General features: G+C 37.4%; 2 protein-coding genes across 14 annotated transcripts; one reads left to right on the top strand and one right to left on the bottom strand.

The window, feature by feature from the left end:
- Nucleotides 1–34,850: 34,850 nt before the first annotated feature.
- Nucleotides 34,851–134,710, bottom strand: ATG4C (autophagy related 4C cysteine peptidase). 13 transcript variants are annotated; one of them, XM_042249041.2, is made up of 13 exons: nucleotides 134,549–134,710; nucleotides 129,930–130,028; nucleotides 104,519–104,657; nucleotides 99,198–99,281; nucleotides 84,335–84,568; nucleotides 81,620–81,950; nucleotides 79,537–79,607; nucleotides 76,289–76,309; nucleotides 72,471–72,607; nucleotides 67,454–67,532; nucleotides 66,719–66,795; nucleotides 61,261–61,380; nucleotides 34,851–35,986 (listed from the first exon to the last, which is right to left on the bottom strand). In XM_042249041.2, exons 3-13 carry the CDS (start codon nucleotides 104,592–104,594, stop codon nucleotides 35,819–35,821), a joined length of 1,398 nt encoding a protein of 465 aa, XP_042104975.1. In that variant the 5' UTR covers nucleotides 104,595–104,657; nucleotides 129,930–130,028; nucleotides 134,549–134,710; the 3' UTR covers nucleotides 34,851–35,818. The 13 variants fall into 13 exon arrangements, with proteins under 13 accessions (XP_042104975.1, XP_042104967.1, XP_042104986.1 ...); XM_042249033.2 differs by having other exon boundaries at nucleotides 134,596–134,710; XM_042249052.2 differs by lacking the exon at nucleotides 76,289–76,309.
- Nucleotides 107,534–108,392, top strand: LOC114115222 (cytochrome c). The gene has a single exon (XM_042249087.2). The coding sequence runs from the start codon at nucleotides 107,602–107,604 to the stop codon at nucleotides 107,917–107,919; it is 318 nt and encodes a 105-aa protein (XP_042105021.1). The 5' UTR covers nucleotides 107,534–107,601; the 3' UTR covers nucleotides 107,920–108,392.
- Nucleotides 134,711–144,179: the final 9,469 nt, after the last annotated feature.

Here is a 144,179-nt window from a genome sequence, read left to right as displayed (position 1 = left end):
CTGAACTTCGTGGCATATTGATGGAAGGCAGTTGTGAGAAATAGACTCACATACATAGAAAACAAATTTATGTTTATGAAAGAGGAAAGCGTGGTGGGGAAGGGATTAATTAGGACTTTGGGATTAGCAAATACAAACTACTATATATAAAATAGATCAACAATGAGGTCCTATTTTTAGCATAGGGAACTATATTCAATATCATGTGATAAACTATAATGGAAAAGAATATGGAAAAGAATATGAAAAAGAATATATATATGTATGTATATATTTATACATACAAGAGGACATCATGAGAAATGCTGGGCCGGAAGAAGCACAAGCTGGAATCAAGATTGCCAGAAGAAATATCAATCACCTCAGATATGCAGATGACACCACCCTTATGGCAGAAAGTGAAGAAGAAATAAAGAGCCTCTTGATGAAAGTGAAAGACGAGAGTGAAAAAGTTGGCTTAAAGCTCAACATTCAGAAAACTAAGATCATGGCATCTGGTCCCATCACTTCATGGCAAATAAATTGGGAAACAGTGAAAATAGTGACTGACTTTATTTTTCTGGGCTCCAAAATCACTACAGATGGTGATTGCAGCCATGAAATTAAAAGACGCTTACTCCTTGGAAGGAAAGTTATGACCAGCCTAGACAGCATATTGAAAAGCAGAGACATTCCTTTGTCAACAAAGGTCCATCTAGTCAAGGCTATGGTTTTCCAGTAGTCATGTATGGATGTGAGAGTTGGACTGTGAAGAAAGCTGAGCACTAAAGAATTGATGCTTTTGAATTGTGGTGTTGGAGAAGACTCCTGAGAGTCCCTTGGACTGCAAGGAGATCCAACCAGTCCATTCTAAAGGAGATCAGCCCTGGGTGTTCATTGGAAGGACTGATATTAAAGCTGAAACTCCAATACTTTGGCTACCTCATGCGAAGAGTTGACTCATTGGAAAAGATCCTGATGCTGGGAGGGATTGAGGGCAGGAGGAGAAGGGGATGACCGAGGATGAGATGGCTGGATGGCATCACCGACTCAACGGACATGAGTCTGAATGAACTCCGGGAGTTGGTGATGGACAGGGAGGCCTGGCGTGCTGGGATTCATAGGGTCGCAAAGAGTCAGACACGACTGAGCGACTGAACTGAACTGAACTGAACTGAACTGAACTAATAACTGAATCACTCTGATATATACCAGAAACTAAGACAACATTGTGAATCAACTATGTTTCAATTAAGAAAGAAAGATATGGTGCAATTAGCTAGAAAAATTAGTGTAAGAGAGAGCCTTGTGTGTGTGTGTCTGTGTGTATGTAAAAGAGAGAAAATACAGTTAAGTGACATTGTATTAACCATCTTGAACCAACAGCTTCAAAATACCATACATAAAGAAACATTAAAGAAAATCTGAGCTCAAAAGCAGTGTATTGAAGCATCACTGGCTTTGGAATACCTTCCCCAACTCCTACCAACATCCCATCCTGAGTTTGGTGTTCCTTCCTCGTGTTCTGATGTTACTCATCCCTACCTCTTTCACACCGCATTTCAGTTATCACACTGCATTTCAGTTACTGGTCTATGTGCCTGGTGTTCATCCTGTTTAAAAGACTGTGCAGTCCTTGAAGAGAAGGACTTTTTTGGTGTGTCTTTATATTCCCTGTACCCTGAGCAGCCCTCAGTAGGAGTTCAATAAACGTTCAATGAATAAATGAGATCTTAATCACATTACCTCCATTTATAACATTACAGAAAAACATTTATCCCAAGCTTTCTTTTAATAGTGATTTGGGTCCAATGTATATGAGAATCTGAAGTAATACGAGAGCCACTACTCCTAATCAGAAGTAATAAGTGGCCTGAAAAAATGATCACCAAAGAGAAGATAAGAAATACAGTGGGAGGAGAGGGCATAGTGAAGAGAAGTGTCCCTGGTTTGGGCAAACTGTGCCACAGGAGTTCTGAGCCCAGGTTTCAGAGCCAGAACTCTTGGTTTCGATTTCAGACCTGCCAAACCATGACCTTGGACTTGTTACTTAACCTTACCTGGGTTTTAGTTCACCTGTGACTCACTTATCATCTGTACAATGTGTGAGTTTGTGTGTGTGCTCAGTCATGTCTGCCTCTTTGCGACTCCATGGGGCTTTAGCCCCCCAGGCTCCTCTGTAAATGGAATTTTCTAGGCAAGAATGCTGTAGCAGGTTGCCATTTCCTACTCCAGGGAATCTTCCCACCTAGAAATCAAACCTGCTTCTCCTGGATCTTCTGCATTAGCAGGCGGATTCTTCACCACCGTGACACCCAGGAAGCGCATCTGTACAATATAGAAAATAGTATTATATGTCCTTCACAGAGTGTCTGCGGAATTGAATGAGATGATATGTACAAGATGAGCAGTCACAAATGTTAATCTTCTAGCATTTTTCAAGAATTCAGCTCTGGAATTAAACAGATTAGGTTTGAATTTCAAATCACTCCAGTTCAGGCACCTGTTATCTGTGTGAACTGCGACAAGCTGCCACTTTTTTCTCTTTTTTTGGCCACACACACAGCTTGTGAGATCTTAGAGATCTCAGTTCGCCAGCCAGGGATTGAACCCAGGTCCTTGGCAGTGAGAGCAAGGAGTCCTGACCTTTGTACCAGCAGGGAACTCCCCTTGACAAACTGCTTAGAACCTGAGGCTCCCAAACTGAAAAATGAGGATAGCGACAACGTTCTGCCAGAGGGTTATTCTGAGGATTGAAGTGAAGTGAAGTGAAGTCGCTCAGTTGTGTCTGACTCTCTTCCTTTTGAGGATTAAATGAGATAAATAGCTTGCATCCTGACTGGCACATGAAGTGAAGTGAAGTGAAAGTCGCTCAGTCGTGTCTGACTCTTTTCAGCCCCATGAACTATATAGTCCATGGAATTCTTTAGGCCAGAATACTGGAGTTGGTAGCCATTCCCTTCTCCAGGGGATCTTCCCAACCCAGGGATTGAACCCAGGTCTCCCGCATTGCAGGATTCTTTACCTGGATTCTTTACTGGCTGAGCCACAAGGGAAGCCTATAGTAAATGCTCAATGAAGATTAGTAATAATCCTAGCCCAGCAGCATTTAACTCTACTGTAACCACATGAGCCCTACCCTCAGCAAGAAGGTTTTGAGGTCAAATGGCCTGGGTTTTATTTTTCTGCTTCCAGTTATGTTGAGATATAACTGACATACAGCAGTGTGTAAGTTTTAAGGCATGCAGCATAATTTTACTTCCACACATCATGAAATTATTAGCAGACATTTGGTGAACATCTATAATCTCATAAAGATGCAAAATTAAAGAAACAGAAAAATAATTTTGTTCCGTGTGACAACTCAGAATTTACTCTCTTAACAACTTTCATATATAGCGTACAGCAATGCTAATTTTGTTTATCCCACTGTACATTACATTCCTAGTACTTGCTTTTCTGGAAGTTTGTACATTTTGACTGACTGCATCCAATTCTCCTACCCCCAAACTCTGCCTCTGGGAACCACAAATCTGATCTCTTCTTCTATGTGTGTGTGTTTCTTTTTGAAGTATAGCTGACCTACAACACTATTTTAGTTCATGTTACACAACACAGTGATTCAGTATTTCTATACATTTAAAAATGATCACCACAATCTAGTCACCATCCCTTTCCATGTAAAGATACAGTGTAATTACTGACTATATTCCTCACACTATACACTCCATACCCAAGACCAAGTGACTGGGGATCTTAATTTGGCTTTGCCAGTCTCCCAATTGTACACAAGTCACCTAGCCTCCCTAAATCTGCTTTCACCTGTAACATGGAAATAATCCTCACTTCCCTGTTTTGTTGGGAAGATTAACTGAGACCTTATGCAGTTAGGTGCTGGATGGATATGCGTTCTTCTGAATAAATTTTAGTTTCCAATCCACTGTATTCTCCCAGTCAGGCACACTTGCCCTTTTCTTTCTACTTATCCAGGCATCCTGTACCCTTCAAGACACACCTACAAACCCCACCTCATTCTGGAAGCTTCTTGTGTTGCCCACCCTGATCTCACAAAGGTCTCATGTACTGTTTTTATTTTGCTGATTCTGTAAACTAGTCTTGTCTCTCCAACTGGACCAATTAAACTGACATAACCCTCTGATAATCAGATATTTCTCTGACTCTTCCCTCAAAGGTATTCACATATATATGGAATAGAAAGGGAATAAAGAGAAAGCATACATAGTTATTGAAGGAGGGAGAAAATATAGATAGAATTTAGAGTATAGCAGAGATCAGTTTTAGAGTAAAAGAGATAAACCCTTCATCCAAGACAGAAGAATAGCAATATTGGGTTGGCCAAAAAGTTTGTTCAGGTTTTTCCATAAGATGATATGGACAATCCAAACAAACTTTTTGGCCAAAAAGAATGCTCAAACTACCGCACAATTGCACTCATCTCACACGCTAGTAAAGTAATGCTCAAAATTCTCCAAGCCAGGCTTCAGCAATACATGAACCATGAACTTCCAGATATTTAAGCTGGTTTTAGAAAAGGCAGAGGAACCAGAGATCAAATTGCCAACATCCACTGGATCATCGAAAAAGCAAGAGAGTTCCAGAAAAACATCTATTTCTGCTTTATTGACTATGCCAAAGTGTTTGACTGTGTGGATCACAATAAACTGTGGAAAATTCTGAAAGAGATGGGAATACCAGACCACCTGACTTGCCTCTTGAGAAACCTGTATGTAGGTCAGGAAGCAACATTTAGAACTGGACATGGAACAACAGACTGGTTCCCAATAGGAAAAGGAGTATGTCAAGGCTGTGTATTGTCACCCTGCTTATTTAACTTATATGCAGAGTACATCATGAGAAACACTGGGCTGGAAGAAGCACAAGCTGGAATCAAGACTGCTGGGAGAAATATCAATAATCTCAGATATGCAGATGACACCACCCTAATGGCAGAAAGTGAAGAAGAACTAAAAAGCCTCTTGTTGAAAGTGAAAGAGGAGAGTGAAAAAGTTGGCTTAAAGCTCAACATTCAAAAAACGAAGATCATGGCATCTAGTTCCATCAATTCAGTTCAGTTCAGTTCAGTTCATTTCAGTCACTCAGTCATGTCTGACTCTTTGCGACCCCATGAATTGCAGCATGCCAGGCCTCCCTGTCCATCACCAACTCCCAGAGTTCATCAAACTCAAGTCCATTGAGTTGGTGATGCCATCCAGCCATCTCATCCTCGGTCGTCCCCTTCTCCTCCTGCCCCCAATCCCTCCCAGCATCAGAGTCTTTTCCAATGAGTCAGCTCTTCACATGAGGTGGCCAAAGTACTGGAGCTTCAGCTTTAGCATCATTCCTTCCAAAGAAATCCCAGGGTTGATCTCCTTCAGAATGGACTGGTTGGATCTCCTTGCAGTCCAAGGGACTCACAAGAGTCTTCTCCAACATCACACTTCAAAAGTATCAATTCTTCGGTGCTCAGCTTTCTTCACAGTCCAACTCTCACATCCATACATGACCAATGGAAAAACCATAGCCTTGACTAGACAGACCTTTGTTGGCAAAGTAATGTCTCTGCTTTTGAATATCACTTCATGGCAAATAGATGGGGAAACAGTGGAAACAGAGGCTGACTTTATTTTTTGGGCTCCAAAATCACTGCAGATGATGATTGCAGCCATGAAATAAAAGATGCTTACTCCTTGGAAGGAAAGTTATGACCAACCTAGACAGCATATTAAAAGTCAGAGACATTACTTTGTCAACAAAGGTCCGTCTAGTCAAGACTATGGCTTTTCCAGTGGTCGTGTATACATGTAAGAGTTGGACTATAAAGAAAGCTGAGTGGTGAAGCATTGATGCTTTTGAACTGTGGTGTTGGAGAAGACTCTTGAGAATCCCTTGCACGGCAAGGAGATACAACCAGTCCATCCTAAAGGAGATCAGTCCTTAGTGTTCTTTGGAAGGACTGATGTTGAAGCCTTAACTCCAATACTTTGGCCACCTGATGCAAAGAGCTGACTCATTTGAAAAGACCCTGATGCTGGGCAAGATTGAGGGCAGGAGAAGGGGACGACAGAGGATGAGATGGTTAGATGGCATCACTGACTCAATGGACATGGGTTTGGGTGGACTCTGGGAATTGGTGATGGACAGAGAGGCCTGGCGTGCTGCGGTTCATGGGGTCACAAAGAGTCGGACACAACTGAGCAACTGAACTGAACTGAGCTGAATATTTTGTGCCTAATGTGGAAGAGCCTCAATTTTCTCCAAGGAGCGGAGTGCAAGAGTAAGAGCAAACAAAGAGGGCATAGTGGGGTTGTGGGAGAAGAAGGGGTGGAGAAAGCACTGTGAGCCCTGCAGAAAAATAAATAATGGGACGTGGAACATCAGACACATTTATATAGTTTCCATAAATATAAAAATAGACAGTACCTATAATGTTTAGAGCATAGTCCAGAATGTATACCTATTTACTGGCTCTCTGAAATATAAAAAAATATTTTCTTATTCAGTAAAGTTAAACCTGCAGATGGTATTGTGACAAAAAAGAGAATAATAAAGTAATTTTTAAGTAAAAAAATACATGAAAGTTTGCAGATAATTCCAAGGTGCTATTAACCCCTGAAACCTCTGAAACAGATTATGATCTTCCTGAGGGCAGCAACTGTGTGACCCTCTTTGTATCTGGGGCTGAGTTTGAGTAAAGACTGGATAATGGACCGACTCATATTCTTGCTCAGAAGATAAGTGGCGGTAAGCACTTCCGGAAATGGGCAAGTGCTGACCTGGGCGGAGGAGCAGAGTCTTGATAGCAGCATCTCAGTCTAACTTTTCCAAAGCAAAGCAACTTGAAATCTAAGGACAATACACAAGTATTGGTGCAGTAAATAGAAAGATGGGCAGGAAACCATGAGAATATTCCATTCCTACACCATAGATGTGTCCAGGCCACAGAGGCCAAAACAGTCCCTGGTCTCCTCTTGTTTTCAGACCCCGGTCATACCTTTTCCCTGGGCTTTGCAGCCTCTCATTTCCCCTTTTGGGCTGGATGCTTGGCCTGACTTTTTTTTTTTTTTTTTGGCCTTGGATCTGTGATTACAAAGTTCGCTTTTGTCTCTGCTCATGTAAAAATCTTTGATTTTGGTTTTCCGGTCTGTCATCCTTGATCTAGTAAAAGAGGTGCCATGTATGGGACAGAAGCAGAAAGCACCTGACCTGAATCCTAGCCACGGCTCTGAGTGACTGGCTGTGTGGCCTCAGGTAAATTACCTGTCTTTGCGGTCTTGGTTTCCTTCTTCATCAACTTGGGCCATCTCTCCCAGCCCCAACCCACCACGATCCTGAGATACTGCCATGATTCATGGTTGGAACTAAAGAATTGTCTAAAAGCTTCCCTGTTGTGCACAACCAGTGCATGGGGAATGGCTAGAAGATGGGTTTTAATGGTTCAATTACTAGATTAAGTGAAAGTTGCCACATGAACCATACAAAGTTTTCTGTAGCATCCTACAGAACACGCTCAACTCTAGACAACAATGAATATAACCTTTAGTTCTTTGATGATTCAAAAAACTTAAAGATCTTATATCCACAGTTCAAAGCTACAAAAGAAAAATGCAATTTTTCATGCTTTCAGGTTGAGGTGATTTGGAAAAATGGGAGTAGGTGATCTAACCAAAGTGAGATATATATCTTTAGATTATCTGTTGTACCTTTTCCTATAGCGCTTGTATGTTGCTAATAAAGAAAGTAAATGGCCTAGTAAAGAGCTTTCTTGCTATGATGAGTGTTCTTTTGGCAGAAAATTATCATCCAAACATCCTAACATTCTGATATTCTACTAAAAACATCTGCCTACAACAAAAACTGGAAGCATGTGAATAGCCAGTTTCTAATTTTATTTTGCCTATTCAGAGTATGCAAGAGGAAAAAAGATGATAAATAGCCAGAGAGATTTTCTTGACATCGTGCTTAACTGAAATTTCAAAATAAATCAGTGGGGTTCATTTTTAAAGACCTACAAACTAAATTATCACTGGGTCATTTTGTTCTGCTCCCAACTGGGTTTCTGAGGGACTAGTCATGAGACACAGTGAGATGTGAAGATGGGCCACAGTACGCAAACACTGCAGTTTGGTTTGATTTAGTCTAACTCTTGTGTAATAACTTTCTTTGAAGTGTGGGTTGAGGAGCAGGTTAGAAGCCCGAGGCCACAAGCTCATCTTGTTCTTGTTACAACTCAGATGCCCTGCAGTCCCCGCACGATATATCAGAGGCTGGGTACTGGAGTCCCCAGCTGATCAAGACTGGAACCCTCATTCCCTGCACAGCAGAGCGACTGAGAGACAAACGACAACATGGTTATGCTTTCTTAGGAAAGTCAATCACTAAATGGACACAGGTGGGTCTTTGAGGAAACTTTGAGACAGAAGAAGCCTGACATTGCTCTCAAAGGTAAGGGAAGAGGTTAAAAAACCATCCACTTGGTAGAAAGATGGATAGTGTCCCTGATCTGTGGAAAGGCTAGACTCATTTCTGGATAGCTGGCTGACCTCCCACCTTCTCCAGCTTTGAGGATTATTTCTCTGTGGATCCTCTGACCCAAACACACCTCAAGGCAAGTCCCCTGCTCCTTTCTCTTGTGATTTTTCATCAGCAAAGTGAGGGGGTTGGACCAAATGATCTGTGAGACCCCATCTACTCTAAAATTTGAAGATTCTAACCCTGTTGACACATTTCGTAGCTCCCAAGGGACTAGCTGCCTTCCTCCCATTGCTAAGTTGCTTCTGTTGTGTCCGACTCTTTGAAACGCTGTGGACTGTAGCCAAGCAGTCTCCTCTGTCCATGGATTCCCAGGCAAGCATACTGGAGTGAGTTGTCATGTCCTTCTCCAGGGGATCTTCCTGACCCAGGGACTGAACCCACATCTCTTATGTCTTGCATTGGCAAGCAGATTCTTTACCACTAGTGCCCCCCAGGAAGCCCCTTTCCTCCAGTGCCAGTGAAGTTGCTCAGTCGTGTCCCACTCTTTGCAATCCCATGAACTGTAGCCTATCAGGCTCCTCCATCCATGGATTTTTCCAGGCAAGAGTACTGGAGTGGGTTGCCATTTCCTTCTCCAGGGGATCTTCCTGACCCAGGGATAGAACCCAGGTCTCCCGCATTGCAGGCAGACGCTTTACCATCTGAGCTACCAGGGAAGCCCCCTTCCCTCCCACTGGTAACATATTTTCCAGCAGCCTGAGTTAGACCCTTACAGCTAGTTTGGACCATGGACAATTCTAGTGTAATAATAATACCTGCATAATTCCTTAAAACTTGTAAAATACATAGAGTGTCCCATTTGGTCCTTAAGAAGTCCTTTGAGGGAATAAAAGGTATTGTTCCCCTCATTTTGTACAGAGGGGAGGCTATGCTAAAGGAGGTTAAGTCACAAGCCCTCATCAGAGCTGATGACTGTTGCTCTCTATCTGTATTGTCTTCTGTCTCAGCCTGGAAAGAATCCTGGGGTGAGTTAGCTCAGTTCAGTCGCTCAGTCGTGTCCGACTCTTTGTGACCCCATGGACTGCAGCACGCCAGGCCTCCCTGTCCATCATCAACCCCCAGAGTTTACTCAAACTCATGTCCATTGAGTCGGTGATGCCATCCAACCATCTCATCCTCTGTCGTCCCCTTCTCCTCCCCCCTTCAATCTGTCTCAGCATCAGGGTCTTTTCAAATGAGTCAGCTCTTTGCATCAGGTGGCCAAAGGGGTGAGTTAGAGAGTCTGTAAAAAAACATAAATGTAGGGCAAAATAAGTAAGGTCTGTAACACAGATGGGGTATTAGAACATGTACACACACGTGCACAAGGTACGCCTTCCTCTGTGACATATAAGAAGTGTGATCCTTGGGGGTCTTCCCAGTCTGAGTGCAGGGCCTGCTGCAGCAGGGGAAGGACTAGGATGACTAGAAGCAAAAGGAATGATAACAGTGTCACCAGCAATGTGGGGGTGAGCAGTGCACAGAGGAGTGATAAACTCCAAGGACATAGCCAAGTCCGCTATTCTCGTCAGGAGTGACAGCAGGGTCGCGGCGCAACAACGGAGGCTCAGGGGCAACAGGTGGGGTCTCATCAGCTACTGCAGCAGAACAAACCATCAATTAAAGTTGCAGAGCTGCTCTGGAATCAGGAAAAGGTCGAGACAAGAAAGGAATATAAACCCCCAAAGGTGAGGAGGGAATGGAGTTAGAGATTAACCTCCAGGAACACTTGTCAAACTAAAAGCATGGTTGTTAACATGATCGTCTTGAGTCTTGAACCAGTAAACTTCCATCGCAGACAAAGTCTGGGGCTACAAACCCAAGAAGGAGAAATTTCACAGGAATGTATTCTCAAAAGTCCTGCATATAAATTCTCAGAATCAGTTGAACTGGGACTTCCCTGGTGGTCCAGTGGCTAAGACTTTGCATTCCCAATGTAGGGAGCCTGGGTTCAATCCCTGGTCAGGGAACTAGATCCCATATGCTGCAACTAAGAGTTCACATGCAGCAACAAAGATCCTGTGTGCTGCAACTAAGCACAGTCAAATAAACAAAAATAAATATTTTTTTTTAAATCAGTTGAACTGAATAAGATTGACAGGGTAAGAAAGACTTACCTTGGGGCTTTGGGTGGCCAGAAACTCAGCAGGTGCTAATGATTTGGCTGCTAAAACACCTGTGAACCTCAGGCTATATAATGAAAATACATGTCCAGACCACCAGGCTTTTATGGGTAGTATGCAGGGGATTGAATCCAGAAACCCTCACAATACTATAATCTGTACATGCTCAAATCCCTCATATAAAATAGTGTTGTACAGTTGGCCCTCCACATGGTAGGAGTAGGCCCACTGAGTGATGACAGGTTGTTGGTGCTGCTTCTGATAGAAACACCAATAGTTCACACTTGTTTCTAGGCACACAAACAAGATATATGGAGTCCAGAAACCATGTCCCACAAAGAAATTAAAGTCATCTTTAATTTCTGAGTAAGACTTCTTGAAAAAGAAACACACTTGTGTGGCATTATGAAATATAATCAGACCCGAAGATTAGAGGGCCAGTTGGTGACTCAGACAGTAAAGAACCTGCCTGAAGTGCAGAAGACCTAGATTTCATCCCTGGGTCAGGAAGCTACCCTGGAGAAGGAAATGGCAATCCATTCCAGTATTCTTGGCTGGAGAATTCCATGGACAGAGGAGCCTGGTGAGCTACCGTCCATGGAGTCACAACGAATCGGACACAACTGAGCAACTAACACACTTTTGGCTCAGTATAAACAGAACTTTCTAATAGAACTGTTGAAAGATAAAAAGCACTGCCTTAAGGAGTGGCAAAATCCTCATCTCTAAAAGTGGATTTCAAACTGAGGCTGGATGATCTTGTGTCCAGAATCCTGAATGCAAGAAATTGTTCTTGCATTAAGTAGAAGCTTCAACTAAATGACCTCTGAGACTCCTTGTAGCTTTTAGAGACCAGGTTAGGGTTCTTGGCCTTGGAAACCTTACATTTAGTTCTGGATATGAAACCCCAGAGGAACCCAGCTCTTCAATGGACCTGTGGGGTGCAGAGACCTGCCATAGCTTCATTCTCAGAATGCACCTTCTCAGCAAATGATGAGGCTCTAGCTTATTTAGAATCTGAGTCCAGCAATCCCACTTCTGGGACTATACCTAAACAAAGCTGTAATTCAGACAGATACATGCACCTCTATGTGCATTGCAGCAGTATTCACAATAGCCAAGAGACGAAAACAAACTAAATGTCCATTGACAGAGGCGTGGATAAAGAAGTTGTGGGGTGTGTGTGTGTGTGTGTGTGTGTGTGTGTGTGTGTGTGATGGAATACTATTCAGCCATGAAAAACTATAAAATAATGCCATTTGCAGCAACATGGATGTAACTAGAGATTATCATATTAAGTAAATCAGAAAAAGAAAGACAAATACCACATGGTATCACTTATATGTGGAATCTAAAATGCGGCACAATGAACCTATCTACAAAACCAGGAACAGACTCACAGACATAGAGAACAGATTTGTGGTTGCCAGGGGCAATGGGGGAAGTGAGATGGATGGACTGAGAGCTTGGGGTTGGTAGATGCAAACTGTTATATTTGGAATGAATAAGCAATGAGGTTCTACTGTATAGCACAGGGAACTATATTCAACATCCTGTGGTAAACCATATTGGAAAAGAATATAAAAAAGAATGTACAGATGTGTATAACTGGGTCACTTTGCTATACAGCAGAGATTGAAACAACATTGTAAATCAAATATACTTCAATTAAAAATAAAATAAAAATATTTAGAATCTGGGGATAAGAAATGTATTTTTATGAAGCAAATAGATGTTTTTCATCCTCACATCCCCTAAGCGCAATCAGTCAAATTTGTTTTTCCTAAGTCTCCAAAGCCCTTTCTTCTTCATTCCCCAGTAACACTGCTTTCGTTCAGGCCATCATCATCTTACCCTAGGGCTTTTTCAATAGCTTCCTAAGTCGCCTCCTTCCTTCCACTCTTAGCTTCTTCAGTACACCATCTGTAGAGCAAGGAGAGTAGTTTTTAGAACTTGGCTTCTGTTTCGAATAGCCCCCCACTGACCATGGGAGCTCTTAATGTTGCATGGAAGGCCCTGTAACCTCAGGTTCTGTGACTTCCCACACATGGCAGCTCCCCCTACACACCACACACACACACACACACACACACACACACACACCCCTGTGCTTCAATGATGCCAAACTACTTGTGATTTTCTGGTACCTAAGGCTGTTACACATCTTCGTGCCTTTGCACGCTGTTTCCTCTCTCTGAGATGCCTCCTTCCTCTCCACCTCACTCACTATAATAACTCATGTTTACATTTTTTTGTACATAAAAGCTTTGCTTAGGCACAACCATTAAGAAGCCTTCTTTCAATCTTCTCTCCAATTCTCACCATCTCCCAAAGTTAATCATCCCTTCCTATTTGCTGCCTTTATACCTCTGCATATGGTTCTCTTACAGCATTTATTACACTGTATTGAAATATAATTATTTATGTGTTTATCTTCTCCATTGTTCTTGGGTTCCTCAAAGGCAGAACCAAGTAATATTCATCTACAAATCTCTGAAACTTAGCACAGTAAGCAAATCTCCGTATATGTTGAACTGACATGGCAAAGGGATCTTCATGAACATGTCTATCATTTGCTATGATATTGGGCTTTGTATTATCATACACATGGACACCAAGTTCTGCAATGAAAAGCAAAGTGAAACTATTGAAATTGCCCTGTAGTTTTAAATTAAATGGAAAGGACCCAGGGCTAAGAACAAAGTCTTAGCTTGAAAGAAGGGGAAATTCTAACCTGTAAATTTCTGGTATTCTCGTTGTTTTTGTCTTGAAAAGATTAAATTAGGAAACTGGTCCCAAAGAACACTGAATTTCTAGACTTGGCCTTCTAAAGAGGATATTCTCAATTCGAAGCTGAACCACTCATTTTATTAAACATTTACCGAGGGTATACAAAGCATGATGCTAAGCACTGGGATATTTCAAAAGGGATATTTTAACACTAAAGGGAAATAATAAAAGAGCATTATTGTACAGAGTTTTAGAATCATTAATATGCATAAGTAGCTTCTTTGCTTATAGTTATCATATACTATGCACCATGACAAGTTTTAAAATGATAGTTAATATGTATTGAGTGCTCATTATGTGCTAGAAGCTACTCTAAGCACTTTGTTCACTCATTCAACAAGTATCTATTGAGGTCTAATATGTTAGAGGCACTGTTCTAGGTACTAGAAATCCAACAGTAAACAAAACATGCTCTCTAAGAATTTAAAAAGACACAATAGACAGACAAATAAAATATATAGAACGACAGCTAATGATAAGTGCTGTGGAAAAAGATAAAACAGAGAACAGAAATAGGAAGAGCTTGATGAGGATGTGGGGATAGGAGGGTGTCAGTCTTCAATGAGGTGGTCAGAGAAGATACTGGCAACAAGTTTATACGCATGTGAAATTTGCTCAGTCGTATCCAACTCTTCTCGACCCCATGGACTGTAGCCTGCCAAGCTCCTCTGTCCATGGAATTCTCTAAGCAAGGATACTGGAGTGGGCAGCCATTCCCTTCTCCAGGGGATCTTCCCAACCCTGGAGATGGCAGGATTTGTTGATGGAATTGACACAAGGCATGAGAAAGAGAAAGAGAGGAGTCAAGGATAACTTCTGGGTTTTGGCCTGAGCAAGTGAGTAGCTAGAACTGGTCTTTATTGAGACAGAAGACTGTGAAGGACACAGCTTGTTTGGTCAGGGATAGGGGGAGCCAGGGGGTGGGAAGGAGAGATCAGTTCAGATCAAATGTATATGACTGATACATTTGAGATGCCCACTAGATATGCAGCTGGAGATGTAAGGCAACTTGTTAAGGGGAGAGGCTCAAGCTGGAGTTATACATTTGGGAATAGCCACCATATAATTATTTAGTCACAAACCTGGAGGAAATCATCAATGAGAGAAGACCAAGGACTAAGTTCTAGGGCACCCCAACACTTACATATTAAAGAGGAGGAGGAACTATAGAAGGAGCAGTGAAGGAGGAGGAAAACCAAGACAACAAAGATCAGCCTCTGAAAGCGTCATGCAAATATGTAATTAGAAATTATCCCTAAGCGCCCTTGTCTCATCTCCCTTAAATCCCAAATTTCCCACAATTCCCAGTTAAAATAACTGTTTTGTTGTTGTAATCAAAGTAGAAGACATCTTCCAACTGATGGACGACACCACTTGGAGTAATATTCAGCTCTCCCTTTATTCCAGGTCATAGCCAAGTCTTGCCTCAATGTCACCATCTGAGTTAAATGATGACTAGCAACAGATAGAGATGTGAATTCAGGCATTAGAGATGCTATGTAGACACAGAATCTTACACACCATAAACCCATAGCCAAGTCAGCTTCAATCAAGGCACATTCCCATGTTCTCTTGCTCTACATAGACGCACCAAGGTGCCATTTTGCCCTGCCGGAATAACTCTTGCTAGATAATTCTCCTCACTGTCTCACCAGGCCAAACATCTGATTTTCAGGAGAAAACAAAAACTATCATTGCAAAATTTTCCAAGCCTGGTTCTTATAAACTGAAAGGGAAATTTGAACAACAAAAAAAAGGGTTCTAATCAGAAGATTGTGAATATAAGACTAAGCTTCCTCTTGATTGGGCTTTTTCTTAGGTAAAAAGGCTTAGAACAGTTTATGGAACCTTTCAAAATAATATTTTATAAGCATTTTGACCCTTTTAAAATCACACATAGCCTTTGAATACATGAGCAAACAGGTTGGTTGGTTTTACGTATGTCCATAACTGGCAGGAAAGATGATGTATTTAGCCATATCCACCACCACAAAGGTTGGTTCCCCCATACACCTCTCCAGCAGTGCATGGATGAAAATGTGCCTTTTTTTTTTTTTTTTGCAGCCGAGAAGCTGATACATAATCCTGTTACTATCCTAGGCACCTATTAAATATGATTGAAACAACGCCCATTGGAAGTCTTAAAACCTTAACCACCAGTTTTACTTCTAAAATAAAGTAAACTGCCAAAAGTTCTGATAAAAGTGACAATTTATTTTTTAAGTAGTACAACTGGAATTTTCCTATAGCTGTAGACAAAGGAATTCTTACTCAGATAAGTAGAAGAGCACCAATAAATTTAAGGTAGCTTATGCAAGTTAGGCACTAATGAATGTCATCTTCTGTTTTGTCATGAAAAAAGATCTTTCTGCTGCTAAAGGAGACTGATTTAGATTATGAATAGCTGTAGTGATTTGCAAAAATGGCTCCAGAGAGATAGAATGAGACTCCATATACTCATGGCACTTGAGGTTTCTGCCCTTTTTGTTGAAAATTAATTTGTCCTGTGGGTTATTGGATTCTAGCTCAGCCAATGTATATTGCTCAGTCATCACAAATTTACTTAAAATTTAGTGTAGCTGAAGTTCATTCAACAAGACAAAAGTCTACCGTTGAAAGCTTCTAAAAATCTTTTTTAAAAACTGGCTAACAGTGTAATTGAAAGTGCTGGTGTCTAACTAGATTCACATAATGTTTTGCAGGTATCAATATATACTGTATTACTATGTTAGAAATAGATTTTTCACTTGTTTCCCAAGAAAAAGCATATATGGGGGATTTATCATCCTTTGGTAAAAGGACATTTTGCTTGAAGTTTCCATATTCTGAAAAAATACAAATGCTTAAATTCAGATTTTATTCTGGAACATGTACCCTCTATTCCACTCATTTACCTATTTTAGGTAATTTCAAAATAAATATATTTAAAAGCATATAGACTATGCAACTCCTAATGCTTCCAAATCCCAAACACATTACACTAGAAAAACATTCTAAGTACATAAATTCTGTCTCCTTGTTTCAGCAGTTTTACTGTGGGTCACTCACTCCCTAACACTACAGTGTGGAGGCTTACGGGCTGGGAGGGTCAGAGCAAAGAGTCCACTTTCAGACAGAGCATCAGGATACAAATCACTTGCTTTTGACAAGGCGAACACTAGTTTAGTGGCTATGTTCCCTTACCAACAATAATGAGATGAAAACAAGAGCATTCTTCAAAAGGATACAAAGGAGACATAAAAAAAAAAAAAAAAAAAAGAATGAACAGCTAATGGTGAGAAACAGAGCAGTTTTAATTAATCATTCCTTTAAAGTGATTTTTCTTAATCTATATCTTTCATTTTTACACATTTAAACATGTATATTTAATACATTAAACATGTTTAAGTAAGTGTGTATGACCGTCTTTTTCCCCTTTAAAAATCTAGATGAATATCAAGACTTCACACCTAAAATCACACTAGAGAACTTCAATTGTAATTAGGGTTGCTCCTAATTAAACTGATACACAGGAGGCCACAAACATTATTTGTTCATTTCATTTATACAGGAAGATTACTAGATAATAAGAGTGCTTCCTATTGAAATATTATATTAGAAAGTAATTAACAGCTAAACCGAAGTGGTAAAAACATTAGAATGTATCATCTCTTTAAGAAAAGAAAGCGAATAGTATTAGAGGCAAACTAAACTAGAGTTTGGAACTTTTCTGGGAGAGCAGCATTTGTTTTAGTCCTTGCACTTAACTACACAACTGATCATGTTCAAACTCTGAAGCGATCAGCTCTTTGCTTGAGGTACCATTGCACAAAATGAGATACAGAGTGCTAGCCAAATCATGACACAGTGGACTGGAAATTTTAGATTAATAAACCTCTTCCAGTGAAGAACTAAATAACTTTTACAGTTTTATCTATGGTTATTTGTTTCTCTGAAGATTTATGGTCCTCGCAACAGATATGCATCTTATCTTTCACTTTCCAGATTAAAGAAAGGTGATTTTAAACAGGCTTCTGACTGGCATAATCTAGAATTGCAGATGATCTCAATTTTTTAAAAAATGCTAAAAGTGAACTTGCAAGTCAAATGAAAATGACTTTGCGCATGTCAGGTGCGCAAGGGGAAAAAATCTACATAGAGGTAAAGAAGGCTGATCTTCTATTACCAGTCCCGACCGCCTCACACCACCCTGAATCAGCCAGGTGCAATCTGTACATGCTGAACCAGGAATTAAAACTCTTCGTGCTGTAGCTGCTTTAATTGATTGATGCTAAAAGTTTAGAAAATAAAACCTAACCAGCTATTACAAAGGGCCTTTAACCAAGCCTTCTCCTTTGAAAGCAGGATCCTCAATTGAAACTGGCAGACCACATTTTTAGGTTTTAAGCAGCTCTGTCATTCTACAAGGAATGTGTCTGCCACTTCACACGATAGCTTGAGCTGAAAGACATGTACTTTGAATCAGAGAATCAATAGAACACTTAATGGACAATTAGGAGAACAGCTGTAGGACTGTCAGAGACCCATCTGTACACAGCTCAAACAGCAAGCCTGGACAGGGCCCGGAAAACAAAGTACACTGCTCCAGGGCACTGGCCCCAGTACAAAACCTTCCTTTCATTTCTCATTTAATGTTAATATAGTGTTCTTTTTCATTACAAATTTTAACACGTGTAGAAAATTATGGAAATTGCTTAAGCCATTTGTCAACTTATATCATGTGAATTGATCAATAAATTTCACTACTTTGTTGTTAATGTAGATAAATTTTGGCATTTAATTAAGCTCCAGTGAAAATGCGGCCACTTTTAATCTCAGCAGATGCTGCCTTTTCATTTGTAATACATAACTACAGGGGTAAATACAACCCAATCATGAATTATCACTAAATATTTATAGACAACATAGCAATTCAGAAAATAGATACAAAAGATTTTTACAATGAAATAATTACGATGAGCAAAATCTGAAATAGGTGGTGATGAACTCCAGTAGGAACGGTGAAGGGAATCTTAATATAGTGGCTTACAAAAGAATTCCATATGTATATTTTTCTCTCATGATCTGCCTCTATAGATTATTCTCTATTAGGCAGAAACAATTTGAAATTCTTTTCACAGAATTGTTCCAAATGTTAAAAGACAGTTTCCTAAGTTTGTGGAAGCTTATGAAAATTTATAAATTAAGATAAAAACCCATTCCTTTACATTTCTTTTTACTAAATTTGTTCAGACATGACTGGGAACCTTCTCTTGATGGATAAGAGGAAAATCTTACAATGCTTATTTCAAAGACCTGATTTGGACTTGGGCAATAAGGTTGGTCAAGAGGAGACTGGGATGGGAAAAGGAGACAAGATGCTAGACAGTGGGAAAAGGGGAATGAATTTCTTAGTCTTCCTCCACATGGCCCGAGGGGCCCCAATATGAAATCCTGTTCCTGACAGCCAGAAGCCCTATAGGCTTTAACCCTGCATGGCGTAATCTGACATGATAAACTGCTGAATCTCATTTGAGGGGGAAGAGGCGGCCTCTTGGTGATTCTGCTGGTACCTTCAGGGAAAAGAGGATTCAAAATCACATTGCTGTCTTTGCAGTGTAATCCACTCCATAACACCCATTCCCACCATTGTCTACATGCTTCACCAAGAGGGTCCTGCTGGCGGCGCAATCACAACCTTTTCAGCAGACAAGCAGACTGAGTGCTTGTGTGCAGTGCCTCTGTAAGTATTTTTTTTTAAATAAAGTTTAGGGAAATCAAAGCTGATCCCTTATTCCTATTTTGCCAGTGTCTCTATGTCAAGTTGGCCATCACCACTGCGGTAGTTTGGCACTTTCCGTTGTTCTGGCAGAGGAGTACCTGGTCAGAAGAGATGATTCTCTAAATTCAGACTCTATTAGAGAAATCACAATGCAGCAGCCAAAGGGAAAATGGATTGGGTCTTCTTGCTGAACCAAATTACACATCTAAATTCCCAGCCAAATTCTCTCTCTGGCTCACTCTTACATGTTCATATTTCTTTTCATTCCAAAACTTAACTTTCCTAGGATTTGAGGCCTTGTTTTTATACCCCTAGAGAGTACAGTTCAGTTCAGTTCAGTCGCTCAGTCGTGTCCGGCTCTTTGCGACCCCATGAATCACAGCACGCCAGGCCTCCCTGTCCATCACCATCTCCTGGTGTTCACTCAGACTCATGTCCATCGAGTCCGTGATGCCATCCAGCCATCTCATCCTGGGTCGTCCCCTTCTTCTCCTGCCCCCAATCCCTCCCAACATCAGAGTCTTTTCCAATGAGTCAACTCTTCGCATGAAGTGGCCAAAGTACTGGAGCTTCAGCTTTAGCATCATTCCTTCCAAAGAAATCCCAGGGTTGATCTCCTTCAGAATGGACTGGTTGGATCTCCTTGCAGTCCAAGGGACTCTCAAGAGTCTTCTCCAACACCACAGTTCAAACGCATCAATTCTTCGGCGCTCAGCCTTCTTCACAGTCCAACTCTCACATCCATACATGACCACAGGAAAAACCATAGCCTTGACTAGACAGACCTTAGTCGGCAAAGTAATGTCTCTGCTTTTGAATATACTATCTAGGTTGGTCATAACTTTTCTTCCAAGGAGTAAGCGTCTTTTAATTCACTTTCATTCTCATACAGATCATTAGGGATCTTTTTGTAATCTCTGAAATCCAGGCTTTCATATCATAATCCTAGCATTTTCCTAAGTCATGTATGTCTGTGAATTTCTTTGTCTTTGGGGGAAACCGAGGAAAGAGGCAGATTATTGCCTGAGCTAAGGAAATACTGGCACTTGTTGAGTGTTTCATATGCACATTAAGATGGTAAAAAAGTTAAGATATAAGATTGAGAAACAAAAACTGAGATCTAGACACGAGATTATAATGGATTAAAGACCGTCACTAAATTCTTTGCCATTTCTCTCCTAAGTAAATGGAATGTATTTCCTCTAGCTGTGAATCTGAGCTGGTCTTTTGAGTTGCTTTTGCTCAGTAGACTTAGCAGAAGTGATTCTTGCAAGATTCTGGTATGAGCTTTGAGAAGGCCCAGAAGCTACCACATTTGTACTCTCTTAAGTGTTGCCAGGCACTAAAAAGTTCAGGTTAGAATGACAAGAGATAACTTGAGAGTGGTCTTAGAAGTAAGAGACCATTTGGATGTTCTAGTCCAAGACATAGCTGACTGCAGCTTCACCATGAGGAGCAGAAGAGCCTTGTAGCTGAGCTCAACCCACCTGCAGAACCATCAGGAATAATATCATTCTTAGGTTAAGGCATGATATATTCAGGTGATATGTTACATGGCAATAGATAACTGAAACAGATTTTATATTAAAGATCTCCATTCATTTTTTTCTCATATCCTACTCTCCTTCTGAAGTCATGCCAATTGGTGGTTATCACCTGTATTCCTATGCCTCTTGCAGAAGTGACTCAATAACAATAACACAAAAAGCCAAGATATGAATTGGGAGGAAGGGGTAGAATTTTTCAGAGGAGCTCAGATTGATTCCCTCTGCTATTAGGTTTTTTTTTAAGAGGAATTCTTTAAAATATTTATTTACTTGGCTGCTCCAGGTCTTAGTTGTGGCACATGGGATCTAAGATCTTCATTGCAGCATGTAGGATCTTTAATTGTGGTATGTGGGATCTAGTTTCCTGATCAGGGATCAAACTGGCACCCTCTGCATTGGGAGCACAGAGTCTTAGCCACTGGACCACCAGGGAAAATAGTTTTCTATTTTCTCTTTTCATGGTTTCACTCACTCACTATCCCAAGTCTACATCAACACTCCAGCCGGACACCAGAGGAAAGGCAAATTCTGTAAGAACTCCATCTCTTTTCCAGACTCTAGTTTTGAAAGTCAACTGAACAATCCAATTTACTTCAATAAGGGTAGACTTTTTAAATGACATCAGTAGATGTTCTTCTCTTTATATTCAAATTCCCTAACTTTAAAACAAATTCTCTCTCAGCTAAAAGAAAAAACTGGATTCTAATTAGAGCTCTGTCCTGTGTAGCTGTGTAACTTGGGCAAGTAATTTTATCTTTGGGGGCCTCAGCTTCCTCATCTGTAAAATGAAGACAGTGGACTAGATCATCTTTAAATTTCCTAAAACTTGTCCACCTTTCAAAGACATACGTCATTTTTCAGGTGATGCCAGATCACTCATAACCCCTTACTGCAATCTTGTTATTGTCAACTAAAAAAATCCTTCTCTATCGCCTAAGGCAGGAATGAATATATTCTTAATCTAATATTCTGTCCTTGAATAATTGAGGTGATTGTATAACTCACTTTCCCTCAGAAAGCATAATCCTAATTTTTTTCACTCCATCATTCTATAAGAACAAAGAAGTAAGATAATTTGTCTTTACCATGCAAGATACCCATTCTTCATAAAGTTCAAAAGAACTTAGTACATGTTTAGCTTATGGGAAAGATCTGAGAGGAACTGAGAGAAGGTAATAGCTTTTGCATGGAAGCTAACAGCTTCAAAGTTCTTCCCAGTTGGCTCAGTGGTAAAAGAATCTTCCTGCAATGCAGGTGATGCAGGTTTGATCCGTAGGTTGAGAAGATCCCCTGGAGAAGGAAATGGCAACCCACTCCAATATTCTTACCTGGGAAATCCCATGGATAGAGGAGCCTATTGGGCTACAGTTCATGAGGTCACAAAGAGTTAGACACAACTTAGCAACTAAACAACAACAATAGCTTCAAAATTTACTGGTGCTTATGCTGTATCTGTTAGTGAAAATGTTAACACTGAAAATTCTGTTGCATTTCAGGTATCTTCATGAAACCTTGCTAACTTCTGGGTTTTGTCAGAAACAGGTATTAATGTGTCATAGTGTCTCTATGTAAAAAGCAAACAAGCAAAAATAAAAGCTTAAGGCTCTCTATTACATTATTATAGTAAAATATGGTAACTATTTGGCCTGATAAATGTGGTAAAGTTAGTTTTCACTTATATCTAGGAAAAGAAAAATATGGTTCATTAATTCCATATACAATCCCCAAACTGAGCAGTTTCAACCATTTATGGAATCAAATAGATCTGGGGTGGAATCCTGAATGAATCATTTTCCAGCTGGGTAGCCTGGGGCAATCTGACTAATCTCTCTGAGTCTCAAGTTTCTTCCCTATAAAGTGTAGATTTCTGTCTATGGCACAAATGCAAATAAAGTGCCTAGAATAGCAAGCACTTAGTAAATGGAAGTTACAACTAAATGTGAGTTCCATGAGAGCAGAAATTTTGTCTCTTTTGTTTACCTTTCCATATCAAGTGTATAGATAAGATGTGTAAGTCAAAGATTATTTATCTGACCAACAATTCTAACTTCTTTCCATGGCTTGTTACATCGTTTATCAAGTAGAAATCATTTAGTTTGAGTTTCATGCCCTTTGATCTCCTCTGCTCATTACTAACAAAGAATGAATCATCTAAAAGACAAAACTCAGAGGGATAAACCCCACATAAATCACTGATCCCTGGTAAATTAAAAGTTATGAGCATGAACTAAAGACAACCAAAACAGGTACCTTTGGAAAGTTGTACTAACTACCTTTACAAAGGCCACTCCTTAGGTTAGCTTCTGTTTCGGTAAAAGTTTTCCAACAGACAAGTGGATTGGGTTTTAGGAAATCCCGTGGAATAGCTGAAATTCAGTCTAGTAAAGGAATAAAGGGAAAAGAAGTTCTAGACAATTTTTCCCAAATCAGCAACCAAATGGAAATTAAAACTCACTTTGCTTAATTTTCCTAATAAGTTATTCATTATTAGCCATACATACTTGGTTCCTGTATTGGGAATCTGCTTAGTGGTATGAAGCAACATTAGAAAACAAGGTATATAACACATGTTTTCAATCTTCCTTCAGGGAATTTGGGCTGAATTTGCAACATACCAGAAGAATCTTACGAAGATCAATGATCAAAGCCTGCCCAGCAGACCTGCTGCCCGAGATGGAGAATCAATTCTTGTTCATTGGCAAACAGAGTGGAGGTAAGACTGTTCCATCTCAAACTGTACCAAATCTATGCCTAATCAATCACTTTTTATGAAATGAGTCAGCCTATTGTTGGGTCTCCACATAAGGCAAACACAAAACCATACAAAAAGATTCACGCTCCCAAACAACACTCCTGAAGTTCCGAAATTATTATAGAGAATTCATATGGCTAGAGGTAAAGCTAAAGCTGATGAAGATATGACTTAAAAGCAGAAAAGAGAGGGGCAGTCTGCCAGTGTATGTGGGGGAGGGAGGGTGAAATCATAATTATGGAACCAGGTGTTAGTTGTTCTAAGTCCTAGATAGTACATGGTATATGACATGAACTCATTAAAATCGCCCTGACTTCTTTCATCTTTCTCCATCCCCACTCCTGTGAGAAAGAAGACAGCAGTCTACAGGAAACAGGAGAATATAGTTTACAAGAAGCTTTACCACTGACAGAACCTGGGTTGAGATTTGGGTGTCTTATTCTTTGTACCCAGCGTCGAATATACCAAGTTATGCAAGAGTTTTCAGATGATTCTACATCTTCACTTTCATACCCGCTTGCTTGTAGCTCTCGATGAGATTTGAGATTCTAAGAGTTAGGCATCTAAATGCAAACAGTAATAATAATAATAGTGTTTCTTTTCTTTACATGTTAATATTAAGAAAGCATCCTTCATATTGGGAAAGTCAGGTAAAGCATAATCAAGGTAAATCTGTTTGGGCTTGAGGAGAAGCAGACTTGAATCAGAGGTGTGGATTTGGTTCGGTTTTCAGAGCATGCCGGATAACTTCAGAGGATGACAGAGAGCCTAATTCTAGTTCTCCTTGAGAGGCTGATGTGTACATGTGCATAAAATGTATATTAGAAGTATATTAATGCAATTCTATCTCAACAGATTTAATTCTTAAATGCTACATATACTTGTTTAATCTCCCATTTTAAAAGTAGAAAAGGTTAGATTATAACATCAGGTTAGCTCTCTTTGAAGCAGGTAATAATTAAGTTGATTCACTGTTGCAATTACTGTCAAATCCCCCTTAATTACCAGAGATTTTATAGCAGCTTCATTATACGTCTGCTATAATGCATTGTGGCCCTAAGGAGAAGTGTTGCAGGAAATTCTGCATAGCATGGATAATTCTCACCTGCAGTTACAGCTTCCAGCAAAAGCTTCTGCACTAAATTTATCTTTTTTTGACATTTCTCCCTGTTACCCAAGCAGTTAAATAAGGTAACAATAGTAAAATACCTACCTAACTTTGAAAGTTAGAATTGATTTCTCCACAGATATTAAAAACAGGAAAATAGATGAAGAAGGGATAAATTAGCCTTCCATAATTCCTGAAAAGTATTAAATTATGTTTAATAATGAATGTAGATTATGGCATACAAATAGATCTGAGATCTATATCTACATCATAAATGTATCTCCTGTTTCTACTTCTCATAGGTATTTCTTGTATGATAAGCAAGACAACATTACAATCCCTGACAGATAATCTTGAAGAGAATTATCAATTGCTTTTTGTTTACCAATGATTTTTCAACTAATTTCTGGGAAAAGTAACCATTTAAAATAGGTCATTTTAAAGTTTCCATATCACTGCTTGTTTTCATTGGAAAAATCTTTACAAATCAGAGCCTGTAAATTGAGTAAAGTTCAAAACAGATAACTGAATAATGTCTCTCAGAGATCTTTTTTTGACCAAGGAATTTACTCCACAGAATATATTAGATTCAGAAAGGGTTGCAGTGTCAATGACATTATTGGCAGCTGTGTTAACAGTTAAGGGCCTGGCTTTGTACAGCAATACAGTTATTAAATTTCTCCAGAGACCATGACTCATTAATCAAATATTCATACATCTCTGTAAATACACACTGAACAGAGAATACCCTCAGAGCAGAGCATCCCAATACAAGTGCTCTTTCATGTAACACTGACAAAATCCTGAGAACATGCGGTCATGTTTTGCATTTCTAATGCACTATGTACTCTTTAATACTCCATTTCCTAAAAACAGAACACAAATGATCTTACTGATTGCATGTGTTAGAGAGTTACAATTAAAATTATTCCACTATTGCTTCATACCATCTTTTTTTAAAACGAGGACAGTGAATCAATTCTTCTGTTCTTTGTTTACCATCAAACAAGTAATTTTTTCCCAGGCGGATGAAGAAACCCAGGGCCATGCTCCTATTAATACAAGAATTTGTATTAGCATGAAAACAACAAATCACTACTTAAACTAGGGAGGCCAAATAACTTAACATATTAGCAGACATGAACTTGCTATATTTTGCAAAGTTCTCAGTCTGTTTTCTACCACTGGGAGTTTTCCCTCTATTATATAGTAACAAAAGGTCTTTCTCAATTGTGGTCTCTGGAAAATTGGGGTCTGAAGGCCAGGCAAAGAAGAGAAGGCTCGCTTCATAAGGCTACTAAGATCAGACTCTTCACCTCAGGGTGAGCAGGATGTACTATGTGACGGGAAGAGAGAAAAGGAGCATCTTACGTAAACTTCCCATCTATTTAGCAGTTTCTGAAACAACAGGAACCTGATTCGCAAAGCCAGTAAAATATAAGCCAATCTGTCGCGTGTCATCTCATCTCTTATTCAACCTCCTCAAACTGTCCATGTCTTTAATCTCAGTTTTCCACAATGCTGGCTGCTAGGTCAAAGGCTTCTCTTCTACGGTTAGCCCCACTTTTATTCCCATCCAGCTCAGCCCTCCTTCATTCTCTGGGCCATTTTCACTAGCATCCACTTCTAGGTTCTTTTGAGCCACTAACTCACTACCTTCCAGGGAAAACTAGAAAGCCTTTGGAATCATGAGAGGTTTAAACCCCAGCCCTGCAAATTATCAGCTGGGCTAACTTGGCAAGCTATCATGTCTGACACATGAGTTTCTTCATCTGTAAAATGATGGTAATAAAAATAATTAACTTCCCAGGATTTTTGCGTAGATTTAAGGAAATAATACATTTTTATAAAATACTTAGCAAAGTACCCAATAAATGGCAGCTGTTGCTATTGTTGTCATCATTGCATTCATTAATTATTTTCTTCAGTTCAGTTCAGTCGCTCAGTCATATCCAACTCTTTGCGACCCCATGGACTGCAGCATGCCAGACTTCCCTGTCTTTCACCAACTCCTGGAGCTTGCTCAAGTTCATGTCCATTGAGTCTTCTCTTCACATTGACTCAAATTTTTCTTTGGCAATACTTGTTGTTGTTCAGTCAAGTTGTGTCTGACTCTTTTCGACCCCAACTGCTGCACACTAGGCTTCCCTGTCTTTCACTGCCTCTCGGAGTGTGCTCAAGTTCCTGCTCATTGAGTTGGTGATGACATCCAACATCTCATTCTCTGCCGCTCTCTTCTCCTTTTGCCTCAGTCTTTCCCAGGATCAGAGTCTTTTACAATGAGCCCTCTCTTCATTTCAGGTGGCCAAAGTATTGGATCTTCAGCATCAGTCCTTCCATTGAACATTCAGAGTTAATTTCCTTTAGGATTGACTGGTTTGATCTCCTTGCTGTCCAAGGGACTCTCAAGAGTCTTCTCCAGCACCACAGTTCGAAAGCATCAATTGGCAATACTAAATTCTCATTTAAATTCAACCAACAGAGTGAAAAAGTTGGCTTAAAGCTCAACATTCAGAAAACTAAGATCATGGCATCTGGTCCCATCACTTCATGGCAAATAGATGGGGAAACAGTGGAAACAGTGGCTGACTTTATTTTTCTGGGCTCCAAGAGTGCTGCAGATGGTGATTGCAGCCATGAAATTAAAAGACACTTACTCTTTGGAAGGAAAGTTATGACCAGCCTAGACAGCATATTAAAAAGCAGAGACATTACTTTGCCAACAAAGGTCCATCTAGTCAAGGCTATGGTTTTTCCAGTGGTCATATATGGATGTGAGAGTTGGACTATAAAGGAAGCTGGGAGCTGAAGAATTGATGCTTTTGAACTGTGGTGTTGGAGAAGACTCTTGAGAGTCCTTTGGACTGCAAGGAGATCCAACCAGTCCGTCCTAAAGGATATCAGTCCTGGGTGCTCATTGGAAGGACTGATGTTGAAGCTGAAACTCCAATACTTTGGCCACCTGATGCGAAGAGCTGACTCACTGGAAAAGACTGTGATGCTGGGAAAGATCGAGGGCAGGAGGAGAAGGGGATGATGAGATGGTTGGATGGCATCACCGACTCGATGGACATGGGTTTGGGTAGACTCCAGGAGTTGGTGATGGACAAGGGAGGCCTGGCGTGCTAGGTTCATGGTGTCGCAAAGAGTTGGACACGACTGAGCGACTGAACTGAACTGAACAGAAACTCCTCCTTCCATCTGAATATCTCCCATTGGGGTGGGGTTGACTTTGCATTCCTGCCTCCAGGTGCTGCTCTATCTTCGTCTCTCACCCCCCTCCTCCTGATGTGCATCCATTTACTTCAACACCAAATGCTCCATTTTTCAAGCCTTGCCTATGATCCACGTAATCTTCTATCTTTCTGTTTGTTCCACTTCCTCACTTTAAGTCCTTTGGGAGTCTGGTAAAGTCTATGGACCCATTCTTAATAAAATATTTTTAAACAGAAATGAAACGTATATAGTTATCAGGGGAATAGTTATTAAAATATTTTAAAATTTGTGATATAAAATAATTGATCTCTTTATCAATACATTAATAAGTCCTAGCAGCAAGTCCTAACTGTAATTTCAAAGCAGTATAAATATTTCAAGATAACCATATCAACAATGATCATGAAGAATGTATGATTTCTATTAGTGACAAATTCTGGGTACTGCTGATATTACTATATATTTTTGCCTATATTCTTAGTGGAAGAAAATGCTATGTTTTAGTTAGATGATAGTGAAAATAAAGATGTAATTTTTTTTCACATCCAAGTTCACAGACCCTTGAATTTTACTCATGGGTTCATCAGGTTAAGAATCTCTACCTTAAGTGACTAACCTTTCCTCAGCCCCATTTAAATTTACTAATTTCATCCATAGACTATAGAATTAATCAAAGTAAAACAGTCTCGAAGGGTAGGGCTTGAGAAATCATATTCCAATTTTAAATCTTTATATTTTAAAGTGTTAGAACTAAACCCCAGTTCTTCTGACTTCTATACGTTTTTCTTCCATCATAGCATCCTTCCACCTGTGGCTCTCTCCCAGGCATCTACCTCACTCCCACATGCTCAGTTGTGTCCAACTCTTTGCGATCCCATGGACTGCAGCCCACCAAGCCCTCTGTCCATGGAATTTTTCAGGCAAGAATACTGGAGTGGGTCGCCATTTCCTACTTGGAGGCATTTACCTACTTACATGTTAATTTCAGCATGACCCTCAAGACCTTCAGTAGTATAGCTTTGACATATGTTTCATATGTTGATATATGTTTCATATATATATATATATCAGACTTTTAGGGCTCATCTCAAATGCTGCCTCTTCCATGAAGATGTTCCTAGTCTCCATAACCAGTTGTGAGCACTCTTATGAAACAAAATACAATTCTATGTTAGACAATTTCTATTTTAAGTCTTCTCTTCCTCTAGAAAGTGTGGCCATTTCTTTGTGTATATTTCCCCCACACTTAGGTAAATTTCTAAGCTTCCTGACAGAAGAAACGCCACATACCTCAAGACATTCTGCAGAGCCTGATACTCAATACTGGAATGGAATTAAGAAGTTTTAGGTTGTTGTGTTTTGTTTTGTTTTGTTTTTCCTTTTCTAACTCTTGGTCTTCAATGCCAGTTTTTAAAAAAGTATACTCTTAAAGCCGTTCCAAATCTTAAGACAGAGATGAATGAAATCTTGACGATAGTTTTAAAGGTTGACACTTACTGAGTACCCACTATGTGTTTTTGCATGTTTCCTCTCCACTTAATCCTCACAATAGCCCAATGGGATAGTTACTATTATTCATATTTTATAGATGAGATTAAATTATTTGCTCAATGCCATGTAGCTAGTAGGGTTTTCCAGGTGGCGCTAGTGGCAAAGAACCCACTTGCCAATACAAAAGATGCAAGAGACACCAGTTCGATCCCTGGGTCAGGAAGATCCCCTGGAGGAGGGCATGGCAACCCACTCCAGTATTCTTGCCTGGAGAATCCCATGGACAGAGGAGCCTGGCGGGCTACAGTCCACAGGGTTGCAAAAGGTCAGACGCAACTCAAGCGACTTAGCACACACGCATGTAGCTAGTAAGTGCTAAAGTCGCAATTTGAGGAGAGCCAGTGTGACTCTAGTTTAACCAGTTCATCAGTGCCATCTCCACGGTGTACCACTGGAGCTCAACAGAGAAATATCTGGTTTTCCCTAAATATAAGGATTCATATTTTTTTCCAAACTAGTAGTATTAAGTGAATATGTAAAGTCTTACTTTTGAAACACTTGTTCTTATCTCCTAAATGACCTTAAATATAAAAGTTAGACTTTGGAACATCAGCTGACACAGAAGCACTATGAGCTCTGAGCTGATGCTGTGTGCCAGTTAATAGCATGATCTTTGTGTAGCAAGCTTACACAGTATTAGAGTTTAACATTCTATTTCCCCTTATTTTGTAAACATGACAGGAAAATACAAAAATGAAAGTGCACATGGTAAGAAACGTAGGTGTCAAATTTCATATAATTAATATATAAATAATCATTGCTGTTGTTTAGTTGCTAAGTCAGTGGGTCAGGTTTAGGAACCAGTCACAAGACACAGGGACGACAATGCAAGTCGGAGAAACGTCACAGCACAAATAAAAAGTTGAAAGACTGGTAAGTGGTGGCTCTCTCCGTCAAATAGAATGCTGTTAAATTTTAAAAATAAGTATCAAAATTCAACCTATTAAACACAAAAAAGAAGAGAACATAGACAAGTGAAGTTGAGGTACCAGAAGTGTAGGTGGATTTTTTTTCGATGACGTCTACTTAAAGTTTCTTGGAAATAACTGATGTGTGCCTGCACGTGTGCTCAATTGCCCAGTTGTATCCGGCTCTTTGCGACCCCATGGACTGTAGCCCACCAGGCTCCTCTGTCCGTGGGATCTCCTGGAAAGAATATTGGAGTGCGTTGCCATTCCCTTCCCTAGAGAATCTTCCTGACCTAGGTATCTCTCCATTAAAACTTAGATAACTAATGAGAATTCTAACTGTGGACTCTCCTGACTTGTGCCATTATGAGATCATCCAAGTCTCAGGACTGCTTAATTGTCTTTTTAATCCCAGGTCTAATTCCCCATCTTAGGTTCAATTTAATACAACTTAATAGATCAAAACAGTGATGTGTAAATTAGCAAGTATTATGTAGATATTAGAGCTTCCCAGGTGGCTCAGTAGTAAAGAATCCACTTGCCAATGTAGGAGCCACAGAAGACACATGTTTGATCCCTGGGTCAGGAAGATCCCCTGGAGTAGGAAATGGCAATCCACTCTAGTGTTCTTGCTGGGACAGAGGAGGCTGGCAGGCTACAGTCCACAGGGTTGCCAAGAGTCGGACATGACTGAGCATGCAGGCATGCGTGTAGATGTTAGCTACAAGAATGCCACACTGTACAGTTCCAGGAAGTGCCATTCATTAGTTGTGCAGCATGGAAGCCACATACTACCCTTTGGTATCAGTATTTATTTTCTTCCAATGTCTATACCAAATTTTAAATCATCCCAGCACCAGCCTTCAAGCCTTTTTATTTCATACTTTGTATCAGTTTGGTATGGTGTATTTGCCTAGACACGCTGACTTGCCATCAATAATTCATCCTTTCTATTACCAGACTTCTATTGGACTTATTTTCCTTTGGTTACCTTTCTTGCTTATTACTTTTTTTAAAACCCATGAATTCCCAATTCTTATTATATAATCTGAGTATAAAATATAAATATGTATATTTATACTTATTTTTTAATAACTTAAATGAAATATAATTCTCTGTAGAATTTTTTGTGATTCATTCTTGAATGACACCAGTATCTAATAGGGGAAGAGTGAGCTTCTCAGTTTCTGGAGGAATTGGTTAGAGGGTGGCACAATAATTTTTCTACCTAACACAAATAGGTATTCTCCACTTTTAGCATATTTTTCTTACTGTGAGAAGATAAGTGAAATTTTATAGTCGTTGTGAATGTTTTTGGCCATTGCTTTCCCCCAATAAAATTGAGGAGGACTGTAAGAAAGAAAGAGAGGAAAATGCTACTTCAAAAATGTATCTACAATACTGACACTAAATATATTTTCCAAAGTTAACAGACAAAGAGGAAGTCTTCTGTATAATCATGAAAATCGCACAAAAATGCTAAAGATTTCTAAACTGACCTAAGATTCAAACTATAAAATGATAGAAAATTTACATTTTGGAATCAATTTGTTTTTGTTCAGTCACTCAATCATGTCCGACTCTGTGACCCCCAGGGACTGCAGCATGTCAGGCTTCCCAGTTCTTCACTATTTCCCAGAGTTTGCCCAAACATGTCCATTGAGTGGGTGATGCCATCCAACCATCTCATCCTCTGTTGTCCCCTTCTCCTCCTGCCTTCAATCTTCCCCAGCAGCAGGGTTTTCGCCAATGAGTTGGCTCTTTGCATCAGGTGGCCAAAGTACTGGAGCTTCAGCTTCAGCTTCAGCATCAGTCCTTCCAATGACTATTCAGGGTTGATTTCCTTTAGGATTGACTGGGTTTGATTTCCAGGATGTTTCCAATTTTTCCTGGTTTGATGTTTGAACTTTTCAATTTGGTACCTCAAGATATTCAGTTTAAATACTGAACAATATAATACTATTAAAGTATGGTTAATTGACAATACTGAGGCTATAATAAATATCACTGGCTAAGTATTTGTTCTCCTAAAATATTTTGAAAGACATTGCTCTTCTTTTTTATAGAAAATAATAATCCATTATCCTTCTAAGAAATTGTCTCTATCAATATATTCTGGATATCTTGCTTCTATTTCACTATTATTTTAAATCCTCAGTATCCTCCTTATCTTGTGTCTATTTCAATAGAAGTTCATGTAGTGATTTAATATTTTCAAAGCATTTTTTCATTATCTGTTCTTCCTACTGTGTCCCATTTTTGGAAAAAATCCTTCACAGTGTTTTTATGACTGTGTACGAAAATAGTCAAGACACAGATGTACAATGCAAGCTACGGAAAGTGAACTGTGTGATAAACCATGAAAATAAAACTTTCTCCTAGTAGCAAAGAAATCAGTGGAGAAAAGGAAAAGAAAAAAAGACTGAATTAGTATGATTTTACCAGAAATACAGCACTTTCTGGCACGGAATAATAGAAAGTAACTAGAGATCTCTAAAAAATAGATTTCTGACTTAAAATAAGACAGACTATACAGATAAGTTATTTTTACTCTTTTGTCTCCACTCTTCTAAAAATAAGAGGAAATTGACATATGCATATTTTAGATATGCTTGTCCTTAGACAACGCTAAACGCTCAGGTTAACGGGCTTCTCTGGTAGCTCAGCTGGTAAAGAATCCGCCTGCAATGCAGGAGACTCCAGATCAATTCCTGGGTTGGGAAGTTCTCCTGGAGAAGGGATAGGTTACCCACTCCAGTACTCTTGGGCTTCCCTGGTGGCTCAGCTGGTAAAGAATCTGCCTGCAAGGCAGAAGACCTGGGTTCAATCCCTGGGTCTGAAAGTTCCCCTGAAGGAGGGTATGGCAACCCACTCCAGTATTCTTGCCTGGAGAATCGCCATGGACAGAAGAGCCTGGCAGGCTACAGTCCATGGGGTCCCAAAGAGCTGGACACAACTGAAGCGACTAAGCACACAGATTAACAGAATAGAAAAGTGACCTAAATTTTAATTCTCTGAAGTTGTCTTCTCACTAATACAAATTTAATGGGGTTGGTTTAATGTAAAATCAGAAAAATGGATACCTCAGGGAAATTCTTTTGGATAGACTTACACTATAAAGGATCTTTCCATTCAGTCATTCAACAAATGATGACTCTCAAGATTGCCTGTTGCCAGTTAATACACTGACAAAAGGGGATTCAAAGTGTCAAATTTTACGAAGAAGAGAGTAAAGAAACCTTCACCACCAAAAAGTCACATCAAATATTTTAAAAATTCATTTCTGAAATGTTAATGGTAAAATCTAGTATCTTAATATTGAGGTCCAAATGGAGGATCCTTCTGTCATAATTCTAACAGAACACCCATCTTAGAATTTTGTCCTTTTTTACTTTCCTTTTATTCCAGGTTGGAAGAGATCATCCAATAGCTTTACTGACTGAGTTTACTGGCTGTCAGAACTTGAAATGAAATCTGTGTTCAAAGTCTGAAACATCTATTCTAACAATGTAGTCTTGTTGCTGCCTTTCCAATAAAAGATTAGCTCAACTTTTGGCTGGTCCTTGGCTGAAGCTGATTTTTCTATTATTAACAAGTAAGATCTATCCACCAGTCTATCTCTTAACTGCCAAGAACACATGCATTCATTTGTACATATTGGTTGAATGCTTTTTATGCATAGATTATTCTGATAATTGCTGATCCTAACCATTTATTCTCAGACATGGGAATGATTGTGTTTTAAAACCTGTCTTGTCTGTGCAATATTCTGAGTATCCTCAACGTAAAGGAAGTTTCTGCCTCCTCTCACCTCAACTTTGTCCAGGGGTAATTTTGTCTCATTCCAATTCCTACTTAAAAATGATCCCCAAATATGCTGTGACAATAACAGAATGCTATCCTCTGATTCTAAGCTTGTATATAGTTATTCTAAGAGGACACTTACAATCAGTTCTGATTCATTTGAAGATATGGTGCTCTCATCTGATGTGTTTCTTATATTGATAGAATCCTGTGACTACTGCAGGTATGTAGGAATAACCAACTGCAATACTTTAGATGAAGGAACTGTGGTATATAAAATCGTGTATAAAGCTGCATTGTATAAAATTGGGTGTACCACTGGCTTCTTGTACCTATACTACTTTTGCATACTAGGAAAATCAGTACTAGACTTAACTTGTCCAGATTTCACCTAGGATAAAGGAAAATTTTAGATTTCTGATTGTTTTTTCAATTCAATAACTATCTTCACTGGGAAATGCCAAACCTGGTCTCCCTCATCGGGCATACCAAAGCAGTCTATCTGCCCACTCTCTGTTTCAGTTTTGGATGCAGCTCTAAACCTAACCAACAGGCTTCCTGATGGAAAAAAAAAATCAATGAGTTTAAATGATACAGAATTGTATGTCTTTATGAGTCACCTTTTCACACTAAAACATGGAAGCTTCATAAAATAAGTTAATGTTTTGCTTTCAAAGCAACAGTATTTGCCTTCATTATAAATAAACAGGAGTCATTTGAGACAATGATTTTTCAAATGAAAGGATTAAAATAATCTCATTAAAACCAAAACAAAGGCATTTTATGTTCTTATGTCTTTATTAAAGTACTTACTTTATAAACCTGACTCAATAGTAACTCATATTTTTGTTATTACAAATTTGCCTTTAATAATACATAATACACTGAAGGCAGATTTACCTTATAGATGGTCTCAGTTCTAAATACCACTACATTGATTTATACAAATAGCAAACATCTAGTGACAGCTTTCTTGGTATTTATCTTTAGATTTCAAAACTATATAGTAAGTCAAGTTTCCATAAATTTCATTTTTGAAAAGGGAAACAAACAATTTTGCCTTTATCTGCTTTGATTAGATGTAGTTATTATTAAAAATATAACCTTTAAATCTGTGGGGAAACCAATACTTTACCTTTATTCCTCAGAGAAGGCTAACAGCAGGCAAAATAAGGAACCGTTATAGAATCATACTGTTAAGTATAAACTTAACTCAAAATCCTCATATAATTGTATCATATCACAGCTAAAAATTACTATTTAATATATCAAGATACATCCAAAAGTGTCCTTTGGTTGCATTAATACCAGGGGGCTTAGGCAGCACTTAAGATTCATTCTCTGGTCTTCTGGTGATTAGTATAAACTGAAGCTTTTGAAACTATTGGGTGATGCCATCTGGGGGGGGCCCAATAGCACAAAACCTTCAGGAGAACAGTGGATCCCAGTGGAAGAATTTGAAGACTGAAAGACTTGCAGTTAAGGTAGATTCATCATTAGGAGAACTTCAAGGAAATAGGAATGTGGTCAGAATCACTTAATATTTATTAGAAATCAAGATTCGGTAAATCATCTCTCTTTCAGAAAAATATCTTTAAAATGTGTATATTTTCAAATGCTCTTTTGTTTAAAAGAACATATAAAATTAAGATACTAGTGAATATAAACCAGTTTTAAATGTACTTGTTTCTCTTCATTTTTCCACCTTCAAAGGATTTCTTCTTATCAAGCACAAATGTGCTAATCTTTACAGCAAGACAAACTCTTCTGTGCTAAATCTTTTTATTCTTTTCTTTTCATCCTCTGAGAAAAGGTCTTCTTCACTGGTTGTAGTAGATGTAAAATCATAGTCTCTGGAATGACCATTTACAAAAGTAAATAAGGGATATTTCTCCTTAGAAGAAATTTTCAGCATCTGTAACAGAAAGTACAGAAGAATCCCTTATTGGATGCAACAGCGCACAGTAGGACCACATGATGGAATCTAAAGTTCTAGCCCTGAACTGCTCCTGTTAGCTTCTCCCATTTATATTTATCCAGTGCTACTGCTTTACTGTTCTGGCTAAAAAGACAAAAGTTGACCAGTACTTACTATATAGTTTATTTACAGCTAAATACCTACTTCCTCATTAGGATTAGACCATCAAAAATTAAGCATGTTATCATTCCTACCCCAAGCCCCCCAAAGTAAAGTCTTCTGGTCACATTGTTTGAAGAGCTACTAGTGAGTTAAGATTTATCTTCTGTAACAGACAGTGAAACAAAACGGTATCACTGATTATGGCAAAATACTGTGAATGACTGTTTAGTACCATAACGCAGAAAAAAAATTAAACTAAGTCAAAAAGATCCACTCTAATCTCAATTCTACAACTTACTTTGATGTGACTTTTGAAAAATCACTCTACCTCATCTATTTTTTTTTTAGGTATTCGTTTTTTATTTTTATTTTTTTCTTTTTTTAAAAAATATAAATTTATTTATTTTAATTGGAGGCTAATTACTTTACAATATTGTATTGGTTTTGCCATACATCAACATGAATCCGCCACAGGTGTACACATGTTCCCCATCCTGAACCCCCCTCCCACCTCCCTCCCCATACCTCATTTATAAAAGTGGGCAAAAGATATCCAATCTCCTTACCTCAGAGAAAAGTTAGGATGACAAGCAGCAATGAAAAGTTATTTTTTAAAATAAACAAGTTTTATTTAAAAGACCAAAATATAAGTTTGGTCTTTTCAAAGACTTCCATTTAAAAAAATATATTTCTGCAATAATCTAGTCAATACAAAAACAGTGTTTGTATATACTGCAATAATCCATACTTTACATATTACCTTCTAAAGTTATATTATATAATATGGAAGTAAAATAAGTAATACCTGGAATTTTGTGGGAACACCAACAAACTTTATATAGCCTCTGTCAATTTGGGATTCACTGACAAGCCAATTAACTCATTCTAAACCATTTAAGTCTTTCTGTTAAACAGTCTATTTAAATATTAAAACAATTTTAATTTAGAAGTGAATAAAAATTTTTGAGTGAAGGATGTTTTTATAGAAATAAACATTTCTATAGGTAATCAGGGCTTATAAGAAGGATTCTGAAAAATTTATGTGGGTTACAAAGAATGCTGAAAAAATATCAATAGCATTTATACATCATTAATCATGATCAATTAAATATAACTTGTTTAAGGATAATTTTAGGAGCAAAAACTAAATTCTCTCAAATGTTGATATCCAAATGAAGGCTCATCAAATTCTTATATATTACATTTACAGATTCTCCTGAAACAAGGCTAAAATAAATACGTAGCCCTAGGATATGATACAATGTTAAATTTAAAATATTTCAATGAGACAGTTAATGAAATACATTTTATAACAGTGAAAATGAACCATTTAAAAACAATCAAGTACTTAAAAAGCCAGATGTGATGAAAATCTGACCCTATAAATTCATATTGTGCTCCTACTTTTTATTCTCAAATTTAATTTATATTCTAAAAAAATGGGAGAGAGAAGGGCAAAAATATGGAAATGAAAAAGAGACAGAGGGAGCTGGCATCTGATCAGGCATCTTTCACCTCCAGCCAATGGTTGGAATACAAGCCAAAATTGTTATCATTTTATATTCATTTAATGTCACTTGTAAAAGTCGAGTATCTAATAGGCAGGTATCATTGCATCATTTTTAATTCAACATAACAGAGCTAATATTATCATCTCTTCATCTTTTCTTTCAAAATCAAGAATTAAGTCATTTAGGTTTATTAGTTGTACATTAACTAAAATTCAAATCTGTGCCCCAAGGCAAAATGTTAGAAAGGAACTCCCAGTCCTTTAATTATAAAATGCACCTACTTTTGCAAACCCACTTGCAATATAAGGCCTTACTGCTGCTGCTGCTAAGTCGCTTCAGTCATGTCTGACTCTGTGCGACCCCATAGACGGCAGCCCACTAGGCTCCTCTGTCCCTGGGATTCTCCAGGCAAGAATACTAGAGTGGGTTGCCATTTCCTTCTCCAATGCATCAAAGTGAAAAGTGAAAGGGAAGTTGCTCAGTCGTGTCTGACTCTTAGCAGCCCCATGGACTGCAGCCTACCAGGCTCCTCCGTTCATGGGATTTTCCAGGCAAGAGGACTGGAGTGGGTTGACATTGCCTTCCTCGGTTCTGGACAATACTGCAGCATGAATTCAGACTGAAAACCTGTATCAGTACTGGCTTACAGTTCAAATTCTCAGGGAAGTTCTTTTTCACTCCCTCCACTCAGTGCCAAGGTTGAGAAGTGGAAGTTTCTTTTCTGTCCTTTTCTGTGGGAAACTTTATTTCCCTTTTAATTTTATTTTTACTTAGGTTGTAGCCTTTCAGTGTCCTAGCTTTTTAATTGGGTCCCTTTTTCCTTATCATGGGTTGTTTTCTTTGCTCTTCAGTGAGACATAATTATGGTATAAAACTGATAGCACTCTAAAATTAATAAAATTTTATAAGGCCTCATTATATATACATATTGATTCAGGCTTTGAGAATTATATTTTCTAACTTTTCTACATTTAAACATTTTTAAAGACTAGAAGATGAAAAATAAATTGAAAAAAATGTGTAAATGAAAATTCGATTTATTTAGATAAGTTTAAATCTTATACCATAAAAAAACTTGCACACAATGTTTTTGGTGGCTTTATCCATAATTGCCAAAACTTGGAAACAACAAAGATGTCCTTCAATAGATGAGTGGATAAACTGTGGTACACCCAGACAGGAGAAAATTACTATATACACTACATACTGTGTGATTCTCTCTATATATACACAGACACACACAATGCATTTTTACATACACACACACACACAGAGTTAAGTTGAGCAATGTTAAGTGATAATCTAACAAACATAAACATGATATGATAGGAAGATGTAAATTTAGGACAAATAAAAATAAAAACGCCAATGGAGATTTAAATGATCTAGCTTATTCTCATTTTATAAATGGAAAAATTGAGACCCAAAGGATTTAAACTGTTTTTCCAAGATGACATAACAGCAACAGCAAAAAGAGATAAACTGAAAATGAATTACTGAGACACTGCCTTATCAACAAGCCTTTCAAAGTTCTAAGTACCATATCAAGAATTTTTAAGATTTTTTTAAAGAATAATCATTGATTTGAACATCTATGAGAAGGGAAAAGTTTAGTTTTCTTTTTTTACTACAAAATAGGATGCACTGTCAAAACATTAAGGTCCCTCCACAATGGATAATATAAAATCTACACCAAAAAAATTCCACATTAGGTTACCTATATGACTTGGGTATATCAATTGAGATAATATACAAAATGAAGATAATGAAAGTTATTTAATAACTTAGAGAAATAACTATTATATAATGGTAAAGGAAAAACAGCATATAACACTAGATATAAAGTTTAATCTCAGTTTTGTTAAAATAATTTTAAACACGTACTTTAAGAAGTTTAAAGAAAATACAACAAAATATTAACAGTTATCTCTGAATGAAAGACTTAATGGTGATTTTTTTATACTTTTATCTTCCAAAATTTCTAATATGTATTTCTTATACAGTGAGGAGAAAACCAAGTTTCTGGTTTTTTGTGTTTGTTTTTTTTTTTAACTTAAGCTAACTGGATTTACTATCCCATAGCTATATTTCTAAAGCAGTTCAGTAGTTTACTCAACAATAAGTTTAGAACAGGCAAGTCTTCTGTTCTAGTTTAATAAGACAGCTAAAGATACACTGAAGAGGCTTGATTGTCAAAAAGGCAAATCATAAATGTCTTTTTAAGAGGTCAAATATTTTATATAATTTTTCCTATGTCCTAAATTAATGGGTTTCAGAATTTACAAAGGAAAAACCTAGAGGACAAAAATCAAGTAATTTCTTCCATCATAAAGCTAGCAGTTGTAAAGTAAGAACAGAATGAGAACCAGATGACTCCTTCTCCCCAGCCCCAGAACCTTTTCTGCAAGTCTCTGCCACCACACATGTCAAATCAGACCCAGCACACAGCAGTCTGTACCTATGTGATCCATGCTGACCATGATGGAGGTAAATATTATGTAGGGATTAGGTTCTAAATCAGGTCTTAATGTGAAAATCAAATATAGTAAAATATTACCTTCAAAAAGTCTTTAAATTATTTAAAGGGTGTTATGCATAATTCTGTGTATACGACCATGTTTAGTAACATGGATAAGTGTACAGTATAGTGTGGTATACAGCAATGCACAATATGAAATAAAAAGTACACATGGACAAATACTTATCATTGAACTGAAGTAAGTTAGATGTGCATGTGATGATAATTCCATTCTGTTCCTTCACTGCTGCTGCTGCTGCTAAGTCGCTTCAGTCATGTCCGACTCTGTGCGACCTCAGATGGCAGCCCACCAGGCTCCGCCGTCCCTGGGATTCTCCAGACAAGAACACTGGAGTGGGTTGCCATTTCCTTAAATCCCTGTAGTTGAACTTTTAGCCCTTACTATGTTCAGTCACTCAGTCGTGTCTGACTCTTTGCGACCCCATGAACTGCAGCCTGCCAGGCTCCTCTGTCCATGGGGATTCCCAAGGCAAGAATACTGGAGTGGGTTGCCATGTCCTCCTCCAGGGTACCTTCCCAACCCAGGGATCAAACCCAGGTCTCCCGCACTGCAGACAGATTCTTTACCATCTGAGCCACCAGGAACTAACCATCTACATACAAGAAAATAAAGACTTGGAAAAATCAAAAAAATGCATGTATTCTAATACACCCGGCTGAGTGATGAATACAAAAGTTGAGGGGTAAGTGACAGTCTAAAATACTAAACCATAGGGGCCTCAGCATTCTACACTTCCTGCTCTGGGAGCACAGAGAGGCAACATACATTCTACAGGGAGATGGAAGATTTTTTCTCTGAAAAAATAAAACAACCCTAGAGAAAAGATTACCACTTAATAACATTTGGGAGTCACCTAGTAAAATGTAAGGCTCATCACCTGATCACCTTAGTATGAAGGTCACCAGCTAAAAAGCCATACTCAAACACAGGGAACATCTACTCAGCTCTTTAGTGCCCCACTTTCAAGTATAAACAGACACAGAAGATCACCAGTCATTTGGAGGAAAGCAACAAATGGAAAATTGGAAGATTAAAACAAAAAATAGAAAACCAACCAAATAAAAAAGGATCTAAAAGGAAGGGGACATAAAAAGCAAAGGAAATGGAGAAAAATTTCAAAATTACTATAATTAATTTCCTTGGGGGAGAAGAGAAGGTAATACACCCACTAAAAAATGAAAGAATGCTATGAAGAATGAGTAATAGAAAAATATAAATAACTCCTAGAAATGTAAATATCATGATTGAAATTTGAGAACAAAAGCATTAAAAGATGGAGAAAATCTCCTAATACAAAAAGATAAAGACAAAGAAAATGAAAGGAAAAAAATACAGGAAAATCAGAGGACAATTCAGAGGGTCCAACAACCATATAATAAAAATTCCAGAAAGAAAGAATGAAGAAAAACAAAAGATAGGAAATAATGTTATATCTATTTTAAAAAAATTTTATTCTCAGACTGGAAGGAAACAATCAAGGAAAAGGAATAAACCAGGACACACAATGAAGTTTTAGAATACTAAGGATAATTAGTAATAGCTAACACATTATACAGTACCTACAGAGTACTAATCTAGTAATCATTTAATCTTCATAATGATGCTACTGAGAGGTAGCTATTATTATTTTCATTCCATGAGAACATTGATGCACAGAGAGGTTAACCAGTGAGGCCAGAGGTATACAGTCATGAGATGGTGGAGTCAGGATTCAAATCTGAAAACTTTCAGAAAGGAAAAAATGTTTACATTCAGAGGAAAATAATCCACAGTGACATTAAGCTTCTCAACAGCAACACTGGATGCTAGAAGGGAGCAGAGCAATGTCTCTAACGTTTGGTGGGGCAGGAGGCAGGGGATTATTCCATTCTAGAATTCTATATAATATCAATTAATGAAAAGATAAAGATAGTCAGACATGCAAGAATTCAAAAACTTTATCATCTACTCATACTTTTCTTTGAAAGTATGCTTTCATACTAGAAACTATGCTTCAGCAAAATGAAAGTGAAAGTTGCCCAGTTGTGTCTGACTCTTTGTGACCCCATGGACTATCCATGGAATTCTCCAGGCCAGAATACTGGAGTGGGTAGCCTTTCCCTTCTCCAGGGGATCTTCCCAACCCAGGGATGGAACCCAGGTCTCCCACATTGCAGGCAGACTCTTTAACAGCTGAGCCACAAAGGAAGCCCAAGAATACTGAAGTGGGTAGCCTATCCCTTCTCTAGCGGATCTTCCCAACCCAGGAATCAAACTGAGGTCTCCTGCATTGCAGGCGAATTCTTTACTAAGTGAGCTATCAGGGAAGCCCATGCTTCAGCAAAACAAGGGATTAAACGAAATAAAGATTCAGAAGACAGGGGATCCAATGGAGAAAGGCAGCATTAGGAAGTTCCAAACAGACAATTCTGCATCAAGTCTAGAGAAGAAAGAAGACTGCAGTCAAGAGAAAACTGAGAGAGAAAAGTCTCCAGAAAAAAGAAGGAAAGAAGAAAATGATATATTTTCTTACATTTATATTCATGAAAAATTTGCTGCTAGGTACTTGACAGATACGAGTAAAAAATTAAAGGAAATATCAGTCAGTATGGGACTCCCAGGTGGCCCAGTGGTAAAAAAAAAAATTAATCTACAATGCAGGAGACATGGGTTCAATCCTGGACCAGGAATATCCCCTGGAGAAGGAAATGGGAACCCACTTCAGAATTCCTGCCTGGGAAATCCCACAGACAGAGGAGCCTGATGGGCTACAGCCCATGGGGTCACAAAGAGTTAGTCACGACTTAGTGACTAAACAACAACAAACGACAACTCAGTACGTGCAAAGGAAATAAAAAGGGGAGAGGCAGTATTTACTCCAAGAAAATAAAATTTAGAGAGAAAAGAAATGTGATCATAGTATACCATGTGATTAGTGAGCAACATTATGTCGTTGCTGCTGTTGTTTGGTCAGTGGCTCAGTGAGTAAAGAATCTGCCTGCAAAGCAGGAGACCTGGGTTCAATTTCTGGGTCAGGAAGATCCCCTGGAGAAGGAAACAGCAACCTACTCCAGTATTTTTACCTGGAGAATTCCATGGACAGAGGAGCCTGGTGGCTAGTCAATGGGGTCAGAAAGAGTCAGATATGATTGAGTGACTAACACTTTCATTTTCACAGTAGTCAGATAAGAGAATGTAGGAACTGCACAATTCTTCAAGAGTGTGGGGCATCATGTCGGTAACTTTTAAACAGCTCAGAAAAAAAATTATTTGTATTATATTTACAATGTTTCTATAAGGATGGAATTATTCCAATTTTTAATAAAGACAAAATAAAATGTATTAAACAAGAACTGAGTGAATTTATCACCAGCAAATAGCACAAAAGAAACAGTAAAGGAATTGTTCAGAAAGAAGTAAAATAATCCCGGAGGAAAATAAAGTAATACAGGAAAGATTGAAGGGCATCACAAAGGATAACACTGACTATTTACAAAATTAACACCATGTGGAATTTAAAATGTGTATAAGGTTAAATTATATGACAATAAAACACAAAAAAACAGGCTTCAAGGAAATAAATATTACTAGACACTTCCTTGTAGCTCAAACAGTATAAAAATCTGCTTGCAATGCAGGAGACCAGGGTTTGATCCCTGGGTCGAGAAGATCCTCTAGAGAAGGGAATAGAAATCCACTCTAGTACACTTGCCTGGAGAATTCCATGGACACAGGAGCCTCGTGGGCGACAGTTCATGGGGTCGCAAAGAGTTGGACACAACTGAGCGACTAACAAACACGTACACAGTTCTGCACAGGCCACCACCACCAGGGTACTACATAGAGAGGAGACTGAACACTACCCTGTCTTCCTGTAAAAAGGCCTATTTACTTAGCTAGAGCTTCATCCCAAGGGACAGGCTTTAGTAATCCTCAAATATACAGGCAAAGGAGGCACTCCCAGGGAAATTAGGCAGGGAGACACCATCCCTGAGCGCTCCTATAGCCTCACTACAGTGCAGCAAGACTCCCTATGATGGAGCTTAAACACTGTCAAGTGCCCCCCTTTTTGTAATTGTCATCCAGGGGACACCATCAAATCTCCTGGTCTGGAGTCCAGCAGTTACTGACTGTGGCTCTACAAAACTGCATCGGTTCAGTTGCTCAGTTATGTCTGACTCTTTGCAACCCCATGGACTGCAGCACACCAGGCTTCCCTGTCCATCACCAACTCCCAGAGCTTACTCAAATACATGTCCATCAAGTCAGTGATGCCATCCAACCATCTCATTCTCTGTCGTCCCCTTCTCCTGCCTTCAATCTTTCCCAGCATCAGGGTCTTTTCAAATGAGTCAGCTCTTTGCATCAGGTGGCCAAAGTATTGGAGTTTCAGGTTCAGCATCAGTCTTTCCAATGAACACCCAGGACTGATTTCCTTTAGGATGGACTGGTTGGATCTCCTTGCAGTCCAAGGGACTCTCAAGAGTCTTCTCCAACACCACAGTTCAAAAGCATCAATTCTCTGGCACTCAGCTTTCTTTATAGTCTGACTCTCACATCCATCCATGACTACTGGAAAAACCATAGCTTTGACTAGACAGACCTTTGTTGGCAAAGTAATGTCTCTGCTTATTAATATGCTGTCTAGGTTGGCCATGACTTTTCTTCCAAGGAGCAAGCGTCTTTTAATTTCATGGCTGCAGTCACCATTTGCAGTGATTTTGGAGCCTAAAAGAATAAAGTCTGTCACTGTTTCCATTGTTTCCCCATCTATTTCCCATGAAATGATGGGACCAGATGCCATGATCTTAGTTTTCTGAATGTTAAGTTTTAAGCCAACTTTTTCACTCCTCTTTCACTTTCATCAAGTGGCTCTTTACTTCTTTGCTTTATGCTTTCAAAAGGTGGTGTCATCTGTGTATCTGAGGTTACTGATATTGATCCCCTCAATCTTGATTCCAGCTTGTGCTTCATCCAGGCTGGCATTTCACATGATGTACTCTGCATATAAGTTAAATAAGCAGGGTGACAGTATACAGCCTTGACGTACGCCTTTCCCAATTTGGAACCAGTCTGTTGTTCCATGTCCAGTTCTAACTGTTGCTTTTTAACCAGCATACAGATTTCTCAGGAGGCAGATCAGGTGGTCTGGCATTTCCATCTCTTTAAAAAATTTTCAGTTTGTTGTGATCCACATAGTCAAAGGCTTTGACATAATCAATAAAGCAGAAGTAGATGTTTTTCTGGAAGTCTCTTGCTTTTTCAATGATCCAATGGATGTTGGCAATTTGATCTCTGGTTCCTCTGCCTTTTCTAAATCCAGCTTGAACATCTGGAAGTTCACAGTTCATGTATTGTTGAAGCCTGCCTTGGAGGATTTTGAGCATTACTTTGCTAGCATGTGAGATGAGTACAATTGTGCAGTAGTTTGAACATTCTTTGGCATTGCCTTTCTTTGGGATGGAATGAAAACTGACCATTTCCAGTTCTGGGGACATTGCTGAGTTTTCCAAATTTGCTGGCATACTGAATGCAGCAGTTTCATAGCATCATCTTTCAGGATTTGAAACAGCTCAATTGGAATTCCATCACCTCCACTAGCTTTGTTCATAGTGATGCTTCCTAAGGCCCACTTGACTTCATATTCCAGGATGTCTGGCTCTAGGTAAATGACTACACCATCATGGTTATCTGGGTCATGAAGATCGTTTTTGGATAATCCTTCTGTGTATTCTTGCCACCTCTTAATATCTTCTGCTTCTGTTAGGTCCATACCATTTCTGACCTTCATTGAGCCCATCTTTGCATGAAATCATCAGATTTAATGCAAATCATCACTGATCATCGCCTCTTGGCAGAGAACTCAAATTCTGGTTCTGATCTGGTCTGATTTCTGGTAGGGCTGAGTTCCAGTCCTCCCTTCTCTGGAGGCCCAGGGAAAAGTCCCATAATGCCTGGGTATCTGTAGGTGGCAGGAGACGTCTGTAAGGCCACCCCTTTCGCCCATCCTCTCCCTTCTCCTTTCAACCTGGCTTTCTTTCCTCCCTTGAAATCTTTGATGTTAGTACTTGGATCTGAAGTTCTGTGTCTCTATAGGAGGTTTTCTGAGAGACTGTATTCTTGTATTTAAGGGCTTCCCTGGTGGTGCAGAGGTTAAAGCGTCTGCCTGCAATGTGGGAGACCTGGGTTCGATCCCGGGGTCAGGAAGATGCCCTGGAGAAGGAAATGGCAACCCACTCCAGTATTCTTGCCTGGAGAATCCCATGGAGGGAGGAGCTCGGTGGGCTACAGTCCACAGGTCGCAAAGAGTTAGACACAACTGAGCGACTTCACTTTCACTTTCACTTTGCATGAAATGTTTCCCTGGTACCTCTAATTTTCTTGAAGAGATCTCTAGTCTTTCTCATTCTGTTGTTTTCCTCCATTTCTTTGCACTGATCACTGAGGAAGGCTTTCTTGTCTATCCTTGCTATGCGTTGGAACTCCGCATTCAAACGGGCATATCTTTCTTTTTCTCCTTTGCCTTTAGCTTCTCTTCTTTTCTCAGTTATTTGCAAGGCCTCCTCAGACAACCATTTTGCCTTTCTGCATTTCTTTTTTCTTGGGGTTGGTCTTGATCACTGCCTCCTGTACAATGTCATGAACCTCCGTCCATAGTTCTTTAGGCACTCTATCAGATCTAAACCCTTGAATCTATGTGTCACTCTCACTGTATAATCCTAACGGATTTGATTTAGGTCATACCTGAATGGTCTAGCGGTTTTCCCCACTTTCTTCAATTTAGGTCTGAATTTGGCAGCAAGAAGTTCATGATCTGAGCCACAGTCAGCTCCTGGTCTTGTTTTTGCTGACTGTATAGAGCTTCCCCATCTTTGGCTGCAAAGAATATAATCAATCTGATTTTGGTATCAACCACCTGGTGATGTCCATGTGGAAAGTCTTTCTTGTGTTGTTGGAAGAGGGTGTTTGCTATGACCAGTGCATTTTCTTGGCAAAACTCTATTAGCCTTTGACCTGCTTCATTTTGTACCTCAAGGCCAAATTTGCCTGTTACTCCAGGTATCTCTTGACTTCCTACTTTTGCATTCCAGTCCCCTATAATGAAAAGGACATCTTTTGGGGGTGTTAGTTCTAGAAGGTCTTGCAGGTCTTCACAGACCCATTCAGCTTCAGCTTCTTCAGCTTATTCTTACTGGTCAGGGCATAGACTTGGATTACTGTGATACTGAATGGTTTGCCTTGGAAACGAACAGACACTCTGTTGTTCTTGAGATTGAATCCAAGAACTGCATTTTGGACTCTCTTGTTGACGATGATGGCTCCTTCATTTCTTCTAAGCGATTATTGCCCATACTAGTAGATATAACAGTCATCTGAGTTAAATTCAGCCATTTCAGTCCATTTTAGTTCACTGATTCCTAAAATGTCAATGTTCACTCCTGCCATCTCCTGTTTGACCACTTCCAGTTTGCTTTAATTCATGGACCTAACATTCTAGGTTCCTATGCAATATTGCTCTTTATAGCATCAGACCTTGCTTCTATCACCAGTCACACCCACAACTGGATGTTGTTTTTGCTTTCACTCCATCTCTTCATTCTTTCTGGAGTTGTTTCTCCACTGATCTCCAGTAGCATATGGGGCACTTACTGACCTGGGGAGTTCATCTTTCAGTGTCTCATCTTTTCGCCTTTTCATACTGTTCATGGGGTTCTCAAGGCAAGAATACGGAAGTGGTTTGCCATTCCCTTCTCCAGTGGACTCATTTTGACAGAACTTTCCACCATAACCCGTCTGTCTTGGGTGGCCCTACAGGGCATGGCTTAGTTTCATTGAGTTAGACAAGGCTGTGGTCCATGTGATCAGTTTGGAGTTAGTTTTCTGTGATCGTGGTTTTCATTCTGTCTGCCCTCTGATGGATAAGGATAAGAGGCTTATGGAAGCTTCGTGATGGGAGAGATTGATCCAGGAGAAAGAAGCAGTGTCCGCGCAAGAGACTGACCCAGACTTGCCTGTGAGTGTCCAGGAGTCTCCAGCGGAGGCATGGGTCGGTGGTGGACCGCTGAAGGGTGGGGGGCACTGAGTGCAGCAGTGCATGCATGGGACCTCTTGAAGGAGGTTGCCATTATCTTCATTACCTCCACTACAGTTTGGCCCCTGGTGGCTCAGAGGTGAAGCATCTGCCTGCAATGCAGGAGACCTGGGATTGATCCCTGGGTCAGGAAGATCCCTGGAAAAGGAAATGGCAACACACTCCAGTACTCTTGCCTGGACAATCCCATGGACAGAGAAGGTAGACTACAGTCCATGGACCGCAAAGATTCAGGTGACTTCACTTTTACTTTCTCACTTTATAGTTTGGCCTCAGCTCAAACAACAAGGAGGGAACACAGCCCTGCCCATCAACAGAAAATTGGATTAAAGATTTACTGAGCATGGCCCCACCCATCAGAACAAGACCCAGACCCAAAACTGCATTTAGCTGCATATTTTAAAAGCTGCTGACTGAACCTAGATAGTATATTCAAAAGCAGAGACATTACTTTGCCAACAAAGGTCTGTCTAGTCAAGGCTATGGTTTTTCCTGTGGTCATGTATGGATGTGAGAGTGGGACTGTGAAGAAGGCTGAGCACCAAAGAATTGATGCTTTTGAACTGTGGTGTTGGAGAAGACTCTTGAGAGTCCCTTGGACTGCAAGGAGATCCAACCAGCCCATTCCAAAGGAGATCAGTCCTGGGTTTTCTTTGGAAGGAATGATGCTATAGCTGAAACTCCAGTGCTTTGGCTACCTCATGCGAAGAGCTGACTCATTGGAAAAGACTCTGATGCTGGGAGGGATTGGGGGCAGGAGAAGAAGGGGACAACAGAGGGTGAGATGGCTGGATGGCATCACCGACTCGATGGACGTAAGTCTGAGTGAACTCTGGGACAGAGAGGCCTGGCATGCTGCAATTCATGGGGTCGCAAAGGGTTAGACATGACTGAGTGACTGAACTGAACTAACTGAGGGTATGGCACCCCATCAGCCTGAAATTAGGTGTTAAATGAGGTTCCCCGCCTTTAAACACTGACAGGTCTCAGTATGCTCTAAACAACACAAGTATATCAAGAAAAAACCAGGTAGTACTCCAAAAAGAGCCAGGATGGGTGAGCACCCTGCGTCCTGCCCTGGTGCACAGCAGTCAAGGCACAAGATGGCTAGGCAAACCCCCTAACCCCACCATACCCATGCAACAGCTGACCCACAAAAGGGCCAGGCAAGTGCCTTGAACTCTACCCACCCCTCACAAATACAAAACTTTAACTAAGCCTTACCTACACCATGCAGACATTGAGCCACAGCTGGGGTAGGTAAGCAATTTATGTTCTGCCCTCCCTGCACAATGGCCAAGCCACAATCAGGCCAGGCAAGGGCCCTGAGCCCAACCCTCCCCACACAGCAGCCTCAGCCCTATCACATCTGGTAGGCACACAGCCCACACAAAGGACTCCCATAGAGTACCTGACACTGGTGACCAGAGGAAAGTGCATTTCTGAGCCACACGGTACAGCTCCTATATAAGATCACTCCTTCAGACAGAGGCAGCCATTGTAGCTAATACACACAGACAAACAGATAGGCTAAAGGAGGAGACACAGGAATATGTTCCAAACCAAAGAACAAAGCAAATCCCTCCCCTAAAACCTTCATTAAACAGAGATAAGCAACCTATCTGATAAAGAGTTCAAAACAATGATCATAAAGAGCCTATGATCTCAGGAGAAGAATGCATGAGCAAAAGGAGAATTTCAAAAAAAGACAGAAAATATAAAAAAGTACCAAACAGAAGTTGCAACAACTGAAAAATACACTAGAAGGGTTCAAGAGCAGAATGGCTTTAAAACAGAAACACCAATCTGGAAGACAAAGCAATGGAAAACATCCAGACAGAGTGGCGATATGAAAAAATAATTAAAATAAGACAGGATCTCTTAAGGGACTTTCAGGGCAATATCAAGCAGAATACTGTTTCGATTATAGCGATCTCAGAAGGAGAAGACAGAGAGAAAGGACCAAAAAGTTATTTGAATAATGTCTGAAAATTTCCATAATTGGGGAAAGGACACAGATACCCAGGTCTAAGAAGCCCAGAGAATTCCAAATAAGATGGACCCAAAGGGAAACATACCAGCCACATTATAATGGTAAAAGTTAAGGATAAAAAGAGAATCTTAAAAGCAGAAAGAGAATGGCAATTTATTTTGTACCAGGGAAAGCCCATGATGCTATGAGCAGATTTTCAGCAGAAACTTAACAGGCCAGGAAAGGAGTGGTATGACATATTCAAAGTACACAGAGGAAAAAACTGCCAACTAAGAATTCTCTACCCAGCAAACTTATCGTTCAAAATTGAAGGACAGATTAAGAGTTTTACAAATAAATAAAGCTGAAAAGTTTATCACCACTAAAACACTACAAAAAATGCTAAAGGGACTTCTCTAAGTTAAAAAGAAAAGCACTAATTACTAAGAAATCATATAAAAGTAAAAATCTCAGTGGAAGAGGTAAATAAATGATAAAGGTAGTAAAGCAGTCACTTATAAAGCAAGTACAAATGGTAAAAGACAAAAGCAGTACAAAAACTTTAAAAATGTAATAATTAGTCAAAGTGAAGTTGCTCAGTCGTATCCGACTCTTTGTGACCCCATGGACTGTAGCCTATCAGGCTCCTCCATCCATGGGATTTTCCAGGCAAGAGTGCTGGAGTGGACTGCCATTTCCTTCTCCAGGGGATCTTCCCGAGCCAGGAATCGAACCCAGGTCTCCCACATTGCAGGCAGACACTTTATCGTCTGAGCCACCAGGGAAGCCCAATAATTAGTCAAGGGATACATAAAATAATAAGATGTAAAATATGTCAGCAAAAATATCAAACATGGAGTCAAAATGAATGTGTTCAAAATTAAGTTACTATCAACTTAAAAGAGACTGCTATATACAGAGAATGTTATGTGAATTTCACAGTAAGCACAAAGGGAAAAAAGTAAATATACAAAAGAAAGTGAGAAAGGAATGCAAATACATATGCCGCCTATAAGACACTCACTTCAAACCTAAAGACACTGATTGAAGTGAAGAGATGGAAAAAGATATACCATGAAAACGGAAACAAAAAAGCTAGGATAGCAATACTTAGACAAATTAAACTTTAAAACAAAAACTATTAACAAAACACAAAGAATTATAACAATAAAAGGTTCAATCCTATAAGAGGACACAACATTTTGTAAACATTTAAGCACCAACATGGAGTGTGCACACTCAGTCACAGTCATGTGACACTTCATGACCCCGTGGACAGTAGCCCACCAGACTTCTCTGTCTGTGGGACTATCCGGGCAAGAATATGGAGGTGGGCTGCCATTTCCCCCTCCAGGGATCTTCCCAAACCAGGGATTGAACCCATTTCTGAGCCTCCTTCATTGGCAGGTGGATTCCTTACCAATGAGTCACCTGGGAAGCCCATGCGCCCAACATAGGAACACCAAAATATATAAAGCAAATATTAATGTAAATAAAGGAAGAAATAGACAGCAATACGACAATAGTAGGGGACTTTCACAGTCCACTTATATCAAAGGACAGATCATCCAGACAGAAAAATCAACAAAGAAACATCAGCCTTAAATGACACATTAGACCGGATGGACTCAATATAAATATATACAGGACATTCCAGTCAGAAACAGCAGATCACACATTCTTTTCAAATGCACATGGAACACTCTATAAGACAGATCACATGTTAGGTCAGAAAACAAGTCTCAATAAACTTAAGAAGATTAAAATCATACCAAACATCATTTTCGACCATAACCAACAACAGTATAAAACAAGAAATCAATTATAAGAAGAAAATTGAATACACTATACACCCAAAACTAACATAATATTGTTAGTCAACATATTTCTTCTTAAATTAGGATTTACATTTTGTTCAGATAAATACCCAGAAGTGGTATTGCTGGATTGTATCACAGTTCTATTTTTAGTTTTCTGAGGAATCTTCATGCTATTTCTCATAGCAGCTGTACTACTTTATATTACCATCACCAGTGCATGACAGTTTCCTTTTCTCCACATCTTCACCAACCCTTGTTACTGTCTTTGTAATTTTAACCATCTAGTGTATGTGTATAAGATGGTAAATTATTGTGATTTTGCATTTCCCTGATAATTTGTGATGTTAAGCATCTTTACATATGCTTGTTAGCCATCCGTATGTCTTCTTTAGAAAAATGTTTATTCAGGTCTCCTGTCCATAGAGTTTTTTGTTTTGTTTGCTGTTTAGTTGTACGAGTGCTTTAAATATTTAGATATCAACTGCTTATCAGATATATCATTTGCAAATATTTTCTCCCATTCCATAGGTTGCCTTTTCATTTTGCTGATGGTTTTGCTATGCATTAACTTTTTGGTTTAATATGGTCTCATTTGTTTATTTTTGCTTCTGTTGCCCTTGCCCGAGGAGATATATTGAAAAAAAAAAAAAAAACCATTGCTAAGACTAACAGCAAGGGCTTACTGTCTATGTTTTATTTGAGGAGTTCATCAGGGATACTGGCCTATATGCACCCCTTTCTCTTTTTGTAGTGTCTTTGTCTGGATTTGGTATTAGGTTAATGCTAGCCAATGTTCATTTCTCTTCAATTATTTGGAATAATTTGAGAAGGACAGGAATTAATGCTTCTCTAAATGTTTGGTAGAATTCATCCGTTAAGCCATCTGAAACTAGATTTTGCTGGGAATTTCTTTTTTTTTAATGATTCAACTTTATTACTATGAATTGATCTATTCAGATTTTCTATTTCTTTGTGATTTGGTCTTAGAAGATTGTATATTTATAGAAATTTATCCATTTCCTTTAGGTTGTCCAATTTGTTGACATATAATTGTTCATAGTATTCTCTTATGATCTTTTGTATTACTATGGTATTGGTTGCAATTTTTCCTCTTCATTTCCAATATTATTTATTTGGGTTCTCTTATCTTGATGAGTCTGGCTGGACATTGTCAATTTTGTTTATCATTTCAAAGAACCAACATTTAGTTTCATTAATCTTTTTTCTATTGCTTTTAAAATCTCTTTCATTTATTTCTGCTCTCATCGCTATTATTTCTTGCATTCTACTACTTTGGGTTTTATTAGTTCTTTTTTTCCTAGTTCCCTGAAATATAAAATTAGATTGTTTATTTGAGATTTTTCTTGTTTCTTGAGGTAGGCCTCTATAACTATGAACTTTCCTCTTAGAACTGCTTTTGCTGTGTCTACAGATTCTGGAAAGTTGTGTTCTCATTTTTATTTGTCTCAAGGTTCTTAAAAAAACTTTCTCTTTGATATCTTCATTGACTTCTTGATTGTGTAGTAGCACACTGTTTAACCTCCAAATATTTGTGGTTTTCCAGTTTTCTTTTTTTTGCATTTTTGTACACTAATAACAAATTATCAATAAGAGAAATGAAGAAAATCTCACTTACAACTGCATCAAAAAGAACAATATACCTAGGAATAAATTTAACCAAGAAGGTGAAAGACCTGTACTCTGAAAAAAATGACAAAAGAAACTAAAGAAGACAACTGAACTGGAAGACTCAATATTATTAAAATACTACTGAAAGCAATCTGCAGTCAATGTAATCTCTATCAAAATACCAATGGCATTTTTTGCACAAAGGAAACAAATAATTCTAAAATTTGTATGAAATCACAAAAGACCCCAAATATCCAGAGAGATTCTTGAGAATGAAGAACAAAGCTGGAAGTTTCAAGCATCCTTACTTCAAACTATACTACAAAGCTATAGTAATCAATCAGTATGGTACTGGCACAAAAACAGATCAATGGAACAGAATAAAGAGCCCAGAAATAAACTCATGCTTCATTAATCTAAGACAAAGGAAACAACAATACACAATGGCAGAAAAAAGTCCTCTTCAATAAATGGTATTGGGAATACTGGACAGCCACATGTAAAAGAATCCGACTACTTTCTCACACCATATGCAAATATAAACTGAAAATGGATGAAAGACTTAAATGAAACCATAAACATCTAGAAGAAAACAGGTAGCAAGCTCCTTGACATGAGTCTTGGTGATGATTTTTTAAACTTTAACACCCCAACGCAACAAAAGCAAAAATTTTAAAAGTGGAACTATAACAAACTAACAAGCTTCTGCACAGCAAAGGAAACCATCAAAAAAATTAAAAGACAATCTACTAAATGGGAGAAAATATTTGCAAATTACATGCCTGATAAGGATTAAAATATAAACTATATAAAAAAGACTCATATAACTCAATATTAAAATACAGACAACCTGATTAGAAAATGAGCAGAAGATGAAAATAAACATTTTTCCAACGGTAACACACAGATGCCCAACAAGCACATGGAAAGATACTTAACTTCCCTAATCACTGGGGAGATGCAAAGCAAACCATAATGAGCTATTACTACATACCTATCAGAATGCCTGTTACCAAAAGGACAAAATAAGTGCTAGTGAGGATGTGGAGAAAAGGGTACCTTCATGCACTAATGATGGGAATGTAAATTGCTGCAGGCAGTATGGAAAAGTTATGAAGTTCCTCAAAAAACTAAAACTCAAACTACTACACAATCCAGCAATTCTAATTAAGGGTATTTACTCAAAGAAAATGAAAACACTAATTTAAAAAGATATAGGTACCCCTATATTCATCACAGCACTATTTACAATAGCCAAGATACGAAGGCAACCTAGATGTCCACTCATAGATGACTGAATAAAGTAGATGTTTTACACACACACACACACACACACACACACACACACAGTTGAATACTACTCAGTCACAAAAAAAAAGAATCAAATCTTGCCATTAGAGACAACATGGACCTAGAGGGTATCACACTAAGTGAAATAAGTCAGTCAGAGAAAACCAGTATCTGCATGATTTCACTTAGATGTGGAATCTATAAAACTAAACAAACGAACAAACAAAACAGAAACAGACTCAGATATAAAGAACAAACTGATCGCATGCTCTTGGATTCGAAGAATTAATATGGTTAAAATAGGCGTACTACCCAAAGGAACTGACAGACTTAATGTAATCCTTGTCAAACTACCCAAGACATTTACCACAGAACTAGAACAAATAATCCTAACATTCATATGGAACGACAAGAGACCCCGTAAAAGCAATCCTCAGGAAAAAGAACAAGGCCGGAGGCAAATTCTCCCAGAACTCAGACAATACTGCAAAGCTACAGTAATCAGAATAGCATGGTACTTGGGGAAAGAAAAAAAAAAAAAAAGACATATAGATGAATGAAACAGAAGCAAGAACCCAGAAATAAACCCAGACAGCTACAGTCAATTAATCTACAACAAAGGAGGCAAGAGTGGGGAAAAGATGGTTTCTTCAGCAGGTAGTGTTGGGAAAGCTGGATAGCCTCATTATAAATCAATGAAATTAGAATACTTCCTCATACCATATACAAAATAAACTCTAAATGTCTTAAAAGACTTAAATATAAGACATGACAACATAAAATCCTGGAAGAAAACACAGGCAAAACCTTCTTGGACATAAATATAGTAGTATTTTCTTAGATCAGTTTCCCAAGGAAAAAGAAAGAAAAGCAAAAATAAACAAATGGGACCTAAACAAACTTACAAACTTTTGCACATCAAAGGAAACCATCAAGAAAAAGAAAAGACAACCTACAGAATGGGAGAAAATACTTGCAAATGATGCAACTGACAATGGATTAATACCTAAAATATACAAACATCTCATACAACTCCATATTAAAAAAATAAAAAACCACCCAATCAAAAAATGGGAAGGAGACCTAAATAGTTACTTCTTTAAAGAAGACATAGAGACGGCCAATAGGCATATGAAAAGACATTCAACATCTATACTTAAATAAATAGATAAACAACAAGGTCCTATTGAATAGCATAGGAAATTATATTCAATATATCATGATAAAACAATAGAAAATAACATGAAAATGAATATCTATACATATAACTGAGAATACATATTTATAACTATACAGCAGAAATTAACCTAACAGTGTAAATCAACTATACTTCAAAAATTCAAAAAAAAAATTTTTAATGTACTATATTGTAAAATGTAATACTGAGTAATGTTCAAAATTCTCCAAGACAGGCTTCAACAGTCCCTGAACTGTGAACTTCCAGATATTCAAGCTGGATTTAGAAAAGGCAGAAGAACCAGAGATCAAATTGCCAACATCTGTTGGTTCACAGGAAAAGCAAGGAAGTTCCAGAAAAACATCTACTTCTGCTTTGTTGACTATGCCAAAACCTTTGACTGTGTGGATCATAACAAAATGGAAAATTCTGAAAGAGATGGGAATACCAGACCACCTGACCTGCCTCCTGAGAAATCTGTATGTAGGTCAGGAAGCAACAGTTAGAACTACATATGGAAAAACAGACTGGTTCATTGGGAAAGGAGTTCATCAAGGCTATCTATTGTCACTCAGTTTATTTAACTTATATGCAGAGTACATCATGGAAAACGCCAGCCTGGATGAAGCACAAGCTGGAATCAAGATTCGAGGAGAAATATCAATAACCTCAGATACACAGATGACACCGCCTATGGCAGAAAGCAAAGAAAAACTAAGAGCCTCTTGATGAAAGTGAAAGAGGGGAGTGAAAAAGTTGGCTTAAAACTCAATATTCAAAAAACAAAGATCATGGCATCTGGTCCCATCATTTCATGGGAAATAGATGGGGAAACAATGGAAACAGTGACAGACTTTATTTTTTGGGGCTCCAAAATCACTGCAGATGGTGACTGTAGCCATGAAATTAAAAGATGCTTGCTCCTTAGAAGAAATGCTATGACCAACCTAGACCACATATTAAAAAGCAGAGACATCACTTTGCCAACAAGGTTCGTTTAGTCAAAGCTATGATTTTTCCAGTAGTCATGTATGGATATGGAGAAGGCAATGGCAACCCACTCCAATACTCTTGTCTGGAAAATCCCATGGACGGAGGAGCCTGGTAGGCTGCAGTCCATGGGGTTGCTAAGAGTCGGACACGACTGAGCAACTTCACTTTCAGTTTTCACTTTCATGCATTAGAGAAGGAAATGGAAACCCACTCCAGTGTTCTTGCCTGGAGAATCCCAGGGACGGCGGAGCCTGGTGGGCTGCTGTCTATGGGGTTCCACAGAGTTGCACATGACTGAAGCCACTTAGCAGCAGCAAGCAACACAATGTATGGATGTGAGAGTTGGACTGTAAAGAAACCTGCTGAAGAAACGATACTTTTGAACTGTGGCTTTGGAGAAGACTCTTGAGAGTCCCTTGGACTGCAAGGAGATCAAACCAGTCATTCCTAAAGGACATCAGTCTTGAATATTCATTGGAAGGACTGATGCTGAAGCTGAAACTCCAATACTTTGGCCACCTGATGCAAAAAACTGACTCACTGGAAAAGACCCTGATGCTGGGAAAGACTGAAGGCAGGAGGAGAAGGGGACAACAGAGGACGAGATGGTTGGATGGTATCACCGACTCGATGGACATGAGTTTGAGCAAATTCTGGGAGTTGGTTATAGACAGGGAAGCCTGGGGTGTTGCAGTCCATGGGGTCGCAAAGAGTCGGACACAACTGAGTGACTGAAGTGAGAGATTTGTAAAAAGTATTACTCTTCTGCAGTTTAAATGAGTCAGCTAGACCAACATGAACAGATAAAATCTCCAAGTCAGTCAAATGAAAAAGCAAGTTGCAAAAGGATATATACTTTCTTATATAAATATATAAGTAATGATAAGTTTAAGAACATAGAAAACAGTATATTTTGTTTATGGATATATCAAGTATACTAATTTACACTAATTTAGGATAGTGGCTGCCACTTGGAAGGAAATAAGGGAATAAGACTGGGGAACGGTAATACACTTCAATAATATATGAGGGCTTTACTTTTCCATAAGCTTAATGATAGCACCTGGGTATTTATTATGCTATCCTCTGTATTTCTGTATGCTTGACATTTGTAAAAACTAGTCTAATTATGTCAACATATTGTAAAAGTACGAACTTCTTCAGCCTGGCATTCAAAACTCTCTACAATATTATTCCAACCTCCTTTTCTAGCCTCATTCTTTATTATTTACTATAGTGTTTCCTTATTTTCACTATACATGTCATCTCTATTACAATTAATGAACATTTCTCTTTTCAGAATTTTTAACTAATTAATTTATTTGGCTGCACTTAGTCTTAGGTGTGGCATATGGGATCTAGTTCCCCAATCAGACATTGAACTCAAGCCCCCTGCAATGGGAGCGTGCAGAGTCTTAGTCACTAGACCACCAAGGAAGTCCCTCTTTTCAGAATTTTGACTCAAACAGTTTTGTACAGGTCAATGATAAGGAGGAAATCACATGTTTAATACGCCAGCTATACTTTTCTATTATGAATACACACATATATATAAGTATTAAGAGTATCTGTCCTACTGCCATCTAAAAACATCAAGTATTACACCTTGGGTTGTGTATCAGTGGTTCTCAAATTTGATGTACAGCATTACTTGGGAGGTTTGTTAGAAATGAAGGGTCCCAGGCCAAATCTCTAAGACTTCTGATTCAGGCCATTAGAAGACAGAAATCCTGCCCTATATGTATCCATGGCCCCTAACAAATTGGACTATCTGCCATTTTCTAAAGAAACTATATTTTTCTTTTCTGGTACCTACCTTTCCTTTTGTTATTTCCTCTGCTTGAAGCACACTCCCTTCTCCCTGAGCCAACAGAAATTAAGCCTACACTTTAAGGCCCATATTAAATATCACCATCACAATAAAGAACTTTGACTTGGACGTGACATCTCTCTCATTTTAACCTTCTTCCTTCCCCTATCGATTTATTTCTATTTCTGTATGAATGCTTATCACATTCAATGTAATGCCTATCTTCTCTTATTCTGCCTCCTGAACTATAAATGCCACTTGAGGGCAAAAGCAGGGATTATGGCTTGGTCATTTTATGATTTCAACCCGATAGTTATTCAGATACTTGCTGGACTGAGCTCTGCTAAACACTGAATTAATTTAACAAGTTTTATTAACATTTAAAACTCATGTGGCAAAAGCATTAGAATATCCATTCATATAGCATTACAAATTAAACATGAGAATCTACCATTATCTGGCGTCATTTTCAAAATGAGAAAACTGAAAACATATCCTATATAGAAACAAATAATTTAAGAAGTTTTAATTTTCAAAGAAAAAATATTACAGTTTACAAATGCCAAATTCAGCTTTTAAGAAGGAAAGCTGCTTAATTTACCATCTTCCAAGCAAAAGTAAATGATCGAGCTATTAATTGACAAAGTGAGTTTTTGATATTGCTACAAAACGCTATGAACTTGAGAACAACAGTATAATTAAACCAAAGTTAATAGACTCTAGCAAAATTCTCAATACTTCCATATGATATTTCAGCATGTTTTCTCTTTGCTTTAACATTGCATATCTCTAGGATACATCAAGTGCAATAACTTCTAAGTAGTTTTCCAGCATAAAGACTATAATTATTAGTATAAAACTCACAAAACCATGTTTTTAATCAGAAAATATCAACATGCAACTCATTTATGAATATAATTGTTTTTCAATTTGGTAATAGTAATTTGGGCTATTTTCTACTCCAGAGGTAATTACTTCACTGTTCTAAATACACTTATTTCAACCTAGATAGAAAATAAACTAATGCAAACAGAAATGGGACTTTTTAATGGAAAAATGTTCATCAACATCAATCTATATTATAGCATCATCTGCATCTGTAAATTTTAGTACATACATAACACCTTATAAAGACAGAGCATTGTCAAAATGAAATATACAAACGTATACACTAATTTCAAGTGATAAAAAAGAGAAAATGGATAAAACATATTTCCTTATGTTCACTTGGCCCTTCAGGTTGAAAAGGAGAGTGAAAAGACGACAACTGTGAGAAATGAGGAATAAGAAAATGTTCTCACATACCTCATTTTCTCCTCTTCTCATTCATTTTTCTGTCATATTTCTGTTAAATTTCCTCTTTTACATGGCAAGTCAAGTAAACTAAACCTAACTCAAATGAAACTTTTTGTTTAACTTTTTCATTCTATTTTTACATTATAAAAGTAAAATTTTAACCCAGTATGTCCACTTTCCTGAATAAAATTAACTGGAAATAAAGCAGTTATAAGGCACACTATTATAACTGAGCTCAAGTTAAGAATTCCTAAAAATGATTCTAGTACTGGCTTTAAATACCATAAATGATAATCTGTAACTATTGATACTAATAAAGAGAGTCATCCAATTATGCTTACTTGCTAAATAAGTAATCTTTCCAAACTACTAAATATACACAGATCTTAAGGCCCTATAAATATTTTAGCAGTACTCAATGGCCAGAAAAATGCAGAAGTTTAAAGGTAATAAGAGGAGTCAAATAAACCTATTTCAGAGATCCTATAAGTAGAACAGATCAGATTAAACAAGCTTATTGGAAGGTAACAACACAGCTCATTTGATAAAGCAGTTCTGAGAAATCCAAAAATACCATTTCTCTTCAAAAAAAAAATCAAAGAAGCACTTGGACTAACAAGAAATAATGCACAATTTGGCTTGATCAAATACTTCATTAATTTTTTTCTACCCCCTAAGGTATTGCCCTTTTAAAATCTTCAAATAAAATATAACCTAATTACTTGCACATGGCTACAGTTTGCAGAGATTTTTATTTCAACAGTGCCACCTAGTGGATCAGTCAATACTTTCAACTAGTCAAAAAGAGGTTTCATCACCCTCAAAGGCTAGGAATCCCCAAATAGTTATATTTTCTGGCTCACAATATTCCTAATAATATTAACATTCAAGGGGAAATTTTATAACCATATTATAAATTATATATTTTTGTCTTCTGATAGGCTATCTCTAATAAAAATTAGATCATTTACAAATATTATAATATTTAAAATAAAAGTACCTTAGTGATTTCTTCAGAAGCTCGTTTGAAGTCTTGAACATTTCGACAGTAAAATCCTATTGTACAGCTAGGATCCATTTTTCGAAATGACATCTTTTTGGGAGAAGGGCAGTGGAATGTCTGTAATTTTAAAAGTTCTTTAGGATTAATTTAGTTTTATTTAATGGACTTTATATACAAAAATATCACTTCATTTAAAATTTGCTATCTAGCTATCCTTCAAACTATAAACATGCTTTCAAATGGTGTTTTAGTATATCCTATGCAGACGATCCCTCCCAGTCTCCAAAGCTGTAAAACATACGAGCCAACATTGTGTACATTCAGTTTACCAAATCTCCACCTTACACATTAGTGCCATTCTGCAAAAGAAAAGAAGTGTGTCAAAAGCAGGGTGCATTTCTAACACTTGCAGAAGGGAAAAAAAATGTATCTCTGAAAAAGACATGAATAGGCTAGTACAATGTTTAGAACCAAGTTAGCTATTTCTATGAAAGTGCAATTAAGTCTGTTCAGTTAAGAGATTTTTAAAATATTTACAAACCTTTGAATGAGAAAACCAAGACTTTGCAAACAAATATGCAGGTTCATGAAAATGTTCCATGATGATATGAAGAGGTCAGCTTGAGAGTTTTAGCAGTTGACACAATCAGCACATAATTGCACACTGTCCCAACCCACTCTTCTACCGAGCTTTACCTCAAGTTCTTGTTTAGTTCCACACAGGATAAGGTGAAAATTGTTCTACTATGGTCCTTGCCCTCTTCCCTTAGTTCACTCTTCTCTAGTAGTCAGAGTGTTAAAGATACAAATGGCTCAAAAATGCTGCTCTCGACTCTCTACTTTTGCCAGTAGGCTGTGGCTGTTAGTAGAATCTGGTTATCTTTAGAGAACGAAAAAGTAGTAAAAGGGTAGAATATAAAGCTAATCATTCTGATCTTTTTTCTTCACCATGACACTCTAGTACTTGGTTTAAAACATTTTTTAACTGCATAAATGCTCAGATACTTGTCCTTAAAAATGCTACCAGATCTTTTTTTTTGTATGTATAAGAAAAAAGATGTTTATGTTAAAAAGGAGGGCCATAAAATACATATTCATATTTGCATAGGATATACAAAAATTAACAAGTTTAGAGAAAAGGGAGAAAACTTGGCAGATGGGAGACAGGTATGAGAAATTCTTCATCTTATATTTTATATTTTTTAACTAAAAAATAAGCTGCTCAAGAAATAATCTAGGCTGGATATAAATCCATAAACTTAAAATTTCCCTACATTTAATGCCTAAAACTAAGGGATTTAAACTTGGAATTATCTATAAAAAGGCAGAAAAATATAGACTTTTGTATTTATGTTCATGGAAGATCAATCAAAACCACTCTTTTCTCTCCCCCTACATATACACTGTGATCCAATTAATATTCCATATTATCACCAGAGGATATGCAAAATGAATACATTCAAACTGTTTTTTCCCCCTTATCAATAGTTCAGTCATATACTAGATTCAAATCCAACATCATGCTAGTAAATAACCAAACAATTGTGTTTTTAAAACTATGACTACTATGAAACCCTTAGCTAACACTTACTGTACAGTAAGACTCAATCCAGTTAAACTGGAATGTCCATCTTTCTAATCAATATGAGTACTGGCTTAGCTGGACTTTTCTAACATTGTTTTACTGATTTTTTTTATAAAGAGATATTAAAAAACAGATCTGGAAAGGTATAGAAGAGCTAGGTAAATGTGGTAGTTAACAATATACAGGAGTATTAGGCTCGGACAGTTCTAGGTCATATTTACAAAACAAAAATTATTTGACATACAAGATATCGAACAATAGTCATTTGCCCCTCTTTCCAAAGTCAGTAATAAGAAATGCTTGTTTAGTTTTCACTACCTGGGGATAAGAAAGAAGAATCAAAATTTGTACAGTCCAACAAAGTATTTTCTTAACTTGTCTACATGGATGCCCTAAATTATATTAAAGCATTGATTAAAGTTTTCATTAAGAACCATTAAGACTAAACCAATATAGGCTTAGTGCTACTTCACTGATTGTCTCCATCACCATAGATAATAATGACAAACACTAGTTAAGCATAGTTATTTTCATATCTACAGAAAACTTTTTAAATTATTCACAAAAACACAAATATAAATATCTGATGATTGAAAACTGCACTATCTGGTGTTCCTACATGAGTACTAGGACTCATATTACAGAGAGGCATTTTATACCATTTAAATCATATTGTTTGTTCACCCAAGAATATTCTGAAATCAAACCAAGATTAATTTATAATTCAGAATCAATTCTGTTTATTGTAGAACAACTTAGACTTTAAGGTGTTTTTCCCAAGTGGCATTACACAGCTCTGTTCACTCCGATAATTCTCTGCGCTATGCACTTAGAGGAGAAGGCAATGGCACCCCACTCTAGTACTCTTGCCTGGAAAATCCCACAGACGGAGAAGCCTAGTAGGCTGTAGTCCATGGGGTCACTAAGAGTTGAACACGACTGAGCGACTTCACTTTCATTTTTCACTTTGATGCATTGGAGAAGGAAATGGCAACCCACTCCAGGGTTCTTGCCTGGAGAATCCCAGGGACAGTGGAGCCTGGTAGGCTGCTGTCTATGGGGTCACACAGAGTCGGACACGACTGAAGTAACTTAGCAGCAGCAGCAGCAGCAGCATGCACTTGGATTTTTTAGGTTTTAAAAACTAAAACTTTTTAGCACAATTCTAGTTTTTAAAATTCTGATGATTTGGTAAGAGCAGCAGTTTCTACTGAAACACATTTTAGCAAGTATCACTGGATACACTTCTGCACTTACGTTTCTGAAAAAACTGGCCAGAGCGAGTCAATTCCCATTTATTTCATTTTTCTATACAATATTTATTCATTGCCTCAAAAAATTAGGCACCTACCAAATGGTAGATACTTTTTCAGACTTATATCAAAGAGTGGGTTCTACTACCTAAACATACAAATAATACTGAAACAATTTTAGGTGTAGCTCTGTTATTTGGTGATTTAGATAAAACTTCCTAAGATAATTAATTAGAGAATACATCCTTACTAAAAAGCACCTCCAACTCACTGCAGTTCACATGGGTAATTCATAAAGGGTACATCTTTCACTGAGAAATTCACTCATCTATCTACATAATCACATCACATCATTCTAATAGCTTTAGTGCCACTATGCTTTGAATTTAAAAGAATATATTAAAACAGTCACCACTGTATACACCTCCTAAAACCTGAAACTTGGAATTGGGGGCCTAGCAATCAGAAGAGACTAACATATCTGTAATAAGGTTTTTTTTAACCTTATTAGTAGAATGTTAATATTAAGGCAATACAATATTTGGAGAAGGAAATGGCAAGCCACTCCAGTATTCTTGCCTTGGACATAGACAGAGGAGCCTAGGTCACAAAAGAGTCAGACATGACTTGGCGACTAAACAAGAACGAACAGTACAACAATACCTTAATAATAAAATATTTTCAGTATTTGTAAAGAGATAGAATCAGTCACTCTGAAAGTATATCAGAAACAGCATGAAGCAATAGTTTCTGGTTTAAGAAATCTTAAATATATACATACACATACAGATACATGCCTGCATACATACACATATACATTATAAATATGTATAAGATAATGTATATCCACTAGTCCTCTCATCCAAACAATTGAAACTCTGCCCTGATTTAACTACTAACAATGAAAACCCACAGTTTAACACAGCCTCACTGCTAAATCTCATCTTAAACCCACTTTCTGGCATCTCAATATATAAAAAATACGTGCTTCTGTGCTTTTAAGAAGTTACCTACTTTCACCAAATTTTACTTTACAAAGTCTCTTAAAATCAAATTATTTTCCATTCCCACTACCTCCCACTTCAAGCTTCTATTGACTCACCTGTGAAGTGTTGGCAACAGTCTCCCAGTGAGCTACAACCTTCCTAATATTGATTGTGTAGGCATTCGTTAATAACAGTGTGAATAACATGGATATTCACTGACCTGGCATCTTTGTAGAGTCTCTCAAAATATCAGATGAATAATCTCCTTCTACTGGTCAAAACACCCGACACTACTAATCTTTTAATTTGCCTATTTTAGATAATGCTTAGAGAACTATGAACAAGTTTCCATCTAAATCTCAAGTATTTATTTTTTTTAAGGAGTCAATTTGACACAGCCACATGGGAAATGTAACTGAAGACATAGGAATCAGTGCCCCAAGATTACTATGCAGCAGAAACAGATTTACAGTGTGGTTCACATAGCACAATTCTAGAGTGCCTCCCACAGAATTAATCAGTCAACCGGAAATACTTACTAAAGTTTATATGCAAAATATAGTGAAGGCAGAAAGTAGAAAGCAAAGCTGTTCTCTGGCCCATATTTTAGCTGAGATAATGGTCTACAAAAAATGCTAGGCTGTTTTATAATGTATCACTTAGTACCAGATTTTAATCTTATGCTTTATCCATCTTCATAATCTACCCCTTATATACTTATTAGCTATTAATATTAGCTAGCAAGCTATTACTAAAACAAAGTACTAAACCACATTTCCAACTTGCCAAGCCCTGGAGAATTAGTGATCCATGTGCCACTCAAGTAATTAAGATGACTTTAGAAGTCTCTAAAAGCATCAACTGGGAAAATAAGAACTGAAACCATGTAACAGTTACATTTCTCATTTATGCACTCTCAAAATTTTCTGAAATATAATCCTATACAAGTATAATTGATTCACTTTGCTGTACAGCTGAAACTAACAAAACATTGTAAATCCAATTTAAAAATTTTCTAAATGCTGGCTCAGAAAATAACAGGAAGGAAAAGAAGACTTTAAGAAATCAAAGCTAAAATAAATATTAGAAACCCAAGTAAAATTTATGGAAACTTAACTAGAGGCTAAGACTTAATTACTGAAATGCTAGAAATAATTATTAGACATTGTTCTTGTTTTCACTGAAACTTGTCTTAATTACATACTTAAAGCAAAATAATGTTACACTCTCCTTCAATCATTTTGTCATTCTAACCCAACTCCACTGTCTTCTTTTTCTTTTTCCCCCTTTCTTTCTTTCTTTAAACATGTCTAACATTTTAAATTCTTCACTACTGTTCAGCTGTATATGTACAAAACTACCTGGAAGCTTGATCATTTATTTTGGTAGGGCTAGGATATCTAACAAGTTAGAGACAAAGATAAATGAAGAAGAGAGTGTATTATAAATTAAAATTCAGCAACAAATTATCTAACCTTTGACCACGGTATGTATTATGGCTTTGTAAATTAGTAAAATATTTATTATTAACTTGGAATACCATAAAAGCATAGCTGCTTAGCACATCTCTGAATAATTAAGAGTTTGCTTCATATGGTAAGAAAACAGTCCCAGCTCTTTATCCACAGTACCTCAAGAGGGAAATCCTTTATGCTGACATCTACAAAAGATTGGCAGTAATGAGGATCCATGTAAATCAAACTGTCATCTACAAGGACAAAACAGAAGACAAGTAATTCAAAAAACACCTTATTATTACACTGCTTACAATCCAATTTCTATGTAGAATAGCTGAAAAAAATCTGGGAGTAACAGCTTGCCAGACTGATATTCATTGACTGAAACATAGGTTTGCACAGGACAGATTAACTTTTGCATAATCAAATATGCTTGTATAAGCAGAATTTTTATAAAGTGATGAGACTGTCATTTAATTTTTGGTGATAAAATTACTTTCACAAACACACAATTATATTCTACAGTTTGCATATGAAAAATGTATTGCATTACTTTATCCTGACAGGAAGAACATATTGCTTGTCATTTTATCATCAACTAGCACCACTAAAACTGGTATAAGGTAAATATGTAAATAGCAACTGCCAGAATATAGCAGCAATGTCTTCTAAAGTTTAGTAAAAATCAATAAATTATGCCTTGTTTATGCAATAACAAATTAAATATACATTTTACAGAATCCAATTATACTATGGACCAAATGACAAATGAATGGCTATGGCAGGACTGATGAATTTATAAGGTACTCATTTTGCTCTGTTACTCATCCTGTTTCTGGATGATCCTATGTTAACTTTCTGACTTTTAAAAGAAAACAAAGAAGAAATATACTTTACTAAAGCACTAACCTTGAAATCCAGCAAAGTAATATGACTGTTTAGGTTTGCCACCAATAATACCCACACAATATTCAAGGCTTAAAATTCCCTGCCAAAATAAATTAATTCAGATTTAGGGTCAAGAGACAAATGATAATTATTCAAAACAACTAAATTTATATTACTAGTAGTAGTCCGCAAATTTTTCACCATCACTTTTATTTTTATTACATTTTCCCCCATGTTCTGAAACCCTTTTGTCTACCAAACTATCTTCCATTTAACAACTTTAAACAATTACTACGTGCCAGTTATAAACAACATAACTATGGAAAAGCAATAAACATTTCTGCCAAAGTCAAAACATATGGCCTATCAGTTAGTTGGTGCAACTTTGCTGTGATTAATGTAATATTTTCATCACATTCTGTGAAATGTAGAAGTAATTATTAGACATTGTTCCTTGTTTTCACTGAAACTTGTCTTAACAAACTAAAAATCATTTTTAATCAATGGTGTTCACTTGACAAAAATTTTGTGCTACTTCATGTGGAATAAAAACAGACTAATGAAAACAACCTAATCCAAGGAAAAGAATAAATATTATTGTATTTAAAGTCAGTTTACTTTACTAATCATAAAATACCAATGATACCTCAATAAATCATTTAGTAGTTCCCTAAGCATCTACTTAAGATGGGTCAAACAATTCTTTTTTAAAATTAATTAATTCATTTATTACTTTGGCTGTGTGGAGTCTTAGTTGCAGCACGGGAGACCTTTTGTTGCATCCCACCAGCTCAATCGTGCTGTGTGGGCTTAGTTGCCCCAAGGCATGTAGGATCTTAGTTCCCCTGTTGTTGTTTAGTCACTAAGTCATGTGGGACTCTTTGCGACCCAATGGACTGCAGTCCACCAGGATCCTCTGTCCATGATAGTTCCCAGGCAAGAATCCTGGAGTGAGTTTCCTTCTCCAGGGTATCTTACCAACCCAGGGATCAAACCCCATCTCCTGCATTGCAGGAGGATTCTTTATTGCTGACCCACCAGGGAAGCTGAAGCCCCCTTAGTTCCTTGATCAGGGATCAAACCTGTGTCACCTGCATTGCAAGGCAGATTCTTAACCACTGGACCAACAGAGAATAATTCTGGCCTAAATAATTCTATACTTTAAAAAAAAAAAATGTCCATGGAGTAGAGTCATTTAAAAATATGCACAGTGGAATCAATTAATATCCATATTCTATTAATGTAGAAACTGTCAATAGCTTCTATATTAATTTTAGCATATATTATGGTAGAAAACACTAATAAAGTTTATGCTATAAACCCCCCAAAGTATTAAACAATAAACTTCCCTTCTCTTAAATGAGAGGATGTTTCAAAATCTAGAAGACACAAAAATAAGACTGTGTGAACAAATGCTTTTTTCTTTTAACAAGTAAACAGAACAGTTTTGTTTAAACTTAATGATTTTCTTAAAAATAGTAATGTGGTGGTTTACTGAAAAACACACACAGAAAATAAGTCAAAAGGCAAAAATTTCTCAAAACACCAACACTCAGAGTTCATCATTAACCACATTTAGGGGAATACCTTGTTGACATCTATCTATATTACATACATTCACATATAGATTTATAAATACAATTATATATATATGTCATTATATAACATATGCCACTGTAACTTTTGTCATTCATGATCTCTTAAACATTTTCCTATCAATAACTATAGATCTATATTACAATGTTTAACGGATGCAAACTGTATACTTTGTGAAAATATCATAGAGGTGTTTTTTGTGGGGTAAGGAGAACTGCAATTGAAAAAATTAAACAGAAAAATCAATTGGGGCTTCCCAGGTGGCTCAGTGGTAAGCAATCTGCTTGCCAATACAAGAGATGCAGGTTCAATCCTTGGATTAGGAAGATCCTCTGGAGAAGGAAATGACAACCCACTCCAGTATTCTTGCCTGGAAAATCCCAAGGACAGAGGAACCTGGTGGGCTACAGTCACAAGAGACAGACTGGACACAATTGAGTGACTAAGTAACAACAACAACAAAAATTAATTAAGATGCAATTATACCAAAAATCTTGATAATAATATTTGTTATTATTCTATGTTATTATCATTCTATTCTCAGTCCTATTATTCTATTGTGTTCCCCCCAAATAAAGATCTTTAACACAATTAGAGAGTGCCTTCAACCTGAGGACATCTGATCAGCGGAAATACAATGTTTCTGATACAGGGACCCAGGAGAAAGTAAAAGTTCTAAGTCCCTCAAAGTCGAGAGTAAAAAGAAAAAAACGCATAGCAAGAATCATCACAGACTGTCAGAAAAAAGAATGATTTTGGGTAATGGAAGAAAGACTTTGGTTTTTGACATCTATATTTCCTTTTCAACAAAATAGAGCAGATTTAGCAATAAACACTTAGAAGCAGATTAGGAGCTAAAATGTCATTACATATAAGAAGCTGTATCTTTGGAAACTTGAAACATTTTACAGTTCCTAAAAAAGCTTTTTCACAGTTATCTAGTGGTGAGCATTGATTGAGCTGTATCCATGAAGCAATAAATAAGACTGAAGTAATCAGTCAAAAACGGAAAGTCCTAATTTGTCTTGCTGAAGAAAGAGAACATATTGGATTTTCCTCATTCCAGGTCCTTTTAAAAATAAATAAATAAGTAAACTTCTTGTGGTAGGGATTGATAAAGCTCCTCACAGAATGTAGCAGGCGATGGTACCATCTCTGAAATACCATGGAATTACCTTGGTTAATAAATTTAAATAGAATTGAATGGTGAATTTTGGAGAGTATAATGTACAGTAGTTTGGCAGGAAAAAATACAGTGCTGACAAAGGAGGAGGAAGAAGCACAGACAGAGGAGAAGACGGAGAGGGAGTGAGTGGGGAGGTGAGGGAGGCACAAGTGGAGGAGGAGGAAATACAGAAGAAAAGTGAGCAGAAATGAAAGAGGGAGAAGAGGACGATTACTTCTCTTTCAGGTCTATTAGACACGCTATTTTTTTCACTCCTAAATGAATAGCTCTTTACATGATCTCATTATGGCTTTTGACCTAATCATCCTGTGACCAAGCACCACACCTAACATGACACCCACTTCACTCAGCCATTTTAGACATTTTTACCTGATAACCAAAAACTTTAAACATATTAATAGTTATTAATACTATTCTAAAAGTGGACTGTAGCATAAATTAAATTAGTAGAAGCTCAAAGAAATGTTACATTTTAGGAAGTCCAGATTCTACGGGAACATATGAAAAAAGGTCAGGTCTCTGTCAATAGTTTTGTTATCTGAAGTTGAACGTATCACTTAACTTTAGTCATTTCTGTTTTTCTTATAAAGGCAGTTGAGTTCCCAGCTAGTGTGAGGGCAAAATGAGATAAATCTGTATTATAAGTGTTATACAAATATCTGTTGAGCAACTCCTGTATGCTACGTACTAAGGATCACTTTAACAGCTAACCGTGGTTTGTTTCACTACAATGCAGACTCCAATGAATCACTCAAGAGGATTACACAGTCCTGCCATCTGATAACTGTTCTCAATGCCGCCAAACAGGAAAGCCCTCAGCCAGATGAAGCTATCTGCAGCCCTTTTCACCAGAAATGGGGTTTTAGCAAGTCGATTCCAAAACTGCCTCAGTTTCTGATCTTCTCAGGCAATCCATTTTAGATTTGGTTACAATAGAGATATAATAGCATGCCAGAAATCTCAAAGCCCTCATGAAATGGTTCACAACTTCTCATATTTCACCAAAAATTCTACTAAAGAGTCCACATATTAGAAATCAAAGCCCCACTTTTATCTAGTGGATTCATAAGTTATTGGCTACAGTGGCACCAATGGTAAAGAACCCACCTGCCAATGCAGGAGACCAAAAGAGATATGGGTTCCACCGCTGGGTCAGGAAGATCCCCTGGAGAAGGCATGGCAACCCACTCCAGTATTCTTGGCTGGAGAATTCCATAGATAGAGGAGCCTGGTGGACTACAGTCCACAGGGTTGCAAAGAGTCAGATACGACTAAAGCAACTCAGCATGCACACACTGGTATTATTAGTAACAAGTAGCCTGCAAATTTTTATTAACTATTAGGAAAAGCCAAGATATCAGCTAGAAGACTTGCATATACCATATATTGAAATGAACTGCTCTAGATTTTTAGAATCAGTACAATCTAGAGTGAGGATACATGTTCCACCTATATACATTGGGATCACAGTATGGGACTATTACTGTGTTTCACGTGAGGTACAAATCTAAAATTTATTTCAGGAATCGTATATGCCACAACAGTCCATTCAAAGAGGAATTCCATCTCTGGCCTTGATTTTATTAAAACTATGCAAATAATATAAATACTAAATTTTCAACCAGACTATTTCTAAAGTTAAAGTTTTGTGACAAGATAACCTAATTAGACAGGTTCTTTTGAAAAAAAAAAATTATGTGTTCTGAAATAGAACAGATTTGTAACTGGTTAATATAAGGGAAACAAAATTGGAACCTCCCCAACATTATCTTCATCACCTCTGTCTATATAAATAAGTATTCTTCCTATTTATGGACCTTATGATAGCACATGAAACAAAGTAGAAGATAATGCTGCAGTAATTTTTAAAACTCATCTTGTTTCAATAGTTACCTAGATATAGTTTAATGTGGGATTATGAATAAATAAAGGTACATACATTTAAAAATCACACATAAGAATACTAGGAACTATAAACATATTTCAGATTATGATCATTGCTGCACTGTATCCCCTTGATTAGCTCCAAAGATTAAAAGGCTTTTTGTCATAGAACACCTTACTCTTCAAATCACATCTGATCTTATAATACTGAAATTTAAAATCTATAATGTCAAATTTTATAACCTACAACTATAAAATCATCAATCTACAACTATAAAATCATTCCATTTCATAGAAAAAAGACTGCAAACCTTCTGTATTTTTCATGTTAGCTAGCATTGCCTTCAAAATTTTTTAGTTCTTATTTCATACCTTTACAAAATCTAAATAGTCGGCATTGGTTCTTTCTCCACCAAGTCTAACAGGAACTAGAATAATAACAGCTTTGTCATTTGTATTATCAGAGGCCATGGAAGTGCACTGTTTATCAATTACATCAGAACTGTAAACTGAGAAAAAATACAATTAATACATATTAAATTTTACAAAGATAATTTTCAGAAACACTTGTACCCTAATTTTTCTCCCAACAATGGCCAGTCATGCAATTTCTAACATCATTAACAAGGTCTCAGTGAGTTAAAAATTACCCACATCCTTTATGCATTCAATAGATATTTATCAAATAACTATTATATGGCACTGAGTCTTCAGCCGTGAGCAAAATGGAGAAAAACCCATACCCTCATAGAGCATATCCTTTAACACAGAGTAGACAATAAATAAGTAAAATATATGATAAGACAGATGGTGATAGCTACTCTGAAGGAAAACAGAGGGGAAGAAGGATGGGATAGGAAATGTTTAAATGGAGCACAATTTAAATAAGCTGGTAGGGAACTCAAGACTTAAAGAAAGTAATAAACCAAGAAGTGCAGATACCTGGGGGAAGAGAGTCTAGATAGAAAGATGAGCAAGTGCAAATGTCTTAGGGCAGAAGCATGGACAGTTTGTTCCAGGACCAAGAGGCCAGTGCCGCTGGAGGGACTGTGAGCAAGGGTACAATAGTAGATAATGAGGTTAGGAGATAAGGTTACAAATTGAGAGAGAACAAAGACAGATGGTATGAAATTTAAAAAGCCATTATAAAGACTTCAGTTTTTACTTTTTGAGTAAGATGGGAAGCCACTGAAGAGTTTTTTAGGAAACAAATGTCCTGATCTGGATTTATATTTTATCAGTGTGGTTCCTGTGTTTATTAGCACAGGACTGCAGAGGGCAAGGGCTGAAACACAGAGAAGTTAGGAAGGCACCGCAAGAATCCAGCAACAGACGATGGTGGCCTGAACAAAGGCAATAATTGTCAAGATGCAGAATGGTCACAAGATGGTCATGAGGAGGTGGTGAAAAATGATACATTAAGCAAATATACGAGAGGAAAAAGGAGTCATAGATGATGGGCGTTGTTTTGATATAAGCAAACAGAGTAGGCGAGCTGCCATTTACAAAGACATAGAAGACTGTAGGAAGGGAAGATATAGGAAGGAGAAGCGGGAATTCAGTTTTAGACATGCTAAGCTTGAGGTATCTACTAGATATGCAAGCAGAGATGATGAGTAGGCAGTTATGGACATAAATAGCCTCTATCTGGGAACAGGTCTGAGATGGAGCTAAAAATTTGGGAACTGACAGGAGACAGATGGTACTGTAAAGCCACGAGATTGAGTAAATCCAAATATGTACACAGGAACTGTGTACCTCCCATGGTCAGTCTACACCAAAGCTACAAAAATGGAAAAATAGTTCTTTCCATGTTTCAATTCATCTTACTTTTGCCAAGCTACTCAGTAAAACTGCTAATTATAAATCTTTAAATTCTCTCACTTTTCTGAGATAGTACACACATGACCGTTTCTATCTTTGACTTTCCTGAACTAATAAATACTCCAATCAAATGGGTTTTTCCAAAGGACTACTTCCTTCAGAGACAAATATTGTTGCAAAGAGACAAAGTAATAATATTCCCTTGGCATATACAATAATTTCTTCCTTATCAAGCGCTTCTTACTCTTCAATTTCTTCTTACTCTTCTATTTCATTCAACACACATTTATTGAGGGCCAACTATTTATTGAAGCTTTCTATGCCAGGGAAATATAAATGCAAATAAGATCCTTAATTCACAGTGTCTGCCTCGGTGTTTTGGTATTTTCCCTCCACTTTCAACATATGGAAGCGCTATAAAACAGTCCAATTCCATAACAGAGGCTCATTACAGAAGTGATTCCCAACCAAACAGTTCTGGTACTTTCCCCCCAACACTGATCTACAAGGACTTACAGATAAGCACAAGGTGTTATTAAAGGTGAATTGCAAGTGCAATATTTAATATAAGTATTTCCACAATGTTACAGAACACAGAAAAATAAACTAGTTCTACCTGATAGGAGCTGGAAAAAGCTTCACAGCATGTTCTTAAAGAATGAGTAAGAGTTAATAAAAAGCATTCTAAGCAGAGGCAACAATATCAGCAGACATAGAAGAAAGGTAATAATAATACATCCAAGGAATGGTGTGCAGGTTGATGGTACTTTGGTGTACCAGCATGCAAGACAGTTGACAGGTGATGCTGGCAATGTAGGTTAAGACAATTGGTAAAGGACTTCATTTGCTTTATTTTCAATGCTACAATAACTTGAGATTGGAGTTAACAGACAGTCATAGATTTTCAAATTAAGGGACATGATCATTTCTTTTGACTAAATGAATGAGAAATAGAAGAGAAAGGGAAATCATGTTCAAGTCCTAGTTAGAGATAAGGGTCTGATCTGTATCAATGAGAGTGAAGAAGAAAGGACAGATTTCAGAACCTTTTTTTAAAAAGTATGATTTGTTAAGCCTTGGTTGACTAACTAGATTATAAGCAACAAGAAAAGAGTCAAGAATAAGTAAGCATGCATGTGGACATGATACTATCAGTGAAGAGAAAATAGAAAGTAAGAAAGGAGCTGTGTACAGAGAGAAATGATAGGTTTAATTTTAAATGTGCTGAATTTGAAGTGCTTGTAGAACATCTAAATGGAAATAGTTAAGGATGGCAGAAAATACAAGTTACCTCATATTAACACAAGTAGCAATGGCACCCCACTCCAGTACTCTTGCCTGGAGAATCCCATGGACGGCGGAGCCTGGTAGGCTGCAGTCCATGGGGTCGCTAAGAGTCAGACACGACTGAGCAACTTCCCTTTCACTTTTCACTTTCATGCATTGGAGAAGGAAATGGCAACCCACTCCAGTGTTCTTGCTGGAGAATCCCAGGGACGGGGGAGCCTGGTGGGCTGCCGTCTACGGGGTTGCACAGAGTCAGACACAACTGAAGCGACTTAGCAGCAGCAGCAGCACTAGAAATGCAGTTTTAAAGTCCTCATGTATAGAGCATAGTCCTAACTATTTAAAGCCATGGAAAAATATGTAATTACAAAGGAAAAGAATACAGAATGAGAGGAAGAGAAAATGAATAGAAAGTGGAGCTTCTAAAAACACTAATTTAAAAAATGCACTAATGAAGATGGGGGAATGGTGAGGAATTAATTATTAATTGACTCTGGCTTCACCTAATTTCTAACCTCAAAATCTATCAAAATGCACTACAGTAATATAAACTCTCCCTTTATAATTTTAAATATCAGTGTTCAAAATTTTAAATATCTACTTCAAATTATACAAATCACCTAGATATTGAGTAGCTTTGTGATCTTTAATTAACAGTATGTGACGCTAAAGACCAAAGCTGATTGATATCAAATAAAAATGCAAAAGGCAAATTCATAAAGTATCTAATGACTAATTGTTTAAGTACATCCTTTGGCTTAATTAGAACTCTTCACACAGTACATTTTATTTGTAAGATTTCCTACCTGAAAAACAAATTTAGTATCTGCAAAATCCAAACACTTGTTTGAAAACTTGAAACTTTCATGTTTATATGGTTATAATCATGGCTTATCAGTCTTTCTTAAAAATCTAATTAACCTTAACAAAAGCCCAAACAATATGCATGTTTTTTTGCTAACCATTATTTCCACACTATCAGCACTAGTCAGTTACCAAGGTACTCTCAAACTTCTTATAAACACCCTTATATTAAACATAATTAAAGTATAACTTAACTTTCCGCAACATTAACATACTTTGTTCTGTTGAAAGCATTTCTGTAAAAAATAAACAATATGAGGTGGCTTATTTTGAAGACACATTATTTTATCAGGAAATTAAGGTCTCTATTTTATCCCCAATAGAGTTTCAAAATTACTATAAATACTGGTCATTAAACAGAAGACCCAAAACAATAAAACAAAGCTACATTCTGGACAATACCTGCATCATGATCAGATGATTTACTGAAGGACTAGTAAGAGACAACTCAAACTGAGAATTTTCTCCCTTGAAACAAATCCACCAATGAGGAGATACTTGGCAGGCATGCATACCAAGTATACATTTATGTTACATTTTCCCACCTATCTTTTTCCAAGTAGTCATTTTAAATACTGAAATTTTCCTCAAGAATTATTTTAATATTGCAACTTATAATTCATAGTATATATTCAATCAAGAAATATTTAATAAGTGCCTATATAGGGTACCATGTTGGAACCAAAATGTGAAAACATGGTCCCCACCTTCATAATTATTTATAGTATAATTGGGATAAGCTAAATACTTTTGAAAAATCTAATTATAAATGGTGTTGAGACAACTGTACGGCCACATGCAAAAGAATAAAACTGGACCACCATCTTATACCATACACAAAAATTAAACCAAAATGGATCATCAAAGATTTGAATATAAGACCTGAAACCATAAACTCCTAGAAGACAACAGGCAGAAAGCTCCTTGATATTGGTTTTGGTGATAATTTTTTTAATTGGGCATCATAAGGCAACAAAAGCAAAAGTAAACAATGGGAATACATCAAACTAAAAAGCTTCTGTTACAGTAAAGGAAAACATCGACAAAATCAAAAGGTAGCTTACTGAATAGAGGAAAATATTTGCAGTCACATATATGATAAGGGGTTAATATACAAAATATACAAAAATCTGATTGCAGGTCAGGAAGCAACAGTTAGAACTGGACATGGAACAACAGACTGGTTCCAAATAGGAAAAGGAGTATGTCAAGACTGTATATTGTCACCCTGCTTATTTAACTTATATGCAGAGGACATCATGAGAAACACTGGACTGGAAGAAACACAAGCTGGAATCAGATTGCCGGGATAAATATCAATAACCTCAGATACGCAGATGACACCACCCTTATGGCAGAAAGTGAAGAGGAGCTAAAAAGCCTCCTGATGAAAGTGAAAGAGGAGAGTGAAAAAGTTGGCTTCAAGCTCAACATTCAGAAAACGAAGATCATGGCATCTGGTCCCATCACTTCATGGGAAATAGATGGGGAAACAGTGGAAACAGTGTCAGACTTTATTTTTTGGGGCTCCAAAATCACTGCAGTTGGTAACTGCAGCCATGAAATTAAAAGACACTCTCTCCTTGGAAGAAAAGTTATGACCAACCTAGATAGTATATTCAAAAGCAGAGACATTACTTTGCCGACTAAGGTCCACCTAGTCAAGACTATGGTTTTTCCTGTGGTCATATATGCATGTGAGAGTTGGACTGTGAAGAAGGCTGAGCGCCGAAGAATTGATAATTTTGAACTGTGGTGTTGGAGAAGACTCTTGAGAGTCCCTTGGACTGCAAGGAGATCCAACCAGTCCATTCTGAAGGAGATCAGTCCTGGGTTCTCTGGAAGGAATGATGCTAAAGCTGAAACTCCAGTACTTTGGCCACCTCATGCGAAGGGTTGACTCTTTGGAAAAGACTCTGATGCTGTGAGGGATTGGGGGCAGGAGGAGAAGGGGACGACCGAGGATGAGATGGCTGGATGGCATCATGGACTGGATGGACGTTGAGTCTGAGTGAACTCCGGGGGATGGTGATGGACAGGGAGGCCTGGCATGCTGCGATTCATGGGGTTGCAAAGAGTCCGACACGACTGAGTAACTGAACTGACTGACTGACAAAAATATTTGTATATAAAATATATAAAAAGACGCATACAATTCAGCATCAAAAAAAACAAGTAATCCAATTTTAAAATGAGCAGAAGACCTGAAGAGACATTTTTCCAAAGAAGCCATATAAATGGCCAACACATACATGAAAAAGTGCTCAACATCACTAACCATCTGAGAAATGCAAGTCAAACCACAATGAGATACCATCTCACTCCTGTTAGAATGGTTATTATCAAAAAAGACAAGAAACAACAAATGTTGAGGATGTGGAGCAAAAGGAACCCTTGCACACTGCTGGTGAGAATGTAAATTAACATGGCCACTATGGAAAACACTATAGCGGTTCTTCAAAAAAATAGAAACAGAACTACAGTATGATCTACCAATTCTACTTCTAGGTGTTTTTCTGAAGAAAACAAAACCACTATCTCAAAAAGATAAATGCATCCCCTCGTTTTCTGCAGCATTATTTACAATAGCCAAGGTATGGAAACCACCTATGTGTCCATCAATAATGAATAAAGAAAATGTGGTGTGTGTATATGTGTATGTGTATATATATATATATATATATATATATATATATAAGAATAATATTTAGCCATAAAAAAGAATGAAATCTTGCCATTTGTGACAACATGGATAGATTCTGAGAACATTATACTAAGTATAATAAGTCAGACTGAGAAACACAAATACTCTATCATCTCACTTACATGTGGACTCTTAAAAAGCAAAACAAAATGAATAAAACACCAAGCTCATAGATACAGAGAACAGACTAATGGTTGGCAGAGGTAAAGTGGGGGGGACAAAAAGAGTGAAGGGGTTAAAAGGTACAACTCTTAGCTATAAGGTAATAAATTATAAGAATGTAACATACAGGATGGGGACTATAATTAATAATATATATTGTATATTTAAAAGTTTTCATCACACACACAAAAATTTGTAACTATGTATGGTGCATCAGAGAATGAGATGGCTGGACAGCATCACTGATGCAATGAACATGAACTTGGGCAAACTCCAGGAGATGGTAAGGGATAGATAGGCCTGGCAAGCTGCAGTCCATGGGATTGCAAAGAGTCAGATACAACTGGACAACGAGAATGGAATGGACAGAATGGATGGTGATGGATGCTAACTAGACTTCTTATGATCATTTCACAATATATACAAATACTGTTGTACATCTGAAACCAATGCAACATACAAATTTGTATATACAAACACAAATTATGCTGTACATCTGGAACTAATGTAATGCTATATATCAACTATACCTAAATTTTTAAAAAGGTCTAACCAAACAAGTGGATGAAAAGTAGAATTATATAATAGATTCCTCACCTGTACAATCTTGCGCAACATAAATAGTGATTCCTTTTAAGTCTGGATGTCTTGCTTCTTCAACTGCTTTTCTAAGAAAATAAAAAGGATTATCGTTTAAAATCCTAACATTTCCAGTTAATAAATAAAGATTTCATTTAAAGAAAAAGAAAGCCAACATTTTCTTGACTTTCCTATTTAACCTTTAGTGCCTGCTGTCAAAACTATTACTTGAATGGTATTTTTTAAAAATCACATCAATTTTTTCAAAGTAGAATATTACTCTAAATTACTCAAAGAACATAAAAACATAAGTTTAAAATTTAAAATTCCTGGGTATAAAGGCATGAACCCTACCCAGTCCTCCCAAAAGAATTTCTCGCAAACTCCCCTGGCTATATTAAATGCTTTCTAAAGAGTGCTGTTACAATACGCTTCAAGGTTTGCTTCATATTAACTTACATTAAATGAAAGTGAAAGTCGCTTAGTCGTGTCCGACTTTTGCGACCCCATGGACTGTATAGTCCAAGGAATTCTCCAGGCCAGAATACTGGAGTGGGTAGCCTTTCCCTTCTCCAGGGGATCTTTCCAATCCAGGGATTGAACCCAGGTCTCCTGCATTGCAGGCGGATTCTTTACTAACTGAGCTATGAGGGAAGCCCATTACATTACTGATTAGCAAAATATGATTGTTCTCTAGTACACTTAAGAAAGTTTTTTATCTTTTCTTTAAACAATAATGTGACTTTTTTCCTTCATTCAAAAACCTATAGGACCTGAACAGATGAATTTCCTACTTTCAAGTCTTAGAATTCTATAAGTAAAACTGCAAATTAAATCTCTCAATGGTTCACAAGATATGACAAAAAAAAACATATCTGTAAAAAGAAATTACACAAATTGTAGAAAAATATATAGTTTTATTTAACTGTATCTTTATATTTTTTTACTTTAATATGCCTTATTTTGCATGTTTTTATGTGCTAGTATAAAAGAGGGATGGAAAATTATGGCCCACAGTTCAAACAAGAGCTGAGGCCTGTTTCTGTACAAACTGAGGCTAAAAAATGGTTTTTAGTTTTCAAAGACTATAAAACAAAAAAATTTTTTAAAAATGAGAAAAATGAGCAATAGAGCCCTTATAGAGCCTAAAAAGCCCAAACTATTTACTATCAGGTCTTAAATAGAAAAAGTGCCCTGATCCCTGGGGATATAGAATATAACATCTTGAAGAGTAGAAACTATGCTTTTATGATTACGTTTTTATAAATGTCATACTAAACTGGACTTGATATTATTCTTAATAATCTATTTAATAACATTAGGTAAATATTTTTTCAACTGCAAGCATTTGGCCTACAAAATATAAAGCCTTTTAATATGCAAAAAAACACTGTAATAATTTGGATTTTGTTTATTATTCTATATGGACTAAATTTACTATAACATGCTGTAATTTGATGATATTATTAATGATTCCGTTAATAATAATAATGGGACATACAACAAATAATTTTTTTAAAACTTCAGTAGTAAATGGCACTATAAACCTGAGGTATAGTGAAATTTGACTTTCAACTTTTTTCTAAGTACTCTGAATATCACATACCCTTTACTTTTACTATGATATAATTATATTAATAATCCCATACATTTAAAATTCACAAGAATTTGATGTGTGCAAAGAAATGCTGGAAACATCAATTTTAGCTCTTGACATTTCATTACACTATCAGTACATTACAGCCCCCAGGTTACACTGTTTAAAAAAAAAAAAAACTATAATGTCATGCATGTTCCAAGGTTGAAAGAGTTGTTAGTTTTAAGAACATTTCAATAGGGCAGTCTAGTGAAAACCTGGTTAGAAAGAGAGCTTGAATATCCATACCTATGAGCAAAAGAAGAAAAATTTGTCAGTCAATTAAATATGACTAGAGTCACAATATGTCTTGTCTTTTCCCTTATAGCAAATATAAGTTCCTTTATAAATATTCTCATACAGTTAGATTTTAAAAGTTCTAATAATATATATACACTGCAAAAATCAGTATCTCTGAGCCTGAGGAACTCAGTCATAAGATGGAAGACTTTAAAACAATTTTACCTTAAAATGTGAGCAACCACAGCTGGTCCATACCAATCTCCAGCTTTTTTCCCAGACTTCTTTCCATATTCTATTAGCTGATGTAAACCAAAGAGAGCCAAGGGGGAATCACCAAACCAAGAGATGATTTTCCGGTGATAAATTTCATTTTGCATCTCACGATCATCAGAATATCTCTCAATTTTTTCCTTCAGAGAAATTGTTGGGGTTTTGAGTTCTCTTTCCCCTGAAAGCGATGCTTCAAATGATGCGGTAAATTTTTTTACAGTGTTGGAAGTCCATGATTCAGAGTCTGAATTTTCAATGTTCAAAGCATCTGGCCAGGTCCAAGCTATAGCAGTTACAAAGCAAATTATTCAGATCTTTTAAATAGTTAGACTTCAATTTGGGAGAATGACATTCTAACATGTATACTATCATGTGAATTGAATCGCCAGTCTATGTCTGACGCAGGATGCAGCATGCTTGGGGCTGGTGCATGGGGATGACCCAGAAAGATGTTATGGGGAGGGGAGGTGGGAGGGGGGTTCATGTTTGGGAATGCATGTAAGAATTAAAGATTTTAAAATTTAAAAAATAAAAACTAAAATTAAAAAAATAAAAAATAAAAAATAAAAATAAATAAATAAATAGTTAGACTTCAGCAATTCTACTAAAATAAGTATTCAGCATTTAAAGTTACATGAGTTACTAAACTAAAATAATAAAGTCAGAAAGTAGATTAATGGTTATATATGGGGAAGGAGGAATACTGGGAATGACCACTATTAGTATGGGCTTCCTTTGTAGCTCAGCTGGTATAGAATCTGCCTACAATGCAGGAGACCCCAGTTCAATACCTGGGTCAGGAAGATCCCCTGGAGAAGGGAATGGCTGCCCATGCCAGTATCCTTGCCTGGAAAAATCCAGAGGAGCCTGGCAGGCTATAGTCCATAGGGTTGCAAAGAGTTGGACACAATTAAGCAACTAAGCACAGCATAGCACTATCAGCATGCGGTTTCTTTGGGGGAAGATGAAAATGTCCTAAAATTAGATTATGGGGATAATCGCAAAATTTTGTAAATACACTAAAACCCACTGAAATATTGTTCACTTTAAATGAGTGAATTTATAGTATGTAGATTAATAAAGGTGCTTAAAATATAAAGGTACAAGCAGAGAAAACATGCTAATTTATCAATGATGCTTTCTTTAGAGCTGAAATATTATTCTCCACACTTTTCTGTAGTTTCTAAAATTTTTCAAATGGGAATATATTACATATAATCAGGAAAAAATTACCAAAATAAAAGAGAAAAAAATAGTAAACAGGTACAAATGGACAATTCAAGAATATGTTTCTCCTTCTTTTCTTTTTTTTTTTATAGTACTAAGATGGAATAAAGACTTTTATATTCCATTACCAATACTGCTCACCAGATCTTGACTACCCAAAGGCACAATAAATATACTGAATATCATTCACAGTATTCATGAGAGATTCACTTCAGAAAATGTGTTTTGTTTTGGTTATACATTAAAATAAAAGTTTGACCATGGAAGTTTAATATTTCTTTTCAAGGTCTTTTTTTCTCATACACTCATTTCAAAATAATTTAATTATTCTTTGGGGAGTAATATCAATTCTCTAGTAAATGAAGTTAATAAAGCCATTAGAGATCAAAGATCCCCCTACACAAAATCAACTATATCACTACCTCACTCTTTTTAATAAGAAGACAGTCCCCAAACATTCATGTAATTTTAAGTTAGCCAAATGAGTCACAGGTTCAGAGGCCAAGTCAGGACTGTGAAAAGTGTTCCAATTTGTGTCCATGATTGCAAATAAAGCATCCCAGGAAAAGCTGAAAAGTTCCTTTCCTTGCAATATCTACACCATTCTGGAATAAATATTCTCTCTAAATGATCTCATCAATAATACCTACAGAAAGGTTATTAAATATTTGCTGGGCATTGCAGGAAGTTATCTAACACCTTAAAAAATATAATGATACTTAGTAGTAACCAGATACGATAGCCTAAAATGGTAAACTAAAATCTTCCTACAAACGTACATATTACATAACAATAAACTAGTGGAAATGTTAAGAAAGGTGGCACATCACAAAAAAGAGATATATGTAAGTTAGGTATCAATGACATTTTTGAGAGTCTTAAAAGTATGATGACTTTATTTATCAATAGAAAATAATAATCAGTTTAACTGATTATAGCCATATTTATAAAAATACAAATAATTTTAAAGCATTACTGATGATATGTAGAGTGAAAAATAAACCAATACAAAATTTCTTAAGATTTAAATAATATAAAAATATTTTAATGTAACAATATTAACTGCACAATAATTATCTGCTCAGTCATTGCTGCCAGAATTTACAAACTGCAGATAATCCAGAGAGTCCAACTGAAAAGAACTAAATAATAACAAAAACAAAAAAAATCCAAAGACTGCTAAAACTTGAATTTAATTCATAGTGGTAGCCATGAATAATATTTACATTCAACCTGTATTTTGGAAAGGTGAATCATGAAAGTTAAAGTCATACTGGCCCAATTCAGCAAAGATGTTATGTTACTTGCTAAATTAGGTTCAACTTCAGAAGACATCAGAGAGTCAAGAAAATGAACATCAGGGAATTTCATTCAGTTTGCAACCTAGTCTTAAATTTAAACAACAACAATAAAACTCCCAAAACCAAAAATTTGATTTACCTCTACCAAGAAAGTGTAGTATGAGTCCTTGAGCCAATAGCATCTGGCCAGTTCTTAATGTACATCCCCAGCCACAGTCTGTTGTCAAAGCTGAGCCTTCTATTTGAGGAAATTCTTCCCTGTAGGTAAGCCATATTCTTGAAATGAAATCTTTACGAAATTCTTCTACATTTCCTGCAATCACATGATCTTCTATTGTACACCCTGATCTTGCAGGTAAGAGTTCATCTTCATCTACAAAATAAAAATATAAAAAAATATATACAAAGTAATATATAAATATATACAAAGAAATGTCAGTAATGGTAATACATTCCCATTACTGTTCATATGGAGTATGGCACAATCCAATTCTTTCTTCAGATTTAAATGAAGATAAATCTTCCATTCTGTTCAGACTGTTATGAAAATCTAAATGAGAATGAATGCGGAAATGTTTTGTACACTTTGGTACTAACTAATATAAGGTATTATCAGTAATTCTGTTGTTAATAATAACATTCTATATTCCAAACATAATCAACTCTAATGAGATAACATAAAAATATGTTTCCTTTTTGCCTCCCTTGGCTCAATATATAGATATTAGCACTCTCTAAAATGAGATTTGCAAATAAAATATCATGATTTGCCAATATGTAAAAAATGTATATAATCATATGATAACTATATCATATGATAACTAGCTCAAATAAAATATAGATGTATTTATTGTTAGGAACATTTATACTCAAATTATAAAACAAAAACTAATAAGCTAATGGCATCATCAACTCAATGGATATGAGTCTGAGTAAACTCCAGGTGACAGTAAAGGACAGGAAAAGCCTGGAGTGCTGCAGTCCATCATCAGGCAGCAAAGAGTCAGACAGGACTGAGCAACTGAACAACAACAACAAATAAAATTGTTAAATATGATGTCACCCGATCATGTTAAAATACATTTTTTAATTGTTGCCATTCACATATGTAGTTTTTTAAAGCCTTTCCAAATTAATTCTAATACAATTTCTATGTGAAAACTATGGTCACTATTTGCCCAATAAATTTACAAAACGCCAGTGCTCAGAATGAACTAACATTCCCTGATCTTTCCAGATCTTTTCAGCTTCTGCATGCATACAGTATCTAACACAAACAGATCCTAATAAATGTTGGCTGGTTTGGGTGGGTGGATGGATGGATAGGTAAATAAATCTGCCTATAACTCTCAATTCCAAGTTTAATTTTTAATGCCATTCTGCAAGATGTTAAAGCAGTTTTATCACACTTTTATTCCTCACGTTTTCTGCCTCTATCCCTCTTCAAGCTCATTCTGAAAAAATTACAATCACCCAAACTTTATAATATTCAGTTTAATGGAGCTAAATTGTAACATACAGTTTTAATAATTAAAAGAATACATGCCATGTTAGAAAGTGATCTAGTTTCATTCTTTTACAAGTGGTTAACCAGTTTTCCCAGCACCACTTGTTAAAGAGATTGTCTTTACTCCATTGTATATTCTTGTCTCCTTTGTCAAAGATAAGGTGTCCATAACTCAAAATGGATTAAAGATCTAAATGTAAGACCAGAAACTATAAAACTCCTAGAGGAGAACATAGGCAAAACACTCTCAGACATAAATCACAGCAGGATCCTCTATGATCCATCTCCCAGAATTCTGGAAATAAAAGCAAAAATAAACAAATGGGATCTAATTAAAATTAAAAGCTTCTGCACAACAAAGGAAAATATAAGCAAGGTGAAAAGACAGCCTTCTGAATGGGAGAAAATAATAGCAAATGAAGCAACTGACAAACAACTAATCTCAAAAATATACAAGCAACTTATGCAGCTCAATTCCAGAAAAATAAACGACCCAATCAAAAAATGGGCCAAAGAACTAGACATTTCTTCAAAGAAGACATACAGATGGCTAACAAACACATGAAAAGATGCTCAACATCACTCATTATTAGAGAAATGCAAATCAAAACCACAATGAGGTACCACTTCACACCAGTCAGAATGGCTGTGATCCAAAAATCTGCAAGCAATAAACGCTGGAGAGGGTGTGGAGAAAAGGGAACCCTCCTACACTGTGGTGGGAATGCAAACTAGTACAGCCACTATGGAGAACAGTGTGGAGATTCCTTAAAAAATTGCAAATAGAACTACCTTATGACCCAGCAATCCCACTGCTGGGCATACACACCGAGGAAACCAGAATTGAAAGAGACACATGTACCCCAATGTTCATCGCAGCACTGTTTATAATAGCCAGGACATGGAAACAACCTAGATGTCCATCAGCAGATGAATGGATCAGAAAGCTGTGGTACATATACACAATGGAGTATTACTCAGCCCTTAAAAAGAATTCATTTGAATCAGTTCTGATGAGATGGATGAAACTGGAGCCGAGTATACAGAGTGAAGTAAGCCAGAAAGAAAAACACCAATACAGTATACTAACATATATGGAATTTAGAAAGATGGCAATGACGACCCTGTATGCAAGACAGCAAAAAAGACACAGATGTGTGCGGGGGACTGCCCGTGAAGGGTAAGTCTTGGGAGCTGCTCGGCAGGTTATGCAGAGCCTTAGGCATGTTCCTAAGCTCCCTGTCCCGCCCCCCTGAAGAATTTTTATAGCCCTTAAGACTCCAGGATGTCTAGTTCCTGCAACATGTCATAGGATAAAGAATTATGTTTTGTACACAATAGGTAAGGGTCTGGTGATTTTCTGTACACAACTGGTGATTGTATCTTGAGATTAAAAACAATGTCACAAGTCACGTACACTATCCTATATATACTGCTGCACAATAAAGAAAGGCATCAGCCATTTTGGTCTGATCCTCTCAACCCCATCTTTTGTCTCTCTTATTTTTCTTAGCGGGGACGCTCCATTCTCTCCCTGTGCAGGTGCGACTCTTGCTTGTGCTGGCCGCGGCAGGTGGCGCCCAACGTGGGGCTATTAGTCATTCCTTGTGGGAGGACTCTCCATTGATAGCGTTGCATAGGCTCTTTAAAATTAACAGAGGGCAAACTAAAGGCAAATCTTTTACAGTCTTGAGGTGCAAGAGGAATAGTGTAAAAACAATCTTTTAAATCTATAATAATGATATAGGATTTGTCAGGTATAGCGGAAGGAGTGGGCAACCCAGGTTGTAGGGCTCCCATATGCATCATCGTTTCATTTACCTTGCGAAGGTCTTGTAACAATCTCCATTTTCCAGACTTCTTTTTAATAACAAAAATTGGAGAATTCCACGCAGAGGCAGAGGGTTCAATATGCCCAAGTCTCAGCTGTTCCTGCACCAGCTGTTGTGCGGCAAAAAGTTTCTCTTGTGTTAGGGGCCACTGATCGACCCATACCGGTTCCTCAGATTTCCAATCAATAGGATCGGCATGTGTCACAGGAGAATCAGAGGTCCCTAGGGAAAACACCCCAAGCCTTTTCGACTTTGATTAGATTTTAAATCAAGGGGTAAAACGATGCCTTGATGTTGTTTACCTAAACCTTGGTTTGGAAGTAAGCCCTGATCTAACATCAAATCTGTTACAGTGGGTGAAGGACTATATAAATAAACACCCATTTTGCTTAATATATCACGCCCCCATAGATTAACTGGAAGATGGGGCAGAATATAAGGTTTAAATTGGCCTGTATGGCCATCTTTATCCCTCCAAGTAAGAAGGGACGAACTTTGTTCTGGATTGGTAGTTTGGCTAATACCCTGAAGAGTGGAAATAGCTGTTTGTTTAGGCCATGTAGTAGGCCAGTATTTTTCAGAAATAACGCTAATATCGGCCCCTGTATCAAGCACTCCGCGGAAAAGCTTACCATTAATGCATAGCTCAAGTTCTGGTCGTGCCTCGGTAACATTTTGCACCCAATAGGCGTCAGAGGACCCGAAACCTTTGTCTTGACGGTCTCGGTTAATTGCTCTTCCTTGTATAACTAATGGAACTAAAAGGAGTTGAGCTATACGTTGTCCTGCATTGATTACAATAATTTTGTTAGGAGCGGAGGCTAATATTTTTATCTCTCCTGTATAATCAGAGTCAATCACACCAGGATGAATAAGTATTCCCTTTAAAGACGCGCTGCTGTGCCCCAAAAGCAGTCCAGCGGTTCCTGGAGGTAAAGGCCCAAATACTCCGGTGGCAAGGGTTTGAACCCCCATCTCGGGAGTTAATACTGTGTAGGAGGTGGCACAGAGGTCCAATCCTGCACTGCCTTTTGTGGCTCGACAGAGGTCTGCAATGGTTCTTTATTGCACTTTTGGACTCAGAGGGAGAGGGAGAGGGTGGGGTGATTTGGGAGAATGGCATTCTAACATGTATACTATCATGTAAGAATCAAATCGCCAGTCTATGTCTGACGCAGGATACAGCATGCTTGGGGCTGGTGCATGGGGATGACCCAGAGAGATGTTATCGGGAGGCAGGTGGGAGAGGGGTTCATGTTTGGGAATGCATGTAAGAATTAAAGATTTTAAAATTTAAAAAAAAAATTTAAAAAAATAATAAAATTTAAAAAACAAAAGAATACATGCCAAGCCTCTTTTATCAATGAATTTCTCTTAATACTAAACCTTGAATCTAATTATAAATAAAAACTAAAATGCCTGGAAACTGAATATGGCACTATAAATATGTCAAAAGTTTCTACTTTAGGAGACATTTAAATTTGTTTTTTTTTTTTTTTTTAATTTTAGTTTTTTATTTTTTAAATTTTAAAATCTTTAATTCTTACATGCATTCCCAAACATGAACCCCCCTCCCACCTCCCTCCCCATAACAACTTTCTGGGTCATCCCCATGCACCAGCCCCAAGCATGCTGCATCCTGCGTCAGACATAGACTGGCGATTCAATTCACATGATAGTATACATGTTAGAATGTCATTCTCCCAAATCATCCCACCCTCTCCCTCTCCCTCTGAGTCCAAAAGTCCGTTATACACATCTGTGTCTCTTTCCCTGTCTTGCATACAGGGTCGTCATTGCCATCTTCCTAAATTCCATATATATGTGTTAGTATACTGTATTGGTGTTTTTCTTTCTGGCTTACTTCACTCTGTATAATCGGCTCCAGTTTCATCCATCTCATCAGAACTGATTCAAATGAATTCTTTCTAACGGCTGAGTAATACTCCATTGTGTATATGTACCACAGCTTTCTTAGCCATTCATCTGCTGATGGACATCTAGGTTGTTTCCATGTCCTGGCTATTTTAAATTGAATACAATAATATATAACTATCACACCTTATCCTGTGGCTTGCCAAACACATAGTTTCTAATTTCCTAACTTGACAAAGTGACTAATTCCTTATTCTTTTAAGGTCTAGTCTCCCTCTTAATATTTACCCTAAGTATTATTGGAAAACTGCTAGTAACTGCTAGTATTAAATGAACTTTGTTGTCTGTTCACTTTCCACTATAATACTGCTCCTTCTATTCCACTCTTTGACTGGCTTTCCTTTTTACAGTATTAGTTATATCAAGAATATTTTTTTATTTACATCTGCATCCAGATTTCAAGTGTACCAGAGAGGAAGAAATGTGTTTATCTTCTGGACCTCTGAATGAATGTTCAGTGCCTAACACAGAGTTCAGTCCATAGGATGCAAAATAAGCATTTGTCAGGTGAATGTAAGACAAATGGAATCAAAGGAAGAGATGTTTTTTAAATTTTGTTTTGCTTTGCTTTTGTTTCCCATGATGGAACAGACTTCTGAGCAGAGGTTTATGAAGAATGAGAATGCCTAAAAGAACCACTAAAAGAGTGAGAAAGAAAGCTGATAGAGGAAAGAGAAGAGAATCGCTAGTAATATTGAGAGCTCAGGGAAAGTCTGCTTCTCACCAACAAAAAAAGTTGGACAAATAACATAAAACAGACTATTAAAATTGACCAGGCACATGTAAAAGAAAACCAAAAGGAACTACTAGAAATAAATAATAATAATAACAACAGAAAATAGAAATTTGGTATAGACTAAATAGAAAACTATACATAGCTCAGAAGATAATTAAGGAACCAGAAAAACTAAAAAAATTACTTAGAACACAGCACAGAGAGGCAAAATAACATAAAATATCTAAAAACCAAAGAAATTAAGAGACATAAAAAAAAAACTAATAACAGAAAAGCTTGTCAAAGATGTACAGGAGAACAGGAAAAATAGAGAAAAACTATAACTAAAAGTGACTGAAATTTTCTCAGATTTTAAGAAATATATGAATTCTGAGTAGAATAAAATGAAGCCCACACAAAAGACAAAGAGCTGATCTTCAAAAAAACCAGAGAGAAAACATACACACACAAAATGACAGCTTCAAAACACTAGAGAGAAAATCATGTCCTAAAGTGAGCAAGAATCCAAAAACTACTAACCATTTAAGAAAGTATAAAAGTCAACCAGATTATATTAAAATTATGAGCTCTTTAAAATTATGAGCTCTTCAAAAGATAAATGATGAAAAAGTAACTAAGGGAGTAGGAGACAACAATTCCTGTAGATATATTCAAAAATGGATTTATATCCAAAATATATGAAGACAATCTAGAGAGACAATTTAATAGAAGACATGTTTGAATGGAAAAATATCTATGAAAATATGCTCAATTTCATCAGTTACCCAACAAATGCAAATTAAGATAAAATGTTTCTCTAATAAATATGAAAAATACCAAGTACTGGTGAGCTGAGAGCAAGCAGAATTCTCATACACACCTAGCAGAAATATAAATTAGCACAACTGGCTTGTAAAATTATCTGGTATTATATACTGAGACTGAACATATCAATACCCTGTGACTCAGCAATTACATCCCCAGGTATACATACTGTATGAAAATCCATATACATGTTCATTAAAGCACATGTACAAAAATATTCACAGCAGGGCTCTTACTGATTGCCAAAAACTGAAAACTATCCAAATCTCCACCACAAGTAAAATGGATTAATAAAGTGGCATAATCACACAATGCAATACTCAGAATACAAAAATATCCAGCAGCCCAAAAGGTAAATAATACAATGTCTGGCATCAATTGAGCATACAAATAGGCAGGAAAACACAAGCCAAAAAGAGAATACTCAGTCAATCAAAACTGAACCCAAACTAACAAAAGTGCTAGAATTAGCAAACAATGACATTAAAAGAGTTTTAATATTACAATATTGTGCTGTGCTGTGCTAAGTCATTTCCATCCTGTCCAACTTTTTGCAATCCTATGGACTATAGCCTGCCATGCTGCTCTATTCACTATATACAGCCTGCCATGCTATAAGAGTCTTGGAGTGGGTTGCCATGCCCGCATCCAGGGGATCTTTACAGGCAAGAATTGAACTTATGCCTCTTACATCTCCTGCACTGGCAGGCAGGTTCTTACCACTAGCACCACCTGGAAAACCCCACAACAATGTTAAATATGTTCAAAAAGATAAGTAGAAACAAGCCTTTTTACTGGAATTTTTAGACATACAAACTACAATGTCCAACATAAAAGATATACTGACTGGGATTTAATGACAGGTTAGATATTGCTGAGGAAAAGATCAAAAGACTGGTGAACTTGAGGACAAAGCAATAGGAACTATACAAATTAAAACACAGAGAAGAAAAAGAATTCTTTAAAAAAATAAAAGCACACTGGTGATATGTGGCACAATTTCATTTGTGCTAATATGTGTCCAACTGGAGATCCAGAAGGAGAGGGGAGAGAGGGGAGGGTAAAAAAAACATTTGGAGACAAAATGGCTAAAAAAATTCAGAACTGGTGAAAGCTATGAGACAACAGTTTCAAGAAATTCATCAAAACCCAAGCAATCATGAAGAAAACGACACCACTTCACATCATACTCAAACTATTCCAAACTAGTGATAAAGAAAAAAAATCTCAAAAGCAGTCAAGAGTAAAAAAGACATTATGTACAAAGAAAGATAAGGATAACATCACATTTCTCACAGTAAACAAAACAAGCAAGAAGATAAATGAATCACAGCACGCCAGGCCTCCCTGTCCATCACCAACTCCCGGAGTTCACTCAAACTCATGTCCATCGAGTCAGTGATGCCATCCAGCCATCTCATCCTCTGTCGTCCCCTTCTCCTCCTGCCCCCAATCCCTCCCAGCATCAGAGTCTTTTCCAATGAGTCAACTCTTCGCATGAGGTGGCCAAAGTACTGGAGTTTCAGCTTTAGCATCATTCCTTCCAAAGAAATCCCAGGGCTGATCTCCTTCAGAACGGACTGGTTGGATCTCCTTGCAGTTCAAGGGACTCTCAAGAGTCTTCTCCAACACCACACTTCAAAAGCATCAATTCTTCAGCACTCAGCTTTCTTCACAGTCCGACTCTCACATCTATACATGACCACTGGAAAAACCATAGCCTTGACTAGATGGACCTTTGTTGGCAAAGTAATATGTCTGTTTTTCAATATACTATCTAGGTTGGTCATAACTTTCCTTCCAAGGAGTAAGAGTCTTTTAATTTCATGGCTGCAATCACCATCTGCAGTGATTTTGCAGCCCCCTAAAATAAAGTCTGACACTGTTTCCACTGGCATGCTGTGATTCACGGGGTCACAAAGAGTCGGACACAACTGAGTGACTGAACTGAACTGAACTGAAGAAGATAAAAGGGCAATATCTTTAAAGCTACAGAAAGAAAAAAATCATCAACCCAAAATTCTATACTCAGCAAAAATATCTTTCAAAAATGAAAGCAAGACTCTTTCAGAGATACAAAAGCTGCAAGAATACATCACCAGCACCTCTGCACTGTAAGAAATGTTAAAATAAGTCCTTCAAGCAGAAAAAGAATGAAATTTAGCAGACAGAAATATGGATTCATACAAAGGAATGAGAAATACCAAAAATAACTACATGAGCAAATACGTAAGTTTTCTTACCACTTAAATCTATTGAAAGATATTGACTGTTGAAACAAAAACAATAATAATGTATTGTGGCATGTATAAGACACAAATAAATAAAATATATGACACTAATAGCACAATAAAGACCAGGAGGAGGGAAGTGTAATACATCACTCCAAGGTTCTTTTATATGTAAGTTGATATAATACCACTTGAAGGTAGACAGTGATAAGTTAAAGATGTATACAAAACCTTAAAGTAACCAGCAAAACAACATAATAAAAAGTTATAGCTAATCAGCCAGCAAAGAGATAAAATAGAAACCAGAAATATTCAAATATTCTGAAAGAAGGTAGAAAAGAGGAAAAGGGAACAAAGCAGATTTAACAAATAGAAAGTAAACAACGAGATGACAAACTTTACTATATCAATAACCATATAAAAGGTGAACACAGGCATATCTTGTTTAACTATTCTTCACTTTATTGTGCTTTGCAAATAGTGAATTTTTTACACCTGAAGCTTTGTTGACAACCCTGCATTGTCAGATGATGATTAGCACTTTTTAGCCATAAAGTAATCTTTAATTAAGGTATATAGAAGCAACTGTTAGAACCGGACATGGAACAAAGGACTGGTTCAAAAATAGGAGCACATCAAGGCTGCATGCTGTCACTCTGCTTACTTAATTTATATGCAGAGTACATCATGCAAAATACCAAGCTGGATGAAGCACAAGCTGGAATCAAGATTCTCAGAGGAAATATCCATAATCTCAGATATGTAGAAGACACCAAAGGAAGAAAGCAAAGAGGAACTAAAGAGCCTCTTGATGAAGCTGAAAGAAGAGAGTGAAAAAGCTAGCTTAAAACTCAGCATTTAAAAAAGCAAAGATCATAGCATCTGTTCCCATCACCTCATGGCAAATAGATGGGGGAAAAATGGAAACAGTGACAGATTCTATGTTCTTGGGCTCCAAAATAACTGCATTGGTGATTGCAGCCATGAAATTCAAAGACACTTGCTCCTTAAGAAAAGCTATGACAAACCTAGACAGTGTATTAAAAGCAGACACATCACTTTGCCAACAAAGGTCTATATAGTTAAAGTTATGGTTTTTCCAGTAGTCATGTACAGATGTAAGAGTTGGACCATAAAGAAGGCTGAGGGCTGATGAATTGATGCTTTCTAACTATGATGTTGAAGAAGACTCTTGAGAGTCCCTTGGACTGTAAGGAGATCTAACCAGTCAGTTCTAAAGGAAATCAATCCTGAATATCCACTGAAAGGACTGATCCTGAAGCTGAAGTTCCAATACTTTGGCCACCTCATTAGAAAACACCCTGATGTTGGGAAAGATTGAGGGCAGGAGGACAGGGAGTGAAAGAGGATGAGATGGTTGGATGGCATCACTGACTCAATGGATATGAGTTTGAGCAAACTCTGGGAGATAGTAAAGGACAGGGAAGCCTGACGTGCTGCAGTCCTTGGGGGCACAAAGAGTTGGACATAACTGAGTAACTAAACAACAACATTATTTTTTAGATATAATGCTGCTGCTGCTACTGCTGCTGCCAAGTCACTTCAGTCGTGTCCAACTCTGTGTGACCCCGTAGATGGCAGCCCACCAGGCTCCCCCATCCCTGGGATTCTCCAGGCAAGAACACTGGAGTGGGTTGCCATTTCCTTCTCTAATGCATCAAAGTGAAAAGTCAAAGTGAAGTCGCTCAGTCGTGTCCAACCCTCAGCGACCCCATGGACTGCAGCCTTCCAGGCTCCTCCTTCCATGGGATTTTCCAGGCAAGAGTACTGGAGTGGGGTGCCATTGCCTTCTCTGAGATATAATGCTATTGCATGCTCACTACACTATTATTCTGTGTAAATACAACCTTTATATGTACTGGGAAATTTCTAAAATTGTGCAACTTATTTTATGGCAATATTTGCTTTATTGAAATGGTCTGGAACCAAACCCACATTATCTCCAAAGTATGCCTATAGTCTAAACAACATAATTAAAAGGCAGGGATTATCAGATTGGATAAAAAAGCAAGATTCAACTATTCACTTCCTACAGGAAACAAACTTTAAACATAAAGACAAATAGATTAAATGTTTTAGAATATTTAAAGAGATATACCATATAACCCTAAGCAAAAGAAAGCTTAATATAAGATAGTATATTTCAGACCAAAAAATATCAGCAGGGATAAATAAGGGTTTTATAATTATAAAGGGGTCAATTCATTAACAGACCAAACAATTCTAAATGTTTATGCATTCAATAACAGAGCTTCAAAATTGATGAAGCAAAAACTAATAAACTGCAAGGAGAAATAGATAAATCCACAATTATAGTCTGAGATTTCAATATCGCTCTTAACAAGTAGGACAGTGCAAGAATAAAGATTTGAACTCAACCAACTTGACTTAACTGTCCTTTTAGAACATTTCAGTAATAGAATACACATTCTTGTCAAGCACACAAAGAACATTTACTATATTTAGAACATTATACCATATTTAGACCATAAAGCAAGTCTCAATAACTTTAAAGAGATTAGAATCATAAAAGTGTTTTCTTTGAACACAATGGAATTAAAAATCAATAACAGAACAAGATCTGGAAAATGTCCAAATTGAGCAATGTACTTCTAAATAATTAATTTCTTCCTACATACCCTTTCTTAGTAAATGGCAAAAAGTCATGTTTCAAAAAATTCCACATTGTGGGATCTTATTTCCATAACACTTGGGCATAATCTTGGCAATATCTGGAATAAGAGAGATCCATGAAAATAGCAGAGACAGCACAAGAACCAAAACCATATCCAAGAAGACCCTTTGAAATGTAACTTTCATGCCCTTCCTTCTGTTCTATAAAGTGATCCCTAGGCAAAGCTCCACCCTGGGCTGGTTTCAGCTCAGGAAAAAACTTTTATTATTTCCTAGCCTCTGTGCTACCCTCTCTACTTCTTAAAAACTTTTTTCCCCTTTTCTCCATGTACTTTTTTTTGTCCATAGGTTAGAATGATTGTCTATAGGCATTCCTCAGACCCAAAATTAGGAAGGAGAGAGCCTTATCTCCAGTTATTATTGTTAAATCCTTTGGGCCCCTAAGAAAGAACTGGTATGCTAGAGATAACCACACATACATTTTTTCCTTAATGGTCTCTGGACCCATCGTGTTCTGAACCATCTAAGAGAAAATCTAAAAAAATCCTAGCCAGATCGGGACATGGTATCTAAAGGGAAATGAGGCTTTCTTAAAATAAGATAAAATCCTTAACCGCTTCTCTTACAGATACCTTAATTTTTTATGAAATTTTGGTATTTGATCAAAATAATACTGATTGGAAGGACCATTTGGATTTACATACCATGAACATTGACTTAACAATGCACAGCATGATACCAAACTCTGGGAAAGAAAAATTGCATAATATAAGTTTGTAGTTCAAGAAAGGTAGCAAGATAAATTTAAAACCTTGAAAAATCAGGACAGACTTTGCATAAAGTAGTATAATCATATTAAGACTATAACCTTATAGGAATCTTATACTTATTTATCATCACAAATTAATTCATTGTAGATAAGTCAGAGGGAGGCAAAATAAAACCACTGTGATTGGAAAACACCATTTTCTAAGCACTTAGATCTGTGAAACAGATTGCCAACACCTTCAAACTGAAAGGGAATTGAAACAACTGAACAAACTATCCATCAGATAAATGTTAATAAATAATGAGAGATGAGTGACTCTGGTTAAAGTAATTTGACCAAAACCTTTAGCAAAACAAAAAAACTATTAGAAAATCTTTACATAATAGAAAAAGATAATTAAAAAATCAAGAATTTAAGTGGGAATGTGATCCATCAGAACTAGATTGGAAACAACTATTATACACTGATGGCTCTATAAGAAAAAAAAAGAAAAAATATTTATCTTCTCTGGCTCTGTCCACTCAAGTGGCCTGGAGAAATGTTATCTCCACAATGACACCTTTTTCTACACAAGAAACCAGAGTTCATTGGGAATGGCTGATTTCATATCTGAGGCTGAAAAGTATAAAGTGGGCATGGCACACCTACTTAAGGAAGAAAATAGGAAATTTCCAAAAATTGATTAGCATTTGTTGAAAGATAAGCCAATCTGAAAGAAATCTCCACTGGCTAATTTGAGTACCATAAGAAGATTACTGGTGGAGACTGACCAATGCACAGTATAGAACCTAAAAACCTATGAGTCCATAACGATATACAAAGAAAGAAAAGATTAGCATTAAAATATTTCAAATGTGATAAACAGAATATTATACTACTATTGAGCCTACTTAAATCTACCTTGTACGCTTGTTGTGAGAATTAAAGACATTTCTCAAAGAGTTTAGCATGATGCTTGACACATAGTAGGCACTCAATAAAGAGTATAAATTATTAAAAGAAAATACACAATAATTACAGAAAGGATGAGTATATGTAAGAATTCAGAAACATCAAATACAGTAAACAGTTTCAGAAATTGGAGCATCTTACAAATTGGAAAACTTACCATTTTTAGGTTAACTAGAAGGTATACTTTTAATTATTATCATATACTTCAAAATTATCAGAGAATTTGATTAAAAATATCAAGATATCAATTCAAATAATATTTATTTATCACTCATACTGTAAGTCCAAAACTATGAGGGAATATAATAAATGGAGTACAATGGTATGAACTTTAATTTCAAGGAATTTACAAGAAACTCAAACCACATGGCAGTATTTTATGTAACATATTTTATGTGTTAGGAATTAGCATAGTTAACCTTCTATCCATATTTTATGTGTTACATAAAATACAGGTTCTTAAAAGATATATGCCAAAATATATGCATAAAAAGTAGAATACAGATTGCCAGGAGCTGAAAGGAAGAGAGGAATGAGGGAAAGGGAGGGAAGTCGCTCAGTCATGTCCGACTCTTCGAGACCCCATGGACTGCAGCCTACCAGGCTCCTACGTCCTTGGAATTTTCCAGGCAAGAGTACTGGAGTGGGGTGCCATTGCCTTCTCCAGAAAATATTCTACTTAATGTTAATTACTCTAAGACATGTCTATATTAGATAGGTCAACAAACAAACATTAATATCAGGTATTTAATACTGAATATTTCCCAGTTCACATGAACCTGGAATTTATTGTTTAATTTAGAATTATTTGATTTGTAAGTGCTTACCTTTTTTTAAGCCAAATAAATACAGCTCATTTACAAATTAACCTCAAAAATATTACCCAGAGACAAAGACATACCAAGACATATTTAGACAGCGCAAGATCTAGCTTCATTTTCTAACTTTAGTCATGAATCAGATATTACAATATAAAATTTACTGGCTTATAAAAAATAGTTGAAATAAATAAAATTTTTAAAGTCTTTTTCCCCTTTTCCCTCAGTCTCAGGAGTTAGAAATAGTCTAGATAAGTGTTTCTGAGAGCCCTGGTCTCAAGGCACAGAAAAGAAAATCAAGTTCTAACAAAATGGCAGCAGGTCTAAACCAAATGGTGGCCAGACAAAGCAAAATGGCCATCAAAAATCACAACACAGAACACAGAGTTAAAACACACACATATAAATCTGGCAATCCTCATCAGACACTCCCTTAAATACAAGAATAACGGAGAGGAATGAGGAGTTACTGTTTAACGGGTACCAAATTCAGTGTTACAAGATGAAGAATTCTATAGATGAATGGTAATGATAGTAACACAACATTATGAATGAATTTAATACCACTGAACTGTACACTTAAAAATGACGAAGAGGTCAGATTTTGTGTTATATGTATTTTACCACTTAAATACATAAAAATAACTGGAAGTGAAAAACAAAAGAAATATGTCAAAGGTAGATTAATCTAGAAATAGAATAATGAGAACAACACAGTGAGTTTCTACAAAGATTTTTAAATGGATTACAAATTTAGCGCTTACCTTCATATTTAAAATGGTAACATTTTCCAAGTAATAATACAGGAGAATTTCTACTAAAATATGTCTTCGTTTTCAACACCCAACCTAAATAAGACAAAGAGAAAGACAGTTTTGCAATTAAGGGATTTCAGACTAAAAGTTTAGCAGCATTTTCTTCTATTTCATTTCAAATCACGAATTCTCAATACAGACGTACATCTTTTACAAGTGGAGCAAAAATATGTTGACAATGAACTGAAAATACAGGGCTACTGCTGCTGCTGCTGCTGCTAAGTCACTTCAGTCATGTCCGACTCTGTGCGACCCCACAGACGGCAGCCCACCAGGCTCCCCTGTCCCTGGGATTCTCCAGGCAAGAACACTGGAGTGGGTTGCCATTTCCTTCTCCAATGCATGAAAGTAAAAAGTGAAAGTGAAGTCGCTCAGTCGGACACGACTCTTCGCGACTCCATGGACTGCAGCCTACCAGGCTCCTCCATCCATGGACCTTCCAGGCAAGAGTACTGTAGGTTGCCATTTCCTTCTCCCAGAGTACACTAGTGCTTATGATAAAAGCAGATCTCTGAAGTTTCCTAGGGAAATCTGTTTTAACCCCATCATTTCGGCTTAATGAGGATTTCTGAAAGTGATATACGAAGCTTTCAGACATTTTCATCTCAATTTTCCACCTCCCAAACCAATCCTCAATCCTCAACTTTTAGCTGCAAACTCTAACTCTTTCAATTTTCTTCCGACTAAATTGTCTATATCTAAAAGGTACTACCCTTTTGGCTTTTTATGATGCCATTAATATTCTCTATTTCCTAAGAAAAGCACTTGCCCATTATATTCCTGAATATTCCCAAGTATATGAAATTCCTGCGTGCTAATGTAGCCTTAAAAAGCAGCTCCTAAAATGTAAGAACAGAGAAACAGAATCTGAAACTGGGAGTCAAGACTAGGTCTAGTCTTAAGCAGACCAGCATTTATATTCAACAGAGTTGTTACAAATTTTAAATGAGTGACTTTTATGAAAGCGCTTCCTTAAAGACTATAATACAAATAAGTACAAACAACAAGCACATTAAAATATGTATTTATAGTAAAAATCATACAAGTATCTGAGTTTGGTACTGAAACAGAGAGAATGGAAAGTCAAATACACTGATTAGACTTTGGATTACTCCAAAGTTTAATTTGCAGTACTCCCCCAAATGGCTTCTCTGTCATCAGTCTTTCCCCATGCTAGCATATGCCACTTATCCCTGCCAAATTAATCTCCCTGTGGCTCAGCTTTGATTAGGTAATTCATCTACTCATTTGCTCAAAAACCAACCTCAATGACTCATTAACCTAACAGATTTATAATGAACTTCTCTGTGATACTAAAGACTTTCTTCAATATGATACAAATTACCTTTAGAGCTATCTTTTCCACTAATTTTCATCTATACTCAAAGCAGGCTTTACTATTTGGTTCATATTATTCCATGACAAAATTATCCTCCCCAATATCAGCCCATTTCAATCCATTTAAACCATCTTCTAGTTCAAACATGCAGTTTTTGTTGTTCCCAATTTACGAGTGTTATTAGTACCATGCTAGAATGATTTTAACCCCCAAAGCAGTAACAATTCTCCCCTCTCCAAAAGGCAATATTTCCGAAGTAAGTCCTAAGAACTTTATAAACACAACCTTAAAAACAAACAAAAAGCCTTTAAGGAGGACTTCTCTGTCCCTATGCTTTACCTTCAACCTACACCCTCTTACCAGTCACCAGTACTTCCAAAAGAAAGAAAGGTGAATCTGAGTCAGAGTCTGAGGCTCTGCAATGATCTACATTTTACATAAGCAATAAGTTATAGTGCACAAAGAGAGTAGAAGTTGTCTCCTAAGAGTTAGGCCTAGAATCGACATAGCCTCCTTTCTCATTCTATTGGTTGACATAAGACACAGTCCAGCGCAGATTCAAATGAGAAAAAAAGACAACACAAAATGTGATTCACTGAGGACTGTCTTAGTAGAGTCACCATAAACAAAATGTTACCCCAAAACCTACAGTCCATTAAGTTAGCAATTATAAAATCACAAATAAAGCTTTAAAAGATGCAAACAAATCAAAGACATTGAAACAGTAGAGATGATAACAATTTTCTGGAGGAACAGAAATCATGAAGGATGATTTAGAAGAAGGATGAATTATTTAATATTTTAAAAAGGAAATCAAGTTTATATACCTCATAAAGTCATGTAAATAAGGGGGTGGGGAGGAAAGCAAAAATTAAATATTTTTTCAAAAAAGTAAGGTCCAGTCTCTTTTAAAATGTAAGTGTTATGCCATTTCTAGTTCTGTCTTCATATCATAATACTGACATCGATAAAAAAAAAATTCTAAATTATGTTCAGTGTATCCAGAAAACAGCAAGAATAGGGAGCCAAGGGAGGCTGGACTTGAATACAGTTTCAAGACTCATCTAGATATGTGACCTTGAGCATGTCAATCTCAGTTTTCTAATTTCCAAAAAAGGAAAACCTTAAAAAGATAGGAGATATAAATCCCAGAAAGATCTCTAACTCAGAAAGATATGAGATTTAATTGATAAGGTACATAAACTATAATATACTGGTTGGTGCTCAATCAATTTCAGTCCTTCTTCACTACATAATGATTAAGGGATCAATCCAAGAAGAAGACATAACAACTGTAAATATCTATGCATCCAACATAAGCGCACCTCAATACACAAGACAAACACTAACAAACATAAAAGGGGAAACTACAGTAACACAATAATAGTAGGGGACTTTAACACCTCACTTACACCAATGGACAGATCATCAAAACAGAAAATTAACAAGGAAACACAAGCTTTAAAATGGGGTTCAGGATGGGGAATACATGTATACCTGTGGCAGATTCATGTTGATGTATGGCAAAACCAATACAATATTGTAAAGTAATTAACCTCCAATTAAAATAAATAAATTTATTTTTTTATTATTATTTTTTTTTAATTTTATTTTTTTTTATTTTTAAATTTTAAAATCTTTAATTCTTACATGCATTCCCAAACATGAACCCCCCTCCCACCTCCTTCCCCATAACATCTTTCTGGGTCATCCCCATGCACCAGCCCCAAGCATGCTGCATCCTGCGTCAGACATAGACTGGCGCTTCAATTCACATGATAGTATACATGTTAGAATGTCATTCTCCCAAATCATCCCACCCTCTCCCTCTCCCTCTGAGTCCAAAAAGTCCGTTATACACATCTGTGTCTCTTTCCCTGTCTTTAATCTCCATGTGTTTTTATTCTTAAGTTTTTTTTCTGTAATTTTTATCTAGGTATTGTGGTCAGAAAAGATGATTGATTTCAGTTTTCTTAAGTTTACTGAGACTTGATTTGTAACCCACAATGTGGTCTGTCTTGGAGAATGTTCCATGTACACTTGAGAAGAAAGTGTATTTTTCTGTATTTGGCTGGGATGTCCTAAAGATATCAGTTAGGTTCATCTGGTTGAATGTGTCATTTTATTTATTTTTTTAAAATATAAATTTATTAAAAAATAAAATCAAAGTTCTATGCTTTAGTGGACACTATTAAGAAAGTGAAAAGACCATTCAAGAATGAGAAAAAATATCTGCAAATCATATTTTTGCTGGGGGACTTTCATCTAGAATATATAAAGAACACTTACAACCCAATAATAAAAAGACAACCCAATCTTAAGACGTGTAAAAAATTAAATGGACATATCTTCAAAGAATACATACAAATGGCTAATAAACACATGATAAGACACTTACCTTCATACAGTCATCAGGGAAATGCAAATCAAACTTACAGTGAGACATTTCACACTCACTAAAATGGATCTAATTAAAAAGATGGACATTAACAAGTACTGCTGAGGATATAGAGAAATTTAAACCTTCAAACATTGCTGTAGCAGTGTATAATGGTCCAAACAGTTGGGTACTTCCTTGAAAAGTTAAACTTAGAGTTAATATATGATCCAGTAATTTTACTCCTAGGAATATAGCCAAGAGAACTGAAACTAAGTTTACACAAAAACTTGTACACAATATTCACAGCGGTACTATTCATATAGCCAAAAAGTAGAAATAACCCAAATGTCCATCAACTAATGAGTGAATAAAGAAAATGGCATATATCCATACAGTGAAATAGCACTCAACCATATAAGAGAATGAGGTATTGATACATACATGCAACAACATGGACGAACTTTGAAAACACTGTGCTAAGTGAAAAGAGTCAAAAACAAAAGACCACAAGTTATGTGATAGCATTTATATGAAAAGTCCAGAATAGGCAAATCCATAGAGGCAGAAAGTAGCATGGTGGATGTCAGGGATTGGAGAGAGATGGGGAAGAATAGGGAGTATTCTTATACTGCTAATGGGTACAGGGTAACTTTGAGGGGTGATAAAAATGTTCTCGACTTAGTGACGATGGTTGTACATTTCTGTGAATATACTAAAAAACCACTGAATTATACCCTTTAAAAGGGTGAATTTTAGTAGCAAATGATTTATCTCAAATTTTCAAAAAATTAATGTCTATAATCTTCAAAATGCAATGTTAAGTTATTACCAAGTTTTAACTGTCTAAATAGCTAGCTGGCCATGATTTCCAGTGAATCAGGAGCCAACAGCCAACTGTGTTTTACTTGAGTTTGCACTGCCTATGGGTTTTACTAAATTTTTCCATTCCTATTTTATGGATATGAACTTCTTCCTGTTGACAATAATTCTCTGAATATTTCTCCACCTTTGAAAGATTCTTCATCGACAGTTTGTTTCCAGTCTGAAGTAGGCTTCAAAACAACCATATGCTCCTTAGCAGATCTATATGCAAACCAAGAATTACTAAGTTATAATTGTCTGAGTGTGCTCCTAGAAGAAAGTTTTATGTATCAGAGTATTAACTTTATATGGTCTGCTTTCTGTGTTCAGACATCTATTTTGATTGGTTCCTGGTTCAGACGTGAGGCTGCCTGAAATTGAGTCTGAAAAACTGAGGTAGTATCCGTTACCTGAATAAATTATATCTGCTTTGGCATTTTCTTTTTTAAAGGACCACATGATATGCCTGAGTTTCTAAGCAATATTTATGAGGATATTTGGCTCTTTCTTTAGGAAGTATTCTTATATACTTTGTAACTGACATATATAGAGAATATATTATATTTTATTCCTTACAGAAATATTTCATTCAAGGAAAACCTCAGCAATTGTTACTGACTGAATAAGGGAGATAATACATATCTTCAAATATTTCTTTGGATTATATAATTTTCAAATCATGATACTTACTATATTTCATGTTGTTCCAAGCAGATATAAATTTAGTTTTCAGCTTATCGACATCATCTGTTCCTGTGGCCTCCATATTCAGATTCTAAAGAAAAAGCCATCACTTGACTGCATTCTTCTGTAAGTTTAGTCTTTTGCTCTGACGTGAAGAAAGAGTTAAAGAAAAATAAGTAATGAGTACATATTCTATGGTGTAATACCTGCTAAAGTTACTTAAGCTATTAAATACAATTTGAACTGGAAATGAGCAAACAAATTTTTCATTTTACAGAATAAAAAATAATATATATATACATATTTCAATTACAAAATATATTTAATACCAAATATACAACAATAAAAATTATCACACACGAGACTTCCCTGGTGGTCCAGTGGCTAAGACTCTGTGCTCCCAATGCATGGGGCCCAGGTTCAATCCCTGGTCGGGGAACTAGATCCCACATGCCACAGATAACAGTTTGCATGCCACAATGAAGATCTATGATCTGTATGCCACAACTAAGACCAGGCACGGCCAAAATAAATAATAAATAAATAAATGTTTAAAAAAGTTATCACACAAATCCAAACAATAACTCCTCATTGCTACTGCTGCTAAGTCACTTCAGTCGTGTCCGACTCTGTGCGACCCCACAGACGGCAGCCCACCAGGCTCCCCCGTCCCTGGGATTCTCCAGGCAAGAACACTGGAGTGGGTTGCCATTTCCTTCTCCAATGCATCAAAGTGAAAAGTGAAAGTGAAGTCGCTCAGTCGTGTCCAATGCTTAGCAACCCCATGGACTGCAGCCTATCCGGCTCCTCTGTCCATGGGATTTTCCAGGCAAGAGTACTGGAGTGGCTTACCATTGCCTTTTCCAGTTATTAAGTCACTGCTTTCATATAAAGCCTAATCATTTTTTTAAATTAAGGCATTTCCTATATTTCCTATATATCCTTCTTACAGCAGCATTTTTTTAAAAAAGAGAAAGGCTTAAATTTACAACAGACAATGCTTTCTTCCTCTAAAACAAGAATAAACGTAGCTTATAGGTATTTGTTTTTTAAATGACTTGATGGAAAATTGAGATATGTTATATGTAATTTGAAAGAGGAACAAATTATTACTGAAAATACTCCAGTTTATTTGTAATAATTCACAGTCAGTTTTCTTTTCAAGAAAAGAATGCAGGGGCTTCCCTAGTAGCTCAGTGGTAAAGAATCTGCCTGCCAAAGCAGGAGACACAGGTTTGATCCCTGGTCCGGGAAGATCCCTCATACCAAGGAGCAACCAAGCGCATATGCCACAACTACTTGGCCTGTGCTCTAGAGTTCAGGAGCTGCATTCACTGTGTTCACATGCCACAATTACAAAAGTCTGCAGACCCTAGAGCCCATGCTCCACAAGAGAAGTCACTACAGTGAGAAGGCCACATACTGCAAAAAACAGAAGGCCCCACTCTCCACAACTACAGAAAACCTGCATGCAGCAACGAAGATCCAGTACAACCAAAAAATATATATATATATAAAAGAAAAGGAAAGCAATGCCACACAGAACATTATCCTTTCAGAATTATAAATATCAGCTCAATGGGATTGGTACATTCGCTTCTCTAATAAGACATATTCCATTTTACAATATGTATTGGAAGTTACTAATTAAACATTACAATTGTGTCAGAAGAAAGCATGATCCAGTAGAAGAATTTAAAAAGTCAGTGTGACTAAGGAACAGAGTCCAAAAAAGTGACATGTGCGTGGCTACTGGGTTAGACACGGTCCAGAGCACACAGGGCCCTGCATCCTGTGTTAAAAATTTTGTTCTTTATCCAAAGAGCAACGGATGCAAACAGGAATATCAGAATCTGATTCTGTGGGTTTGTGTGATTTTTTTTTTTTACACTCCAACACAGAGAAAACAGATTGAAAAGGGACAAGAGTAAAGGGTGAAAGTTTACTATTATTGTATAGGATGAGGAGAAAGATGGTAGCCTGGACTAGAGCAGTGGAGATGGAGACAAATGGGCACACAAAGAAATGGGTCAAAAATTCATTTGGTCTTGGTGATAAAATGAATGTGAAAGGTGAAAAAGAGAAATATGTCAAAGATATACTCAGGTTTCTACCTTGTGAAATTAAATAGATGGTGCCAATCCCTTAAACGAGCAACATCAGGAGAAGGGCAGATTAGAGGGATAAGATCATGACCTGGATTTATGTGGAATTCGAGACACCTCTGAGATATAGTAAGGAATCATTTCCTTTTGAATTGAATCACTCGGGGTAACTTATTGCCAGGCACTGTTCTAAGAAAAGCAGATACAGCTTAGGACAAAAGGAGCAAAATTCTTGCTTTCATGGAGTTTACTTCCTAGACGTTCTGAAGAGGCCATCAAGGCAGTTGGATATATAGATCTGGAACTCAAAGCTGAGGTTTGGGCTAGAGCTGTTGAGAATTGCTGATGTACAAATGGAAGAGCCAGAGCTATAAACATGTTTCTCAATGATTCTGCCTCATTCATGATGACACCCCAGCCTTAAGGATGATATTCAAAGCCCTTCATGAAATTACATCTGCCCACTTACTCAGCTTTCTCTCTTGCCACTCCCTCACATGCACCATAGACAGAAGCCATTTTAATATTAATATGAAAGCTTCCTAAACTTGACATGCTAATACCTCCTTGCCTTTGCATGCGCCGTTCCCTCCACCTAGAATGCCTTTCAGCTTACCCTCACTTTTTGATGGCCTTATATCATAAATACTAAGACCCAATTTAAGTTTCTCCTCCTCAGATTCCTTAAAAAAACTGGGAATAAAACTGCCATATGACCCAGCAATCCCACTGCTGGGCATATTCCCCAAGGAAACCAAAACTGAAAGAGACACATGTATCCCAATGTTCACTGCAGCACTATTTACAGTAGCTAGGACATGGAAGCAACCTGGATGTCCATCTGCAGATGAATGGATAAGGACGTTTTGGTACATGTACACAATAGAATATTACTCAGCTATAAAAAAAGAAATGCAGAAAGCGGGACGTTCGGCTTGTGAGCGGGAACTTCTCGGTCGCGCACAGAAAAAGAACGATTTAAAAATGGGTGATGTTGAGAAAGGCAAGAAGATTTTTGTTCAGAAGTGTGCCCAGTGCCATACTGTGGAAAAGGGAGGGAAGCACAAGACTGGGCCAAACCTCCATGGTCTGTTTGGACGAAAGACAGGTCAGGCTCCTGGATTCTCTTACACAGATGCCAACAAAAACAAAGGTATCACCTGGGGAGAGGAGACGCTGATGGAGTACTTGGAGAATCCCAAGAAGTACATCCCTGGAACCAAGATGATCTTTGCTGGCATTAAGAAGAAGGGAGAGAGGGAGGACTTGATAGCTTATCTCAAAAAAGCTACCAATGAGTAATAGTTGGCCACTGCCTTATTTATTATGAAACAGAAGTGTCTCATGACTTTTTATGTGTACCATATTTAAATTGATCTCATACACTAGAATTCAGATCATGAATGGCTGATGGAATAATTCTGTTGGACAGTCCTGATTTAAATAAGATTGGTCTGTGGCTAAACAAATATGGTCAGCTTTTTTAATTTTGATAGTAATTCCGGTTCAACAAGTACTATCACTTTTCCCATTCTAAAGAGATGATTGAACTTGAATAAGGAATATGAAACTTTTTAGGGAGATGGTGCATTCCTTCTCAAAACCTATAAGAGATTTGTTTTATATTTAGATTTCTATAACTGGTTATATTAATATATTTAAATACTGAAAAGGTCCCTTCACTGTCTCACAGAACAGAGGAGGATTCACACGTGTTTCAAGTTGTGTTCATTAGCCTGTTAAGGCAAGGATTGAAAATACACTGACAAAGTCCACTTTATTTGTTTGGTTTTATAAACTATGCCAATTTAATTAAAATTCTCTATCTAAAATTTAGCCTTTTACTTAAAAAAAAAAAAAAAGAAATGCATTTGAGTCAGTTCTAATGAGGTGGATGAACCCAGGGTCCATAAGAGTGAAGTAAGTCAGAAAGAGAAAGACAAATACTGTATATTAACACATATATATGGAATTTAGAAAGATGGTACCAACGATCCTACATGCAGGGCAGCAAAGGAGACACAGACGTAAAGAACACTTTTGGACTCAGTGGGAGAAGGAAAGGGTGGGAAGATTTGAGAGAATAGCACTGAAACATATACATTACCATATATAAAACAGATGACCAGTGTGAGTTTGATGCATGAAGCAAAGCACCCAAAGCCGGTGCTCTAGGACAACCTAGAGGCATGGTGTGGAGAGGGCGCTGGGAAGGGGGGTTCAGGATAGGGGGATACATGTATACCTTTGGCCAATTTGCTTATGTATGGCAAAAAATCATTACAATGGTGTAATGTAATTATCCTCAATTAAAATAAATACATTAATTTTTTTAAAAAGAGAAAAAAAATTTCTCCTCCTCTGGTAAGATCAGTAAATTTTCTACCCTTGTCCCAACCTCAAACCAATACAGAAGTCCCTCTTTTTAGTCCCTTAGGGTCCTATGTCTTCCTCTATCACAGTACTCATCACACATCTTATAATCATTTGTTTCTTACATTCTCTTACATTAGCCAGTAAACTTTTTAAGTGTGCTTAAATTGTGCCTGACACACAATTGGTCCTCAAAATATTTAAGTGAATCACAAACTGATAAATTAATGAAAAGTAGCAGTATTTTACCTGCTATATTTAGAATTCTTTAATTGACAATGAGAATAAAGGAAAAAAATTTCCTCCCAAAAGTGCATTATTTAACAAAATTTGGAAAAGTAGGAGTAAAGTTTATAAAATGTGTGAATTATACATAGCGAATCTATATGATGGACTATATATCCATTTAAAATGCCCCTGAAGAGTCTGTGAAAATGGGGAAACAATACACAAAACCTAAAACTTCATGTATCATAAAATACTTACTGGTTGGGATCTCAGGGGGAGGCGAGGAAGTTTTTTAAAAAAGTATACCAAAATGCTGACAACAGTTTCCCTAACAAACTGTGACTGATTATATATCACTATGGCTCACATTTTCCAAACCTTACACAGAGAATATATGTAATGTTTAGAATTTTAAAAGTTTAGCTTTAAAAAGCCACCAACCATGAATCTTCTAAATCAAAAATGTTTAAGAGAGTGTAAGGAACCACCACACCGTTCTCCATAGTGGCTGTACCAATCTACACTCCCACCAACAGTGTAGGAAAGTTCCCTTCTGTCTACACCCTCTCCAGAATTTACCATTTTAAACTTTTGGATGACGGCCATTCTGACCAGTGTGGGGTGATACTTCACTGCAGTTTTGATTGCATTTCTCTAATAATTAGCGATGTTGAGCACCTCTTCATGTGCCTGTCAGCCATCTGTACGTCTTCTTTGGAGAAATGCCTATTTAGATCTTCTGCCCATTTTTTGGTGGTGGTGTTTGGTTTTTTGATATTGAATTGTATGAGCTGCTTTGTATATTTTAGAGGTTAATCCTTTGTCAGTCACATCATTTGCAAATATTTTCTCTCACTCTGTGCGTTGTCTTTTTCTTTTGTTTATGGTTTCCATCACTGTGCAAAAGCTCTTAAGTTTAATTAGATCCCATTTATTTTATTTTTCACCTCCATCACTCTAGAAGTCACATCCAAAAAGATACTGCTGTAATCTCAAAGAGTGTTCTATGTTTTCCTCTAGGAGTTTTATAGCGTCCAGTCTCACATTTAGGTCTTTAATCCATTTTTAAATTTATTTTTGTGTGTGGTGTTAGAGAATGTTCTAATTTCATTCTTTTACAAACAGCTGTCCAGTTTTCTCAACACTACTTACCGAAGAGACTGGAGGTTCTTTAAAAAACTAAAAACAAAACTACCATATGATCCTGCAATCTCACTCATGGACATATATCCAGACAAAACCACAATTCAAAAAGATATGCAACCCAATGTTCACTGTTCACTGCAACACTATTTACAACAGCCAAGACATGGAAGCAACCTAAATGTCCACTGACAGATAAATGATAAAGATGTGGTACATACACAATGGAATGGCACTCAGCTGTGAAAAAAAAAAGAATGAATGAAATAATGCCATCTGCAGCAACATAGATGGACCTAGAGAATATCATACGAAGTGAAGTAAACCAGACAAAGACAAATATCATATGATATTGCTTATATTGTGTTGTAAAACAGGAACAAATGTTGTCAGTCAATTACATGTCAAAAACAAACTCAAAGAAAAGAGATTAGATTTGTGCTTACCAGAGGCAAGAGGTGAGCAGAGAAGAAATTAGATGAAGACAGTCAAAAGATATAAACTTCCACTTAAAAGTACTAGAGATGTAATGTACAACATGACAAATATAATTTTGTATGTTATATATGAACATTATTAACAGAATAAATCCTAAGAATTCTCATCACAAGAAAAAAATTTCTTTAATTTTGTATCTATAGGAGATGATGACTAGTCACTAAACTTATTGCGACAATCATTTCATGATGTATATAAGTCACATCATTATACTATACATATTAAATTTATATTAATATGTGATACTAAACATAGAAAATTCTGAAAATGCTACTAAAAAGCTACTAAAAACTTATCAGTGGTTTCAGAAAAGTTGCAGGATACAAAATTAATACAAAGAAATCTGTTGCATTTCTATACATTAAAAATGAATGATCAGAAAGAGAAATTAAGGAAACAATCCCACTTATCATCAAATCAAAAAGAATAAAATATCTAGGGATAAATGTACTTAAGGAGACAAAAGGCCCGTACGTGAAATCATAGCTAATGCAATAAGTCAGTAAAAGGCTGTAAAAGGTATATACATTGAGAAGAAATAAAACTGTCTTTCTTCATAAATGACATGATTATCTCCAATGGATATTTTAAAGAATCAACAAGAACAACAAAAACTCCTAGAAATAATAAGTGATTTCAGCAAGGCTCTAGGATACAAAGTTAATGCACAAAAGTTAATCACTTTCCTATACACCAGCAATGAGCAAGCAGCAACTAGAATTTTAAAAGATATTACCATTTATATTAGCATTTGAAAAATATTAAATAGATATAAATCAAACAAAATATATACAATATCTACATGAGGAAAAGTACAAAACTCTGAGAAATACCAAAGAAGAATACCAAAATGCCAAATGGAAAAATATTCATGGCTAGGAAGACTCAATGCTGTCAATATGTCCACTCTTCCATAACTGATCTATAGATTCAATACAATCTCAATCAAAGTTCCAGTGAGTCATTTCGTGGACACTGGCAAACTGGAGACATTTATATGGAGAGGCAGAAGACACAAAATAGCCAACATTATACTGAAAAACAATTTTGGAAGGTGGAGTCTACCCAACCTCAAGATTTATTATAAAGCTACAGCAATCACAACAGTGCGTCATTTCAAAAGAACAGACAAATAGATTAATGGAACAGAAATAGATAGACATAAATATAGTCAACTGGTCTCTGACAAAGGCAAAAAGCAAAACAGCACAGCAAAGATAGTCTTTTCAACAAATGGTGCTGTAACAATTAGATATCCACATGCAAAAAATTAAATCTTGACACAGATCATACATCCTTCACACACAAAAAATTAACTCTAAATGGATTATAGATCTAAATGCAAAACACAAAACTATAAAAGTCATGGAAGATAACACAGAGGAAAATCCAAAAGACCATCAGTGTGGCAATAAATTTTTAGATTTAACACCAAAGATATAATCCCTGAAAAAAATAATTGGCAAGCTGGACTTCATCAAAATTAAAAATTTCTGCTCTGCAAAAGACAAGGTCAAGGACTTCCCTGATGGTGCAGTGGATAAGAACCTACCTGCCAATGTAGAGGACACAGCCTTGATCCCTCATCTGGGAAGATGCCACAGAGCAACTAAGCCCATGCACCACAGCTACTGAAACCAGCGCACTCTAGAGCCCACACGCTATAACTTCTGGGCCCCCATGTCACAACTGCTCAAGCCTTTGCAGCCTTAGAGCACATGCTCAGCAACAAGAAAAGGCAGTGAAATGAGAAGCTCATGCACTGCAAGTACAGAACAGTCCCCGCTCGGCACAGCTAGAGAAAGCCCACACCCAGCAACGAAGACCCAGTGTCACCAAAAATAAATAAACAAATAGATAACGTCGGTTTTTTTTTTTTTAAATTTTAAAATCTTTAATTCTTACATGCGTTTTTTTTTTAAAAAGACAATGTCAAGAGAATGAAAAGATCAGGCCATAGACTAGGAGAAAACATTTGCAAAAGACACATTCGATAACAGACCGTTATCCAAAATATAAAACAAACTTTGAAAACTCAATAACAAAACAACCCAATTTAAAAACGGACCAGGACTTTCCTGGTAGTCCGGTGGTTAAGAATCTGCCTGCCAATGCAGGGGACACAGGTTCGATCCCTGGTCTGAGAAACTAAGCCAATGTATCACAACTGAGCCCACACATCACAACTACGGTGTACTCTGCAACAAAAGAGTAGCCCGGCTCGCAGCAACTAGAGAAAACCCACAAACAGCAACAAAGACCCAGCAGAGACCAAAACAAATTAATAAATAATTTGTTTAATGGGCTAAAGATCTTTATAGATACCTCACCAAAGAAGATCTACAAATGGAAAGTGAGCATATGAATAATGCTTCACATCATATGTCATCAGAGAAATCAAAACAATAGTAAGATCCCACTACACACTTGTTAGAATTACCAAAATCCAAAACACTGACAACACTAAATGCTGGTAAGGCTAGGTACTCTCATTTACTGCTGGTGGGAATGCAGCTAATTCAGAAGATGGTTTGTTGGTGGTTGTTTTTTTGTTTGTTTGTTTGTTTGTTTCACAAAACTAAACATACTCACAAGATCCAATAATTGTGCTCCTTGGAATATACCCAAATGAAATGAAAACTTATTCCCACACAAAATCTTGCCCACAGATATTACAGCAGCTTTATTTACATCTGCAAAACTTGGAGACAACCAAGATATCCTTCAGTAAGTGAATGGATAAATAAACTAGGGTACAAACAGACAATGGAGTATTATTCAGAACTACAAAGAAATGAGCTATCAAGCCATTAAATGATATCAAGGAAAACTAAATTTAAAGTAAAAGAAGACAATCTGAAAAAGTTAAATACCACATGATTCCAACCATATAGTGTTCTGGAAAAGGCAAAACTGTGGAAACAGGAAAAAGTGATTGACAGGGGCTGGGGGGTTAGAGGGAGAGAATGAGTAGGCAGAACAGAGGATCTTTAGGGCAGAAAAACTATTGTATGACACTGTAGTTGTTTATACACATCATTACACACTCCTTCAAACACGGAATATACAACACCAAAAGTGAACCCTAATGTAAACTATGGTCTCTGGGTGATGACTACATGTCAAAGATGTACTAAATATACCACTTTGGTGCAGGATTTTGAGGGGAAGTCATGTATGTTGTGGGGAGAAGGTATATAGAAACCCTGTATACTTTCTGTTCAGTTTTGCTGTAAACCTAAAATTGCTCTAAAAATAGTTTATTAATTAATTTTTAAATATATCTCCAGGCCATACAGTGAAAGGAAAAAAAGAACAGGATAAATACAATTTATGCATATACATACACATGTATTATGTATGTATATACATTTACACACACACAAATACATATGCATAAAAAAATGTCTAGAAGTCCATAATGTTAAAAGTGGAAACTCTAAGAGATGTGAGGTCATTTTTTAAACATTAGGACAAGCTCTATATAACAAGACATGATTAATGGTGAAACTAATTTTAAAAATGTTGATATTATGCAATGTTATTTCTTCCTTTTTTGTACTTCTCTTATTATTTTTACATTGAGCTTCTTTTAAAATAACAAGATTATTTATTGAAAAATAAGTTGTTCAAATGAAAAATTTAATACACAAATTATAAATGTATCCAGGCTATGTTCAACTCTTAACAACTGAAACTACTCTATTAAGAAATCTACAGAGAAGACACTCTGTTGCAAAATTGCTAAACAGCCTATAAGAAAGATAAAAATACTAAGATGAAGTGCTTTTTCCTTTTTAAAATAAACAGCATTATTCCTGTGGCTCCTAAAGACATCAGATTCAGCTATTTTGTCATTTGCAAAACTTAACTTCCTCAATCTAGTTTCCTAGAGCAGCTTTGGCTAAATAAAATGACTTGGAGGATATCCCTTGTTAATTGATAATTTTTGTTTTTCCTTCAAAGAAGGGGGATAAGACCTGGAAATGGGAAAAAGAATAAATTAATGCTCGCAGACATTCAGTCTACCGAAATATTTTCTTTTTTTTTTTAAGATTTTTTGATGCGGACCATTTTTAAGTCCTTACTGAATTGTGTTGTAATACTGCTTCTGTTTTATGTTTTGGATTTTTTTTGAGGGGGGCAGATATGAGGCCTATGGGATCTTGCCTCCCCAACTGGGGATTGAACCTGCCCCCTGTGCACTGGAAGGAGAAGTCTCAACCGGAGGGAAAGAATTGGATGAAGGCAGTCAAAAGGTACAAACTTCCAGTTATAAGATAAATAACTACTAGGAATGGAATTAACAACATGATAAATATAATTAACCCTGCTGTGTGTTATATATGATGGCTGTTAAAGAGAGTAAATCGTAAGAATTCCCACCACAAGAAAAAAAAAATGTTCTATTTCTTTAGTTTTGTATATACAAGATGATGGATACTCACTCCACTTATTGACAGTCATTTTTTTCATCATGTAAGTTAAATCACTATGTTGAACATCTTAAACTTACATAGTGCTGTAGGTCAATTACATCTTAAGAAAGCTCGACAAGAAAGCATGTATTTATTTAAAAATCAATACAGAAAACAATTTTTTTCTTCATATTTATATGAAGAAAGCCAGGGAAAGGCAAAACAAACAGCACTTTGACTACAAACGAGAAAATTAAAAATGAAGAAACCATAATTCTAAACTATCTTCACCCATTAATTTCCTTTCCAAAAGCTTTCCTAATTTAAAAGTAAATAAAAATGAATTAAAATTCATATGTTTATCAAGTATGAAGTGATAAGATGATTTACTCATTATCCAGTATATTTCAATATTCTGTGATACCTCAAATACTTGGTGGGACTGCCCCAGGGGGAAAAAATATGCCAAAATTCTTGGTAATTTTATGTAGTGCTGTCAGAGCTTCAGTTTGGAAAACCATCCAAATAACATTCTTCACAATTTCCAAATACTCACAAGAGATTCATGATTTATTTCTTAACACTTAAGAGAAATTAGTAACCTTTTTTCAAATAAACTTTCTTTACTAATGCATACTACAATGAATCTTATCATCCACCATTTCCACATTTCTGTTTGCTGTTTACCTTCTGACAAATCCATTTTTAATTAAAAAATAACAGCATTTTGATTTTCCTGGTGGTCTGGTGAATAAGAACTGCCTTCCAACACAGGGGACGTAGGTTCAATTTCTGGTCAGAGGTTCAATCTCTGGTCAGGTAACTAAAATCCCACAGCCACCGGGCAAGTAAGCCCACATGCCTCGATTACAGAATCCACGTGCTCTGGAGCCTGTGGGTCACAACCAGAGAGAAGCCCATGCCCCACAACGAAAAATTCCACATGCTGCAAGTAAGACCCAATGCAGCAAAAAATAAATAAATATTTTAATAGCATTAAAGAGGAGAAAAGGAATTCTGGTGGCTCAGCAGTAAAGAATCTGACTGCAGTGAAGGAGATGTGGGTTCAATCTCTGGGTCAGGAATATCCACTTGAAAAGGAAATAGCAACCCACTCCAGTATTCTTGCCTGGGAAATCCCATGGACAGAGGAGCCTGGTGGGCTACATACAGCCCACGGTGTCGCAAGAGTCAGACACAACTTAGCAACTAAACAACCATCACCAAAATGAGAAAACTCTTTAACTCAGTAAACACAGATAAAGCTACTCAGTTCAGTTCAGTTCAGTCACTCAGTCGTGTCCAACTCTTTGTGACCCCATGAATTGCAGCACGCCAAGCCTCCCTGTCCATCACCAACTCCCAGAGTTCACTCAGACTCACGTCCATCAAGTCCGTGATGCCATCCAGCCATCTCATCCTCTGTCGTCCCCTTCTCCTCCTGCCCCCAATCCCTCCCAGCATCAGAGTCTCTTCCAATGAGTCAACTCTTCACGTGAGGTGGCCAAAGTACTGCAGTTTCAGCTTCAGCATCATTCCTTCCAAAGAACGCCCAGGGCTGATCTCCTTCAGAATGGACTGGTTGGATCTCCTTGCAGTCCAAGGGACTCTCAAGAGTCTTCTCCAACACCACAGTTCAAAAGCATCAATTCTTCGGCACTCAGCTTTCTTCACAGTCCAACTCTCACATCCGTACATGACCACAGGAAAAACCATAGCCTTGACTAGACGGACTTTAGTTGGCAAAGTAATGTCTCTGCTTTTGAATATGCTACCTAGGTTGGTCATAACTTTTCTTCCAAGGAGTAAGCATCTTTTAATTTTATGGCTGCAGTCACCATCTGCAGTGATTTTGGAGCCCCCCAAAATAAAGTCTGACACTGTTTCCACTGTTTCCCATCTATTTCCCATGAAGTGATGGGACCAGATGCCATGATCTTCATTTTCTGAATGTTGAGCTTTAAGCCAACTTTTTCACTCTCCACTTTAGTTCCTCTTCACTTTCTGCCATAAGGATGGTGTCATACTAGGTGAGGTTTATTGCTAAACTTTATTGTTAATGATTTGAAAAGACAGTGAAGACTAAATAGATCTATTTTGGAAGATAGAACTACAACATTTGATATGAAAATATCCATTGAGACCTAAATGTCAGTTTCAGAGAGTCACTTTTCTAACCATAACCATGCATTAAGACAGTCGATAAATTATAAACTGATAAATGTAAAAGATACTCAAACCAATGTTCTTGAAGGGCAGATGAAGGTCATCAGCTTCTCTCACGTGGCAATAAATAGAACCTTTTATCCACTGAAGATTTAAAGCCAGTAAAAACTCCTGACAGAACTTTAGGAACTGACTCTACAGAATATATCTCAATCACATAGTACAACCAATGAAAACACTGCAGGCTTCTGGGATTTGTGTATGCTTGAGCATCTTCCCCAAATGGTATTTTGCAGCAAAGGGAATATAGATATTGATTTAGAATTTTTCATGTGCGTTTAGCTATACCATCAAATAAAATGAGCTGTGAATAAGTTTTTCATCTACTGTAACCTCTTCTACCTGCTTCCTTTTTTAGTAACAAATATCAATCCCTTGTCTGACCTTGAATGTCTCTCAATATGTTGGCCTGCCATCTCTGTTATTTCTTATCTCCACCTCAGTTCTTTGTTTATAGAAACATCAACTGTTACACTCACTTCTACTCCCTCTCTTTTCCTATAATTGCCAGTCTTCTATCTTCATGCACGGAACTAAAACCAGCCTAAAAATGTTTTAAACCTAGCAAGGTATTTTTTTAAGTAGCAAATATGAAGAAAGGGAGAGTACAAGGAATATTTACTTGGATTGTCCTCTTTCAGAGCTAAGGGTTAAGCAATGTAAATGGCAATACGAGATAAAAAAGATTGAGAAAAGGAACAAGAGACATAATAAGGGCAGGATATGCATATTCAGCGGCTTCCCGGGTGGCTCAGTGGTAAAGAATCCACCTGACAATATAGGAGACACATTAGACGTGAGTTTGATCCCTGGGTTGGGAAGATGCTCTGGAGGAGGAAATGGCAACCCACTCCAGTATTCTTGCCTGGAAAATTCCATGGACAGAGGAGCCTGGTGGGCAACAGTCCATGGGGCTGCAAAGAGACTTAGTGACTGAGCACGCACACATATCCAGAAGCTGATTTGGTAGTTTTCCCTCAAGTATACATCTTACAAACATTCTTAGAAATTCATCAGGATTGCATCCTCCATTTAAAGGCACTAAATCAATGCACAGCTACTGTGTAATGATGATATAAATAAAATGTACTATTTATGTGTTCTCTTAAATTTGAAATTAAAAAAAAAAAAACAACTTAGTACTAAATAGACATTTACCCTCACATACGAGTTGTATTGCAAAATTCAGACTTAAATTCTACAAAATAGGGAAAACCACTAGGCCATTCAGTTCAGTTCAGTTCAGTCGCTCAGTCGTGTCCAACTCTTTGCGACCCCATGAATCGCAGCACACCAGGCCTCCCTGTCCATCACCAACCCCCGGAGTTCACTCAGACTCACGTCCATCGAGTCATGATGCCATTCAACCATCTCATCCTCTGTCGTCCCCTTCTCCTCCTGCCCCCAATCCCTCCCACCACCAGAGTCTTTTCCAATGAGTCAACTCTTCGCATGAGGTGTCCAAAGTACTGGAGTTTCAGCTTTAGCATCATTCCTTCCAAAGAAATCCCAGGGCTGATCTCCTTTAAAATGGACTGGTTGGATCTCCTTGCAGTCCAAGGGACTCTCAAGAGTCTTCTCCAACACCACACTTGAAAAGCATCAATTTTTCGGCCCTCAGCCTTCTTCACAGTCCAACTCTCACATCCATACATGACCACTGGAAAAACCATAGCCTTGACTAGATGGACCTTAGTCGGCAAAGTAATATCTCTGCTTTTGAATATACTGTCTAGGTTGGTCATAACTTTCCTTCCAAGGAGTAAGTGACTTTTAATTTCACGGCTGCAATCACCACCTGCAGTGATTTTGGAGTCCCCCAAAATAAAGTCTGACCCTGTTTCCACTGTTTCCCCATGTATTTCCCATGAAGTGATGGGACCGGATGCCATGATCCTCATTTTCTGAATGTTGAGCTTTAGGCCAACTTTTTCACTCTCCACTTTCACTTTCATCAAGAGGCTTTTAGTTCCTCTTCACTTTCTGCCATAAGGGTGGTGTCATCTGCATATCTGAGGTGACTGACATTTCTCCCGGAAATCTTGATTCCAGCTCGTGCTTCTTCCAGTCCAGCGTTTCTCATGATGTACTCTGCATATAAGTTAAATAAGCAGGATGACAATATACAGCCTTGATGTACTCCTTTTCCTATTTGGAACCAGTCTGTTGTTCCATGTCCAGTTCTAATTGATGCTTCCTGACCTGCATATAGGTTTCTCAAGAGGCAGGTCAAGTGGTCTGGTATTCCCATCTCTTTCAGAATTTTCCACAGTTTCTTGTGATCCACATAGTCAAAGGCTTTGGCATAGTCAATAAAGCAGAAATAGATGTTTTTCTGGAACTCTCTTGCTTTTTCCATGATCCAGCAGATGTTGACAATTTGATCTCTGGTTCCTCTGCCTTTTCTAAAAGCAGCTTGAACATCAGGAAGTTCACAGTTCACATATTGCTGAAGCCTGGCTTGGAGAATTTTGAGCATTACTTTACTAGCATGTGAGATCAGTGCAATTGTGCGGTAGTTTGAGCATTCTTTGGCACTGCCTTTCTTTGGAATTGGAATGAAAACTGACTTTTTTCCAGTCCTGTGGCCACTGCTGAGTTTTCCAAATTTGCTGGCATATTGAGTGCAGCACTTTCACAGCATCATCTTTCAGGATTTGAAACAGCTCAACTGGAATTCCATCACCTCCACAGGTGAGACTCAAATCTCTTACAATTAAACAGTGGAAGTGACAAATAGATTCAAGGGATTAGATCTGATAGAGTACCTGAAGAACTATGGACAGAGGTTCATAACATTGTACAGGAGGTGGTGATCAAAACTATCCTCAAGAAAAAGAAATCCAAAAAGGCAAAATGGTTGTCTGAGGAGGACTCACAAATAGCTGAGAAAAGAAGAGAAGCAAAAGGCAAGGGAGAAAAGGAAAGCTATATCCATCTGAATGCAGAGTTACAAAGAATAGCAAGGAGAGATAAGAAAGCCTTCCTAAGTGACCAATGCAGAGAAATAGAGGCGAACAATAGAATGGGAAAGATTAGAGATTTCTTCAAGGAAACTAGATACTAAGGGAATCCTTCATGCAAAGATGGGCACAATAAAGGACAGAAATGGTAGGGATATAACAGAAGCAGAAGATATTAAGAAGAAGTGGCAAGAATACACAGAACTGTGCAAAAAGATCTTCATGACCCAGATAACCAGGATGGTATGATCACTCACCTAAAGCAAGACATCCTGGAATGCGAAGTCAAGTGGGCCTTAGGAAGCATCACCACGAACAAAGCTAGTGGAGGTGATAGAATTCTAAATGAGCTATTTCAGATTCTAAAAGATCATGCTGTGAAAGTGCTACACTCAACATGCCAGCAAATTTGGAAAACTCAGCAGTGGCCACAGGACTGGAAAATGTCCGTTTCCATTCCAATCCCAAAGAAAGTAAAAGTGCAAGTTACTCAGTTGTGTCCAACTCTTTGTGACTTCATGGACTATACAATTCTCCAGTCCAGAATACTGGAGTGAGTAGTCTTTACCTTCTCCCAAGGTTGGGAATCCCCAACTTCTCCCCAAGTTGGGGATCTTCCCAACCCAGGAATCAAACCCAGGTGTCTCGCATTACAGGCGATTATTTACCAGCTAAGCCACAAGGGAAGCCCATCCCAAAGAAGGGCAATGACAAAGAATGTTCAAACTAGTGCACAATTGCACTCATTTCACATGAGTCAGCAAGGTAATGCTCAAAATCCTCCAAGCAAAGCTTCAACAATACATGAACCGAGAACCTCCAGATACATAAGCTGGATTAAGAAAAGGCAGAGGAGGCAGAGATCAAATTGCCAACATCCGGTGGATGATAGAAAAAGCAAGAGAATTCCAGAAAAACATCTATTTCTGCATCATTGACTATGCTAAAGACTTTGTGTGGATCACAGCAAACTGTGGAAAAGTCTTCAAGAGATGTGAATACCAGACCACCTTACCTGCCTCCTAAGAAACCTGAATGCAACTCAAGAGGCAACAGTTGGAACCAGACGTGGAACAGACTGGTTCAAAGTTTGGAAAGGAGCACGTCAAGGCTGTATATTGTCACGCTGCTTATTTAAATTACATGCAGAGTACATCATGCGAAATGCCAGGCTGGATGAAGCAGAAGCTGGAATCAAGATTGCCAGGAGAAACAGCAATAATCTCAGATATGCAGATGACACCACCTTTATGGCAGAAAGTGAAGAGGAACTAAAGAGCCTCTTGATGAAAGTGAAAGAGAGTGAAAATGCTGACTTAAAACCCAACATTCAAAAAACTAAGATCATGGCATCCAGTCCCATCAGTTCAGTTCAGTTCAGTTAAGTCACTCAGTCATGTCCGACTCTTTGTGACCCCATGAATCGCAGCACGCCCGGCCTCCCTGTCCATCACCAACTCCCAATAGATAGGGATAATGTGGAAACAGTGACAGACTTTTTCTTGGGCTCCAAAATCACTGCAGATGGTGACTGCAACCATGAAATTAAAAGATGCTTGCTTGTTGGAAGAAATGCCATGACCAACCTAGACAGCATATTAAAAAGCAGAGACATTATTTTGCCACAAAAGTCCATCTAGTCAAAGCTATGGTTTCTCTGGTAATCACGTACGGATGTGAGAGCTGGACAATAAAGAAGGCTGAGCGCTGAGGAATTGATGCTTTCTAACTGTGGTGTTGGAGAAGACTCTTGAGAGTCCCTTGGACTACAAGGAGATTAAACCAATCCTAAAGGAAATCAATCCCAAAGATTCATCAGAAGGACTGATACTGAAGCAAAAACTCCAATACTTTGGCCACCTGATACAAAAAGCCAACTCCTTAGAAAAGAACCTGATGCTGGGAAAGATTGAAGCCAGGAGGAGAAGGGGATGACAGAGGACGAGATGGTTGGATGGCATCACCGACTCAATGGACATGAGCTGAGAAAGCTCCAGGAGATGGTGAAGGACAGGCAGGCCTGGCATGCTGCAGTCAATGGGTCAAAAAGAGTCGGACACGACTGAGTGACTGAACGACAACAATGAGCTGTATCAAGTGCCAGTAGGCAAAAGCCTTCACCTGTGCAGCACTGAGTATTACTTGTTCACAGACTATAAAGTCATCATGATAACCAACCTAGATGATTAAACACTACAGTAAGAACTTTTATGTTATCTGGGCTATCTTAAGCATTCCTTGATCTTATCTCTAAGAAGAACATAATATTGACTATGGTTTGATTTGTTGTTGTCCAGGTGCTAAGTTGTGTCTGACTCTTTTGACCCAATGGACTGCAGTGCGCCAGGCTTCCCTGTCCTTCACTATCTCCAGGAGTTTGCTCAGATTCATGTCCATGGGTCAGTGATGCTATCTAACCATCTCATCCTCTGCTATTCTCTTCTCCTTTTGCCTTATGTCAGTACCTTAGTAACCTCTGATGACTCCAAGATAACCATGAATGCTTGCAGCCTCCATACTTAAAAATGCAATTTTGCAATCTGTTAAGTCCACAGTCTACATATAAGAAATAATATACTAGGTCAAGTCATTTAATCAACAAAATAAACATAACCTCTATAAAAACTCAAGGATGTCAGAATCTTAGGATTAAAGGGGAACTTAAAGCATCTAGCGGAAAAGGCAATGGCACCCCACTCCAGTACACTTGCCTGGAAAATCTCATGGGCGGAGGAGCCTGGTAGGCTGCAGTCCCTGGGGTCACTAAGAGTCAGACACGACTGAGTGACTTCACTTTCACTTTTCACTTTGATGCATTGGAGAAGGAAATGGCAACCCACTCCAGTGTTCTTGCCTGGAGAATCCCAGGGACGGGGAAGCCTGGTGGGCTGCTGTCTATGGGGTCGCACAGAGTCGGACACGACTGAAGTGACTTAGCAGTAGGAGCAGTAAAGCATCTAGGAACTATTAAGTAGTAATATTAATAGTCTTGGCCATTTTCCGACCCAATACACTCCAATCTACCAGTAGCTTCTCCTAATCCTATCTTCCACTTTTTGGATGGGAGCAGCAGTGAAAGAAAATCACTCTTCTCCCAGAAATCTGATCTGCTCTCGGGTTTGGACTTATTAATCACTAATCAGGTTCATCTACTCATACGGCAGCACAATTTCCTTTACAACAACCTTGCCAAGTGCATTCAACCAGTCTCTGAGTGAACACTCCTAAGACAGGGAACTGAGTATATAATGAGCTTTGTACTGAGCCAGATATACAGCTATAAGTTTACAAGTTTGATAATATTTTAAACTATCTATTCTCTACTAACATAACAAATCCCTTGGACAGGAAGGAGATTAAACCAATCAATCCTAAAGGAAATCAATCCTGAACATTCACTGGAATGACTGATACTAAAGCTGATACTCCAATACTTTGGCCGCCTGATGCCAAGAGCCAATTCACTGGAAAAAATCCTGATGCTGGGAATGATTGAGAACAGGAGGAGAAGGGGACAACAGAGGATGAGATGGTTGGATGGCATTACTGACTCAATGGACATGAGTTTGAGCAAACTCCAGAAGATAATGAATGAAGGACAGGAAGGCTGGAGCGCTGGAGTTCATGGAGTCACAAGGAGTCGGAGACAACTTAGTGACTGAACAATAACAACAGTTCTAAACATCTACACTTGCTTGAAAGACATATAAACCAAAAGTCTCTGTCCTGATAATTTCCACTAACAGTTCCTGGCTGTGTTTTCTGAAATCAATCCCCCTTCCATTTGACAGCCCATCAGAAAGTTTCAGTCAGACTTCTTGGTCTCCCCTCACGGTCGAGTGGTTAAGAATCAGCCTGCCCGTGCAGAGGACATGGGTTTGAACCCTGCTCTGGGGGGATCCCACATGCTGGGGGGCAACTAAGCCCTGCACCACAACTGCTGAGTGTGCATTCTAGAGCCCATGTGCCACAACTACTGAAACCTGTGCACCTAGATCCTCTGCTGCGCAACGAGACAAGCCACCAAATGAGAAGCTGGTGAAACACAACTAGAGAGTAGCCCCAGCTCTCCACAACTAGAGAAAGCCCTTGAGCAGCAACGAACACCCAGTGCAGCCAAAAATAAATCTTAAAAAAAAAAGACATACTTCTTGCTCCTCGCCCCACCCCATCATCTCTTTCCACTTTCAACATTCTTAATTCCTTCAGTTGGAGGATTGTTATATGAGTGGTAACGAGTGCCTCAATCAGGGCGCTGGTAAGGGGATAAGGAATAAGGAGATACAAGCAAGAAACTGAGACGGCAGAATGAGCAACATCATATATGAATATTTATATGCCCACATACAGGAGAGAGACTAAAGTGACTGAGATTTCAGGTCTGATGTCTAAGAGGATAATGATACTATTAACAGAAAAGGGGAACCCAGGGATAAAAAGCTAAAGAAAGATGGAGGATTCAGTGTGAGACACAGTGATTCTGAGATTTCTAACAAACAAATTTGGATAAGATCTCCTCTAAGTCCCATTCCATTAGATACTTTTGTCAAGGAAAAGGTGCAACCATATTATTGAAACTAGAAATTACATATCATATAAACACAAAGCATCATTTATTCATTCATCCAGTATTGCAATGCTTACTTCTGTAAGGCACTATAAGAAATACAATAAGCCACAAAACCCAGTTCCTGTCCCCATTAACCCTGCATTTTAATAAGCAAGATGTTTATAACTAATCAGAACTCAAGGCTGAATATGGCTATGTCTCACATTAGAAATATAAAATGCTCATTTATTAAGAGAAATATTTTTTCCCTTTCCAGTGAGAATATTCACACATGAAAAGGCATTCTTTAAATACGAAGAACAAGGACATACAAATAACATCTTTCTATTCTGGGTGTAAATACAGGAAAATACTAGCCATCGTTTCTAGGAGTGAGTTAAAGTACCCTGAACAATTATATCTATTGTTAAAGATTAATGCTTGAATTGTATTATCAGTCAAAAGAAGAGCATTGTTTAAAATGTTCACAAACACAATTGTTCTGGCTTACAATTGGAATTGTTTGATGTCATTTTTCTCAACATTTTTAATTTTAAATAATAAAAAAAATTACACCAGTTTGAAAATAGAGCTATGAGTTTAACGCCTTATAAAGATAAAAACTGCATATTCTGTAACTGTTCTAGAGTTTCCTATTACTATATATTATGATATCATTTTAAATTATTATGTCTACTTTAGTAGTTTTACAGATAACCAATTTTACAGGAAGTCTATTAAAAAGTAGTTTAGTAGGAACTTAACTATATTTTAAATTGATAACATAATCACAGAAAAAATAATTCAAATAACTCTGAATATCTACTTTGACTGTACATCTTTAGAGGGATATATTCCAAGGACATAAACTGGCAAAGAAATCTTTATTTGGTAAATCTGTTGCAGGAGGGAGTATTAGTATTGTAATTCCAAAACTAGCATATGTGTGGTGTGTGTGTGTGTGTGTGTGTGTGTGTGTATGTGTGTGAGTACTCGTGCGTGCATGCTTAGTCTCTCAGTCATGTCTGACTTTGCATCCCCATGGACTGTAGCCTGCCAGAGTCCTCTGTCAACAGAATTCTCCAGGGCAAGAATACTGGAGTGGGTTGCCATGCCCTCCTCCAGGCATACATGTGTGTAAGACAGTAAATATAAATGAGTAAACATATTAATATGGCTGAGAATCAGAATTCTCCCTGTAGGAAAAGGGAGACACAAATATAAACTGCGTGAAGGTAAAGTTGAACTCTGTGGTTTTGAACCTGAAGGTATCCTATAAAATCATGATTTCTTTTAAAACGTGCGTGTGTGTGTCCATTTAAAGGGCCCAAAAGCAATGATACTCCAGTAGTAACGAGTTTTTTCAATGCCTAAATTTTGGTTTCTAAGTACCATTTTCCACTAAAATGAATAAGGGTGCTGGTGGTAAAAGAAGGTGGTAAAAGTGTTGACTCCCAGCCTCAAGCAGAGAATAGATAAGGTAAGCCTGCAACAAGGTGTCCAAATACCAATATGGACATATACAAAGGTCATAGGAACTACTTTGAAGGGACTAATCAAATTTGAGATAACTCAATCATCAAAAGAGAATAATGCTAACACCGGCTTTGCTGGTGGCCCAGTGGTAAGAAACCACCTGTCAATGCAGGAGACATGGGTTCAATCCCTGATCCAGGAAGATTCCACGTGCTGCGAGTAAGTAAGCCTGTGCACCACAACTATTGAGCCTGTACTCGAGAGCCCAGGAGCTGCAATTACTGAGCCCACGTGCTACAGCTACTGAAACCTGTATGCCCTAGAGCCCATGTTCCACAGGAGAAGCCACTGCAATGAGAAGCCCACTTGGCAAACTACCAAAAAGCCCACACAGCAGTGAAGACCCAACACAGCCATAAATAAACTAACCAATTAATGTAACTATTTTCTAAAGAATAATGGTAACAGATCATCACACTGGATAAATTTTTAAAAAAGGAATTGTTGGATACACAGTGAAACTAAAAAGAAAAGGAGAAGGAATATATCTTCTTTCGAGAGATAGTCAACCAACACATGTAGATGGAATGAGAGAACTGGAAAACCATTATTTGCAAACCACCAGTGCCATGGTTGACTCAGAAAAGGATCGTCTATGGTTACTAAAACCACTGTTATAGAAAAAAAAATTAATAGAAAACAGAATATCCAATGATAAAGTAACACCTCCAGAGATTAATTATTAAATACAAAACAGAAAAGATATCTTTAGAATGTAGGAATCTGTCTAACCTAAGCGGTCAACCTTAACATCACCAATAACCTACAAATAATCATTATATTACTCTTGATGTAATCAAATGAAAAGTTTACAATAACTACCATATAATAACAATCTCAGGGAAAAAAAGCACACAGCCTGAAACTGTGAGGAAACAATCAAATTCATTTTGTGAGACATTCTACATACAACTGACCTGGACTTTTCAAAACTGACAAAGTCTTGAAAGACCAAAAAAAGAAAAAGGAAGGAAGACAGGAGGAAAAAGATGAGGATTGTTCTAGATAAAAGAAAACAAGAGAAATGTGACAACTAAATATAATTTATAATCTCTTCTTATATTTTAATATTTTTTTCCTGAAAAGTTATAAGGGAAATTACTGGAACATTGGGGTAAATTTCAATTTTTTCATATGGCTTATATATTAGGTAATATTATCAAATCAAAATTAAATTATTTGGGTATGCTAATAGCATTATAGTTATGTTAAGAGGCTGTCCTAGATCTTAGGACAAAATATTTAATAAGACAGTGTCATGATGTTTCCACTTTCCTTCCAAATGGTTTAACAACAACAAAAAAAAGTGTGCATTTATGTGTGTGTGTCCAGGTGGCACTAGCGGTAAAGAATTCACCTGCCAATGCAGGCAGACGTAAAAGATGTGAGTTCCATCCCTGGGTTGAGAAGATCCCCTGGAGGAAGAAATGGCAACCCACTCCAGTATTCTTGCCTGGAGAAACCCATGGGCAGAGAGTCTGGTGGACTATAGCGCATGGGGTGACAGAGATGGATATGACTAAAGTGACTAAGTGCAAGCATATGTGTGTGTGTGTGTGTGTGTGTGTGTGTGTGTGTGTGCATGCACACATGCTAGAGAAAAAGCAAACGAGCCATAATGCTAACAAGTGAATCTAGCTGAAGGATATATAGGTACTTTATTACTCTTTCAACTTTTTTTATAGGTTTATAACTTTCAAAAGAAAGTAACTTGGGGGAAAAAAGTAGGATGGAAATCAAATTGACGTTAGAGCAGCTGATCAGATTTTATAACATTTAACTACTTCTTCACCCTATCCATAAGACCTAAAAGCCAATAAAAGTCCAGAAAGGTTGGACTAGTAATAATTTTAACAAATAATAAGTAATTAGTAACAAATTTTAACAAATAATTAGTAATTACTAATTAGTAATTAGTAATAGTAAGCCAATCCATCATTAATTTCCAATTATAGCTATTGCTGTTGTTATTTAGTCACTAAGTCATGTCTAACTCTTTTGCAACCCCATGGACCACAGCCCCCCAGGCTCCTCTGTCCATGGGATTCTTCAGGCAAGAATACTGGAGTGGGTTGCCATTTCCTTCTCCAGGGGATCTTCCCGACTCAGGGATCAAATCTGAGTCTCCTGCATTGGCAGGCAGATTCTGGTATGAATTCTATGAAAGATGCCATGTGCTAACTCATTTAGGATGAGTAATTGTGAATAAACAAAAGCTTTCTTATATTTTCCCCAAATTCAAATATGACTACCAAACAAAATTTTTTACCCGAGATCTATAAGTTAAGAGGAATGCTAAAATTAAAACATTGTACAGAAATCCAGATGATCTCAGACACAACATCACTATAATAATAATCATAACAATAATAAAACAAACTCTATACTGAGAATTTTGTATAACCCATGCACACATCCCATCTCTTTAATCTTCACAACAACTCTATAAGCCAGGTACTATTGTTATACTCATTCTATAGATTTAAAAACTAACAAAGGCTAAATGCTGCAAGATTATACTGCTACAAAATGCAAAACACACCTTGAATCCAGGCAACCTGACTCCAAGCCCAAGTTTTTTGCTCTGTACTCTCTACAGCTTTTTACTATGAAATATAAATTTTAAATAACCAACTGTATTGATCCAATATCTATCAAAAATTATATAAAGGAGTCATTTCAGAAAAAATCAAAAGCATTCCCTAAAACATTTATATGTATATATACACCAACTAAATGAAGTTAGAATTTAACCAGATGCCCAATTTATTGCCAAATCCCAAGTGAAAATAAAGACGATATATAGCTTGATTACTCAGTTATCTATTCATATATATGGCTGAATATGTTACATATAAATTTAAAACAAATTCCAATATTTTCCCAAAGGCCTTCATCTAGAACTTCCTCCCTGCCCACTCAAGAAAAATAATACTGAAAAAACTTCTTTCAGGTACACTATTCCTCAAATAAACAATGACATAAAAGGAAAAAAAAGAAGAATTAAGACATTAACCTTTAACACCGATGCCATAGTGAAAACAAAGCATGTCCCCCCAAAACCCAGTCATCTTACACTGTTTTCTGTTTCATGAATTGTACTACAATCCATCTAGTTACACAAGCCAAAAAATCTAGTGGTGGCCAATGGCACCTTTCTCTCCTTCATTTCTCATACCCAATTAATCACCAAATTCCACACCTAAACATCTCTAAAATCCCTCCACTTTTATTTATCTTCACCATCACTTTGTCTAAGGTATTATTGTCTCTTATAAGGCCTCTTCTCATCTATACTATCTTCTGTGTAAACAGTTTTCTCTTCCGTATAACATCTAGTCTTTTTTCACAAAACTTAACAAACAGTTGCACGTTTACCTTTTTTGATGGAATATTTATGTCTGCCTTCCCTCGTATATTTTGTGTGGTAGAGACGCTATTTACTCATCACCATATCACCGTGGCCTAGGAAAGTGCCTAGTAAATAAATATATAAATGCTAAATGATTGAATGCATGTCAAAGATTACAAACTTATTTATAAATAGTCCAAAAAAACTAAGTAGTTATAAGGTTCATGAATCATTACAAGGAGTACCTTATTTCATCATTTCTAGATCACACATTGTTACATTTCATTTTTTTTATTTTTACATCTTTAACTCCTAAACTGAATACATCTTATAGTCAACAATCTCTGTATGCTTAATTGGCAATTTTTTCCTTTCATAGCAGTTCATAAAATAATAGCACATCTTGACGTAAACAAGGGGAAAAAACCTCATTATTTGATGAAACAGGTAAATCTGGCTCACTCAGTTCAAACTTGGTAGGCTAACCTCCCTTTTCCATTGGCTACTCTGCTACTGCCGGTATTCAATAATTAACAGGGCCTACTGGTTCTTTCACCAACAGCTATCAAATCTTTTCCTTAAATCCCAGAACAATGACACTACACCTATCTAATTCCACGTTGCCTGCTGAGTTCTTGCCCTAGCTACATTCATTTAAATATTTGCTTCAAATTCAACCAACACTGAGCACCTATATGCAAAGAACTAAAGATACCAAACAGTCCAGCAATCTGTGCTTTCTGCTAATCTCTTTCCTATAATTTAGAATTTTGCTCATTTTATGCCTCAAACTGGAACTACTTTCCTCCCAATTTTTATCTACCAAATTCCTACTCAATACTTTAGCTCTAGATCATATTTCATCTTCATGAAATATCCCCTAGTTAATCTTTCAACCTTAACATTCTAAAACAGATGAAATCTAATGCATATTGGTTGCATTTTCTTTACCATCTGAGCCACAAGGGAAGTCCCCCATATTGGTTGTATTTTCTGTTTCCTGAAGGCAAGGTTTACATGTCATACATTCTGATAGAGTGTAAACTCCCTAAGAGAAAGGATTTTTGTCCCTTTTGTTCACTGTTATATTCCAAGCACCTAGAAGAGTATCTGGTACATAACAGCTGCTTAGTAAGTATCTACTGAATTAATGCTCTCTAGTATGTGGTCAAGAAGCAACAGTTAGAACCAGACATGAAACAATGGACTGGTTCAAAATTGGGAAAGGAGTATGTCAAGGCTGTACACTGTCAGCCTGCTTATTTAACTTAAATGCAAAGTACAGCCAAAGCTCCATTACTTTGGCCACCTGAAGCAAAGACCTGACTCATTGGAAAAGACCCTGATGCTGGGAAAGATTGAAGGCGGGAGAAGGGGATGACAGAGGATGAGATGGTTGGATGGCATCACCAACTTGATGGACATGAGTTTGAGCAAGCTCCAGGAGTTGGTGATGGACTGGGAAGCCTGGCGTGCTGCAGCTCATGGGGTCACAAAGAGTCAGACACGACTGAGCAACTGAACTGAACTGAACGGAACTGCAGAGTACCTCATGAAAATGCTGGGCTGAATGACTCACAAGCTAGAATCAAGACTGCTGGGAGAAATATCAACAACCTCAGAAACACAGATGATACCACTTTAATGGCAAAAAGTGAAGAGGAAATAAAGAGCCTCTTGACAAGGGTAAAAGAGAACAGACAAACTGGCTTAAAACTCAACATTCAAAAAATGAAGATCATGGCAGCTGGTCCTATCACCTCATGGCAAACAGACAGGGAAAAAAGTGGAAGCAGTGACAGACTTAATTTTCTTGGGCCCCAAAATCACTGCAGACAGTGAAGCCATGAAATTAAGACACTTGCTCCTTGGAAGAAAAGCCATGACAAACCTAGACAGCATGTTAAAAAGCAGAGATAGTCAAAGCTATGGTTTTTCCAGTAGTCGTGTATGAACGTGCTGCTGCTACTGCTGCTTCTAAGTCACTTCAGTCGTGTCCAACTCTGTGCAACCCCATAGATGGCAGCCCACTAGGCTCCTCTGTCCCTGGGATTCTCCAGGCAAGAATACTGGAGTGGGTTGCCATTTCCTTCTCCAATGCATGAAAGTGAAAAGCGAAAGTGAAATTGCTCAGTCATGCCCGACTCTTAGCAACCCCATGGACTGCAGCCTACCGGGCTCCTCTGTCCATGCGATTTTCCAGGCAAGAGTATTGGAGTGGGGTGCCACTGCCTTCTCCGTATGAATGTGAGAGTTGGACAATAAAGAAGGCTGAGCACCAAAGAACTGATTCCTTCGAACTGTGGTGCTGAAGAAGATTCTTGAGAGTCCCTTGGACTGCAAGGAGATCCAACCAGTCCATCCTAAAGGAAATCAACCCTGAATATTTATTGGAAGGACTGATGATAAAGCTGAAGTTCCAATACTTTGGCCACCTGACGGAAGAGATGACTCATTGGAAGAGACCCTGAGGCTGGGAAAGATTGAAGGCAGAAGGATAAGAGGGCGATAGAGGATGAGATGGTTGGATGGCATCACTGACTCACTGGGAATGAGTTTGAGTAAACTCCAGAAGACAGTGAAGGAAGAGGAAGCCTGGCATGTTGCAGGCCATGTGGTCACAGAGTTGGATGCGACTTGACAACTGCACAACAATAATATACTCCAGGGTATAGAACAAATCTTTGCAGCTATAGTAAGAGGGAAGAGTCAAGAGGAACTGGATTAAATGACTTGAACTCCTTGAGCTTCAGTTTCTTCATCTGCTAAATGTAAATAATACTCAATAGCACAATAAGTTGTTATAATGATTCAATGCAATAATGTTTTAAAGCATCTAGTACAGAGCTGAGGACCAGAGGATGCCCTCAGTAAATCTTTTGATGACAGTGTGACAACAGTTAAACAGTGAGAAGCATTCAATAAATGCCTATTAAATGAATAAAATCTCAGGAAAAATATAAAAAGTTTGAGCAATGTCTAACCTCATCATTTATCCAATAAAGAATTCATGAGTGAGTTAATTCTGAAATATTATATGTACATTCACCCTCAATCTTAAGCATGGTTGAAACCATTTCTGATTAATTAGGAATAACCCCCACCAATAGTCAGTATACAAGTATTAATATTTATACTTTACTGACACACAGAGATTATATTTAATTCCTAAAGAAGAACAATAATTTTACTATTAGAGTAGTAAAATACTGAGAATAAAAGAAAGCTGCAAAGTTACTGAAGTTACATGGTCCCCAGAAAGCCAGGAAGTACAAAAGTTTCTGTCTACAAAACACTAGTGAGTGATAAATTATAAAAAGCAGTTTTACCAGCTCTATCAAAATATATACAAATATGTGATAAATAATCATAACAAATAAACTCTTCAATATATTTGTATTCCATTTTACAGGGAAAAAAAGAGGATCAGTTAAAATGGGTTTTAAACTGTTTCTTCAAACCTATTTCTTATATTGGCTACTTTTTAACTTTAAACAGTTCCCAGAATTTTACAGTGAGATTATTAATTCAACATAGCATCAGATTATTGAACTAATTAGAAACTCTCCCTTGTTCAGGGAAGACACTTTCACCTTGTAAATTGGTATATACACAAACTTTTCCTTTCAAAGCTTTTCCAGCCCCTCTGGGTACTTTCAATGACTCACAATCTAATCACCAATCATAAACAACAAAGGAGGAAAGAGCCATCGTGTCTATCTACTATTAATTGTGTCTATCTGCTATTAATTGACATAAAGTCATCACAAAAATTCCACTGGGGATATATGTCTTGAGTAGGAAAAGAGAAAAAGATCCCATCTAAGTATTTCAGATACAAGCAGATCTAAGAGGTGGTATTCTCCTCTAACCATGGGGTAGCAGTAACCCCTTGTGGGAAAATAATCAAAACAAACCGAAAAAGTAAGCCAAAGAGATCTTAAGCATAAACGCCTAGAGTCACATTTAGCTGATCCGTTGACGTCTCTGGTATTCACCAGTTATCCTAACAACGTATTTGAACCTCCAATCTAAAAGCCCTGAGATGTGGATGGAGGTGGAAGGGTTGAGGACGAGTAGGAACCAGATTGAGTGAGTAAACTGTTAAGGTCTGGATGGAAAAGCATTAAGATATTCGGGCAAATATATTAAGTGTCTGAAGCAGTAACAAAGGCCTAAAAAGGGATAAAGGAGTGAGGAATGAGAAGATTAAGATCTTGAGGATCTGATTTGGGTTTGTTTATTTTCTTCTTGTTTTAATCGGAAAGAAATAGGGAAGGAGCTAAATAGATGCAAGAACTGAGGAGAAAAGAGATCGTGCCTGAAACACCCAAGAAAACCCTCTAGAGGCGGGGAAACAGCTTCCCACAGGAAGGCTTAGGCTTAGTTAGCTCTGGAGCCCAGGAAGGGAAGGAGTCAGGAAAATGATACCAGAAAGGAGAGATGAGGGTGACGCCAAAACCCTCAGAGAGCCGAAAAGGCTGGCCACAGGGTTTCCCATTGAGGGCAAGACCCGACTCCCCCCCCCCGCGCCCCCACTTCTTCCTCAAGGAAACCCGATCTTTCGAGGGGACCAGAGACACTAAGTCCCAACCTTCTCCTGAGCTAGCAGAGTCAGGAGAAGAACCTCAAGTCGCTCCCTCACCAAAAAGAGAACTGCAGAAGTGTAAACAATGTGCAGGAGCCACCAACCGGGAAATGCTCCAGCTCCAGCAGCAGCCGCCGCAAAAGCAGCCCGCATACAAGCCGACTCTCCGACCTCAGCGCCGCAGCCACAGGCTCCTCGAGCTCCCCGGCCACCGTAGTCAGAGAAACGCCCCACCTCACCCGCTTCAAGCCTAGTAGGTCAGCCACTTCCGGGGCATTAAAGCCTATTGATTGGCGGCAGCAATAGCCAGACCAATGGCAAGACCCTGAGGCTGGCCAAGATTGAAGGCGGGAGAAGAAGGGGAAGATAGAGGATGAGATGGTGGGATGGCATCACCGACTCAATGGACATGAGTTTGAGTAAACTCAGGGAGGTGGTGATGGACAGGGAGGCCTGGCGTGCTGCAGTCCAAGGGGTCGAAAGAATCGGACACGGCTGAGCGACTGAACTGAACTGTACTGTGCAAGAGCCATAGTGACAGGCCCCTGATCTATTTACTTCATCCATCCTTTTTTCGCTCCTTTCGCCACTCAGACTGTAAGCCACCAATATAGCAAGCACAGAACCAAGGGAAAGTATCCACCTATAAGCGGTGTCTCTGATAGACAAAACATCATTCCTGCCTGGAGTTCCTGTTGAACAGACTTCAACTCCCAGCGTGCCGTGAACACCACGCCCTCTCCTCGAACGCGGGAACTACAAGATCCAGCATGCACTGTGCCGTTTATTTCTCACTCTCCCCGAAACACCCGCAGACCCCAAAAGCGGTTTCAGAAGACTCACTAAATCCTTTACATTAATGTAGACCTTTCTACCAAGCTCCACTTTGGTAAAAAATACAAGTATTTCTTTTCTTTTTGTAAAAGTATTCGGAAGGGGCTATAGGTAAATACTTATAAAATATCAAGGAATATGTGCTTTCATTTTCCATGTTTAGATTATTTTCCAGAATTGAAACAGAACAGTCTGCGAAGGCTTTTTATGAAATGGAAATTTTTATCCTCTTTCATAAGGTGTGTTGAGAGAAATACTAAATTACTGCAGAGTGTAATGCTGTAAGATTTGCTGGAACAAGGGCTACGAGACATGCTTCTGAATTGCGTAGGGAATTACAGTAAGAGCTAGAAGTGAAAAATTAACAGTCTGTACTAGCGGACTATGAAACCACATGGGAAAGAAAATCCTTCAGAATGCAGAGTTGAAAAGTTCAAAATTTGATTTGAAAACGTTTTCATTTTTTTATGTGTTTAATGGTTTGAATTATTTTTATTATTCTCACAAAAACAGGTAACTGCACAACTATTTATTTTCTGTTATGCAGTAGAGCAACCAAATAACCAATCACACAATGAATATAGTAAGATGTAACATTTATTAGAGTGAGTGAACAAAAGAACTCTTTTCTTGCCTGATTAGACAGCTGGTGGATCCACATTTTAAAATACAGAACTCTGTTTTGATTTCTTAGGACAGATAATATACATTTAACAAGCTGTCTGGATGATTTTTTTGTTACTTTCATAAAGTCTTAGACTACAAGAGCAAATAAATTTTATTTTTAATATTATACAATAACAGGATGTGAGAAACAATGCTTTTATTCTTTAATTAATATGGTAATTTTACAAAATAAAATTTTGTATACCACAAACATTGGTATTCTGTGGATTTACTTGTACAAAACAAATTTTAATTGGTTAGTAAAACAGTAGAATACTTTCCACTTTTACAACTTCACATAGAAGTCACAGAGGGGAAATATATTCTGTAACCTTGGCATGGCATCTATCCAACTCCCGAGTGCTAAATTATTCAGCACAAGCAGGTAAATATTTAAAACCTACTATCATGGAAAACAATCTGCTGCTTTCTATACTCATGCACCATAGCAATGTGAACTCTATGAGAGAAAACATTTTCATTGGAATGATTCAGAGGTAATAATAAACTATAATTAGGTTATCTGCTATTCATAGGTGTTTGTAGTAAATAAACACATAATTAGATCCACTTATTAGGGGTGTTATTAAGGAAGCTTTGAAATATGCTAAATATTTGATACACATATTTCTAAAGCAGTTTCGATGATCAATTGTATAAATGAACATGGGAGTCTAAAGAGTACATAATTTATGTAACAGACTTCAGGTTTTTAAAAGAGATTCTTACAGCTGCAGCACTCAGCAATATTCTCTCCTCTAAACTGACTCCTATTCAGCCAATTGAAAACTGCATAGGAGTCAAAATTAGACCAGATGTTCATTTTTTTTTTCAACAAATACATAAGTACTGCTGAGGCAAAGCACTCTGCCTAGGCACTGAAGTCTTTTTTTGAATCACAATTTTAGGAAGTGTGACTTGTATATTCTGTGCTTCCTCGGTGGCTCAGCAGTAAAGAATCCTCCTGCTATGCAGGAAATGTGGGTTTGATCCCTGGGTTGGGAAAATTCCCCTGGAACAAGGCATGGCAACCCACTCCAGTATTCTTGCCTGGAAAATCCCATGGACAGAGGAACCTGGTGGGCTATAGTCCATAGGGTCAGAAAGAGTCAGGCACAACTGAGGCAACTTAGCACACACACAGGCACTTGTATACCATGGTAACAATCTTGAACTTTAAACTGTTTATAAAGGAAACCATTTAGGGAATGACAGATTGCATTTTTGACTGCTGGTTGCAGGATTATAGAGAATGGCTTGGAATGGAAAGAAAACTTAGGAGATTGTTTTCATAAATCAGATTTTAAGAAAATGGGAGATCTGAAATACATAGTAATAAGAAAAGATTTTAAAAAACTGCTCAGATATATTAGGACAGTAGAACTCAGAGGAAGGATGGGATAAGGAAGGGAGAAAGCAAAGGGTTTTTTTCAATTTTCTACCTGTTGAGTCAGAATGTTTAAGCACCATCAGAGGGCGATGCCCAGGAGGCAATTAGCTATGGCGCTTAAGGGGAAGATTTGAGCTGACTATATAGCTTTGGGACTCATTAGCTTTAAGTGAGAGTTTAAATCATGGGCATAGATAAGATTATGAACCAGGTGGGTAGGGATCTGAACTAGTAACCAAGAAGCCAAAAGGTGACAGAAATGAGGGAGGTGGAGAACAGTATAAGTAAATATCATGAAATTTTGAAAGGAACAGGAGTTTTACATAAAAATAGAGGGTTCCTGGTTTAGTTGTAGCATTGAAAAATAAGGAGAGAGTCAGATACCTGGACTGGGTGTTTATGAGTAAATGAGATCAGAAAGACAAAAAAGCATAAATTCAAAAAAATTGCAGGGAGACAGAATCTTCAGAGAAGAGTCAGCATTTATTAAGACCAGAAAGTGAAGGAAGAATTCCATGGGTTGGACTTTCCCAGTGGTCCAGTGATTGGGAGTCTACCTGCCAATGCAGGGGATGTGAATTCAATCCCTCATCTGGGAAGATTCCACATGCCGCGGGGCAACTGAGCCTGTGAGCTGCATCTACTGAAGCCCAGCACCTAGAGCCTGTGCTCCACAGCAAGAGAAGTCACCATCATGAGAAGCCCGCGCACCGCATCTAGCGAGTAGCCCCCACTTGCCACAACTAGAGAGAAAGCTCGTGCGCAGAAACAAAGATCCAGGTCAGGCAAATAAATAAATTTTTTTGGAAAAAGAGTTCAGTGAGAGGAATCTGGAAGTAGGAAATGAGAGCATCAGAGAGAGAATGGAAAGATTTCAAATGGAGAAAAGTAGTAGAGATTGGGTCATAAGAAAGGAAGCATGATGGGAATAAACACAAAAGAGATGATGATCAGGCTTCCCTAGTGGCCCAGTGATTGAGAATCCCCTGCTAACATGGGTTCAGTCCGTGATCTGGGAGTATTTCATGTGCTACTAGGCAGCTAAACCTGTGCACCACAACTACTGAGCCTACAAACTGCAACTACTGAGCCAGCACACCTAGAGGCCCTGCTCTGCAACAGGAAAAGCCACCGCTAGGCATAGTCCACGTACTGCAACAAAGGGTACCTCCTGACTAGAGAAAGCCTGTGTACAGCAATGAAGAGTGAGCACAGCCCAAAATTTAAAAAATACATTTTAAAAAGAAAAAATGATGACCAGCCAGAAACATGAGGTAGTATTCACCAGCTTCAAGGTTTAAAAATAGAAATCCTATATGAATCTGCAGTTCACCCGAACTTGTATATGTAGCCTTCACTAGTCTTGGCAGCCAAGAGTGTAATTCACTGACTTAGGTTCTCTTTTATAGTGGAACTCAGAGTCCTCACAGCCAAGAGCTTCAGAAGACAAATAACCCCCACCCAAGCCCTACGAGTCATAAATTGTGAATTGCTTCACATATAGACTCTAAAGCAAACACTGTGGCCTATTTCTCTTGGTTTAAGCATGAACACGTGAGATAATTTCAGGCAATAATATGTGAGGGAAAATCTGCCGAGGCAGAAGGGAAGAAAAACTTCTGGAAAAAGATTTTCTCTCTAACAAAAAGCAATACATATTGTGTACTGTCGTCACGGTAGCATTATTCACAACAGGAAAAAGGTGGATGCAGGCCAAGGGTCCATCAACAGGTGAATGGATAAGCAAAATGTGATGTACAGACATAATGTACCATTATTACTTTTTTAAAAAGTGGGAAATTCTGATACATGCTACAATACGGATGAAATTTGAGGACCTTATACTGAGTCAAATAAGCCAATCAGCCATTCACAACAAAACAAATACAATTCACCCTGGAACAATGGAGTTAGGGCACCCATCCCCATGCAGTTGAAAATCTGCACACGTAACTTGTAGCCAGCCCTATATAACCACAGTTCTGCATCCACAGATTCAACCAACTTTGGAGTATGTATCACTGTAATATTTACTATTGAAAAAAAAAATCTGAGAATAAGTGGACCCATTCAGTTTAAACCCATGTTGTTTAGGGGTCAACTGTACTGTAAAATTTCACTAACCTGACTTATCTAGAGTAGTCACATTCACAGTGATAGAAAGTAGAATGCTGATTACCAGGGACTGAGGGAGAGAAAGGAACAGTCATTATTTAATGTATATAGTTTCAATTTTGCAAGATAGAATGGATTTTGTAAGATTTCTTTTTTTTTTTTTTCTGGAGCTACCCATCCTAGGAGGTCTGGTTTATTACAAATTCTTTCTCAAGTACTGAACCTCCTACAGGCAAGTGTTTGTGGACCAGAACTTAGTCTCTGAATGAATGGTGTTAGAGACATGGTGAGGGTTGCACAACAGTATGAATGTACTTGGTGTCACTGAACTGTAACTTAAAATGGTTAAAATTGTATATTTTATGTGTATTTTGCTACAATAAAAATAAATGAAGAGGGACTTTCCTGATGGTTCAGTGGCTAAGACGCCATGCTGCCAATGCAGGGGGTTTGGGTTTGATCTCTTGTCAAGGAACTAGATCCCACATGCTGCAATTAAAGATCAAAGATTCTGCTTGAAGCAACTAAGACCAAGCACAGCCAAACAAGTAAATAGGTAAATAAAATAATAAAAATAATATCTCTCTCTTTCTTTTGATAGAAAATCAACTATTTGGGGTGTTTGGAGACCAAGGAATTCAGTTAGCTTAGAGGAAGAGGGAGGAGTCTAATACTGACAGGTTGTCACTTGAACCAAACCCAGGACTCAAACTTTGAATTGGAGGAATGTTCAGAAAAGACTACTAATTTAAGATTAATATTAAGTTAATATTAATATTAAATGTGAATATCACAAAACTGTAGCTTTTAAATAAAATTAGAAAAACCATTTACACATTTTAAGGTAAAAAGACAGCCAAAAGAGAATTCTTCTTTGTATTAATTCTTTTTGACTTGTCTATAGGAACACAGAAGCTGGGAAGGATTTTGTTTATTAAGTCTCAGCAGATAGTTAAAGGTTATTATTTACTCAATAAGTACACAAATTTTACTGATGAATGTCAAAAGTCTGTTTTTTAATGAGCCTACTCTAGTTTTATAATCACAATGGTGTGATCATTCACCTAGAGCCAGACATCCTGGAATGTGAAGTCAAGTGGGCCTTAGGAAGCATCACTACAAACAAAGCTAGTGGAGGTGATGGAATTCCAGTGGAGCTATTTCAAATCCTGAAAGATGATGCTGTGAACGTGCTGCACTCAATATGCCAGCAAATTTGGAAAACTCAGCAGTGGCCACAGGACTGGAAAAGGTCCGTTTTCATTCCAATCCCAAAGAAAGGCAATGCCAAAGAATGCTCAAACTACCACACAAAGTGCACTCGTCTCACATGCTAGTAAAGTAATGCTCAACATTCTCCAAGCCAGGCTTCAACAGTACATGAACAGTGAACTTCCAGATGTTCAAGCTGGTTTTAGAAAAGGCAGAGGAACCAGAGATCAAATTGCCAACATCTGCTGGATCATCGAAAAAGCAAGAGAGTTCCAGAAAAACATCTATTTCTGCTTGATTGACTATGGCAAAGCCTTTGACTGTGTGGATCACAATAAAATGTGGAAAATTCTGAAAGAGATGGGAATACCAGACCACTTGACCTGCCTCTTGAGAAACCTATATGCAGGTCAGGAAGCAATAGTGAGAAATGGACATGGAAAAACAGACTGGTTCCAAATAGGAAAAGGAGTACATCAAGGCTGTATATTGTCACCCTGCTTATTTAACTTATATGCAGAGTACATCATGAGAAACACTGGACTGGAAGAAGCACGAGCTGGAATCAAGATTGCCGGGAGAAATGTCAATCACCTCAGATATGCAGATGACACCACCCTTGTGGCAGAAAGTGAAGAGGAACTAAAAAGCCTCTTGATGAAAGTGAAAGAGGAGAGTGAAAAAGTTGGCTTCAAGCTCAACATTCAGAAAACGAAGATCATGGCATCTGGCCTCATCACTTCATGGGAAATAGATAGGGAAACAGTGGAAACAGGGTCAGACTTTATTTTGGGGGCTCCAAAATCACTGTAGATGGTGACTGCAGCCATGAAATTAAAAGTCGCTTACACCTTGGAAGGAAAGTTATGACCAACCTAGATAGTATATTGAAAAGCAGAGACATTACTTTGCCAACAAAGGTCCATCTAGTCAAGGCTATGGTTTTTTCAGTGGTCATGTATGGATGTGAGAGTTGGACTGTGAAGAAAGCTGAGTGCCGAAGAATTGATGCTTTTGAACTGTGGTGTTGGAGAAGACTCTTGAGAGTCCCTTGGACTGCAAGGAGATCCAACCAGTCCATTCTGAAGGAGATCAGTCCTGGGTGTTCTTTGGAAGGAATGATGCTAAAGCTGAAACTGCAGTACTTTGGCCACCTCATGAGAAGAGCTGACTCATTGGAAAAGACTCTGATGCTGGGAGGGATTGGGGGCAGAAGGAAAAGGGGACGACAGAGGATGAGATGGCTGGATGGCATCACGGACTCAATGGACGTGAGTCTTGAGTGAACTCCAGGAGATGGTGATAGACAGGGAGGCCTGGCGTGCTGCGATTCATGGGGTTGCAAAGAGTTGGACACGACTGAGCGACTGAACTGAATTGAACTGAACTGAACTGAACTGAAAGTTCTCACTGTCACATTAAAACTTGAAATACCCAACAGAAGATGGGCTTTGTGTGTGTGTATGTGTGTGTGTGTGTGTGTGTGATGTTTGTTGTTTTTGTTGCAAAATACAGATAACATGAAATTTATCATTTCAACCATTCTAAATTATACAATTCAGTGCTGTTTAGTAAATTCACAGTGTTGGGCAGCTGTCACTACTATCTGGTTCTAAAATGTTTTTATCACCCTTAAAAGAAACCTCATATTGATTAAGCAGTCATTCTCTATTTACTCCTTCCACTAGTTTCTGGAAACTAGTAGTATACTTTCTCTTTCTATGGATTTGCTTATTCTGGTTAATTCATATAAATGGAATCATAAACAGATGGTCTTTTTGTCTGGCTTTTTTCTCTTAGCCTAGGGTTTTAAAGGTTCATTTATGATGTCGCATATATAAGTACTATATCCTTTTTATGGCTGAATAATGTTCTATTGTAAGAATATGCCGCTTGTTTACCCATTCATCTGTTGATGAACACTTGGGTTATTTACACTCTTTGGATATGTGAATAATGCTGCAATGAACACTAGCACACAAGTATCTGTTTACATTCCTGTTTTTGATTATGTTGGGTGTATATGTGGTAGTGGAATTACTAGATCATATGATCACTCTGTTTTACTTTTTGATAAATTGTAGAAATCTTTCACAGCAACTGCACCATTTTATATTCCATCAGCAATGTGTGAAGGTTCCCGCTTCTCTACATCTTTTCCAGCACATATTACAACACTTAATATTTTTCATTTTTTGATATAGCATCCCAGTAGGGATCAAGTTGTTCTAACTATATTTTATTAGATTCTGTGTTTGCCTCTTTGGCATCCATTCATCACAGGTCAAATCTTGTATTAGCTGTGTGCTGTTTTTTTTGTTTGTTTTTTTTTTTTGCTGTATTCTTTTTTTTTTTTCAGTCTCTAAGTTTTTATCAACATGAGTTTCCAAAAACAAGCATCCATATTAGTTGGGGTTGGGGGAGGAATGTGGGAGAAGAGGAAAGGGCAGGGAAGAGGAATTCTCCTCTATTGGTAATAAAGTTTCAGTTTCATCCTATAATGGGTTTTATAGTCCCCCAGAGACAGGTGGTCTTTAAAAATCATGTACCATTTTTTCAATACCATCTTTTCCCATTTAGTGCCAGTTTGAGCTGTGATCAGCTTCTTAAGGTCCCCAATGGTGTCATCAGTATTGCATTTAATACAGACTTTCTTCCCCAGTCACTGCCAACAACCTTGATCACCCTGACTGGAGCTCAAATCACCTGGAACTAGCTGATGCCACAATCTCCTTGCTTGAGTGCAGAGACCAGGCCCTATTTTCTATATTTTTGATGCTCTGGAACTTGGGGACCTCACAGACCCAGGGAGAGAATACTCCTCCAAAGGCTACCTAATTCCTACATTTGTCTACTGAGCATACCTTTAATGTGCAAACCAATCAATCCTGAGTCTATACCCTCAACCATCTCATCTAACTCTCACACCAAACCAGTATCTCCCCTGCTCTAAATCATCCCAGGGCCGGGTATAAGGCAACTAGAGACCAAGTCTATAGTCCAGAGCCCATTGGAATTATTCAAATTAGTCAATCTTAAACTATTTACCCTGCTGTGCCTTGTCTCTTTTTTTTATATTTTATGATTGGGGATGGTGTGAGTATCACTAATTATTTTTGCTGGCATGAAGGCAAGAATATTAACTTTATGAGAAAAGTATGTGTTACTGATGGAACTGCATCCCTCCTGAAAGTCATTTGTTGAAATCCTGACCCCCATTGCTTCATCATATGATCTTACTTGAAAATAGAGTCCTTGCAGATGTAATTAAGCTGAAGTCACACTGCAGTAGGGTGGATCACTAATCCAATAGGACTGATGATCTTTTAAAAGGGAGAAATTTGGACAAAGAGATATTCACACAGGGAAAACACCACTTGAAGACTGGAGTTATTTTGTCACAAGCCAAGGAACTACTGGAAGCTGGGAGAAAAACCTGGAACAGATCCTTTCCTAGAACCATCATCAAGA

Source organism: Ovis aries, chromosome 1, assembly GCF_016772045.2.
Source record: "Ovis aries strain OAR_USU_Benz2616 breed Rambouillet chromosome 1, ARS-UI_Ramb_v3.0, whole genome shotgun sequence".
Lineage (NCBI taxonomy): Eukaryota > Metazoa > Chordata > Mammalia > Artiodactyla > Bovidae > Ovis > Ovis aries.
This window is presented reverse-complemented; position numbering and strand designations above follow the sequence as displayed.

Bases quoted from the DNA above. Each gene is read 5' to 3' on its own strand.
- ATG4C (XM_042249041.2), bottom strand. From the start codon at position 104,594: ATGGAGGCCACAGGAACAGATGATGTCGATAAGCTGAAAACTAAATTT. The intron at 84,569-99,197 runs GTAAGCGCTAAA...TTTATTTTGTAG, and splicing joins TTACCATTTTAAATATGAAG to ATGAAGATGAACTCTTACCT. The intron at 66,796-67,453 runs GTTAGTGCTTTA...TTGTCCTTGTAG, and splicing joins TTACTTTGCTGGATTTCAAG to ATGACAGTTTGATTTACATG.
- LOC114115222 (XM_042249087.2), top strand. From the start codon at position 107,602: ATGGGTGATGTTGAGAAAGGCAAGAAGATTTTTGTTCAGAAGTGTGCC.